General features: G+C 35.5%; 13 protein-coding genes across 18 annotated transcripts; 6 read left to right on the forward strand and 7 right to left on the reverse strand.

Moving 5' to 3' along the window:
• Positions 1–213: 213 nt before the first annotated feature.
• LOC107413514 (protein SOSEKI 5) lies at positions 214–2,278 on the reverse strand. Its single transcript, XM_016021474.4, has 3 exons — positions 1,287–2,278; positions 1,120–1,189; positions 214–1,037 (listed from the first exon to the last, which is right to left on the reverse strand). Exons 1-3 carry the CDS (start codon positions 1,510–1,512, stop codon positions 416–418), a joined length of 918 nt encoding a protein of 305 aa, XP_015876960.4. The 5' UTR covers positions 1,513–2,278; the 3' UTR covers positions 214–415.
• Positions 2,279–2,406: 128 nt separating this feature from the next.
• Positions 2,407–5,564, reverse strand: LOC107413500 (phragmoplastin interacting protein 1). Its single transcript, XM_016021455.4, has 4 exons — positions 4,951–5,564; positions 4,099–4,270; positions 3,340–3,386; positions 2,407–3,251 (listed from the first exon to the last, which is right to left on the reverse strand). Exons 1-4 carry the CDS (start codon positions 5,514–5,516, stop codon positions 2,732–2,734), a joined length of 1,305 nt encoding a protein of 434 aa, XP_015876941.3. The 5' UTR covers positions 5,517–5,564; the 3' UTR covers positions 2,407–2,731.
• Positions 5,565–10,292: 4,728 nt separating this feature from the next.
• On the forward strand, positions 10,293–12,502 carry LOC107413511 (F-box protein At2g39490). Its single transcript, XM_016021471.4, has 3 exons — positions 10,293–11,275; positions 11,402–11,560; positions 11,865–12,502. Exons 1-3 carry the CDS (start codon positions 10,472–10,474, stop codon positions 12,243–12,245), a joined length of 1,344 nt encoding a protein of 447 aa, XP_015876957.3. The 5' UTR covers positions 10,293–10,471; the 3' UTR covers positions 12,246–12,502.
• Positions 12,503–14,336: 1,834 nt separating this feature from the next.
• LOC107413497 (aquaporin TIP1-2) lies at positions 14,337–15,761 on the reverse strand. The gene is made up of 2 exons (XM_016021453.4): positions 15,503–15,761; positions 14,337–15,192 (listed from the first exon to the last, which is right to left on the reverse strand). Exons 1-2 carry the CDS (start codon positions 15,633–15,635, stop codon positions 14,564–14,566), a joined length of 762 nt encoding a protein of 253 aa, XP_015876939.3. The 5' UTR covers positions 15,636–15,761; the 3' UTR covers positions 14,337–14,563.
• Positions 15,762–18,219: 2,458 nt separating this feature from the next.
• On the reverse strand, positions 18,220–22,053 carry LOC107413505 (receptor-like protein kinase THESEUS 1). Its single transcript, XM_016021464.4, has one exon. The coding sequence runs from the start codon at positions 21,085–21,087 to the stop codon at positions 18,550–18,552; it is 2,538 nt and encodes an 845-aa protein (XP_015876950.3). The 5' UTR covers positions 21,088–22,053; the 3' UTR covers positions 18,220–18,549.
• A 2,342-nt stretch (positions 22,054–24,395) lies between these two features.
• On the forward strand, positions 24,396–27,055 carry LOC107413524 (photosynthetic NDH subunit of lumenal location 1, chloroplastic). Of its 2 annotated transcripts, none has more exons than XM_048470571.2 (8): positions 24,396–24,590; positions 24,688–24,790; positions 25,323–25,406; positions 25,531–25,604; positions 25,695–25,817; positions 25,919–25,990; positions 26,076–26,172; positions 26,465–26,764. In XM_048470571.2, the coding sequence occupies exons 1-8, from the start codon at positions 24,537–24,539 to the stop codon at positions 26,488–26,490; spliced, it is 633 nt and encodes a 210-aa protein (XP_048326528.1). In that variant the 5' UTR covers positions 24,396–24,536; the 3' UTR covers positions 26,491–26,764. The 2 variants fall into 2 exon arrangements, with proteins under 2 accessions (XP_048326528.1, XP_015876970.1); XM_016021484.4 differs by lacking the exon at positions 26,465–26,764 and adding an exon at positions 26,771–27,055 and having other exon boundaries at positions 24,398–24,590.
• A 568-nt stretch (positions 27,056–27,623) lies between these two features.
• LOC107413523 (ABC transporter B family member 20) lies at positions 27,624–37,550 on the reverse strand. 2 transcript variants are annotated; one of them, XM_016021483.4, is made up of 11 exons: positions 36,653–37,550; positions 35,110–35,164; positions 34,827–35,002; positions 34,521–34,721; positions 33,261–33,520; positions 32,834–33,144; positions 32,505–32,725; positions 31,985–32,325; positions 31,106–31,890; positions 30,770–31,011; positions 27,624–29,465 (listed from the first exon to the last, which is right to left on the reverse strand). In XM_016021483.4, the coding sequence occupies exons 1-11, from the start codon at positions 37,055–37,057 to the stop codon at positions 28,236–28,238; spliced, it is 4,227 nt and encodes a 1,408-aa protein (XP_015876969.2). In that variant the 5' UTR covers positions 37,058–37,550; the 3' UTR covers positions 27,624–28,235. The 2 variants fall into 2 exon arrangements, with proteins under 2 accessions (XP_015876969.2, XP_048326527.2); XM_048470570.2 differs by lacking the exon at positions 35,110–35,164 and having other exon boundaries at positions 36,653–36,771.
• Positions 37,551–42,620: 5,070 nt separating this feature from the next.
• On the forward strand, positions 42,621–45,565 carry LOC107413542 (psbP-like protein 1, chloroplastic). 3 transcript variants are annotated; one of them, XM_016021516.4, is made up of 8 exons: positions 42,621–42,789; positions 42,910–43,021; positions 43,759–43,839; positions 44,056–44,138; positions 44,282–44,404; positions 44,564–44,635; positions 45,071–45,167; positions 45,301–45,565. In XM_016021516.4, the coding sequence occupies exons 1-8, from the start codon at positions 42,727–42,729 to the stop codon at positions 45,402–45,404; spliced, it is 735 nt and encodes a 244-aa protein (XP_015877002.3). In that variant the 5' UTR covers positions 42,621–42,726; the 3' UTR covers positions 45,405–45,565. The 3 variants fall into 3 exon arrangements, with proteins under 3 accessions (XP_015877002.3, XP_015877004.3, XP_060675709.1); XM_016021518.4 differs by having other exon boundaries at positions 42,916–43,021; XM_060819726.1 differs by having other exon boundaries at positions 42,621–42,788; positions 42,900–43,021.
• Positions 45,566–46,261: 696 nt separating this feature from the next.
• On the reverse strand, positions 46,262–48,428 carry LOC107413543 (large ribosomal subunit protein uL23). 2 transcript variants are annotated; one of them, XM_016021520.4, is made up of 4 exons: positions 48,341–48,428; positions 48,089–48,131; positions 46,843–47,206; positions 46,262–46,546 (listed from the first exon to the last, which is right to left on the reverse strand). In XM_016021520.4, the coding sequence occupies exons 2-4, from the start codon at positions 48,099–48,101 to the stop codon at positions 46,462–46,464; spliced, it is 462 nt and encodes a 153-aa protein (XP_015877006.1). In that variant the 5' UTR covers positions 48,102–48,131; positions 48,341–48,428; the 3' UTR covers positions 46,262–46,461. The 2 variants fall into 2 exon arrangements, with proteins under 2 accessions (XP_015877006.1, XP_015877007.1); XM_016021521.4 differs by lacking the exon at positions 48,341–48,428 and adding an exon at positions 48,284–48,308.
• A 4,454-nt stretch (positions 48,429–52,882) lies between these two features.
• Positions 52,883–57,206, forward strand: LOC107413484 (putative inactive disease susceptibility protein LOV1). The gene is made up of 3 exons (XM_060819744.1): positions 52,883–53,216; positions 53,370–56,376; positions 56,759–57,206. The coding sequence occupies exon 2, from the start codon at positions 53,492–53,494 to the stop codon at positions 56,093–56,095; it is 2,604 nt and encodes an 867-aa protein (XP_060675727.1). The 5' UTR covers positions 52,883–53,216; positions 53,370–53,491; the 3' UTR covers positions 56,096–56,376; positions 56,759–57,206.
• A 3,421-nt stretch (positions 57,207–60,627) lies between these two features.
• On the reverse strand, positions 60,628–63,864 carry LOC125421544 (receptor-like protein EIX1). The gene has a single exon (XM_048470750.2). It carries the CDS (start codon positions 63,862–63,864, stop codon positions 60,628–60,630), a length of 3,237 nt encoding a protein of 1,078 aa, XP_048326707.2.
• A 46,876-nt stretch (positions 63,865–110,740) lies between these two features.
• On the forward strand, positions 110,741–112,901 carry LOC125421439 (7-deoxyloganetic acid glucosyl transferase-like). Its single transcript, XM_048470480.2, has 2 exons — positions 110,741–111,354; positions 111,829–112,901. The coding sequence occupies exons 1-2, from the start codon at positions 110,835–110,837 to the stop codon at positions 112,758–112,760; spliced, it is 1,452 nt and encodes a 483-aa protein (XP_048326437.1). The 5' UTR covers positions 110,741–110,834; the 3' UTR covers positions 112,761–112,901.
• A 28,996-nt stretch (positions 112,902–141,897) lies between these two features.
• Positions 141,898–142,377, forward strand: LOC125421543 (uncharacterized). Its single transcript, XM_048470749.1, has one exon. The coding sequence runs from the start codon at positions 141,898–141,900 to the stop codon at positions 142,375–142,377; it is 480 nt and encodes a 159-aa protein (XP_048326706.1).
• The last annotated feature ends 1,802 nt before the right edge of the window (positions 142,378–144,179 follow it).

The raw sequence follows: 144,179 nt of genomic DNA on the forward strand, positions 1-144,179 counted from the left end.
TTTTTAATTTTTTTTAGTTATAATAGAAATTCAATTATTCAAACTCTAGACTTTTACCAGAGTGAATAGTACTAAAGAAAATAGTACCTTTTTGGCTAATTGTTTTTATGGGAACAACTAACCTAATTTCCTAATTGTTTGATCCTAACAATAAACAAATAATTGCAGTAATTCAATTGCAAACAATAGAAATAAATTTGGACATTCTAAGGATAAAAAGAAGTAAAAGGAAATAACATTTCATGATTTTAAATTGATAAGGTAATTTTAGGATTTTTTTTTTTTTTTTTTTTGGGGGGGCATTATTTCTTTGTACAAGTCTAGGCAAAAAATATTATCCTCAAATTGTTTCCACATTTTCTTTGTATGGAAAGAGTTTTGTACTCAATTCTAATAATATTTATTTCTATGCATCTTAGTCCTTACTTTTCGCGGACTCACAATCTTTGACACCTCTTGATCCACACCTGATCAACTGCATCAGAACCGTTGATGCCTTCCTTCTTTCACCACCACAGCTATTCTCAACCGTCCCATCTTGCATCTCCACGTACCCTTCCATACTCCCTAACCCACCAAAACAATAATTTGAAAGCACTGAAGCTTCTTCTTTGCTCTGCTCTGTAAGACCAACAACACCATCTCCTTCAAACTCTTTAACCTCTCCATGATTTGTTGTTGCCTTCTCCTCCGTCTGCGTCGACGCATTCGTTGATTTTCCGGCAAGTTCTCCGGTGGTTTTGGCCTTGTAGACTTGGTATTCACGAAGGTCATCAAATAAGCTCCATGACTGGTTTTTTCTTCTAATGATGGTTGTTGAAGCACCAGAAAAATCCTCACATGAACTGTTAGTTTCCCGGAAAAATGCAGGTGCTGATGATATTGACGATGAAGAAGACGGTGTTTCGTAAGACGACCTAAAGCTTTGAGAAGTTTCGAGAAGTTTTGATCCTTTGAGAATGTATTCATTGCCTTGACAAGGATATATGAAGTCGTTCTCAGATAAGTCCTGCCATACAAACCCATTTTTGTATCTCCTGGAGTGCATAATACCATGTGTTTGGTTAATGAGAAAATGGAGGAAAAATGAAAACAGGGGATTTTGCTTGATGGGTTTACCGCTTGGAAGCCCATGAATATATGCTGCAGATTCCTGGCCCTCTAAGAGAACTCAACCTATTAATCACATCTGAGAAAATTCAAGATTCAAAAACCAGCCTATTTGATGAGTAATAATTCAAAGTCCAAGTGATTTTTTTTTTGGTGGGGTTTTTCAAGCATTTTACCTTTGAGATACAATCCTTGAGGAGAAGAGAGAAGAACTTCCATGAAATGAGGATGTTCCAATTGCCCATTTCTGGAAAGATAGTAAATGACTGGAACCTTTTGGTCAGCCTTCGTCTTTGGCTTGGTTTCCATCAACGTTTTGGTTCTTTTTGGATTTGCATTATCTCTGTCTTGCCATTTTTTGGGCATGGAAGTTTCTGCTTTTCCTCCTAAATTGACCACCATTATGAAACAGATTGGAAGTAAATATATATATATATATATATTTGAATCTCCAATGCTCAATGAGATAGAACAGCAGAGAGGAAAGATAGAGCTTTGAAAACAAGGAAGCTATAAATTTGTTCACAAGGAAGACAGTATTTTTATGTATCACCAAAATTTTGGCCTTGAAAAATTCATGGCAAGGTTTCACGGATCAAAGTAGAACTAAGACAAAAAGTTGCATTTTCAATACAGGGGAAGTCAAAGCTGAGTCCCGTGAAACCATGAAACTTAAATCAGGGGTAGACGGTTTGACAATTTCTTCCTTTTAACCACTCCAACTCAAAATATGGATCTTTACTAAACAAATCTTTACGTACTTCCAAACAGATGAGCATGAAGAATTGAATAACATGCCTCCAAAAATCCAGACCATAACATACTATCATACTTAGCCAAACAATTTGTAGGGAAATAAAACAAAATATGACCTTGGGTTTAGGTAAAAGCACAGCCAGATTACCTTACAGTACAACTAGGGACATTAAAACATGTGAACCCTACAAAATAACCCCTGAATGTTCCATCATTAGTGGCTTGTTACACCATATGTTACTCATCTTGTCACTCATAATAACGGTTACGTATAAAACTTTTTTCATTTCTAGGGGTTAGATATGTCTCCTTGGCTGCAGCAGAATGCATCAAAATGGTAATGTAACGAAGTGAAGTTAGTATGTAATGATGGCTACCTCTATCAGAATATTCTTGCCACTTTTCCTTCACTAAAATAAATGCAAGAAAAATCCTGGTTTTTATCTGTCATAGTTTTTGGGCAACTAGCAAAACTGCATACACCATCGATGCTATTCATGCAAGGGGGAAAAAAAAAAAAAAAAAAAAAAAAAACAGAAAAAAAGAAAAAAGAAAACCTACTTCAAATTCAAACTCAATTTTTTATAAGTACATATTTCTGCGGTAATAATTTTTTTGTATAAGAAACTGATTCCTTAGAAAGGTAAAGTTCCAAGAGATATCCCAGAGCTTCTTTGAAGATAATCCTCCAAACCAGTTTCCTGAAACAAAAGTTTGGAATAATGGACCATACCAGCACCACCTGTGGACTCTAGATTGTTCAAACTTCAAACAACCTGAGTTCTGCAATAGTGGTTTGCAAGACCACGTTAAGATGCAGATACTTTTGCCAAGAATGATGACCTTGTAAGAACCATGAACATGCTTAACTTGGATTAGGATATGTTGGAGCATCTGTTTGCTTCTTTGGACAATCAGAAGAAATATGACCCTTCTCGCCACACTCATAACATGTTCTTCTCCTCATCTTACCGCTAATGGAGCTCACTTCACTATTAGTAACTTCACTCTTAGCAGCTTCTGTAGTTGTAGGCAAAGGCATTGGATGGGTCTTTGCTCCTTTCTTAGGGACCGCACATGTTATCCTCACAGGTCTTCCACACACAACTTTCTGGTCCAACTTTAATGCCATTGTCAGTGAGAGGCTATCTGAGAAATCCACATGGGCATAACCTCGGAATTGACCTGTTTCCTTGTTCATACCAAATCGAATAGATGATATATTGCAATCTGAGAAAAGCTTTCTAAGGTCGTTGTCAGTGATATCCCATGATAAATTTCCAAGATAGACTCTGTTGTAGCCATCTATATGTTTTGGGGCAAAATCAGATCCTTTAGTGGTTCTTGTTGTCTTGTAAGGTTGGATTTTCAGAAACAGCCCACCCCTGAGATATAAGAAGTTTCATAGGTGTGATGTAAGAACCAGACAACAGCAATAAACAGGGTAACTGAAAAGAAATTGTCTATACTCACATATCTGCTCCGTCAAGAGCCAAGGCTCGTTTAGCTGCAGCTTCGGTCTGTAAAGAAATTGAAATGGTAAGATCAAGTAAATCACAAAACCATTTCAATCTGGCAAAGAATAAAATTTCAAAAAAGTACCAAAAATTTTTGAAGCTTCAATTTAATTTATCATCAACTGCAGAACTCAGGTTTAAACAGGAAGAAAGCTTTTGACATGAAATCAACAATACAGGATAAGCCAAACATCTATTATTTTTATGTAAGCTGTTTCAGTGGCGACTGATAAAATCAGCAACCCAGCAAAGTTACTTTTAGCAGGTCAAGTCATGTAATCTCTGTAATGCTGTATGAATCTTTCTAAACTACATTTGCTCAGCAGAATAGCCTCTATAATGGCATGTCTCAGGATACAATATGACTGAAACTGACTACATAACTTAAAGACTAAGTTTGACAAGATTTTCTCATCTTTAATTAGTATGTTACCGATGATTTAACCTTTATGCCAAGGATATGTGCTAGTTGCAAGTAATTTATCAGCCAGTTCCATGAGCAAAACCTCCAAATCAGCAATTATGCAATACCACAATGAAGTGAGGATATGAGGAAAGGGGCATCAACAAGTTATGGAATGGAAAAGCCAACAAAAGTTCCAAAATATTGCCTTCGCTTTTGAATTCTAAAGTTATCAATGGCAACTCTTGAAATAGATAATTTTTCCAACTCTACATAATCTAAAAGCAAAACCAGTTATGTAGTTTTTTTCACCTTAAAGCTAATAATTGCAATTCCTCTGAATTTACCACTCTCTGGAAACTTCATACAATCAACTTCTGTTATTGTTCCGCAACCTTCAAAATAACTTCGGATGTCATCCTCAGTCGAGTAATAAGGAATGCCTCCTACATAAACTTTTGTAGTAACATCTCCATTTGCTTGGCTAAAAAAGAAAAGAGAAAAAATAAATAAATAAATAAATCTGCCATCAGATAATGCCCACAATTGAGGACCTAAAACAAACATAGGAACACAGACAAGAATCCACAAGATTTTGAAATGCGGAGTATAATAACTTAAAAACTGAGAGAGCTAGAATTTCATCCCGCATAAGCGCACTTGACCATTTTACGAATATCACATAACACCACTACAATATTCCATCCAAAACTCATCTTTGTTGAAACACGAAAGAAAAAAGATCTCCTTTGTTACAAGTTAAAAAGAGACTGCTGCCAATATGGAAAAAGAAGATACTACTTTTGATAGATAATAATCCTGTTATGCATGAATATCCTGCATGCATCCGAGTTTTTCCTCTCCATGCCATTCTATCAGTGCACAAAATTGTACAGTGCATATACAAGTTAATTGTCCATGTTTTAACTTCCTTTTCCCAATACTTAGTTTTCTTAGGAATCAAAATTGTGCATAACCTTTTTCGTCAAACAGCACAAATCAGAGATGAAATATATCTTCCCAAAAGCAACAATATTATTTTAGTTAAAAAAAAATAAAATATTACAATAAAAACCAAAAAAAAAAAAAAAACAAAAAAAAACAAAAAACAAATTTGAAATTAAAAATCACAAATTGGGCAAAAGAGTATTGTATTAGCGTTACCTATCACTATTCTTATTTGTCTCAGCGACCCTTTGCTCCTCACTTCCAAGTTCAGCAGCCCCTTTCTCTTCCTCATTCTTGGCCGCCTTCTTCTGCTTCTTTTTCTTATTCTTCTTATTCTTCTTCTTCGTCTCAGAGTTCTTAACCTCCTTCAAAACTTCATGTTCCTCTGTATCCAAATTCCCAACCTCCTTCAAAACTTCATGTTCCTCTGTATCCAAATTCCCATTCTTTTCCTTCCCATCTCGCTTCCTCTTCTTTTTCTTCTTCTTATCCTCCGAACCCACTGGCTCAATTTCCTTATTGTCCTCCCCATCTCTGTTTTGTCTATGTTTGTCTCGTTTCGACAGTCTGGGTCTCTGGGTTGCCAAGTCTAGAAGCTTTTTCAAAGACTGGGGTTTTGGGTTTTGCTTGTCTCGATTCTCTGTAGCTTCATTGTTGAGGTCGGTTTTAGCTTCTGAAGCTGCTAAAGAGTGGGCTAATTCTGCTCTAAGCTTTTGTTTCAGCTTCTTGTTTGACAAAACCATACTTTGCTGGTTTTCCTTCTCAGTCTCTGTAAATGGCATTCACTTATGCACTCTCTCACCCTGCCATAGCGAAACCGAGGGTTTTTGATTCGAAAGGCTAAACCTGGACCATACGACGTCGTTACGAGGTTAAACTATTTTTTTTTTTGGGTCCTTTTTCCTTAAATGAAGATAATTGTAAAGCAACCAAAAAAAAAAAAAAAAAAAAAAAAAAAAAAAACTTAATCCGTTTGATCGACGAGATAAAACGCCAGGAAGTGTTCTTTTTATAATAATACAATCTATTTTTTGATACCTAAATAAATAAAAAATATAAAAATATTTAATACAATATTATTAATACCTAAAATATTCCTACTTTATATCATTTTAAAATTATATATTTTTTATTAAAATTTTTTTTTTACAATTCTAAATTGACTATATACAATCCTATAAAAATTAATTTTATTAGATTATTTTTTTTTTATATTTTGAATTAGGATTGACTTTCATCCTTTTTAATTTTTTATATTTTTTTATTATTTTTTAATGGTGTGAAGTGTTATTTATTTGAAAGGAAAAAACCAACCATCATGAATAATGGAGGATAGCTAGCGATCGAGATTGACATGACTTATAAATATATTTGAAATATTTGAATTTGTTCAATTTAACAATTTTATAATTTTTTTGTGAAATATATTTTTAGATAATTCAATTATAAATTTTTGTTAAATTTTGAAATAGTTCGGTTATAAGCTTTTGAACAGATTTAAAATAATTCATACATATTCTTTTAAACATATTTAAAATTATAACTTACTATTTTGGAGCATTCGATCATAAACTTATTATTGAGTGTGTTCATTTGTATATTTTTTAACACATTAAATTTGTTCAATCCAACAATTTCAAACTTTTTTAAGAATATATTTTTTAATAGTTCAATCGTAAAATTTTGTACAACTGAATATATTCAGTTATAAGATTCTGAACATATTAAAGTTGTTTAGTTGTGTACTTTTAAACATCTTCAAAATTATAACTTCTTATATTGGAGCATTCAATTATAAACTTCTGTCCAAATTTTCAACAACACATTCTAATCCATCACTTCCATTATCTATATCATTTTCATCCTGTATATATTTTACATTCAAATAGATGTAAATCATCAATGATTAAAAAAAAAATTGGCATATTTCATAATATAAGATACTTAATATATGTATAAATATATATGCTCAATAGATAAATGTCAAACATATTAAGAATGTTTGGATGAACTCTTTTGAACAATTAAAAAATATTCAGTTTTAAATTATCAAATAAAAGATGAATTTTAATATACCATGATCAAATATAAGAGTATTGTTTCGACCTGATCGTTAATAAGCCATAGAAAAAAAAAAATCCAAACTAAAGTAATCATCAGGAAAAAAAAAAGAAGAAAAATTAAATACATCTTATTGTATCATTTTTAGACTAATTTGTAAATAATTGATGTATCTGCAACCCTAGTTTATAATGGAGAATAAATTAAATGAGATATAACATATTATTTGAAAAGAAGAATGAGATTGTATAAAAAAACGATTTAAATAAATTAAGTTAATAAATATCTTTAATAGTAACTTTAAATAGGAATAAAAATATAGATTAATAATAAAACTGTATAAAGTCTAAATGGTAGTACAACTAGAAATTTTCAAATGCTAATATAAAGGACAAAATAAAGGGGATTTTTTTGATGCAACATGTATAGTATATTTAAAGATGGAAAAATAAAGAAGGTCAAAAAAACTTATATATTACATTGAGAAAAAATGATATTGTTTTTGGTTTTGTTAATAACGTTTTGTGATAAAGAAAAATGTTTGTTGTTTTTTTCATTATATTATTATTGTTATTATTTTCTTTAAGAGGCACCAAAGTTCAAACTAAACTTCAATTTTTGCATAAAATCTATAAAGTATTTTTATTTGTGTCATGAAAAAATAAATTCGAATCATAGACAAAACAAAAAAAATTAATAATATATATTTAGATAATTTATTAAAAAACAAAAAAACATGTTTCATGCGAAATAATAATAATAATAATAATATAAATAATAATCTGAGTTCCACTGTCCCAACCTAAAAAATAATATAATAATGAAATCCCAAGTAGAAAAGAAAGAACACCAGTGTCCCTCGTACAAGTGTATCATCATATGTCACGGGCATTCATAACTTTGTTCGCGAATGTTTATATTTTGTTCGGAATATATGTTCCCATTTCTTATGAAAACTCTAAGAATAAAGTTAACTATATTTTTGGTGTCTTTAATTTGACTCAAATTTCAATGGAGTTTTTTATTTTTATTTTTATTTTTATTTTATTTAACTGAATGCCTCAATTTTTATTTTGGTTTCAATTCAGATTTCTGTTTTTATTATTATTACTATTTATTTTTCGTAATTGTGATCCTTGATTTTTGTTTTATTTTAATTTGGGCATTGCATATTTAATTTATGATAGGGGTTTTTTGTTTTATATAGATTTTTAATATTTTAAGAGCTAATAATAATTTTGGATGTGTAATAAAATATTTATTTTCATCAAAATTTTCATTATTTTTTTTTATCAAAATTGAAAGAAATATTAAAAATTTAAAATAGAATCCAAATTGAAACCAAAATGAAAATACAAGTATTCAATTAAAAAATTTGAAAATCTAAGCACTCAATTGAAATTTGGGGTAAACAAAAGGACCCAAAACTACAATTAACCCTTATAATATACCAAAGTTGTCATTTGCCAAACTTAAATTTAGATGTAAGTCATTAATTGATAGAGATATCGTTACTCATGAACATAATTTTCAATATAAAATGATAACATATTCCCAACATATAGAATTAGAGAGAAAAAGAAAGGTGAAAGTTTTGAGCTCTTCCCCTTATTTTGTACTAATCTTATGGAAGATGACCAATTTAAAAGTCTTTTTTTTTTTTTTTTTGGCTGTCCCCTGTCCCTGTGCCTCTATCCAGTGACTCGAATCCTTTTTTTTTTTTTTTTTTTTGGGGCATAGATAATGATGCTCACCAACCGATCAATTTAAAGGTAGATGTATTTATTTTCATATTGAAGTTTAGGATTAAAAACGTTCTTTGCACCCATTGAAACCAATCACAAACTGTTGGACGTTCTACCTACTTCTAGTAGTAAAAATAGTTCTTCATAACTACAAATAGTAAAAATAGCTCTTCCTTAATATGTATAAAAAAAAAAACTAAAACTTGAAAAAGCCTCTTGTAGATACAATTACAGTGAATGAGCAAATTTGCACTCACTTCACAGCTCAATAATGCTATACAAAAGCCTTGGATTTTGTGGTAGAACATGCTTTGATTGAGTTGTCATTTTTTGATTTGCTAGAAATTCATTATTTAGTAATTAGCGTGGACCTAGAGGTACCTGCTTTGAAATTGACATTTATCTAGTATTAGGAAATAGGTGTGGATGAGCTGGGAAAGTATTTGATGCTTCATTTTATTTTGATGCATTAAGTTTTGTTTAGTTTATTTTTTTGGTGCAGAAATTAAGGTAGTTTAGGTTTAAGTTGTTTTAAAAAAATGTCTCTCCTATTCTCCTTCATTCTTGAGCTATATTGACGTTCTTATTTTATAAATATTGGGAGGGATTTTTACACCTTTAATATGATATCTAGCAAGTTTTGAGGAAGAAGAGGTTTTATTTTAGATTAGACTTCAAAGAGGAGAATTTACATGGTCAAATACTTATTCAGAAAATTATAAGATAATATTTCAATCTTCAACCATGTTGAATAAATTGCCCGTTAAACATTTTTTTTTTTTTAAAATGCAAAAACGTAAAGTTAACTGTTAGCTTGAAACGGATTATATAGTAACACAACAAATCATTTGATGATTTAATTTTTTTTTTTAAAAAAAAATAAGAATTTTATACATTTATAACTGTCATTGTGTAACATCCCATATCGGTTGGAGAGGGGCACGAAGCGGTCTTTATAAGACTGTGGATACCTTTCCCTTCAAGACACGATTTGACAAAACCTTGAGGTAAGGGGAGAGACGGAGTGAACGAGGCCATGAGAGAGAGAGAGTGAACTCTGGGCCAAAAAAGACAATATCTTGATGCGGGTAGTACTGTAATTTTATCAAAAGATCAAATCTGTTTAAATAGTTGCTCTTAAACAAGAGCAAAATTGTCAAAGAGCTGCCCTAGATTATGATAAGTCATTGTAATTTTTTAATTTCTAATTCTCTGTATCTTCACATGGTCTGCAATATTCAATTTAAAGGAGATTAAATAGATCATATATTTGAACTTGGAATTGCAACTTGCAATTCAATGTTCTACGTGCTATCGTAGGCATGTTTGATCATGAAGGCAATAGAATTCAGTCAGAAAAAGACTTGTTTATTTAATTCTTTAAAACAAATTTACGACTTTGAGTTTCATTAGCCAACAATTTTCAATTTTCAAACTATAAAATAAACAGGAAAAAAAAAAGATCAATTTATAAATATTCATTTAACTAATTTGACTTTTTCTACTTTCAAACTCGAAGTTTATTTTTCAACTAGTTTTTTGTTATGACTTTTTTTTTTCTTTTTTTTTTTTACGTAACTATTTTGTTTTCTTGTTGGTTGAAATAGTTTATTATGATTTAAGACATAGTAATCAGCAAAGTCAAATAACAATCCAATTCTATCAAATCTTAATTAATTGCATTTACAAATTGACAAGTGCTATTTATTACGGTAGCTAGTTTTAGCCACGAAATTGACAGGGAAAGAAACAATTAAAGAAATAAAAGACTTAACATAAATCCAAAAGCCCCTATACCAAGATGAAAAAACAATAATATTTATCACAACCCAAATACGTCCTTTACTTTCTTAATCATATTTGTTATTCTACAATCCTTTTCAGTATAAATTCTGGCAAATGCTAACCGGATTTTTGTGACAGAAACATCCATGGAGGAGAACACAGACAATTTGTTCCGCAAATTACCTGATGAGCTTCTTTGTCGCATCATTTCTTTTCTTCCTTCTGAGACTGCATTAGAAACCAGTTTGGTTTCAACTCGATGGAGAGGTTTATGGAACCTGGTTTCAGTGAAACAAGGAAATCTAGATGGGATTGCCTGTTCAATTGCTGAGTTTTTAACCCATTTTGACAGACTTGATCCATTGAAGCAACCAAGGAAGCTTCAATTTCACTTGGGCAAAGATAGTACTGTCTTAGCCACGATTGCAGCCAATGATAAACTCCAAGTGGATTTCTCTACTGTGAAGCAGGAATTTCCAAAGCAATTTGATTGGAAATTGGTGCTGATCAACCACCACGATGTTACCCACCAGCCATGCCCATCTAATTTCTTTGTTAAAACTCTGAATCTGAAATCAGTTGGCCATCTTACTAATGAGGCTGTTTCTTCCATGATGTCAAAGTTTCAGTTCCTTGAGAGCTTGAAAATCATTGAGTGCAATGGGCTGCAAACATTATGTGTTGAATCCACTCCAAAGCTTCAAAACTTAACCATCTTTGACTGTCCAGATTTAATATCTCTCCGTATTAGATCCTCTAAACTCCGATCTTTTCGTTTCCGAGGTAAACTCCCTAGGATTACACCTGAATATCATTTTAACCTGGTGGATGCCATGCTTGATTGCAGACAAGGTCCTGGATACGGTGGTTTCAAAAGCAGTGACTTTGATCCTGCTCTATTAACCATAAAGAATGCTGAAGTTCTAACACTATGTAGATGGACTTTCGAGGTATGTTCCAAACCATATTCAAAGTTTTGATTTTTTTTCAAATTTCTTGTTCCAGCTTTTCAAACCTTGACTTGTTTTCTTGTTTTCAGTAGTATATAAATTGTAATGGGAAAGTACTTGTTGCAGGCATTGATCTGGCCAGGAATTTCTCCATTAAAAGGGAACTTCCAATTCTATAAACTGAAAGAACTATGGTGGATTGATTCTTCAAAAGATGGATACTGTGCTGATGCCTTGATCTACTTTCTCAAGCTCTGTCCTGCTTTGGAGAGACTCTTTGTAACTGTAAGTTTCTTTAACTTGGAAATACCCAAAAATTCCATCTTTTTCACCGTTTTACTAAGTTGATCCATTTTTATGTTTTCCAAACATTGGCTAGATGTATAACATATATTCAACACCTTAAAGAATGAACTTGATGAACTCTAAGCCAATTTCTGGAAAAGAAAATATTTTTGGCAATGTTACTCTGTTCAGCCCTTTAAGTATACACTTGGTGTTCATAAGTGCGTTACCATTGCTATTATTTTCTTCACTTAAATTTCTCATTCTCATCATGATGTTCTCTACCCTGTTTACAATTTTGCAGATTGATGAAAAAAGCTATTGTATTCCAATCATGGCCACATGCACAAAAGAAGTTGATAGGCATACAAAATTGGGTCATGTAAAAGTGGTTAAATTGGATGGATTTACAAAGCAAGAGGATGAGATCTCATTGCTAAAGCATATAAGAGAGCTAGTCAAAGTAGATCCACTCACCATAACATCATCCAACGAGAATTGTTTTCGGAGTTCGGTTAAGGAATCTCCATATCAGCCAAAATTCTGTAGCAATTTTCTAATGGAAGCACCCTGGTCAGAGGGAAGGAAGAATTCAGATCATTTTGAAGAAGTCAACGATATTAATAATTTGTGCCCAAAACATGCTCAAATGGGTCTAATGGCTCCAAAATTTGGGCAGATTTGATTTGTCTCTATCCAAAAGGTACTCAGTTTTTGTCATGCACCCAACAATTGGAGTGCAGGATGCTAAAAGCTAAGATGGTGGATTAGAAACTTTGTAGGAATTGCAAATTGTGACAAGCACAATGCTTAGTTTTCGAAAAATCATTTCAATTGTTACTTAAGGCTCCTCTCAGTGTAAAATGAGCTTGTAAAATGTGTCAAACACTTGTCAAAAAAAAAAAAAAAAAAAAAAAACACTATGCACTTTCAATGAAACTTCAAATTTTCTCTTATTGTAAACCAAAATTCTAGCCCCTTCTTTAAATGGCTTTTCCTGTGAGATTTGAGAAGCAATGTTTCTATGGAACCTAATGCATCATCATCACTACCTTGCAATTACAAATCAGATCATTCTCTATGTGATTGCCTAGACAGTTGTAGCTCAGCTTTCAAGCTGTATTAGGTACCAACCCTGGCCAGTCTCATTCACCCTCTTGCTTAGTACCCGATATCAATCCCTAAAATGGACAGCAAGAGAGGAATAAAATATGTCCAAAAAATATTATTGGGATTTATGTGAGGGCTTGTTAAATCAACATTTATTCCAAAAATTTTAAGTCAAACAGAAAATGAATCCAACGATGTATATCAACCTAACACAAGTTATAGCCAAAAAAAAAAAAAAAGAAAAAAGAAAAGCCTAACACAATTTATTATCAATAGGGCAAGTTGTCTATTTCGGGTTCCTACACTGCAAGTTGAGTTGGTGGCCCTAATTAGCCCTATTCTCAATTAGGTTCTTGACCAATATAATTTTTTACAAACCATGGTTTTTCTTGCATTCCAAAATCATGCGCATGAATCATGGCACAACCATCTAGTTTTGAACTATATTGCATGATATTCTATTATTATGCACATGAAATATGCTTTCGTGGCACAACCAACTATTTTTGAACATAACTATTTTTGAACATTCTTTACCCAAAAAAATAATAATAATAATAAGGAAACTAGTTTTGAGCAATATTGTATTTTGTTTTCAAACTACTAGTATTGTATAATTAAATAAGCTGTGACTTTAGAGCTGTTCTTCTTTGGATAATTCTGAACCATTTAAAAACATAGAATTGAGAGGTGAATTTTCGCTTAGAAAAAGACCTGAAATATTTTAATCCCAAATGAGATTAATCCTCAACTAAGTGATTGAACAACAAATAAAAACAGAGACTTCGAAGAAAACTTATAAGGCTTATCAGTGTAAAACCAGCTTGTAATAGGTGTCAAAGACTCTGAAGAGGAAAAATAATAGTAATAATGATAAACAAAAGCTATTTAGTTCAATAAAACTTACAAATTTTCGCTTATTGTAAACCACCATTCTAGCCCTTGTTTAAATGGTTCTTTTGTGAGATTTGAGAAGCAGTGTTGCTATGGAACCTAGTGCATCCTCAGTACCACCTTGCAATTACATATCAGATCATTTCTATACCTGATAATTTCCTAGATTTGTAGTAGCTCAAATTCAGGCTGTACCAATAAATATATGTCAAAAAGTGTTATTGGGCTTGGTTGATTGAGTCCAACTCTCAAGCTCACATGCCAACATTATTACCCGAAAAAAAAAATATATATATATATATATATATATATATATATATATGCCAACATTATTACCTCAATAAATAAATAAGAAGCCAACATGCATATTTGGATTCCACACAAGTTGAGTTACTGGCCCTAATCGGCTCCATTTTCTATATAGCTTCTTGATAAATTCGAACTTTTCCCTTCTTTTTATTTTTATTTTTGGTAATTAAATATAAATTTTTCTTACATCCAGACAATTCATGCTTTTCTTGAATCCCAAAATCATGCGCATGAAACATGGTACAACCAACAAATTTTGAACAACATTGCATGATATTCAATTCAAATTAGTATTATATTAATGAAAGAATAAAATGTGACTTTAGATCTTTTTTTTTTTCTGGATAATACTGGAAGATTTTAAAAACATAGAAGTGAAAAAGTGAATTTAGCTTAGAGAAATGAACTGAAGTATTTTAATCCCAAATGACATTAATCCTCGGCTAAATGATTGAACCCAAAAAAACAAAAAAAACAAAAACAAATTTTCACTAATCAGGAAGATCACAATTTCCCAAACTCTCTCCTCTGTTCTTAGTTCTTACAACCTGAAACGAAAAACAGGACGAATACACCTACCACAACCAAAAAAAAAAAAAAAATGCTACACCAAAATCCCAAAACCCTAATTAACTCCATAGCATCTTTATTCTCTCCCATATCTTAAAAAAACAAAGAGAGAAAAACGAACTAAAATTCATCACCATTGGGAAGTGGCTCGTGGGCTCCATCTCCGATAAAGATATTGTCATAAACAATGGCTGCAATGGCAGCCCCAATCAAGGGTCCAACCCAATATACCCAATGGTTAGTCCATGTCCAGCTAACCACCGCCGGCCCAAAAGACACTGCCGGATTCATCGATGCACCGTCGAAGGCACCGCCGGCCAGAATGTTCGCGCCGACGATGAATCCAATGGCAATGGGTGCTACAATTCCTACATTTCCTTTCTTCGGATCCACTGCGGTAGCATACACAGTGTAGACCAACCCGAAGGTCATGACGATCTCGAAAACCACTGCGTTCCAAGCAGAGACGCCGGTGGAGAGCGAGAACGCAGAGGTTTCCCAGCCGCCGGTGGCATACTTGAGAAGCAAGCAAGCGACGACTGAGCCCAACAACTGCGCGATCCAATACAAGATTCCTCTGAGAAGTGTTATGTTTCCACCTATGAATGCGCCGAAGGTTACCGCTGGGTTCACGTGGCCGCCGGAGATGTTTGCTCCGACGGAAACCGCCACGAAGAGTGCGAATGCGTGAGCCAGTGAAGCTGCTATGAGGCCGGAGGGTGTTGTTGAACCGTTATCAGTAAGCTTATCTGCAATGAACAACAAGCACTCATCATTGAATTACAAGATTACGCTGTTTTTATTTTATTTATTTTTACTTTGCTAAGAAATTCCATTGCTAAAAACCGTATGTGATTATTTGTTAAAGAAAAAATCTTAATTTTTTCTACTTATTTGAAGCTACTAATTTGTTTTTACTTATTTGAACCTACTAATTTGATCAATAAGTAAAAAACCAATACGAAAAAGTTGAATCAAATATGTATTAATTCAAAAAAAAAATCAAATGGGTATATGAATATATATATATATATATATAGATTGTTATAGAAATCTTACTGAAAGCCATGCCAGAGCCTTCGCCAGCAAAAACGAAGATGAGCATGGAGAAAAACTCTGCCAATGCAGCTCTAATGGCGTCAGGGTGGCTAGCCTCCCCTGGCGTCCCAACTGCAATTCTATAGATTGGCATTTTTGTTCTTTCTTACTTTGTAAATGTTTCTCTTTACTTAGGAAGCAAAAAGTGCTTCACAAAAAACACAGCCTTTTGCTGCTTCTTTTCTTTCTTTTCTTTTCTTTGGTTTGTTTTTGTTTTTGCGAAAGTGTTTTCGTTTTTGTCCTTAAATACCTGAAATAACGGCTATGGAACCGGTATAGCAAGTGACCAGTATAGAGCCAAAACAGTTCAGTAAATTATAAGACCCAGATTTGATTGTGTGTTAGAGATTACAGGTCGGTCACTTTACAGCTAACAGATGGGTCCCATCGTTGCCCATTGTGTGGTTGAGATACAATTTAGTAACCCTGAAATCGACGACGAGGAGACATAGGATCGCCGACCCTATGGCCTGGCGGGTCCCACTTTACGATTTGTGGTGGGTTTCTTGTTTGTTTTTTTTTTACCCACTAAAACCTCGTGCCTACCGCTCGATGACCCGCGACTTGTTTGGATTGGCTACGACCGACCTTCTGATTTGTTTGAATACCCCAATCACAATTGCGGGTCGTATTGCATGTATCTGATTTAACTGGCGGTGGGACCCTGGAGATTAAATTGTGTCGGCTATTTGTGGTCCCACCAAATTGTACTTGATTGTTTTCCTTGGTTTAAAAAAAAAAAATACTATTTATCATTATTAATAAATAATTATCAATATTAAATATTAATTTAAATTGTTATTATTAAATTTTTTTTTAAAATTATAGGATAAAAATTAATAAATTAAATATTTTAATTAAAAATTATTATATAGAATGATCATTGTTATTGTTAATGATATTTATTAATGTCAACACTGAATGAAATATGAATTACTCATATTATATTGGATTTCTAGACTAACAATTTTGTTGAATGTCTACACTATTCTATATGTGAGATTTTATCTTCGAATAAATCTAATGATTAAAAAAATGTTATTGCATGGGTTTGTGGCATGATGGACCCGCAAATCCTATTAACAAATCCTATTAACACTATAACAAAATTTTTGTTCTATTAACACAAAATATAGAGAAAACCAATGATTGGAGGAGGGTAAACTAATTATTATGACAACAATTTTAAAGTGAGAATTGTCCTAGTAGAAAACCATCACAATCTCCTTTATAGTTTTTAAATTGTTTTGAAAATTGAAACATTTAAAATTATGTTTAAGATTTATATAAATCTATATGTAAGGTTTATTTAACTTTATGAGATTTTAGAATATTACTATACTAATGTAAAAAGTAAATGTGTTTTTAAATTTCAATTTTGAAATACTTCAAAAGCTAATAATATAGGTCTTAACAATTTTCCATTAGGATGGTCCTAATAGAATAATGATTGTAATATTAGTACCACTCTTTCAATCCATATCATTGGGTGCAATTTTTCTACAAAACTTCTGCGTCTCCTGTTAGTTCATATTTTTGGTGAATCCTATTGACTGGAATTATAAGCTTAAAAATTATGAGATATAATATAGCAAATATATGAGAATGTAATATAGTTCTATTCAATCTAATCCAGTGTAACAAACAGCTGAATCTAAATAGTAAATACAGCAATCCACTAATAGATTTATAGCGTCTGTCCATTTTATTTTACTTCTATTTTTTGGTGAATCTATAGAGTGTATCTTACTGAGTCCTCTTTTTGTACCTAAATGCTTATGCATGCGTATAAATAAAGTAAACCATATGGCTTAAATTCAATTGACGGCAATTTTTGTTTAATTTGATTGGAAATGTGTTAGATAGAATTAATTCAAGCAAAATATATATAAGCACGTGGGGTTTCTTAACAATGAAGTTTTTGTCGAGTATTTGGCTTCAAATTGGATATTGATGGATGGAGATATGGTTTCGGAAGTCATTCTCACTTAATAAATCATTGTGATGGAAAAAATGAATTAATCAAAATTCATTAATTTGTTGTATGTGGACAAATGAGTACTTCATCATCTAGTGTTATTATAGGACCGACCAATTCTTGGTCTACTTGTTAGGTAGTAGGAGCCAAGAGGAAGAGTTTCTTTAACCTTTTCTACTTATTTCACAAATGTCATATAGAGCCCCATAAAAATGGCACTAATGCAAAAGAAAAGTGATGAAACTGGCATTTTGGTTTTTTTATAGAAGTAAGAACTTCCGTATTAATCTTGAAATTTAAATACTAAAATCCAACAAGTAAAATTCAATCTGCCTCCTTTGAAACTTGACCTTAAAGAAAGCCTCATAATGTGTTGCAACTTTCAATCTTTAAGACTAATTACTTTGAGCTTTTGGACTAATTATTTACCTTTATTCTTTTCTCAATCTGGTTCTACTGAAGGGATTTGCTTATTGTTCCTTAATTTTCCTATAAAACTTTTATGCTCACTGAATTGTTCATGACTTGTGGTATGTGCTCGCAACAACAGTAAAAAAATAAAATAAATAAAGCATCTTAAGAGTTGTGGAGTTATTTTGACTTTAGGTAGTTAATCACTTATATTTTGATGCTGCTAGCTAGCTATTTGCTTCCACAGTACAGATTTCACAGTTCCAACTTCCAATCAAGAAATTAACATCAAAAAGATTCTGCCAAGAAATGAGATATAATGTTTATCACACCAGTTAAAACTACAAACGATATAATGCTCCTGTGAAAAAAAAAAAAAAAACAAACCATGTCACAGAAAAATACTGATATTATCTTCATATTTCCTTTGCATTTCTTCTTTCCATGATACAATGAGGATTTGACTGCATAATCTGTTAAAAACTATGTTGGTCGAAACTAGTTTTCTTTTCTTTTCTTTTTTGTAGAATTCCTAGTGAATATCATGATCAACAACTTCGTAATTAGAAAAAAACATTGCCATGTGAATGTATGATGAAGGCTAAACCTTTTTCAGTACTTATCTTCCTTTTGGATTCATCAACTGAGAAAATACCATACTTGATGCTGTATCAAATTCTCGGTCACTCGTTGTATTGGCACCATCACCATTAGTAGATTCAATCTGAGGGAGCCATTCTGGAATATCTGGAATGTAATTAGCACTGTTCTCAGCTGACAAAGTTTGTATAGAAGCCTCCTGAAGTTGAAAAGCATACTCCAAATTCCACAAAACATCTCCCATTGTTGGCCTCTCACTTCCATGCTCAGCCAAACACTTCTCTGCTGTTTCACCAAATTTTCTTAGAGATTCAAGGTTTATAGATCCTATAAGATGGGGATCTATTATCTTCTCCAATTTTCTTTTCTTTTGCCAGTTCATAGACCACTCTGCTATATTCACCTGTTCTCTTGGCAGGGCAGGGTTTATAGCAGGCCGAGCACATATGACTTCCATTAAAACTACTCCAAAAGAATAGACATCTGATTTCTCCGTGAGTTGCTGTCTACGATAGTACTCTGGATCAAGATAACCAAAGCTTCCCTTCACTGCAGTGCTTACATGAGTTTGATCCAGAGTAGGACCTAACTTGGAAAGCCCGAAATCAGCCACTTTTGCCGTTAGATTTTCATCAAGAAGTATATTTGTTGTTTTGACATCACGGTGGATGATACTGTCTGCTGCTCCAGTGTGAAGGTAGTGCAATCCTTTTGCAGCTCCAATGCAAATTTCTAGGCGTTGCTTCCAACTAAGTGGTTTGAGATTTGAGCCATACAGGTGCTTCCTTAGAGGACCTCCAGCCATGAACTCATAGACAAGGATTCTCTCATTGAATTCCTCACAGTAGCCAATAAGGGAAACCAAGTGTCTATGCCTTAGCTTGGAAAGCATCTCTATTTCTGTCCTGAATTCAGTAAGTCCCTGCTGGGACTTTGGATTTCCGCGCTTTACTGCAACCAAAGTCCCATTTTCCAGCACTCCTCTGTATACTCTTCCAAATCCTCCAACACCAAGAACCAAGCTCTCATCGAAGTTTTTAGTTGCTTCACGAATCTCTGAGAATGCTAGAACCCGGTTTAAACCAAGAGAATGTGCTGTTGAAGTGGAACTACCAATTGAAACTTTTGAATCCAAATTTCTGACTTGAGTAGTAGGAACTGGTATCCAGGATAAGCACTGGTGCTTTGGCTTCTTGGGACATGTTTTTCGCAGGTACAAGAATAAAGCTACTGATATGAGCATGAAAAGAGCAAAACCTGCAGATGCAGAAGAAATTGCAATCACCAACCAGTTTTTCTTGTCTGGCATCTTGGAATCAATACCAGCTGCTGGAAGGTTCCCATCAAGGCTTTCGTGGGGATTGCTCATTTTAAAAAACTCCAAACCATTCAAGATTGCATTGGAAGGGAGATTTCTTGAAGCAGGAGGACCAACTTGAACCAGAATTCGATCTGAACCCGTTGAAAGATTTGCCACAATGTCAACGAAATAGGCTGCTGATAATTCCATTGTTTTGCTAGACAGATCAAAAAAGTCCAGAGCAGATTGTCTGTTGATATACACATTGAAAACCAATCTATCAAGAGCTATGCTAACAATATCACAAAAATGCATCCTGATAAGATAGGTGAAGCCATGTTCAACAGCAAATTCCCATGAAATGTTGAACCTCTGATCACTAACATTCGCATCCGCCATTTCTTGAGCTGTAGAGTAAACCCAATTTGGTGCAATTTCAACTGAAACTCCATCAGGGTATTTGATCAAACTGGGATTTTCACTAACATTCCGGGCAGAAGCAGGATTTAGAAGGAAAGGAAAATCTGGTTCCCAAGTCCTCCATAATGGATCGTTCTTTGGGGTTAGAAGTGGACCTCCCATGTTTACTCTATATGCTGTTTCCAAAGCTAAATGTGGAGGAATTTCAACTTCAGGTCCAAGTGGAACAGGCATTGCTGTGGAAGGGAATTGCTTGTTGGGCAAAGAAACAACCTCTATCCCATTGATAAATGCAATTGAACCATTGGAAGGAGACAATGCTAGTGACAATCTTTTCGAGCTTGTTCCACTCAAATCAACTGCATATTCCTTGAAAAAAGGTGTGAGTCTTCTCGAGTTTGAGAAGGAAAACCTATACATGAGTGTAACTCCATTAGCCAACACCGAAAAGACTGCAGATTTCAAATCATAATGTGGATTCTCAAAGGGGTAAAAATGCAATCTCAGCAAGTGGCGACCAATCTGCTTAGTGCTAATAGTATAAGCAGATTTTTCTTTGAAAACTCTGGCAGAATTATAGAAAGCTGAATCATCATCTGAAATGGTCATTTGGGGGTCTGAAATCACAATGAGGGAATTTGGTGATAAACCCACAATTGAATTCCCAGAGTCAGGCTTAAAAACTCGACCATCATCGAGTTCCAGTACCTTGTTTCCCCCACAATCAATGAAGAAACTGTCTTGAGAAGTAAAAGAAGCAAACACAATGCTTGGTGCACAGAAAGCATAAAGAACGCAAATTCTATAAATCCAAACTGAATTACCCATCTTTTGCATACAAGCTCTCTTTCAGCCAATAAGTAAAGCACATACAAGGCAGAGATTAGGAATCATACGTTGATAGAACCTATACTCTCATTCTCAATCTTCTTGCATCATCTAGTTAGCAGAAAAAAATTTGAAATGTAATTCAAATGCAAAGAATAACATACCTGCTTCCTCATAATTTACTTCGAAAGCAAAGAAAAGCAAGAACAAAAAGAGGTGTGAGAGTTACGAGTATAAAAAGAAGAGGAAAGAAGAGGCAATTTGAGGTTGTGTGGGAAGAATCATGGTAATGCTGCAGTTTCCAAGATCTGGTCTGTGACTGTGTATGGACCAGCTCATGGCTTTAAACTACTTTTTAAAGAAAAAAGAAAAAGTTTGGGGAACTGGGGCAAACTGACTTAACTGAACTTGCGCTGTTTTCATATACATATATACAATATAATACTATAAAATATAATAGCGGCCATTAAAGAAAGCTCATGCCTAAGGAATATGATGGCCAATCAATAAAAAAATGTAAATAATCCAATCGAGAAAACAGAATTAAAATATAAAGACAAAACTTTGATACAATATTCACCATCTTCTAACTTTTCTTAATGTTTTCTAGGAAAGCAAATGCTAATTTCTCAGCATTGAAAAACTTTGGTTATCTAAATCAGTCTCAAAAATATTTGGAAAGCTTAAATGTGGAAAGAAAAATATATATCTTTAATGGGGAAGGAAAATTAAAATTGATTAAAAGTTTAATCTGTATAAATATTTGGAAAGCTTCCATGTTTAGTATGACATGCCTAGAACTCTGTGCCCATATATATATATATATATATATATATAAAACTCCGCAGTTGTGTTATACTGGAGATCCAGCAGAGCAAAACAAAGCATAGAGAGTAAGTGAGAGCGAGTCATATGCAAGTCAAAGTAGAGAATTGAAGTGTGAGAGTAAAGCTTTTCCTTGAAAGCATAAAACTTTTAATCCAAACCATAACCTTGAAAACGTTTACCTTCCCTTTCTTTCATGCAATGGTCAGCAGATTCCTGGTTGACCAACTCTTTTATTATTATTTATTTTTATTTTTTTTAATTCAGATTTGTGGTGTTTGCTTCTGTAAAGATTAAAGTTTTTATTTCTTCCACATCCTCAACAATAAATAAATAAATATAAAAATCCACTTACATACAAAGTAATTAATTATACCTACAAATTTTAATTTTATTGATAACCTTTTTCAATAATAAAACTATTCATATACAAGGTGGACAAAATATATATATATATATAAAGTTTATACGGTGTTAACTGTTTATATGCGAATCGCATCCAAAATCATCTTTTTTTGAACAAAAACGTCGGTTTTACTGTATGTGTTGTGTACATATACACAACAAAGTCAATATTTAAAAAAAAAAAAAAAAACATTTTAGATGCGATTTACATTGTAGAATTACTCTATATATATATATATTCAAATATGAAATTAACAGAAACAAAAAATAAATGAAATACTCATTATGTGATTTTGTGGAAGAAAAAAATGATTTTAAAGTTTATTGTTATTATATTAGTGAAATGTGATTAAGCAGAATTCAAGCAGGATATTAGGGGAAGTTTAATGTTGATCACATGATCTGAATTTTGATAGATGAGCTTTTCTTTTTTTAATTCAAAAGTAAAATATATATATATATATATATATATATATATATATTTCATGAATTAATAAATGAAATGCTGTGAAAATAAATGCTGTAAAATAGTGCTAGATTTTGTGTTTTCCATCTACATTACAACTCACTGGAAGAATTTAATATTGGAAAATCCGCTTCCCAGTTGCGGACAAGTAGTACTACATGTAAAGCTTTTTGTTAGGAAGGAAGTTTATTATCAACTTCTTCCTTGTAACTTTATGCTTAATGAAATTCTTATTCATCAAAAAATATATATTATAATTTCTAACATATTTTAGATATCTGCTAAAAGAACATATTAAATTTATATTTATACAGTATTACCAATTACATATGCTGAAGTTTATTCGTTTACAAATTAAATTTTGAATTATTGGCTCAAATTAAATTTTTTTGAATTATTTGCTCAAATTAATGGCTCAAATTAAATTTTGAATTATTGGCTCCCCTAACCCTTTAATTAAATCTATAATTCCACTATGATCTTTAAACTATTTTTTTTTTAGCATTTTAATTTTTAAATATTATTTTTATGTTTATATTTTAAGTAGTTAAGCAGTTTTAAGATATATAATACACTTATTATAATAAAAAATAATAAATTTACAATATCAAAACAATCGCATAAGATTTATGGATAATGCATCAAGTATATTGTACATTTTAAATTTATTAGAAAGTAGATAAAAAATAGTTTAAGAATCAAACCGGATCAAAAACTAAAATTTTGGACCAAGATGTGAAAAAAGGAAATAATCCAAAGATCAAACTGCAAGTATTGATATAATTGAAGGACTAATAATGTATTACCTTAAATTTATCGTTAAAGAAAAACAGTCTGTGTGATTTATATAAAGTCCTTTTATTCCTTCTTTTTTCTAACTTTTAAATTGTGGATTCTAAATTCACGTAAGTCCTTGAAAAAAACAAACACATAATAATAATTGGATTGAATAGCACAAACTCTCATGCGATTTAACTCATGTTGTGTTTTTGGTAAGGTAAAACCCGGTTTGTTAAAACATATTTATTAAAGTAGTAAAAGAACATATATTAATTGAAAAATCATTTAGTTTGGGAAAAACTAATATGATAAAAGAATTTATTAATTTATATCCCAAATCTCCATTTCATCTCTTTGGTCTCCTTTAGTCAAAGTGCTACTAGGGAAACACAAATATTGCAGAATAAGTAACATGTACAATGAAGCATATGCTATGTATATAAAAAAATTAAATTCAGAAATTAAAAAAGGGGCTTGATCTCAAGACATTAATTTGAAATACCCATGATTTATAATTGAAAATTTATAATTAAAAACATAAAAATCAAAATTTTCATACTTGTTTGTTTTATATATTTGGATAGAAGATTCCAACTAAAGTTTTCTGTCTGGGAGCTTCATTTACCAAAAGTTGAAAGTTTGTGTTTCTTTGAACCCTAAGCCTTTAATTGGGTTAATGGTATTTTTTTCTTTCTTTTATTTTTTATTTTTAATTTTTATTTCATTTATTTTAAGAAATTATATTGTTACATATGGAGTCAATCACGTGCCTATCACGTGTAACAGCTCCCCAACTCAAGAAACGCTGTGTATCATCCATTTTCTTTCCTTGTCAACGAAAAATGTCCCTACACCACCCACACAAACTCCTATAGGCTATAACCCAATCATCAACGACCCCAAAGCTGAACTCTTCCTACTCACTAGCATCCCTACCTTTTACATGAGAAACCATTAGCCATTCATCTTCTTCCTCAGAACTATGGCAGTCTCATCACTCTCATTGAGTTGGGTATCCTCCACCAATTATAACAAGGTAACAAAATCCAATCTCCTCTATGCATATATGTTTAGCTCTTCTCTCTCTCAAAAGCTTACTCATTTTGTATATAGTTTTGCTCTCTTTATCTCAGCTTAATTTGCCTCATTACAATGAGTTCCCACGTGCTACTACTGCTTCTCTTTTTTTGTGTAACAACATCACATGCTCAGCTGATTCTGCTTCTAATGAAGAGGGTAAGATGCCCATTTGAATTTCTCTTCTCAAATTCACTTCTTTTGTCAATGAATGAATGGAATATACAAATATAGAGACACCCAGATAAATTTCCTCCCAAATTTGGCTTAATAATGAGACAGTTAAACTTGATGCTGGATATCTGAGATGGGTTTTTAATTAAATTCATTTGCATATGAATCTATATTTCTATTTTCCAATTGGTTTGTTATGCATGACAGTCTGCTACTCCTTTGGCCTTCAGTTGCGCCTTCAGTTGTGTTCTTTCTGTAAAGGAACTTTATCTTTACATTGCTAGTCTATAACCCTCTATGACAATTAAGTTGTATGTTTGCTTGGGAGAGGAAAAAAAAAGTTCACCTTGAGAAATTCTGAAATGGGTTTTGTTAAAAATGGTTAGAATATTTTTGTTTTAGGATATATACATTAACGCTGTCCTGTCAGGACCAAATAGATGTTTTATGTCTCTAATATTTTACCAAATAGATGTTTTATGTCTCTAATAATGTTATAAACTTGGTGAGAGTTTAGGCCATTGCAGAAGAAGGCAGCTAATATTAGGAGTTGGAGCATTAACTACGAGTCTTCTTAATGCAAGTTCGCTTTTTGCTGAAGGTAACATGGTAGATAGAAACGATGATTTTATGTGATTGAGACGTTGAGAAACTTTGAATCCAGCTAAACTGTAGTTTTGTAATCAGAAATTGATATTGGTCCTTAATTTCCCATGGTGATGCAGAGATACCACAAAACTACAAAGCTTTTGTTGACTTTTCAGATGGGTATTCTTATTATTACCCCTCGGATTGGAGGGTAAGACTAGTAAATTATACAAATTGAAGCCAGAGAAGGACTGTGGCGAATAATTTTATTTTGCTATAAATAATCTCCATTTTTGTTTAGGATTTCGACTTTAGGGCACATGACTCTGCTTTTAAGGACAGATTTCTGCAGCTGCAAAATGTTAGGGTAAGATTTCTACCAACAGAAAAGGAAGACATCCATGATCTTGGTCCACTGGAAGAGGTAATTAAGAGATTATATTTTATTTGATTTTGTTTTTTTTAGTCTTCTCCAAGGAGTCTTTAGTTTTGATTGTGTCGCTGACTAGTTTCTTTGATAAGCAGGTTGTTTCAAATGTGGTTAGGAAGAAATATGCTGCACCCAATCAAATAGCTGAAATATTTGACATGCAGGAGGTAAAAATCTATTTGAATCCTCTTGAAATGAAAACCTAAGCAAATGTTGACAAACCATTCCAAAGGCTTATCTAATTGTATGCAGAGAAGTATAGATGGGAAGAATTATTACACCTTTGAGTATCAGCTTACTTCACCAAACTTCTCTACCATTTCGTTTTCAACCATTGCGATTGGAAACGGTAAGATATCCAACCTTCAAAAGGAACTACAATCATATTGTTGTTTATTGTCCACAAACAGCCATTCCATTTCTGAGCTTTTTCCAAGTTCCTCTGGGCTTTGGAAGAAAACTTCCATTAAAATATTTATAGAAATTTCTGGTAGACAACACTAAAAACTCCTGTCCTGGAATTGAAGAACCTGCAGTCAGTAACAATGCTTTATAGCGATAAGCATGTCAAAACGCCACCACACATTTCCATCTAGAGAGTGTTGTAGCCAATCTGTAACACTAATGAATACTTCCATCAGTGGCCAGTTTGCATCTAAGATGGTGAACTCCAGAAGTCCATTGCATCAACTGAATATGGTGTTGAAAATCCATTGCATTTCAACCACTGCCAGTGCCAGTAAGACGTACAAAAATCCTATATTCGCCAAACGGTGCATGGCTTTATAAGGAATAATGGAGAGAAAATAACGAGTCATTTTTATGTTTTATTTAATATATACTTGCTCAACAAGCAAGAGTTAAAAAATGAATGACATTATCAATGGAATAGTGGCTTTTTTACTAGGCTGTCCTAATATGTTAAGTTGCATGTAACTATCTTCCAGGGAGATATTACACACTAATTGTTGGAGCAAATGAAAGAAGATGGAGAAGAGTGAGAGATAAGCTTAAAGTAGTAGCAGATTCATTCAGGATGCTTGATATCTAATAGAGCCAGAAGCTCAACTTGGTTTATCGTGATCTGTCTTCCTTGTACATATAATATTAAACAGCTTAATCTTTATATCGTTTGTATTATTTTTACTATTATTGTTATTGGAATTCCCTAATATGTGCAAATTGCAATCTGCTTGTCAGAATACCACCATTAGGTTTCCCTTTATTTATTATTCTATTGCTCTTCTTTTTGTTGGACCATAAAATGAGACACCCTAAATGCGTGTAACATGGAGGATTCCATATGTAAAATAATGACATGGCTCCCAGCTTAACCTATCGCACCAAGCAAATTTCAAGCTTTCAGAATTAGCAATCATATGGCAACCTGAAGAACTCTAGCTTTACAAGCTGAACCAAAGCTCAAATTTAACGGTACAAAAGCCCCTTTGGGGTTACAACCCACAATTAGTGAGGTTAGCACTTCAGGTCGAAGCTCTAGCCGGTTGTTTTTTTTTTTATCGCTTCGCTTTCATCAATTAAACAGTCCAAACAATCTTAAAAGGGTCTGATCTGAGCTAGTCAATCCATAGAGCAATTAGAGAAAAGCAATGAAAGATTACATTCCACAAGCATTTCCAATTACTTCAAAAACTAACAATCTGGATATGCTGTCCATACATTTCATTGGGTTTACCTTCTCAAGTTTCTCATATCGTGTAGAACACCAATGTTTCATCCGCCATTCAAATACGAAATATACAAGTAAAATAAAATACTTACCAAGTCACATCATAAAAATATTTCAACTCGCAGGCAAAAAATGAATAGCATTAAATAATCTATATATTTACAAAGGTTACAACAGCTTCTCTTTTCTCTGATTTCTACGATTTTCACAAACACGAACTGGAAACTTACAACAAGAAATAAATTCATCCAAACTGTCGAGAGAGAGCGGAAGTTAAAAAAGGTTCACTAGAGTAGAAACTCTGGAAATTGAAAAAACCACACCTCAGTAGAAGAACTAGAATTAATGCCACCTCGTTTTCTGATTGAAAAACAAATCAATATACCATGGAGACAAAGCACAACACCTACCTAATGATGCTTGCCTCCAAAAGAATAAGCATCCAGCCCTGTGAGCACAATCTCAAAGAACACCCAACTCCAAAACCCTACTTCTACACCCTACATTTGAACAATATTAACTATTGCTGCCGCCTTTGCATTCCTCCAACTCAACCTGCCATATAAACATGTTTTCTAGTTTTGTCATTCTCATTCTCCTCTGCCCACTATGGAACTCCCGCCAATAAGGCCACCAGGTCAATGATATTTCCAGCATCTTAATGTAAGAGTGAGAACTGTACAGACAAACCAAACATCAGTTTGATATATCACAAACTCATTCTAGACAAGTCGATGCTGACGCAGACCCTTCCCAAAGTGAGGTTGCATTAACCGCACATACAAACCATTCTTCGCCACCAAAGAATCATGGGTCCCTTCCTCCACAATTCGCCCTCCATTAAGAACTACAATATTGTCAACATGTCTCATCATTGCAGCTCTATGGGCAATCAAAATAGTTGTTTTGTTCCCCATGATTAGCGTATCAAGAGCCTCCTGCACCACACGACTTGACTCAGATTCAATGGATGAGCTTGCTTCATCCAACAATAAGATAGGCGCATTCTTCAGCACAACACGAGCAATTGCAATTCTCTGTTTCTGTCCCGGAGTCAGGTCTACACCCCTCATCCCTACATGTGTGTCATAGCCATGGGGCAAGCTGCTGATGAAATGGTGGGCATTTGCTATTCTAGCAGCCTCTTTCATTTCCGCTTCACTAGCATTATGCCTTGCATATATTATATTTTCCCTTATGGTGGTCGAGAAGATAATGGGTTCCTGCTGGACAAGACCAAGGTGGTTCCTCAACCATCTCAAATTATAAAGTTTCAAATCTCGCCCATCAAGTAATACCTGACCAGCAACCGGATCATAGAATCTCTCAATCAAAGATATTATAGTGCTCTTTCCTGACCCTGAAACTCCTACAACAGCAACAGTTTGCCCCCCAGTGACTTTAAGACTGAAATTGCTTAATACCAACACCTCAGGACGAGTTGGATAACAGAAATCAATATTTTTCAACTCGATACTTCCATAAACATTGGGAGGCTTCATCGCTGAATTATCATCTGGATCAATCTTAGGCACTCTATCAATGATTTCAAACACTGAAATGAGTGATTTTCGGCGTTTAAGAATGTACGGAGCCAATCCAAAAGGCTCCACCAATGCAAATGTAGCAAAAGAGAAAACCATGTACTCCTTGAGAGCAGTGGGCAGATCCATATACCCATTCTTCCAAGAGATAGCAGTGTACCAGAGAAGAAGAGCATTACAGGCAAAAAGAAGAAACTGGGAAAAGCCAAATGCAAAGCCAATGGCCATTCCATGAAGAAAACTTTGCTTAAAAATTTTCTTGAGCTGCAATCTGTAGAGCTCCATCACCTTATTGCCAGCACAGAATGCTACCACAGTATATATGTTTCTAACCGCATCTTCAAGAACCAAAGATGCCTTCCTGTGCATCTCCTGTATGCCCCTTGAAAATCCAGCCAGCCACAGTTTCTACAATATTTATGAAAATATTCAAAAATACTGACAAAAAATTACCAAGCACATTATGGCACTAAATTAAAGGACACCAAACGATTCTCACACATAAAGATATCCAGGCAATAATCGAAAATATAAATTTTAGGACCAGAAACAACAGAGATTTTGTACAGCTGCAATACAATATGACCAAATAATAAGCCAATCAAAACAACAGCAAACAACAAGGAGAAACTATCGAAAAATTGTGTCACACAACATAATTCCACAGAAGACCAAGTATCAACACAATTAAGGAAATAGCATGATAAGTACTTACAAAAACCAATGATGAGGGATCAGGGAATCCCTCAAAAAGATACAAGCAAGAAAAAGTTCGCAACCATAAATTATATTCAGTTTCTTAGTATAATTTCTTAAAAGCATTTAAGGCCTGTACATTTAACTATTATCTCATAAAATAAGGAGTTTTGAGACACTTTCAAGGTTTTGCAATCTGTAACCCAGCTACACCAAAATATAATCTTCTCGTGTCTCTTTAACAGAAACCAGAATGCTTTTGGCATAATGCCATAGGGGATTATGTACTGAAGGGTTGAAAATTGGAAAGAATCCAAACCAATGGGAAAAATTACCCTGTACAAGATGTTTGCTCATCCACAGTTCATGCACCATAAGCTTTTGGGATCTTATATATCAGTATCAACCAAAACGAATTAAAACAACACCCACTGGCGAAACAAAGCAAGACTTTCCAATAACTTATAAATTATTAATGCACACAAGCTGAAAGGATACTAGATGACACTACTTAGTAAGGACAGAAAACAAAATAATCTAGAAACACTTGAATGTATTTTGTATGAAATTTAAAACTAGTTATCAAACTTATTTAATTTCAAGCATAATAAAAAAAATTAAATCTGTTTGAAGGAGAGCAAGAGAGAAATTTTGATAAAAAGAAAAAATGACCGGAAAAGGATGGCAGGTCCCACTAACTTTTTGTTATTTTGCATCATCATCATCATCATCATCATAATCATTATTATTACTATTATTATTATTATTTGGTTGATTTGTTTCAAGAAACAATACGATTAAACTGTTTTTCAAATTGAAGCCAAACATATATTTGTTCATAACAAAATGAGAAGCTAAACAATCAGCATTGTTTCATTAACTTGAAGCCTCCCAAGAGGAAAAAGGATGGTCATCCACCATAAATTGATTGATCAAGTGATTATTATAAACACTGGTCTCACACTTGCACCGTGAAATAAAAAGATTTGATTATGGATGGTAGAAATTAGCAAAACCTGTGCAATTGCAGAAAGCGTGAGAACGGGTAGAGTCGCCAAAGCCACAAGTGCCAAACGCCATTGTAGCCACATCCCAATCAATACAGCCACAATAACAGCAGCACTGTCCTGAATAAATATTGAAAGGCGGTTACTAAAGGCAGCTCGCACAAATGTTGCATCATTTGCCAAGCGCATGGATAAGGTATCAGCACTATTTTCCTCTTCATCAAACCATCCAACTTCATTGCGGAGCATTGCTGTCATTTGATGGCAACAAATTAGGTAAACTTCCCATAAAAAATACTTTAAACTAAAGAAAACTGCAGAGGGATAAAGGAAAAGCTAATGCACCTGAGAACATCATTCTACGAACTCGTTCGGTCATTTTCTCTCCCATGATACCAAAGTAGAAGTGCTGCAAAAAATTTGCAACAACTGTCACTATACCCATGCAAGCAATGATCAAGGACCATTTGTCCACTTCGCGCTGTAAGTGATTGTGTTCCTTCCTATAGTATGCTATCACTATCAGTGAAATAACATAAGCAAGTAGAGGATTAAAAGAACCAAAGATAGCAGCACCAATGCTTCCCAACACAGCATATAACCACTCTGCAAAACTAAGTTCTGCGAGCCTCCAAAGCGAGGGTGCCTCCCTATTCAATGTATCATTTGCGTCATTCACTTGTGTGGGAAAATCATCTGAATGACTATGGGGTCGGCTAAAAGTTTGTGAATGAGAACGTTCATTCTTGGGATCTGATGTTAAAAGAGGTGACACAGGGGATTCAGGATCTGAACCATTTGATGTTTCTCGATGTGCAGCATGGACGTCAATTTTGGGTAATTCCGGTAGTCTCATTTCAAAACTATCCTGCCTTCTGATAGAAGGTTCCTTATCTGCTGTGTCCAAGAGCTGACCATTTTCCACCATTTTTTCTGGGGGTGGACTCAGAGCTTTTGGTGATTCCTGCATGTTAAATGTGCCATCTGCAGGCCGAAATACAGCAGGAACTCTTTGAAGTGAGGGTGACTTGAGCATTTTAGGAGATGATGGTTCTTGGATGCTGTGACTTGCTGAAGAATCCTTTTCAATTTGGAATGCTGCAGTCTCCTTGTAGTTTCTCACTGGCATCCTGCATGAAGATCAATGACAGAAAATATGTAACTTGGCAACATAAAATGTGAAATTTTCTTTAATCAAAAGTATAATTTTCTTTTAAATCACACCTCCGAGGAAGTTTAGCTGCTTCTTCACATTTAAGGAGCTCAGCATACAGGCCATCAAGGGTCAATAACTCATCATGTGTTCCCATTTCAACAAGTTGACCTTCCTCCATCACTGCAATGTAATCAGCGTTCCTTATAAGACTAAGCCGTCGGGCTATTATTATAGTTGACCGTCCCAACATGAGAAGATCCAGAGCCTCTTGCACAGCTCTTTCAGCTTCAAAATCAAGTCCACCAGTGACCTCATCAAGTAGAAGAATTGAAGGATTTAAAAGCACTGCTCTAGCAATTGAAAGTTTTATCTTCTGCTCTTCTGTCAGAGGTAAACCAGCCCTTCCAACCTGGAACACATACAAATAATAGTAAAAAAGCAGAAACTGAAAAAAACAAAAAAAAAAAAACAAAAAAAACAAAAAACAAAAAAAACAAAAAAAAACAAAAAACAAAAACAAAAACTCCACGACACAGAAAAAATAATCATAAGGTCAAGTATCAAAGTTTATTGTATTTCAAGTTTCACCTGTGTTTCATATCCTTTCTCAAGTGAGCTAATAAATGTATGTGCATGAGCTATTTTAGCTGCTTCTTCAATTTGATCACATGTGACATCCCGCCCATAAGCGATATTATCTCTTATACTCAAACTTAGCAACGCAGGCTCCTGTGTGACTAGTCCTATCTGGCTTCGAAGCCATTCCAGTTTGAGATTTTTTATATTTTCTCCATCCAAAAGAACTTCCCCTGCACCACAAAATGGAAAAACCATTGGAATCTGCAAGCAGAAATTACTACTAAGGGTTTGACCAGAATATTATGGCATACAAGCAGGAAAACATAAAAAACTCATACCTAATGTAGGATCATAAAACCGTTCCATGAGTGGGATAATACTGCTTTTTCCAGATCCATTTCTGCCAACAAGTGCCACAGCTTTCTTGGCAGGTACAGTGAGATAAAAACCACTCAAAATAGGGATCTCCGGACGAGAAAGATAGCTGAAATATACATTCCGAAACTCAATATTTCCTTGAACAGATGGTAGGGACGTTCCGTCATGATTAGCTGTGGAGGATGATCGGCTTATCATTTCAAAAAGTCTAAAAGCAGCAATCCTTCCTTGATCAAATGAATAAAAGTTTGTTGCTGCTTGATTCAGCCCACTGTAAAGATGCAAAAAAGAACACAAAAGGAAAATTGTAAAAAGTATAATCATGACCACAATGAGTGAGAGAGAGAGAGAGAGGGAAAGAGTGAGGAACACCAAAAAAATGCTTACAGGCCACTTAAAATTACAGCAAACAGGGCTGTTATAATTTCACCACCATGAGCTTTATGATGCGTAATAAGGAATCTTCCAACCCACAGTTGCAAGGCACAAGAACATATTGCAAGTCCATATGTAAATCCAAGTCCAAGACCTTGCACAAGACTAATCAATATGCCATATCTAAGAGTGGCTTGTAATGATGTTGCATAAGAGTACTTGGCCAATGTTTCATTTGTAAATGCATACAGTGTCCTAATATACGAGACAGCCTGCATATTCAAGAATCTATTCACTTTCAGCAAAATTAAATTTCATCACTTAAACCAAAAACATTAAAATTATCATAGATATAAGTGAAGGTAAATTTGAATGAAGCCAGTAAATTCAATGGATACTTGATGTAAATATTTCAAAAGAAAGAAAACCCCCTAATTGCTCTGTCGGTATAATTCCTCGACTAAAAATGTGGATACATAAAAACAAATATTGAAAATGCTAAGAATTGAAATATCTAATATTGCAATCTTTTAGAACCCTATTTTTCATTTCATTAGAACATAAAACCAAAACCACATTATAAAAGCCAAAGAGTTGGCACCAATTATTATATCATAAGGCGTAGATGAGCAGTCAGATTGTAAATACGTAGCCACTTTTAATAAATGTTATGAATCACCCCATAGCCAAAGTCATGAAAGGCCTAAAAGAATATGGAATTTAACCCACGTTATTTTAGTCAGATGGTCTCAACTATAGTGAAAAAGAATATAGTAACACCTTTTCAGTGACCAGCTGACGTAAAGTGAGAACAAAAAACTGAAAAACAGGAGCCCTCAGCTCAAGCCTAGTTTCTGCTTCCATTTTGTTGCCGTTGCACCCAATCCAAAAAAGAATTATGGCAATCTCTTCGTTGTTGTGGAGGGAAGAGGGTATACCTAGGTCTAAATTCCTCTTAACGATGTAAAGAAAAGATGTTTACATCCTAGAGAGAAGATAAGAAAATAATTTTAGCACAACCAAACTCCCAATTCTTTAACTTTACCTAAAGCTAAGGCTACAGTTAATAAAGGAAATAGTTATAACAAAAAGGTGAATGCAAGTACACTAAAAGTAATGGAACCATTGATTGCAGTAAATAATCCATAATAAAATGACCAGCAAACAAATTAGCAGCATTATTTTTGTCAAAGTTCTTATTATTCTTAATGAGTAGAGGGGGGGGGAAAAAATCCTTTATAAGAGTGGAGCATCTAGTTTATAAAAAAATACCTGTTCAGCGATGCTAGCTGCTTCAGCATATGCATCTTGAATATTCTCAGCGAGTCTATGGAGAAATATATTTGATATTCCACCAGCAGCCACAATAAATGGACCAGTGGCCAATGTAATGAGAGCAATCTCCCAGCAGTTGAGAAATCCAATAACAAGGCCGCTGAAAAATGTAGCCATATTGTGAATATAATTCCCCACCTGTTTCATCAGAAGGCAACAAAAAGTTTAGATACGAGACTTACATTCATCAAATAATCATATCACATACACAGGTGAATATGCTGAAGGAATAAAAGTACTTACTTTTTCACTTATAGCAGACTGAATGAGAAGTACATCACTCAATACTTGGCTCACAATGTCTCCATTGTTTCCGTAAGTATCAAAAAAACTCATATCCTGGTTAAGCAACACTTGAACATAGTTTGACCTAATAACAGCAGTCTGCCGCTCTCCAGTCAAAATCCAGCATGAAACCTCTAGTACACAGACCAAGTTACCAAAGAAAGACGAAGAAAGTGTTAGCTATAAGGTAGTAATGCACTTGCAGAATGGCAGAAATTAATGATCTTATATTAAACTTTACCAATCCAACCAGCAATGAAAACTCCCACAGCAATATGAACAATGGTTAAAGCAAGCTGCAAAAGTAACAATAACATGGACATTAAATAAAAGCTCATGTCAACAAATTCCAGGTTACTGAAAATTTGTCATCAAACAGATTCATAATGAATTAAGGACTTAATGTCCCAAGGAACAACAGAAAATCCTTGGAATACTGAAAAAAAGGAGACAAAAAGAGGATTGGATGGGAATTTAAGCCTCGTAGTAAAAATTCCAAAAGCTACTTATTCATTGGTAATTTTTTCTCTCGAAACAATGATGATTGTACATGGTAATTATTTAATCGGTAAGTTCACATACATTTCATTCTTTCAAGTAGAAACCTAGAGCCAAGGAGAAGAAGACCGGCGAGTCAGAGATGCCAAGTCATGTCTCTGCCCGAAAATTTATTGCTTATTAACATTTTCCAGCAGAAACATAAATCCAATAAAAAAAAATTGCTTTTGCAAAAAGCTTAAGGCATATATACTATACTCTCACATTTATAGAATTCTGAGATCACTAGAATCCGACCATATCCTCCTAACTGAACAAATACTTCTGTCAGCCTACAACTATTCTTAGTGGTGAAGTGTTGACATTTCCATACAGAGTACGAAATAGAAAGTTGGTGGGATAAACTGCAAACCAATTATAGTTTATCATGAGCAAGAGTTAAAATACACCAAAGTAACACTAGTTATACATATTGCGTTGAATTTTATGTGAGTAAAGATGGGTACGAACTTCAAATATGTATCTGTCATTAATAGATGAGAATTAATTTCACTACAAAAATAGAATATGAAGACAGGTTTTTTTTTTTTTTTTTTTTGGTTCAGGAAGACAGAAATTACGAAGACATTCGATTAGGAATACTTATTGAACTTTGTTAAAATACAATTGAGTCTATTGAGCAAAATCACACGAGGTTATAGTCTAGAAATTAAAGATTCAGCAAGATTAATGTGTAAAAATAAAGAATTATTGATTCTCCCATGAAATTTGACAGGAAAACAAATTAATTCTCAATTACAACGATACAACCCATATAACATGTAAGATTTCATGATGTGCAAATTGCCATGTAACCCCCAATAATTAGCATAACATTACACGAACCAAACAGAAAGTTCTAACCCAAATCAAAAAACAAAATAGAACAGTAAACGGCAAAGTTTGATGGAAAACACATTGAACAAACCAGGGAGATTCTAGATTCTCTCATTACGCAACCATGCTCCCTTAACAATAAACCAACTAAACAAAACTCTAAATCCGAATAACACACAAAATCGAACACCTCTTAAGTTAATTCAAAGGAAAATTAAGCTCCAACACGTTTAAAACACCAAAATTCTAAAACCCAAAATACCTCAAGTACTTCAAGTTTCCGCCATTTTCTCGATAACCAAACAGAAACACAAAACACTGAAAGACACAAAACTCAAAAAGAATAAAATAAAAAAATAAAAATAAAAAACCCTTAGGGTTTCGAAGGAAAACAAGGAAGCTAAACTTACGTCTATAAACTTATCATACTGTTCCGGGTCGAAGCCGTGATGTCCCTCGCCTTGCTGCTCATCTTTTGGGATCCAGAGGACGTGAATGATCTTAGCGAAGTAGTGCAAGTACACAACAAGGGCCGTCCCATGCGCCGCGGCGGCAAATGATCCTACGAGCATGAGGACCCAATCAAGCCGGTCAGCGCAAGCGAAAAGGCGCGTGAAAGGAACAGCAGCCGGCGGCGGCTCGATCTCCTCCGGCTCCTCAATCTCCTCCTCCTGCTCAACTGGTTGAGCCGCCGCATCGGTGCTTGCATCTAGATACGGCGACGGCGATTCGGGTGGCTCCGATACCTCCGATACCGGCGTCAATGGCTGTATATGCGGTGGGGACCACCCGAACAGTCCCCTAGAGATCATCATCTTCTCCCAAAACCCAAAAAAAAAAAAAAAAAAAACCAACTCACAGAACCCCCCTCCCTTCCCTCTCTATTCCTCTACCAAAAATATCAAAAAATAAAAAAAAAGAAAAAGAAATAACTCACAGTGGGATTTTTCTCGGGAAAAACGATATTTTCTTTTTCCCTCTCTCTCTCTCTCTCTCTCTCTCTCTCAAAAAACCCTAATCTACTATTCCTCTCCCTAAATTTAGCGGATCTCTCCGCAGCCAAATTTAGAAGTAAGATGGAAAGGACTCTCGGAGGAGCTTAACAAAAAATAATTACTCTTTTTTTTTTCCGCCCTTTATTTTACGTTTTTTTTTTAATTTTTTTTTCTTTCTCTCTCTTAAAAAGAAAGAAAAACAGAGCAAAATGGGGTCGTCGCAGGTGGGTGGGACTGGGTCAAAGAAGGCGGAGAGAGAGAGAGAGAGGGAGAGAGAGAGAAAGAGAGTGTGTGTGTGTTGTTGTTGTTCTTCTAGAGAGAGAAAAATCCAGTCACCAGTGGTGTGACTCAAAAATCAATTTACAAAAAAAAAAATAAATGAAAAAAATAAATAATATTAAAAAATTAATATTCTTTGGTCCTGTTGTTCCGTTTGGGTTAGGTTAACGGTAAAATGCCGGCGATGGGGGATTTTGTCCATCAGGGACACTTTGGTAATCTTATGTGTCATGTTTCTTCCCTTTTTTTTCTTGTTGGTTAAATAATGTTTGTACAGCTGTACGATGGCAGGTGAATTTACGTTGAACTCCTGTCGTTTGGACCTGTCGGAAATCGCCACTTGGTGATTAGCTGTTGGAAAAAATAAATAAATAAATAATAAAGAAAAGAGTGTGGGGCTGAGTAGGAAGAGAAAGAAAGAGACATCGTTGATGAGATGGGATTGGGTAGAGATGGGAGTGAGAGCTTTTTTGGCTGCTGCCAGTCCATTTTCTCTGTTTCCACACTCAATATTCTCTTTTTTGTTTTTTTTTTTTTTTTTAATTTGATTTTTTGAATATGTATAAATATATACATCTATTATTGCTTTGTTGTTGTCAAATTGTGTTTTCAATTTCAAAAAACTTCAATTTCAAACATTTTTTGTTCCTTTTCCTTTTTTTTTTTTTTTAATTTCTGGTTGGCTAACAAAAAATTGTTCAAAATAGGACAAAGGATGGTATAAAAAATAAAAGTTTTTTTTTTTTATTCTTGTAAGAGAAATTAATGTATTATTTGTTTAGTTAAAAAAAGTATTTTAATTGCTTCTTCTTCTTCTTCTATCTTTTTTGTTTTTCTTTTACGTTCTAAATAAAGTTTTTAATGCTTTGCAATGTCACATTGAGATTAATGGTGTGGTGGTCTTTTTTTGTTTGAAAATGACATTCCCAATAGTCAATTTAAATTTTGCACTTCGAGTATTTTTTTTTTTTATTTCTAGATTTTTAATGCTGGAAGTTGGCTTTTATGAAAATGAGCTTGATTTAATGGAAGTCAGATTTTTCATCGCCCACATGTCTTTGAAAGAAACTTATAGCAAATTAATATTTGCAGCATAAAATTAAATTGGCTTTCCTAAAAATGTTCTTGTGTTTATTATTTTTTTCTGAAAAGTAGTAATTATATTGACCCAAAAAAAAAAAAAAGAATAATATCAGCTTGGATTAGTTAGGAGAGCCAAATAGGCGCTTCTTCAATCCAAATAACAGTTTGCATTTTACGGCAACCTTTGCAAGCTTATGGGTTATTGGAATAGAATATGGATAATTAAAGATATTTATGAGAAGGTAGCTGTTTTGCTCAAAAAGTAATAAATAATTTTGAGGGTTATAAATTTTTCAAAATTAATAACAATAGGTTTTTACAATTTAACACATTAAAGTTTTTTTTTTTCTCTGGGTAATCCTAATCATCTTCTTGTTTTCCTTCAGTATTTATGTGTACTTGTTTATTTTACATTTGAATTATATATATATATATATATATAAAAGCAATACTCATGCTTAATTGAAATTCAATTATCATTTTTTTTTTCTTTTTTTGTTGACAAATGGTTTGATAATTGATTTTACCAATTGGATTGACAATCAAACGTTAGGATTGCATGCATATGCAAAGATTAAAAACAAAAAAGACAAGAAAAACAGAGGGTCCAAAGTTTTGTTACTTTGTGTAAAGATATTTCTTATCATACTTATAACATGCAAATTCTCATAATTAAAAAGAAAATAAACATATAACATATTTGAACCCTGCAAGGATGACCAATATGTGAAATCCAACAGAATGTTTGGTAATAAACATTTTGACTCATTGTTGTAAGCTTTAGTGAAATTAATTTGACAATTTAAGATATTGTTCAATTTTAATTAACAAATGATTGTTGAGGTACTTTAAAAAAAATAAATAAATAAATAAATAAACAAGATAAAAAATCATTTACGATGCCTGAACAACCTGACAATGCATGGAAAGGAGGATGTGAATGCAATGATGAATTCTATAAAGTAAAAAATGGGATAGGCTGGTGATGATTCATGGCCATCTTGATATTGATTATTATAGTTACATTTAGGGATATTATTTATCATTATTTTATAATTTATCATTCCAAAATAGTTATATATTTATAATCTATACAAAAAGTGCAAAATAGAGGAGATATGGTGACATTTCCCTCAAAAGGAAAAGAAATAAAATCCAAAACCATATTTTAGCATAAAATTTGTATAATTCATTTCATTCTTCAATTTATTTCGATCACATAACCTTATAATTAAAATTATTTCCCAGCAAAAAAAAAAAAAAAAAAAAAAACCTTAGAATCAAAGTATAGATAGCCTTATATATATTTGTAATAAATTGAAATTCTTTTAAATGGCATTGTGAACAGAAATATAAATATATACATATATATATAATGTTTGTGTAATTTATAAAATAAAATAAAAAAAAAACTATTTACCTAAAAAAATCATATTGGAAATAAAACAGCTCAATCAAAATTCGTACGTGGTAGAAGGCTTTAAAAGACTTTAAATGAATTTATTACTATATTTATACAAACTAATTTATTTAAAGATATCATAATCAAGTGATTTTTTCCGCACCAACTGAATTCATTTGCAGACTAAACTGGAAGATCTACATTTAATTTTGTTTAATACGATAATTATGTTGTATATTAATCCAATTTTAAGATATTTTTCAGTTTTTGCAAATATGCCTATATTTCTAAAAAGTATAAATTTTTTTCCTTCCAAATTTCATTTTCATTTTGTTAACCCTTACCATGTAATATATAAATATATATATAGATATATAGATATATATATATATATATATATACATGAGATGTAAAAAAATTGACAAATTTATGTTTGTTTTTTACCCAAAAAATAAATAAAATTGAAGAGGTTCAATTTAGTAATATAATTTTAAATATGAGTCAATTTATGGAAAAAGTATCTTTATTTGGTGAAAGTTTCAACAAATTTTTGCATATTCCAAATGAGTACAGATTCACTAAATAAGGATTAAAAGTTCATCATTTTGGTAATAGGGTGTAGGGATTTTAACTTGGAAATCATTTTTTAAGGAAACAGCTAAGTATATTATATTACTAACATATAAAAATTAAATAATTCAATAATATTTATTATATTCCATATTAATATTTCTATTGTGAATGATTTTAATTGGAATCACAGTAAAACCTTTATAAATTAATATCTATAAGAATATTTATTCATTTAAAAGGATTATTTATTTATTGATAAATGAATAATTTACTAATATATTGACAATTAAATATTTACTAATTTAAGAACAATTTTATACTATTTTTGATAAATAAATTTACTAACTATATAATATATATTAATAAAAAAAGAGATTAATCAAACTTGATCAAATCCACAATCACTAGATTGATCACTTAATCAATACATAATAAAAAAATTAACAAAAACTTTTACTATAAAAGGAAGTCTATTAATGGAAGGAAGTTCACTAATAAATGTAAAAAATCATTGTTAAATTGATTAATTAGTTGACCTTATTTACAGAAAGCTACATTTGATCATGGATCAGTGAATCAATTGATCAATTCTTATTTTAAATCTTATTTCCTTTTCTTATACAATTTGGTAAAAGTAAAAGTAAAAGTAAATAAAAAAAAAATTATACGCATATTTTGGGGGAAAAAAAAAACTAAATTGAAAATAGAATAAAAGCTATTAAGTAATATTTTTTTTAATTTTGTTATTATGTATGATAAATGTTTATATATATTATTTATTTATTATAAGTTTAATTAAATATTAGTTTACATATTCAATGGGTCTTAAAAATTCTTTTTAAAAAACATTATCTTATGCATTTAGTGAATTTATTCATTTAATAAATAATTTTATTTATTTAAGAGATTATTCATTTATCAAACATTTAATTATCAAAGTTTTACTGTATTTAAATACCATATTATTATTATCTTGCAAGTGTTTTTTGTTTTCCACTAACCAACTATATAACCTGTGGTGAGGCCCCACCCAACCCCAAAAAAAAAAAAAATATATATATATATATATATATATATATATATATATATATATATATATATATATATATATATATATATATATATATATAACTTTAATTTTTGTGGCAGTTTAGGTAACTACTGTTTGTTTGACAATAATTACAATAATCCAGAATCCAAATCTTCAATTTTCAATATATACAGTGTGATATATATCTTCAATGGTAAGTGTGATTTTGACATTATTATTTTTTAAAAATTGATATTAATATAAACTTTTTTGATGGTAAATATCAATATTAATATTAATGTCAAATTTTATAATTAACGCCCCAATTAAAAGTATAATTATCAAATTATAAATATTATTAAAAATGATAATATCCACTTTACTAATTAAGAAGTACATTTATAATAATTTAAGTATCAAATGATGATGAATCCTGCTTATTTATATTTATATCAATTAAAAATTTAAAATAATATCAATAAATGGTGTGAGTTTATTAACTTTATGATAATAGAATCAACTCTCAGAATTTAAATTGGATTATCAAAATTTATTATTGCCATTGAAATGGTCAAAAAGTACTCTTATACCATATTTTGGCAATGACCATGTCAATGGCATATGCCAATGGTCTATGCTATTAATGATGCTCACTTTTAATACTTAATTAGATTTATGTTTAACAATTGTAGCAAAAAAAATATGGTTAATAAAATATTCTCTTCCAACTTAACATATATCAAATTTTTTATCCAATAACATGATAAAATAATTAATATAACAAAAAATTTAAAAAAGAGAAAGGATTTATATAATAAATTATGTGTCATACATATTCATTAAGTTTGATTTACAACTTAAATTAAAACCTCCGTAATTTGATTTAGAAAAACTTCACACCAAAATCCAATTAAAAAAAAAAAATGATGTGGCAGATATGAAGATGAAAAAAAGTGGGACCCAATATTCAGTGGGTCCAACCAACCAACAAAACCTATAATAGAAACGAGTGTGAAGGAGGAGAGAGTAACGAGGATAAGCGAATTAAATCCTAATAAAAAAGATAAGGCGAACACCCAACACTTCCTGGTTCACCCACATCTCTGCAGCACACCACCAACAATGACTTCCCTGCAAAATTCAACCTCAATTAATCAAACCCTCTTCCTCAATTCCTTCCCTCAGGTTTGTCATTTTTGCTTTCTTACTCTTTTTATTTTATTTTTATTTTTTATCTCTTTCTGTCTATCTTTCATTGTTGTATTGTTGTTTTGAGAATTTGGGATTTTCATTTGGTGGGTTCAGTTGCAGAAGCACCATGCTACTTTCTCTTTCTGTAGAAGGAGGTTTTCACTTCTTGTTAGGTCCCAGCAAGCATCACCACCACCTCCATCATCAACATGCTCTTCTTCTCAAGGTCACTCTCATTTTTCTCTTCTGGGTTTTGTGTTACATTGCTAACTATTAACTATGAATCATTTTGATGTGCAAATTGTACAATTGGTTTTGCATTTGCAACTACATTTCAGCATAAGCTATATCTTTCATAGCAAATTGGGCAGACCATTTATTTTAGTTTCATAATTTTGGATGATTCACCTTTTTATTCAGTAACATTGTTTTCTCACAGGTAATTTCTATTTTATTGCTTGACATCTTGGTGGTAAATTAAAATATTATCTGAATGTGAACCCAAATGTACAGGAAAGGCAATCATATCTGGAAGTGACTGTTTCTTGATTAATTAGTATTAGTGCTGGGAACTTTATCCGTACTTCCCATGGCATATTTGTTTTGGTGAATGCAGATTATCACCTTTCCATTTTATTTGAACTTTTTTTTCTAGTATTTAATCTTTTTGAAACATTTTTTTTCCAATTTAACTGCTAACAAAGTGGCATTTCCATTTTATTTGAACTTTTTCTTCATGTATTTAATCTTTTTGAAACATTTTGTTCGAATTTAACTGCTAACAAAGGAGCATTTCTTATGACCTTGACTGACATATACCATCTGCTAATGTTGCTAAGAGATAATTATGCATTGCTTCCTCTGCCTTTTCACATCTCCAGGTTGATAACTGCTGCGTCCTCAAAGCAGTTATTGAATACTCTATCAATTATATTCTTTTAATTTTTAGTTTATCCTCGGCAGATAGACCTGGGAGACGCCAAGTCCTTGCTGCAGGCATAATTGCCTCTTGGGTTTCTCTGGTTAATCAAAATTCTGTATCATGTAAGAAACACTAGTAGCCCTACATATTGGATATAATTTACTTCTTTGATTGTTTTGTTAGCAAGAAAGTGAAAATAAAAAAGGGAACTTTTTCCCAAGTTTGATTTCGAAGATTTCTGTCTCCATGGAAGCAATGCCAACTATTTTGTGTGGTGCCTTTATTTCCTTGAATAATGATAACTGACATCCTAAGAAGACACCCTTGATATGGCTCAGTTGCTGCAGAAAATAAAAAGGGATTTATGTCGGTATTGGACAAGAAGGATGGATACTCGTTTCTCTATCCGTTTGGGTGGCAGGTGTGTGATTTGTCGGCTTTATTTTGTATCTTTATGTGTGTGGCTAGTGTTATATATCCTTTATTAGTTTATGGATTTGTATATTGTTAGACACTTGAGAATTTTGATACTCTTTACTAAGTGCTTTGTCTGGGGATTGACAGGAAGTAGTCATTGATGGCCAAGACAAGGTATTTAAGGATGTCATTGAACCATTAGAAAATGTCAGTGTGAATTTGATTCCAACAAACAAGCAAGACATTCGAGAATTTGGACCCCCAAAAGAGGTTAGCAATATAAACTGCAGTTGCATCACGGGCATGTTTAACATAATCAAGATGAAGGAAAAAAAAAAAGTATTTTAATTCAATTTTTGTGTCTAGATTCTTTTAGCATCGATGGGAAGAGTTTTTTTATTTTTTACTCATGCTACTCGATCATGATAGGTTGCTGAAACTTTAATCAAGAAGGTTCTGGCTCCTCCTAACCAGAAAACAAAGCTCATCAATGCAACCGAGGTTTGATTTTATATATCCTTGTATTGAATAAAGCATCATGCATCTCAGTTTTTGGTGCTTTTAAATAGACACTGCTCATAGAAAATTGAATAACATAATCTCTGTCTCGAGTTAAGTTTTGTAGCGATTGGAAAGTGATGGGATTATTTGTCGACTAATTGCATGACTTCTTTGCTTAACTTTTTGGGTGTCAAAATCAACAGCCGCATATCTCAACTGGTTTAGACAAGTTAATATCTCTCTTTACTAATTCATGTTGTCACTCATATGAACATTCGGTGAAAAAAAATCTATGTGACAGTAATAGTCCTGTAGGTTTGGATATATTACAATATACACCAGCTACCTTCTTTTTATAGTTTATGCATCTTTTCTCATTTTTCATCTATGCCAGTTCACATAAGGACATGTTAAACAATTGTTTCAATGGTGCAGCATGACGTTGATGGGAAAGCGTATTACACATTTGAGTTCGTTGCTCAAGCTCCAAATTATACTCGTCATGCGCTCAGCACAATCTCTATTGGCAACGGTATGAAATTTAGAATTCTATTTGCATTGGAAACACATTCTTTTATAATGCTTGTTGTCCCTTTGCATTAGCTAATTTAAATTTACATGAAAATTTCTGTTTCTGGCATTGTGACTGCCAACATTCCTTGCAGGTAAGTTTTACACTTTGACAACAGGGGCCAATGAAAGGAGGTGGGGTAAGATGCAAGACAAATTGCAGTCCATCGTGGATTCCTTCAAAATTTTCAATGTTTGATCTTTGATGTGCTTATTATTTGATTCCCTTCCGTTCTCTGATTAGGTAGTCTTTACTCTTTGATCCGAGCACCATTGTACACTTTCCAGATACGAGGCTCTATCTTTTGTCTCTTTGCTTGTGTTCTTTATCTAGTCGTTCCTTCTGCTTTTGGTTTCTTATCTTCATTTTTCTTTTTCCCTCTTTCTTTTCCATTTTTTTTTTCCTCCTTTTTTGAAAGCGATTGTGGGTGAGTAGGAGGTAGGGGTGGGAAATGAATTTCACACTGATTCAACTTGGAAGATGATCTATCCATGTAAAAAATTGCCTATTAGGCCATTGCTTATTCAAATATGAACGACCAGCGTATTTCAGTGCAAGCCACCGTTCATCATCCCTCCTGTGCCAGAGGTGCTTTTATTATTACTTAATTTTTTTGGAATGAAAATCTTCGTCAAGGCGAAAAATAAATCCAATTCTTCGTCATGTTGTAATATGATTTTTCTTGTCAAGTAAATCAGTATTGTTAACCAAAGCGTCCAAAGCCAGAATGTCTTATCCGAACTCAACCCGTGAGCCGAAAATAGTTCATCTTTGAGAAGACTGACCCATAATTCCTACCAACCTCTAAATTGGATCTACAAAATTCCCATATGAATAAACCGATTCGCACTCCAGGCAGTGGATAATCAAAAATCAAATAAAGCCATCCATGCATTGGTTCAACGGTTAAGCGATCTAAAAGTAATTGCGTATGATAATGTACTTCAACAGATTCAAATTTATTCCTAAAACTTGTCTAACCTTTAATTTTCAGAGACCAGTTAATTATGGAGGCGTCGAAGTTTAAAAGCAGAAAAATAGCAAATCACACGAAATCAAGGCAAAAGATTGAATGGTAAACATAACATATAACAAGTAATTAAATCCTAATCCACATCTCCATTGCCAAAGTTGAAAAGCAAACTTGATCCCCATTACATATTAAAGAAAACCAAAACAAAATCCAGTCCTAACAAAACTGTAACAGTAAGAATCAAATCCCTTTGTGGTCCTGAAATAGATGCCGCACAGTAGCTTAGATAATGCCAATCTTGTTTGCCACATCCAAGGCATCATGGTCAGTTGTCAACCTAACATATGCCTTCTTCGTTCCATCAGGCCTACAGAGAACAAATAAAATTTAGACTTAGGAAACAACCCACGTCCCAAAGATATAAATGACTTAATGATCAATGAATTACTTTTACTAAGGATAAACATGTTCAAATTTTTCCTAAATTGCATAAAAATCGACATAATCATCACAAGGTGCAATTAATTAAATGGTGCCGCATTACCATTCTTGATAGGGCTCTTATCAAGGTCAAATAGGGTAATAAACAGCATCTTACAGCTACACAGTTGCAAGCTAACAAAACTTATTGCGAGTTACACCGGTTGTGGAAAACAAATTTACCTGATCAAAGTATTCACTTTCTTTGTCTCAATATCATACATCTTCTTCACTGCATCTTTGATCTTTTTCTTGTCGGCACGGATGTCAACAATGAAAACCAAGGTGTTGTTGTCCTCAATCTTTTTCATAGCAGACTCAGTGGTAAGTGGATACTTGAGAATTTGATAATGGTCCAACTTATTCCTTGGTGGTGCACTGATGCGAGGATATTTGGGGTTCCTTTCCTTCTTCAAGGTCCTTGGCCGATGAAAAGTGACCGAGGTGCGGATCTTCTTTGCTTTCTTTTTGAATGTTTGGCCAGATTTAATGGCCTTGGCAGTCTTCAAGGCTTGACCCTTTGGGTCATTCTTTTTTGTGCTGTCAGCTGCAAGAGGTGGAGAGATAAGTCCAATGTAGGAAAATTCATTAGTAAAAATATAAAAAATGAAGCCAATAAGATCATGCCTGCCTGACATTACAATGTTGAGCCATAAATCAAACATCTTTCACTCAGCTCTTTGACAAAATAATGGACATCATAGATTTGACATTTGACAGAAAAAAATTTTAAAGTTGGAAAGCTAATGTAAAAATTTTGTATTCAAGCTCTCCACCAAAACAACACTGAAGTCAAAGAATTATTGAGGTTCCTTGCAACAAAAAGAACATGAAAATTTAACAAATGAAATAAAACTACCGTATAACAAAAAAATTGACCTTCCTGAATTTTAAAGGCCCTATAGGCATCACTTTTAGAATTGTGGTGCTCAGATAAGTAAGTCAACAAAATGCCCATAAACATACAGTTGGAGCCAATTAGAATGGATTGAAATTCAATTATTTTAGTTCTGAAGAATTTATAAATAAAGGGTTTTTCACTGCCAAAGTGAGTCACTCGAAAATTTAACCCACATAAATGTTCGACCAAAACCAAAAAATAAAAAAAGGAGGCAAAAATGAACATACACAGCAAGTAACCAAGATAAACTATTATTTAGCAACTGAAAACAATTTCCTTTTTCTTTTTGGGTATTCAATTGAATAGTTTTCAAGTTAAACCAACTAGACTATGTTAAGACTGACCAAGAACACGCATATTCAACCAAGCTTCAGTTTCACTTACAATACAAATAAAATGCAAAACCCGTTTCAGATTATAGGTTAACAAAGCAAAAACCACAAGTAAAAAGGCCAAAAAATTGAACTCAGGAAATATATTCAAATTAAATGAAATGCACAAGTTCGAGAGTAAAAATATTGGATTTACCTTTAGGTGCCATTGCTCAAAACTTTACCTGAAGCACTCCAATCTGCAACGCGAAATACGAAAGCATAAATATTCAATACAGAAACAGAAAACAAAACAGGGATTAAAAAAATAAAAAAGAAGCTCATTTTCGAATCCTATTTGCAGATCCAAATTCAATTTGAAAAAAAAAAAACCATAAAGAAAAGGAATTACTGAGAGAGATTAACGATGTGTTGCAGAGGAAGAGAGGAGAAAGAAATGGGGAGGTACCTGAGACGAATGGCTGCTGCGGCCGACGAAGTAGGGTTTTGGAGTAGAGAAGACACCATTATAATTGTGGGGCTTAATATATATATTCTCCGAATTAGTTATTCAGCCCCCTTTTTGTTGGATTTTGGGCCCAGTTTGCTAAGAAACTGGATTAAACTTGGGTTTTATGATGTACGGTGTTTTAGGCCCATTACTTTTGATGGGTAAACTGTATTAACTTTTTTTTTTTTTTAAACAAAAAAATAAAAGAAATAGAATTGCTATTTTGAAAATGTAATTGGAAAAAACCACGTATTTAGAGAGAAAAAAAAAAAAAAAAGTAATCCATTGCATATATAGAAGTGGGATGAAGATGGTTTGTCTCGATTCCTATACGAATTATTTTAACTTACACTTTCTCTTAAAATGCATTTTTTTTTCTTTCACTTAGTTATTTTTGTTTTTTTTTTTAATGTTTTTAAATGATATAACATCACATTAAATAGCGATAGAAAAAAAAAGAAAAAAAAAAAAGAGGTGTATTAAATTCTGTAAAAGTTGAACATGTTATGCTAGGTAGAGTTATATTTTATAGAAAGTTAGAATACCAACAAATTTTTACCACGGTTTGGAAATAATTTTTATAACAATTTAATTTTATCTTTTTCAATTTAGAAGGACTTCATTGACCAAAAACAAAATAATCAAAGTAGAGAAGGCATATTTTTCTGGTGTATGTGTTACGTAATTATGTTACAGCATATAACAAGAAAATGGACATTGTTTATTCAAAACCAACAACTGGAAAAAATAAAAAAATAAAAAGAAGAAAAAAAGCTAAAGCATTTAAGTTTTTAACCTTCGCCATAAGAAAATAAAAAAAAGGTATTTAACCGTCATTCATCAACAATTTATGTCAACCTCAATGAAATCAACCAACAAGAAAAAAATTTCACTTAAAGAATAAATATATGCACCGTTGAAATGTATAAATAAGATGCTATTCATTATAGGACCATAAAATTTGGTAAAATTCGAGATTAAAAAAAATTCCCTCTGTTTTTTTACTAACATATGACTTAATTGAAATTGAATTGTACTTTACTTTGAAAAGTACTTAAAGTGAGAGAGTAAGTTGAGTGAAAAATGAAAATAAGGTTTATCTATACAAAATATTTTAATGGGTAACTTTGAATGTTATATAGTATGTTGTCCGACGGCCTTTTGATTTAAAATATTTCAACTATAAATTAAAGACTATCAGATAACCTATCATTTTTTATATTGTCCAATAAAATTTCTTAACTTACTATATATTTTTGTTTAAAAAAAAAAAGGACATGTATAAAAATATATTTCTTATTACATATAGGAAATTGAATGACAAGGCTAACTGTAGGTGACTGAAAATGAATGGGATGGAATGTAATTTTTTGTAATATAGAATTATTAGATTATTTTTCCACATATCTATATCCCAAAGCAAGTGTTTAAAGTTTTGGGGCTTTAAATAATATAGTTTAATAATAATACTAAAATTATTAAAAATATTTATAAATTTTTTTATCAATGTGACAGATGATGTATCAATATTAAATTTGATTTTTTAAATTAATTAGTTTATTTAAAAATTTATTTTTTTATATTTAAATTATATAAATATATCAATTAATAATATTATAATAAATAAATTTAATGAAAATTGTTGACATTTTATGTGTCTTCTTTAATTATGGAAACTCTGTGATAGGTTTTATTTTTTTTAAATTTTTTTTATAGCAAACTCTGTAATAGTTAAGCATTTGAAATGAAATAATCAAATAGAAAACAAATTATAAAATAGCTTGTCTATCAAAGGTTATCTTGTTCATATTTAAGAAGGCCATTAATACGTGCTTATGAATCTTCTACATATTTTTAACTCATGTTTCGGGGGGGAAAAAAAAAATTATAAAATGGTTTATCTGTCAAAGGCTGTCCTGTTTCATAATATCCACCTTTCATCATCATTTGACCCATATTGAAACAAAATTTAAATAAAGAGAGAACAAACAAATTCCGATAAACAATATAAAATATTAAAATCAAGCTAATTAACATCAGCTTCAAATTAACACAACCGATTGAAGCATACAGATTAATTAATTGAAAGTAAAAGGCAGGATATATAATCATAATTAATTGAAAACAAAATATATGGCTTTGCCATAACAGGCTAAACAGCTTCTCAAAATGTTCCATCAAAACAAAAATAACTAAAGTCATGCCAAAACAGCTTCTCAAAATGGACCAACAAAACAAAACACAACAAAATTTATATCATAACATTTTTCTCCGTATTGATGGGTGGCTTCACGTAGACCGTACAGGATGGTTTTCATGCTCTCAATTAAGCTCTCGTATTTCCAAGGAAGACGTTGGTAAGAAATGTTTTAGACTGCAATGAAGCCTGCAGCAGCTTCAAGCCCTATACCAAACAGAAAATTTAAAAAAAAAAAAAAATCGATAATATTAACTATAATATTTATCAAAATTGGAGAAAAAGAAAACAAAAGAATAACTAATTTACTTATCGAAGGACGAGCATATATATGTATATATGTATAGTATTGAATATATATTATATTATATTATATATTTTTAAAAATTAAAATTCATCATCGGAAAAAAAAATACCACCTCAAAGCATATACCGTACTTTGTGATAAAATTAGTGACAACTAAAAATTTGATCATGAAAACTTCGCAAAAATATAACAATTTATATATACATATATATATATATATATATCTCTCTCTCTCTCTCTCTATATATATATATATATATACACACCTCATCCATTCCAATCTAACCACTTTCAACTCCAGGGAACCAACTTCTTTGACATTGAACTTATTTAGCAAAGTAATACTAGAAATGGTAGACATTGGCTCCACCACAAGATCATCCATCACCATAAGATGCCTGACCCTTTGCATTATCATTATTATTATTATTATTATTATTATTACTGTTATTTCTCGGCACAATAAACGACAGCGTTTGATTCATGTAGTTGTTGCAGCTAGGGCAAGCAGCAAGTGTATCATCGGCTACGTTCCGATGATAATTGGAACACGTGTACAACTTCCGGCTGGTACCAGAATCATCACCATATTCATGATGAGAAAGTAGGAGATGGAGTTGGGAAGTAACAGCAGAGAATGGAGCTTTTGTTTTCTAGAGGAAATCCTTGTTCTGGTTGGGTTGGATGTAGGTTTCCGTTGAGGTTTTCAATGCTGCTGTAGAGATTGCCTAGACAACCCACCATGCCATTCTTTCTGAGTAGCCTAATAACAGTTCCTGACAAGAAGAGAAAGAATGTTGAACAGAAAATCCACGAACTCTTTTCCAGCTTCGTGAAAAAGAACTTTGTTGTTTTTGGTGTTGATGAGAATCTTCAAACTCACTTTGGCGGATACCATGGCTTTATTATATGACTTTGTCGATGAGTATATGGATATTATTTTGTTGGTGATCAGAAAATTGGTATTTTTGAGATTGATCGCTTTTAAGACATATATATATGTGTATAGAGAGAGAGAGTGAGGGAATAGATGAATCAGTGCATGCGTACATGTTGGAAATTATTAAGTTTTTAATTTTGAAGGTGCATGCCTTAATGTATTAAATGATCAACGATCAACGGTACATGCATGCATGGTGTAGATGCTGTAGGTTTGTGGTAATAATTAATGGCAAAAAGTTTTTTTGGACGACGGAAAAATGACATGGGAAATATGTACACAGCGCATATCAAAGTGTCATGGAAATAAACGGTAAATCTTTTTTTAAGAGGCAGAAAATAAGGTTTTTTTTGTTTTTGGTTTTGCTATATCCTACCAGCCATGAGATTCGAATCCGCATATTTATGAATATAAATAAAATGTTCAACTATTAAAATTATCATTTGATTTTAGATAAAAAATTAATTACACATATAAAATTTTGCAGAAAATTATAAAACACATCGTTGATAACACACACAAACACACACATGAAGAAATTAATATCATTGAAATTTTGTACAGATAACAATAAAGGTTTACACTATTTGGAGGAAACAAATAAATAAATATGTACGGAATACAAATTATGGAGAGAAAAAAGAAAGAGATTTAAAAAGAAATTATATGCAGCAACAGCATAATTAGTTTGTGTTATTATCTTATATTAAGATAATGCAGGGGCGGCTCTGCTTATATATATATATATATAGATATTTAAGATCGTGCAGGGGTGGCTCTGCTTTCAAGGGATTTAATAGTGTACAAAAAGTGCCATGGAACAAAACAAGCACTCGAGAGAAAAAGAAAGTGAAAATTTTAGGCAATGGAACAAAACAATCACTCGAGGAAAAAAATTAAAGTGAAAATTTTATATATGAAAGGAAATTTTATATAAAAGGAATAGACCTGTTTCTTCTGCATTTTTTTTTTTATTAGTTAATATGAAAGAAAATTTTATCAATCAATAGGAAGAAATAAAAACGGAAGGAAGATATATCTATAACAAAAGTCACAAGCTTAATTACCCAAAAACAAAAAAAAAAAGAAAAAAAAGAAAAGAAAAAAGAATGGGTCAGATCAAAGGGCAAAAAGGGAAACTGATCTAAAATTCTCACCTACCGTTGCAGGAATGTCAGACAGACGATCAGGTCCATTCCATTATGCTTTGGGACCTCCTCATCTTAGCTTCTTAGCTTCTTGGTTACAGGGTACAGGACCAAATCTCCACCGAGTTTCAGAATGTCGCCTCTTCAGCTTTCTTACGGAAACCAAATCCTCCATCGCCGTAAGTAAATTATAAGCAAAGCAAATCAAATAACTGAAATTCCTGGAGTATTATTGTTAATGGGTGAGTTTATTTTCTTTACTCCTCATCTATATCTATCTGATTCATAGATTATATATATATTTGTATGGACAGCTTTATACATATCTCTGTACTCTGCATATTATAGAGACCCAAAAATAGATTTTTGATTAAAAGTAGGATGTTTGGTGACAGAGTGACAAGTTGAAGATGATGACAAAAAAAGTAGACATAAACGACCAGAACCACACCTGATCTCCCAGTAGAATACCCAAGTACACTTGTTATTTACCTGTTGCAACAAGAAGAAGAAGAAGATGGCAGAATTTTTGTTGTCCAAATTGGCAGAGTCCGCTGTATCCCATACAGTCCAAAGAATCTCTGACCTTCTCATCCATGAAGCCTCTTCCTTGAGGAGTGTGAGAGAGGATGTGGTGCTCTTGCAAAATGAATTGAGATCTCTTCAGGGCTTTGTAAAAGATGCAGACTCCAAGCAAGAACATGACCAACGCCTCCGAGAGTTGGTACACCAAGTCAAAGATGTAGCTTCTGAAGCTGAGGATGTTATCGACACCCACATCCTCAAAGTTACCTCCTCTTACATCAAAGCTTTTCATAATAAAAGAATTCGACCCCAAGTCAATTCCTTGCGATCTAGGATCCACAGCATAATTAATACCAGCATGCAAATTTATGGATTCAAATCTGTAATTGAAGAAGGGAATAGTTCCATGGTGGAGCTGCAGCGGTACTTTAGAAGATCATCTCCAAATGATGATGATGGCGATAATGATGATGTTATGGTGAGCTTGAAGGGTAGCATCAATGCTTTAACAGCTGAGTTGACTAAGGAGGAAGATCGGCTCTGCATTGTCTCTGTAGTGGGAATGGGCGGTTTAGGCAAGACCACTCTGGCTAAGAAAGTGTATAATGGTGTGAAACCGCATTTTGATTGCTCTGCTTGGGTTTTTATATCTCAAAAGTATGTGGTAAGGGATGTTTTGATTGACATCTCCACCCAACTTGATTCTCCAAATGAGGACATGAATTTTGAAATAATTAAATCTGGATGGGAGATAGTGAATGCTTTGACAGAGCACGAGCTGATTGATTTGCTAAGACACAAGCTGAAAGAGAAGCGATTTCTTGTAGTTCTTGATGACATTTGGACGATTGTGGCTTGGGATTTTTTAAAGCGTGCTTTTCCAAAAGGAAAGAAGGGAAGCAAGGTTCTATTTACCACACGCAATAGGGAGGTAGCCACATATGGTGATCCATGGAGCTCCCCAATTGAACCACCTTTTTTGACATTGGAAGAGAGTTGGGAGCTTCTAAGGAGAAAAGCATTTCCAAGAGATATTGTTGGTGAGCGTTGTTGTCCACCAGAGTATGAGAACTTAGGAAAGGAGATGGCTAAAAAATGTGGAGGACTACCTCTTGCTGTTGTCGTACTTGGAGGCTTGTTGAAAGCCAAAAATTCCTTGGATCAATGGAAAAAGGTGCTGCAAGATGTAAATTCACACGTGAACAAGTTGCAATCACGACAACAATATGAAGGAGTAAATGAGATACTATTATTGAGCTACCATGATTTGCCTTACAACTTGAAGCCATGTTTCCTTTATTTGGGCAACTTCCCGGAGGATTATGAAATACCCAAAAGAAAATTGGTTCGGTTATGGATAGGAGAAGGCTTTATATCCACATCCACAAGAGCAGACATTAAACAAACATTGGGAGAGGCAGCTGAAGGATACTTGGAAGAGCTTGTCGATAGGTGCATGGTTATGGTGGACAGAAGCGACCGTACAGGGAAAAAAACATGTTGCATGCATGATCTTATGCGAGATGTGTGTACATTGAAGGCAAAGGAGGAAACCTTTGCTCAGATTATCCAGCAGCATGAGAGCAACAAGTCCATTGATATTTCTGCAGCTTCATCTCTGCAGGTGGGTAGTAGTAGTCATTCTCGGAGACTTGTTATTCATCCTGGCTGTGATCTTCATTGCAATACACAGCAGACATGCACCTTTTTCGGAAAGCATGTTAAGAATGCGTCTTGGATGGAACAGGTACATGCAAATCTTCGTACTCTTTTGTGTTTGGGTGGCAGTCTTTCTTTGTCAGCTTTAAACTCGAGCAACTTCAGAATGTTAAGAGTGCTGGAACTTTGTGTTGCTGGTGGATCTAAAATTCCTCGAGGCGTTGGAAATTTAATTCACTTGAGATATTTGTGTATCAACTCAAGTTCTAAAACGGCAATCAATCTACCATCCTCCTTAGGTAATCTGCGCAATTTGCAAACTCTAGACCTTGGGCGTTGCAACTTGGCCGGTCCAGTAAGGATGATATCAAGAATGATACATTTGAGACGTCTAATACTACCTCATGTGTCAGACGAAAAATGGAATTTTGATTGGAGTGATGTTGGAATAGATGAACTAAAAGACATTGAGACTCTAAAGAGAATACCAGCTTCTGTGCTGATTAGATATGATGCACTAAACAAATTGACTAATCTTCGAAAGTTACAGATATATTTTGATGGTAATAATATTCATGATGATATCATAAGGGTGTTGCGGTCCCCAATCGTTGAATCAGGCTGCTTACGCTCCTTGTGCATGCGTATGCCAAGTAACCATGTTTTTCCAAGTCTGGAATCACTTTCCTCATGTCATAGTCTCACTAGAATAGGTTTGATTGGGAAAATATCGGAAGGTATGCATTCTATCATTTCGATAACTGTTACCAAATTGACTCTATTGGATTCTCAGCTGGAGCAGGATCCAATGCCAGTGTTGGAGAAGCTACCAAATTTAAGGTTTCTCTTTGTTGGTCGTAATGCTTATGTTGGTTCTAGAATGGATTGCTCTGCCGATGGATTTCCAAGACTAGAGTTTCTTGGACTCTATGACTGAAAATTTCTAAGAAAGTGAACAGTAAAGAAAGGTGCAATGCCAAGCCTCAAGAGTTTAACCATTGTCGAACTATCCAATTTGGAAATGATTCCAGAAGGGTTAGAGTTTGTTGCTTCCCTCAAAAAATTAAGAATTCATTTGATGAGCAACTCATTCTGTGAGAGGATTCAAGTGAAAAATGGAATAGGAGGGGAGGATTACTACAAAGTGCAACACATACCCTCTATCTCTATAACTTATGTAATTGATGGGGAAAATTAACATATAGTTCGTGGCTCAAGGTATCATTTTGAAAATTTTCTTCTTTTTTTTTTTTTTTTTTTTTTTTTTTTTCTTTTATATTTTTTGATGAAATTTCATTGTTGGTACAACCAACCCAAGTCTATTAATTGGACCATAAACTGCTTCCTTTTCTTTCTCATAACATCATGTTTTTAATTTTTATCAGCAGTGGAAAAATAATGCACACATAAGATTCTTAGATGGGTTGGATGTAACAATTACAAATTAGTAGGAAGTTAGCGATGTTTTTTCGTTCCATCAGGACAACAATGCAGTCACATTTTAGTGAAATTTTTTCTCATTTGCACCAACAAAATTTTTGATTATATATATCTCTACATTTTCACATAAAGGTGTCACTCATAGTATCTCTTTTGCCAGGAACTTACCATGCAACAGGTGACAATGACATTCATTTATCAATCATCATATTTACGGCTAACCATGGCAGGGAGCAACCCCCTCAAATTCTCTGAACCTCGACGAACACGGATGTTGTCCTTGCAGATGTACATTGAAACATTCCGTGGAAGTTTCATATGTAGAACTCTTGACAACGTGATCATTTGACATCAAGTGCACCGATTTTCACATTGGAAAGCCATAGGTACTTGCTGCAACATGTGCAAAAGAACAAGTCATGCAGTCAAAAGTTATTTTAGCAGCATTTAAGATCAGATGACCTAAAAGGTCCTAGGATAAATTTTGTCTTGCCCGCTTGTTACCTAGGAAGATTTGATTGTTTGTAAATTTCTATAATCTTTATACTGAATTCACAATGACATTCATAATTTATATTACCCTATTAATGCATGGTGCTTTTTATTTATGATTTAGATTTATATGATCATGCACAGGACTGGGAATATACAATTTTTTTTCGAACTCTATAAACACTTATAACTACATATATGTCTCTGTGCGTGCCTATGTATCTTAGGACGCACAAAGAAATATTAAGTTAAAAGGGAAAAGAGAAAAAGAAAAAGTTTGATTTTATCTGCTTAGAACAGAACTTAGTAACAAAAATACAAAACTTTGAAAGTTTTAAGGAAATTAGGAGTATGTATAGCCGTGCTAATACTTGATGCAGAATTTAAAATTTTAACTGACAAGTATTCAAAGATGCAGGGTGCTCTGCATTTTTCCAGGATTGTAGCTTATATGATCTGGTTCTTTTGCATTTCTTATTAGTTTATATGAAGGAAAATTTACCAATCGATCGAAGAACCACAAAAACAAGGAGGACATATCTATCACAAAAACTACATAGCCAAATTATAGTATCATATTTTTGATAGAAAAGCTTAAATAACCTTCTGAAGTGCCTCAAAACAAATCATGGTCATCTAGTGTTGTTCCGTTATAACAAAAAGAAAACAGACTCTTCCTAAGTAAGACCTCCGTCTCTGACTACTTTGAAAAATACCACAACTTAACATAAAAAAAATATCAGGCCATGATCAACATTAATAGAACCAAAAAAAAATAAAAAAAAAAATAAAAAAAAAATAAAATAAAAATTACTATTTTGTCATCAACTGGAAGCATCATCAAACAAAATTCATAAATGTAGGTCTCAACTTAAAAGAGCACTTTTTCAACAATGATAATATGATAAACTAGATCGTATGATAAACTACATTGTAAATTAAATGCCAAAAACATGGTTTAGCATAATACCTCACTAAGTGCACATTGCATATAAATGTTTCTTCTTTTGACATGTAGGAGCTATTATCAAAGCAATACTGAAAAACAGAGATCTAATAAATAAAAAAGAGTATGTCTCTTATCCATCAGAAGCATATTTCATCATGGATGGGCCAACCATGCACTTAAAATCAGAATTCTCTGATTAGTCACTAATTAAAGGGATTAAAACACAAACTCATCTTACATGTCATTACATTTTCTATAGTTATGATATACTAATACATGTATCTTGTCTGATACTCTATCTTTTTGCATGTTTGTTTTTTTTGCCTTTTTATGTTTCTGCCAAATTCCAATTAGCTCCCATTTTCATCGATCCATTACTCTAGCTTCTCTTTCCCTCTTCGCTTTCTTTGGGATTTTGTTAGGATAGAAAGTATGAAACCAATGTCATATCTTGCACACCTGCAATGGATTATTGTTATTTCGTACTCTACAAGGAGTAGATTTCTACGTTGCCAATCCTACCACAAAGCACTGTACCATGCTTCCCTGGCCTTCTTTATGGGCTTGCAATAAATGGTCGTTTTGTCCTCAATGTAGCTTATGATCCTTGTAAAAACTCGCAGCATTATTACTTAAGAGTTGTTTGCATTAGTAGGAAAAGCAGGTGTACAAAGAATCCATATCAGATTGAGATTTACTCATCCCGGACAGGCCGTTGGAAGGCGGTTCTCATGGTGGGGGTGGGGGTGGGGTGTTTTGGAATGGTGCAATTCATTGGATTACAGTGAACTCCTCTTTATTGTATTTCAATGTTGAGGAAGAAGTAGTAAAGGAACTGCCATTGCCCATTGATGTGGATAGATCAGAAAGGATAAGCTGGTATTTTGGAAGTCTTAGAGACCATTTGCATCTTATTGAAACGTTCAGGCAAAAGCCTGGTTTTTCTAATATTGGTTTGCCTATGGATCCACAATTTGATATTTATGAGTTAATATCGTAAGATGTTACTTATTGCAAGTGATCAGCAGGATGAAGAATCATATATGGTGCTCACAACACCGGTTCTACTTTTCGCTTGTTACTACTCGACAAAAACTTTGAAGCAGATTTGTCCTACTTGGATCAACAGACAAGTTGTTTTCTTCTTATTTTTTATCCCCATATTCACAGTCTTGCTTGGGTTAAATTTGAATCCTCATGATCAATTTGATTTGATCTTGTGGGTTCTGTGTCCTTTTATTTCCTGAAAAGTGCTCTCTCTCTCTCTCTCTCTATATATATATATATAAAATGTAAATTATTTGGAGCTCCTCTGAGATAATGATTATTTTTGACTGCATAAAATGTAAATTATTTTAACCATCCATATTAGAAGGGCCATAGTAAGACCAAGGGAGACATAATCTGCATGTAAACTTAGCATTTGTGGAGAACAGGAAAAAAAGATAATAATAGCTAAATTCAAATAACAGCAGTTGCTGCACTAGTTGCCTACTACATAGCCAAAATAGAGCTAAGAGTAAAGAGAGAACTTGGGGCTCCAAGAGAAAGAGATTGCACGCATTATGGTAGATGCTAAGGGTAGGAGAATCAATTTTCTAATGCTTTATGGGTAGGCTCATGGTTACATTTTAAGGACATTATAAAATTTCAATGGTCTCTGTACATATTGTAAATAATGCAATGTGACTCAAATTTGTAAAAGGCACGGGGGTTGGCTTTAGGATTAGGAGCTGGCTTAGACACTTCTGGGACTAGGATAACATTACAGAACCTCAGTGTTTCTTCCGCAGCTACAGATGTCACAATGCAACCATCTGGACTCTGACAATTGTCGCCAGATTTAGTATGAGACTGTCTTACAGTTCATATAATAGACCGTTTAGAAGTTGCTTCAAATAATTGATATTTACCTGAGCTAGTATGGCCAGTGAGCTCTGCCACTTTAACCATTGAAGGATTTATGCAAAGAGTAAGCTGATCGTGAAGGAATACTAAAGTCTAAAGGTTGTTGCTCCTTAAGTCCTCAAGTCATAGTTGAGACCATACAAGATTTGATTTTAAAAATTAAGAGATAATTTTATGTTTTCAAGAAAGCTCCTAAAAAACTTGTTTACAAGTATGTGTTTGCTATCATGGAAACATTAATTTATGCCCGTTGAAAATTGGAATGACTGTTTAGGGGTTTCTATTGATGAGTTTTTTTCCATTTTATCTCTGCGAGAGAAGGGTAAAAAATAGCTCTCCATCACCTGCATATGTAAATAAAACTTCTATGCATACTGAGTTATGAAACATTCAGGAAATATCAATTCTTACTAATTAATTAACCAACCATATTAAATGCAATCTTTACTGAGACGAAGGAAGAAGATAATCTGCATGGTAACATATTGTACAGAATCTTGTATTACTCATAATCAACAAACCCAAACTACGTTTCGTCAAGTTCTTCAGAACAGTAAAAGGACAATAATATTCAAATTGAAACAACACCAGTAGCCTTCAATAGAGGCAAAAGAAAGCTAAAGAAACAGATGAAACTCGGCTTCTTGCAGATGATTTATTGGTTGGATCATGGTCACATCTCAATGCCAAAGGCTATTGTACTTGTATAGAATTTCGTCCCACAAGCAACCAAAAAAGCCAAAATAAGCATGCCTCCAGGTTGTGGAGAAGAGTAATGGAGCAAGGACACCAAAGAATCCTACTGCAAAACCTGTTCCAATGCCCAAATGAAACCAGCGGCCAACTTCATCTCCATCATCTGCCTTCTGTGCTCCATTGTTGATAGTGGGTTTTGACTGGTCTTCGTCACAGATGTTGGAGAGTGGCTGTCCACAGAGTTCATTGCCGATGAAGCTAGAAGCGTCAAAACTCTGGAGTTGGGTGCTTAATGGAATTTTTCCTGACAAATTGTTGTAAGACAAGTTCAAGTAACTCAAGTAAGTTAAACTTGAAATGCTTGGAGCAATATTACCAGAAAGTCGATTTCTTGATAAATCAAGAGATTCCAACCACACCATGTTGCCAATGCAATCCGGAATTCTTCCTTTCAAGAAGTTTCCTGACAGATTTAGAGATATCAATCCCTGGAGAGTTGTAAGTTGTCGTGGGATCTCTCCTGTGAGTTTATTGCTTGAAAGGTCCAAACTATTTACAAGTGGCAAGATGGTGTCATATTGATCTTCTCTGCCTTTTGTCACCACCATTACTTGCTCGAAGAAATAACCAACAAAGTTGGAATAAGAGATGACATCTTTCAGTACTTGTTTGATGGTCATGGCTTTTAAATTGTCAAAACACTTTGGCATAGATCCCGATAAATTGTTATCGGCAACATCCAAGATTTGAAGTGCAGTGAGCCTACATAGCTCAAATGGAATATGACCACTCAACTTGTTTGAACGAAGAATGAGAATGGTTAGATTCAAAAGACTTGTTCCCATCCATTTTGGAATGGCTCCATTCAACTCATTTAGACCAAGGTCAAGAACTCTTAACTGCTTACAATTCTGTAGGGATGGAGTAACTTCTCCAGAGAGACTATTGTTGCGCAAATGCAATGATAACAGGCCTCGTAAAGATTCCACAGAGGTTGGAATTTTCCCAGTCAGATTATTGTCATCCAAATTTATGGCTTTTAATTCAGGCCAATGCATCCAGCAATCAGGAATGTTTCCTGAGAAATGATTTCCCCCGAAATGAAGTACTGATAGATGGTTTGGTGTAGCCAAGGGATGACACAGAAAGTGATAAATACCCCCAGAGAAAGAATTATTAGAAAGATCTAGCTCTGCCAACCCAGAAGTGATTCGAGGTAGTGGGCCACTGAGCATGTTGGAACTCATGGAAACCATTGAGTAAGGTGTATCAATATGAAGAATATCAGGAATTCTCCCAGAGAGCCGGTTATGAGAGATGTTTAAGTATACAATGGTCAAGCTGGAAAGCCAACTGGGGATGATGCCTGAAAGTTGAGTGTTGGATAAATCCATGTCCACTACTGTTTGTGTTTTAAGCCACATTGGAAATGTAGGCCCCAAGTTCCATGATTCTAATTCAACATTACGGCAACGACGAAAAGGAGGAATCCAATTGGGACTTACTCTTAGACTCATTGAATTTCTAGAAGCATATAAATGCTCCAAATTAGTGAGATTTGCAAAGTGAACTTGGGTAACAACACCTTCTAAATGATTCCAAGAAATGTTAAGGAAAGTTAAATCTGATAGACCACCAAGGCTCTCTGGAAGAGATCCATTCAATTGGTTGCCACCAATTGATAGTCTTTGTAAAGCTGTTAATTTCCCCAGTGACTCTGGAATATGACCAGAAATATGGTTATCCCTAAGGTCAAGGCTGACTAGATTTTTGAATTTGGCAATTTGATCCGTCAACCGACCAGTAAAGGAATTTTCACTCAAGTCCAGTGATGTTAAACTATTTGAAAGGCATCCAACTGACAACAAGCTATCAAAAGCATTTGAGACCTTCCCACCAAATTTATTACCTCCCAGAGAAAGATCTGACAGATTGCAAAGATTTCCCAAAGATGTAGGTATTTCCCCTTCAAGTGAATTAAATGACAAGTCAAGATAAACGAGTGACACAAGATTTCCCACAAATGTAGGCATTTCCCCTTTAAGTGAATTTTGGGACAACTCAAGTTGAACAAGTGACTTAAGATTTTGAATTGCACTTGAGATTACACCCTCTATGTTATTATTGTCAAGGAAGAGGTATTCAAGCCTGACCAAATCATTCAAAAAGCCACTTGAAATGATCGTTGAATTTAATTGACATCCAGTCAAATAAAGATATCTAAGAGCAGTCAAGTTTTGGTTGCTACATGGAAGTACACCTTGTAAAGAGTTGAAACTTAGATCAAGAGACACTAGACTACTACTACTACTACTCAGACCAGATAACCAAATGGCTAAAGAAGAATTCATATCATTAGAAGCAACATTAAGGCTTTTCAGACGAGTCAAATTCCAACAACTTTTGGGAAATGGGCCTACAAATTTGTTGGAGCTTAGATCAACATACATCAAACTGTTAATGTTGAAAATCCATTCCGGTATGAAAGAATTAAAATTGTTCCATGAAATATCTAGGACGGAAAGGGATGTAAAATTAGCATAAAACACAGAATTATTAGGAATAATATGAGAGAGCTCACACCAGGGCAAGTGTGATTCTGACAAAGAAGATAGCCGGTTTATTACCTGCAACCAATGGTCTGAAGCTTTACTAAGATTCACGTTGCTCATGTCCAAGTGCTGTAGTGAAGAAAGACCAGAAAGCCAACCAAGGTTCTCAGCATACGCGTACAAAACCCCAAGACCAAGATGTGTCAAACTTGAGAGATTTCCTAGTTGGTGAGGAATTTTTCCCTCAAAGCCAGCATTTGTGAGGTCAAGATATGTTAAACTCACAAGTAAACCCATGAAGTTGGGAATTTGAATCCCCTTAAAGTCATTGTTGCTGAGGTCGAGGTAGCTCAGATGCTTCAAACCAAGTAACGAGGAATTTATCTTGCCTTGTAACCAACAATCACGAAGGTGGAGCTCTTCAACATGGCCGGTTAAATTGTTGCAGACAATTCCACCCCATTTGCAGCAGTTCTCATGGGTAGGGTCCCAAGATAAAAGCATGTTAGAAGGATCAACAAGATGTTGCTTGAAAGTCAACAATGCGTTTTGCTCACTCAGAATGCATACTACATCATCACTTCTGCTTCCATAACTCACATTGATGGTTGCTTGTGCGAGTAATATTGTAAACAAAAGATTCATAACAGCTGTAAATGACAAAGCCATGATGATACAACTTAGTGATGTTACAAAATAGTACTGTGTCTTGGCTTGCCATATATAGATATATATATATATATATATGCACAGTCACCTCATTGTGGTCGCCAGTTTTGACATGAATCTCACAATTCGGACTAAGTTCTCGTGCATTAGATTTCTATCTATATTATCAAAATAAATTGTGAAAATGATTTCTATATGCATGCACTTCCATTGACTTTCCTCACGGCCCCCCAAAAACAGCTACCATGGAAATTGTCAGTGATTTTGGAAGTCCAAAGAAAGCAACAGCAGTACTCTTCCGGACCAACTATACATGTAATCAGTTAAGAATATTAATGACTTTGAATTTTAGCAATTTTGCATTGGACACATTTATATTTACCATGCATATAGCAAATGCGAGATACAAGAATTTAAGAAGATTATATATAATCTTTTAATAGGTTTCATGTTCCCTTGTAGATCATCATGGATTTTATTATATTATCAACTGCAAATAATATTAATTATATATGATACTATCAACAGGAAATATATTGATGCTTATTTCATAGATATGTAGAGCAGAGCTAGATATAGCCTTTAAGAGCCTTTTTTTTGGGGTGAATATATAGACTTTAGAATCTTCACCCAAATATAAATATATGTAGACTTTAGAGTTAGGAGGTTGATATCTGATACAAGAGTGATAAAGGACGCCAACAAGTACTGTTGGCTATTTTTTTACAACACCGTGTTTTTGAATGATGGGATTTTCCACTTCATAAATTAGATAATATTTTTAAGAAATTGAAAAAAAAAAATATATATATATAGTTTTGATCTAGTCAGAATATTTGATTTTATAAAGTCAGTATATAGTACAAATTAATGAGGATAAATTAGTTATTTCCATTTCAATTTGACTTTTTTGAACCATATTATAATTTTATAAAATTATATATCCTAACTATAAAATTATTGTAAAAGAATAAATAAAATCATCACTCAAAAATATCTGACGATCAAACGATTGTATATATGTTAGTTTGTTGCATATTCATTAAGATTCTTTTGGAGAGGATTTATTTGCTTTAGTTGTCTTTATATGTTGGCATATATGGAAGAGTAGGAAAAGATTTATTTTTGATGGAGTGCAGCCTAATCCTAAGAATGTTATCCGTACCTCATATACTAGTTGGTTTGAATATTTTCATGAAGTTGAGGACATAGTGGCAACAATTCATAATGGTAGTAGCTTACAGAGGCTGGCTATAAGGAGTGGATCTTGGACCCCTCCTATTGAAGAAGAATTAAAATTAACATAGATGGTTCCTTCAATCCACTTGTGAGTGAAGTGTGTTTAGGTATTGTTACTAGGAATTCTGCGAGTTCTGTATTTGTGTATGCATTAGGTAGTTCCATGTGATTCAAGCATCAAAGCTGAATATTAATGTTTGGCTCTATTTTATGTGTATCTCTAGACAATGGAGAAGGGGTGAAAGCATATTGTTTTTGAAGGAAATTATATATTGAAGCTTATACCACGCAGTAACATCCACTGATCATAATATTGCTTGGACTCTTGAAGCTATTATACTGGATATTCAGGAATTTTTGCATCAATTTGCTTTTTGGGAAGCGATCTATACTTCTAGAGACTGTAATAGAGTAGCTGATTGGTTAGTAAAATCAGCTATTACTAGAATTTTACTTTCTGGTTGGGATCTGTGTTTTTTGGATTTTATGGCTCTTGTAAACAGTGGTATTCTTTAAATAAATCATTATTTTTTTGACAAAAAAAAAGAAAGAAAGATGGTATTAAAATTGCATGAACAAAACAATTTAAAGCTTCTTTTAATGTATAAAGAAATAAAACTTAATAAAATAAAATTCGTTTATTAAAATAAAAGCAGAAATTTAGTTAAGTGGTAAAATAAGACAAAAATAAAAGTTGATGGAAAAATAAAATTGCTAGAAGAAAATGAGATTCTAGAGATTTGCAGAGAGATTATAAGATAAGATTTTCATAATAGAGTTTTGATGTATGGAGAGGGATCCTCCTTTATGTTGTAACAGCTTCGTTTTTAAAGATTTTTGATTGCTCTGTTGTATATAAAAATTCTACAAAATCTCGTATGATTTAGGCATTCATTAGAAATTATCCAAATAAAGTTGATTTCATGATCATGTCCATTTAATTGAGGTGATTAAAGTTATTTTAAATTTGAATTCAAATTTTGACCTTAAATAAATTACCCATTATGTTAAAATCTTCAAGAATAAATGATTTATCCCCCAAAAAAAAAAACACTTTCTAACCTTAATCAAACCCTCTAATCACTTTGTCAATATCTAAAATCACATTTAATAATAATAGAAAATATATGGTCGAAACACCAACTAAAATATATGGAAAAACGACCATGGAAGAAGACTTTATAAAAAAAGAAGTTAAATGTTTGTCATCTAGTCTGACTTTTTCAAACAGGATAGGGATTGGGTCTTGGTAGATATATAGTCTTCAATGGGGGCCCAGTTTTGCCTTACGACTTGGCTAAGTAGCTGTTTCAATTTTGGAGATTAATTGCTATTGCATTGCATTAATTCTCCTTCACCAGAAGCCCAGTTTTGCCATGGATCTTATCAGCCAAGTAGCTCTCCGTACAGTTTGAAGACCATCCTAATTAATTCTAAAGAAGAGTCTCGTTCAACCTCCTTCCAAGATTTGATGATTCTATACCAGCTTACCAAACTGACAATTTATCGTTCTATTGGATCGTTGTGAGGATCTTATAAGCCAAGTAGCTCTCCTACAGTTTGAAGATCATCCTAATTAATTCTAAGTAGTTATAAGTGGATAATTCTGCGTGGAAGAAGACTTTCAAAAAGTAAAATGGAGTTAAAAGGTTTGTCCTCTATTAGGTCTTGGTAGATATATAGTCTCCTTCACTGGGGGTCCATTTTTGCCTTTCAACTTGGCTAAGTAGTTCTGCGTTTCAATTTTGGAGGCTAATTGCTATTGCATTGCATTAATGCTCCATATAATTCTAAGGCCATTGTAATTAAGTCTAATTTAAATATGGTCTTGTTTGAAAAAAAAAAAAAAAAAATATTGTAGTTGGTATAGTCTCCTTCACTGGGAGCCCAATTTTTCCGTGAATCTTATCAGCCAAGTAGTTCTACGTATAATTCCAAGACCATCATAATTAATTCTGAAAATGATTAGTATCTACATGCACTTCCACTTACTTTCCTAATTAATGAACCACAAAAAGAGATATCATGACAATTTCCTTTAAGAAAAGAAAGAACTATGAACCAAAAAAACTACAAAACAGAACCTTGTAGCTTCTCTGAGGTAAAGATTATATTTTACTGCATAAAGATTATAACATTCATATTAAATGCAATTCTACATTATATAGAAGGGCAATAGGAAATCAAGGGAGACATTATCTGTATGTAAACATAGCATTTGTGGATAACATAACAGTGAAAAAGACAATAATATTCAAATTCTAATATACCACCAGTTGGTGCACCTCTTGCCTACTACAGAACCAAAATAATGCTAAAAGAAAGAGAGAACTTGGGTTCCAAGAGAGTGAGAATGTCAGCAGTATGCTTGATGCTAAGGGGAGGAGAATCAATTTTGTAATGCTTTATTGGTCGGCTCATGGTTACACTATAAGACAACCACATAAAATTTCAACGCTATCTGTACTTGTAGTGAATGTTGTACCCACAGGTAACCCCAAAAAAAAAAAAAAAAAAACCAAAATAAGCATGTCTTCAGGTATTGTGTTTTGCCATGTTGATTGATAAGGACTTATGGGGTCAAGGACTGACCTAGTCAAATACCTTAGAGAAGATTCAATCACTGAATCTACTCCACAAATTCAGCTAAACCCAATACCGGAGTTTCTTTTAATCTACTTTTAAATCAATTCTGAACTTTTTTCCTACCCTATCTCTTTCCCAATCTACTCAAATACAAAATCTAAAAGACTAATTAAAAGCTCTCTTATATGTGCACTGTCATTTTGTTTGGTAAATGTCAGAGTGAACTATATTGCTGCTGAGGTACATGACTAAACTGGAAAAGAGTTCAAGATATGACTACTACTCTAATACCAGAAGTTATTGAATGTCTTCTGAAGATATATTGACAAATATTATAAGGAAAAAAGGTAACATTTATTAGGAGAATAAATGTCCTTTTTCTTTTTATCAGGGATATTGTTACGTGCATTATTCCTGCAGTTTGTTGCTACTAGCTAGAAACTTTACTAGGACTTGGCTTTCTGCAAAACCAGTAAATCATTCTTTAGCACTATGAGTTTAAGGAGTTGGCTATGTGACATTGAGAAGTCTGATCTTTGGAAAGGTTGAGACAGTACATATCATTAATCATTTATCAGCTAGTTGACAAGCAACTTCTGTACATATTTCTGCTTAAAATTGCATTTGATTAGGTTACGGGGTCATCTATAATTATATTTGGTATTAGCAGTACTTGCTTCCCCCACATACTAAATGTCATTTTTTTATGGTGTAGAACACTACAGAATACATAATCTGCATGCAAACTTAGCATTTGAGAGAAGTTTGTACCACATATAATAAACAAACAAAAAATAAGCATGCCAACAGGTTATGCAGAATAGTAAAAAAGACAATGATATACAAATTCAAACAACACTTATTGCTGCATGCACTACTGGCCGGATGATGCTGTGCGAAGGAGTATCAGCTTTCTAGTGCTTCCTTGGTTGGCTTGTGCCTTGTGGTCACATTAAGTGGACAGGCACCAAATATTTCAAAGGCAATTGTTCTTGGATAAAATAATTTTACAGGAAAACATTGGTCAGTACTGTCTTCAACTGGATGATGCTTTCTACAATTTTAAGCGCTATATATAATCCAATTCAAAATTATTACACGCATCAAAGAAATTTTTCATTAAAAATGAATAGAGCTACTTAATATATACAATTTTTTTTAATAAAAAAATATATATACAAGTTAAAAAATAAAACTAAAAACATATTTCATTAAACATATTTTTGCATGGTATGTTTGGTAATAAAAGAACTTGAGTAGCGGTTGCCACACCCACAAAATTTTTCAGCGACAGATTTACTGCGGCAGGCTGGCAAGATGATGAGAGGAGCATGGTGAGATTATTGCTAACTGGTGGGTTGGGACTAAGAAGGGTTTGTTTGTTAACATTAGGCTGCATATAAATATTATTGAGATTTTCGATGCTCTGATAAAGCTTACAAATGGAACCAACCATGTCAATGTCATTGCTTGAGAGCAGATTAGTAATAGTGCCAATGGACAAAGACAGAAGGCTAATGAGAAAATCTAGAAAGCAAACATGACTTCGACTTTTTGCTCTTTTGTATCTATTAAAAGCTTCATTTTCATACTCACATGACTGGGTTTAGTGGCTCCCACTGTTTTTTGCTAGTTGATTGTGTATCAAGCAACCTTTTGGCGTACATCGATTATTAGACCTTCTATATATACATACTAAAAATATGTGAAGGGACAGAGAGTAATTTGTTGAGAAACTTAATTGCCATCAATTCAATTTATTACTATTAATTCAATTCTACATTTGGTAATTAATCTGTATATGGTATGAAGGTCAAATGTTGAAGTGTATGGACGCAATTGGCTTTCGACAGAGATTACACATAGTCAAGAAAAAAAGAAAAAAAAAGACAAATAGCATATTTGTTTCATTCGTGCGACGTAACATTTTTCAAATCAAGCCAAAATCGAACCTTTTTATCTTTTCTATGACGTTAATGTTTCGGGACCTTAAGCATTTGATAATTGACTTTTTGAAATATTTATAACACAAATCACAATGGACAAATTTTACTTTTGTATAATTAAATGAGTAGCATAATATATGAAAAAAAAAAAGAAAAAAAAAAGTGGTTATTTGCACTAATGCACATAAACTCTGAAGTCGTGGGTTGAGTCAAGCTCCCTTCAATTTAGTTTAAAAAATATTATAATCCTAATGGCCATCTATTTTGGACCTCATAGGGTAATGAGAGAGGGGAAGTGCTCTCGATCAAAGATCCACTTATGCTCAGAAAGCAGTTTCACCTGTATAAAATTTTAAGAACGAGTAATGGTGATAATTAATAATATCCAAATTAGGGGAAAAAAAAATTTACGTGCAACTGTTATATGGATGATGTGATAACATAAGAAATCATCATGTAACAAATGACTCACGATCCAACACTAAGCTGCTATATAATCTACAAATTATCTTTCCCAAAAAAAGAAAAGAAAATGTACATATATAATCTATAAGTAAGGAATTGAATTGTTTCTTCCATGGAAAATACATCTTTTCCGTTAATTTGAGAAGCCTATGTTGCCACACCAATGAAAACCAGAGTACAACTGGCAAAAAAAGCTTCGTTGGAGACAGTGAGGGCGTAAGAAGAAGAATCAGTGGATGAAAAAGCCTTTGAAAAAAAAAAAAAAATCCGATTAGAGTGATTGGTGCTTTGATACCCGGCATAAATGTTTAGAGAATTGAAGGGTAATGCCTTAATTTTATTAATGAGTAAAACGCAATATTTAAATACAGATACAAGAGCTGTTGTTACAGGAGATAAGCTACAGGCTTAATACTTAGTCATATACACGGCAGATAACAAAGATAACACTATTATAGATAAATACAATAACAGACTGGAGAGTATGTCAGCTATTACCAGGGAAGACACTGTGAACGAAAAAGTTCGTGAAAAACAGTAATGGTATAAAAAACGTGTTATTTTTTCCTTACATACATATATATTTTGGTTGTTATTTATTTATTTCTTAAAACCACAGAAATGCTGGAAAACCAAATTCGCACAATAGAAGGGCAATAAGCAAATTAAAGTAGAAATAAATTAATACTGCAAAAAAGTGAAAGATGACTAAATATAATTAAGTTAAACTTTCAACAATACATAAAAATATACAACTTCATCAGACAATTAATAAAAGACATCCAACAGAAGTGGAACAAAATTTAATCCTTTAAATCAATATGGTTGCAAATTAATTCCAAGCTAGCTGGCTAACTAGGATCTTTGCTTACATAGAATAAGCTATGCTTGTCAGGACCCGTCCAGAATTCCTTCCCCGGAACCCTAGACAAGCCCTGATCCCAGGGAAATACCACCGAACCTTCCAACGGAAAATCCGGCAGCACCTCCCCTAAGGGTAGAACTAACCAAAAATTTCCTGCACTGAAAACACACTTCTATAATTGTCCCCTTATTCCTCCCACAGTACTACAAGTTGATTCCACAAATTTCAGCACTTCAAAATAAATACAGTAATCCAGTGCATAATAAATACAACAAGAGTGAAAGAAATAGTACAACTGCAATAAAAGAAGAACAGGATACTTCACGAAGTAAAACAGCGATGAAGATCAAGTCCGCTCCGAATGAACACCAACAACCTGGTACCTAGAGGAACGGAATTTAAGAGTGTGAGATGCTAATCATCTCAGTGAGCGACCCTACTACTCTACACTATAATACCACAGTAATAGGTATATAAATAATAATTATTTGGAAATAATATTTTCTCTCAAAACCCTTACAATTCTCTCAGTTGGAAAGGTTCCCCTTTTTAAAACATTTTCACAAAACCCTTATTCATATTCCCCAAAAACCAAGACATCAAATAATTAAATACCGGAAGCAGTAATAATTAATTTTATTTTTCCAATACAGTTTCCAAACATTTTATTTTTAAAACACAGTTCTGAAAATCATTTGATGCACCCACTATATACCAGTGGCGCCAGAGTACCCAGCGTCCCGAGGTACTGCCAGACAGGAGGTTATAGAGAGAAACCGGCATACGGTCGCGTGGCGTCCCACCGCGCCGCTGCTAACCTGGTGTCCCGGCCAAAGGGGGGTGGCCACCCTCTCCGATGGCATCCACAAGACACCCTCATAATATCACCTGCGCGCTACTCACACCCACCTGCGCGCTAATCATAACCGTGTGCACAATATCCATATCACATATACCATATCACATAATCAGAACACCAGTACGTGCACGGTGCATCTAAAAATCATAAAATCCACAATTTAAATTATAAAACAAATTTCACATTTTTCATAAACATAGCGGGCATAATCCATCCGCTTGAACCGGGAATTTTCCCACAATTTCTTTGTAATCAATGCCATAAATTCCATGATTTTCAAATCCACCAACTTTCAAATCCATCAATTCAAATATCCACATTTTCCCAATAGCATAAATAATGCTCAAAATATCATAATCAAATCTCATAATATTTCATGGGCATATTTTATAAAAATTGAAATCACCAACATAACCAAATATTTTCCTTGAAATATTTGAAATTCAAATCGTGCCCAATTTACCATTAAAACCACACCAATTTCAAAATCCTCAAAACCATAAAATAATTCCACACGGCATAAATTTGTAGAATTCGCATTTTCTTAAATCCAATAAATTCATAAATAATTCTACAATAAATCCAATAAATATTTGGCACATAGAAATTAAATTCCAAATATTTAATTCACACATAATATATTCATCAATTAAATTCCCCAAAATTAATTTGAAGGTGGGTCACTCACCTTGTGCACGTATCTCAATCAAGATCCTCCGTAGGATCGACTCCGCTACTTGCACGTGCACCTAAAACATTCACAGTACCAAAACCACAAATATTAATATTTTATTTGGGTAATCCCCAAATGGGTACCCGAGGAGCGAATACCAAACGATAACTAAAATTTACGAATTATATACCGAATCGAAGCTCGAGTGATGCTAATCACAGATCCGGTCTTAATTTCCGATGATCGTACCCGACGGGGTCGGAATTTTATCGGGAAGCTTTTCGGGTTTCGGCTCCGCAATTCTCCCAAACCATCACGAATTGGCAGAAACGGAAGTCGTATTTGGGTTCAGGAGGTCGAACACTGCGGACTGGAGCTGGCCGGAATTTCGGGTACTCGCCGGAACAGTATTTTCCGGCGGGCTGCCGCGGTCACCGGCAACCGTCGCCGGCGGCGCGTGCGTGCGGTGGCCGTTGGCTGTGAAATTTTGCAGACTTGTAGATCGTGAGGAGGGCAATCCAACGGGACCGACGGTGAGCAAAACGGAGGTTGGACGGCGGAGAAATCACCGTTTGAAGATTTCCGACCCCTCACCGGAAAACGCTCCGATCCGGGCGCGTCGGTGGTCCGATGGCCGTGATTTTTGGTGGGTAGGCCGGACTTGAGGAGAGGATCAAGGCTGTCAGGCGCGTGTGGCCGGAAAATGGCCGGAACAGTGCCGATTCGCGGTGGCCGGCGGTGGAGGGGGAAAAATCGCCGCCAAACTTCGGACGTCCGATCCGGGCGCGTCCGGCGGCCGTTCGCCGTGAAATTTGGAGGTTTTGCCGGAAATGAGGTGGGAAATCTGGCTGGCCAGTGTGTGTACAGTAACTAGGCCGGAAAACGTGAAAATGACCGGCGGCCGGCGGGTCCTCTCTCTCTCTTTCTGTCTCCTCTCTCTCTTTCTCTCTCTTCTCTCCCTTTCTCTCTCTTCCCTGAGAGTTTTAACAAATAAAAACCCTGCATGATACTGTTCATGCCACGTGGACCAATCAGAAGCTGACACGTGGCATTTCACTGTTCACCGACCCAAAAACATTAAAATAATACGGTATCCGGTAAACTTCAAACGTCCATAACTTTTTAACTGGATGTCCGTTTTGAGCGTGCCGCTAGTCTGTGAACTCGTATCGACGAGCACTTCACAACCATGCATGAGTCAAAGCTCAATTCCCCATAAACGAAAAGTCAACTCCGGCACCCCTTGGACAATTTGGACCGCAACTTGTTTCGTCCATAACTTTCAAATCGTAGCTCCGTTTTCGACGTGCTACTAGTCTACGAACTCAGGGCGTCATGCACTTCGCCACGGTACCTTGGTCAACTCGAAATTCCCACCGAGTCAAAAAGTCAACTTTTGACCCCTTCGGTCAACGGTCAACAGTCAACGTGCACGGATTCCGGTGCGATTCGGGACGGGGTGTTACAATGCTGCTCCTTTCCTTATAAATATATTGGTGAGAACAGTATTTGAGTCCAATGGCACCTTCAACAATTTCAAACCCTAAATAAGAAAACCAAAATAAACAAACAATTTCAACAGTAATTTCTATATGCATACATATATATATATATATATATACACACTTAGTTTCTCTTACTCATTTATTTATTTTGTATAATACATGAGAGAAAAATAAATTCTAATTACTATACCATGGTAAATATATATAGAGTCACTCTTTTCAAGAAAAATGGATTTGTGAGGATTTGAGTGTAGTTTTGACTTCCAAATCGTCCATTATGGTGTAAACTATACCAGGGTACGCATAAACGTTCCTGAGATTTTGAATGCTACGGTAAAGCTTATTGTTAGCTGAGAGCAGCCTAGTGATGGTGTCATTGGGCAAACTCAACGCAAGGCTCATAAGGAAATCCACAAACTGCTTATCTGCTTCGGCGAAAAGCACTACTTGACACTTTTTATGTATTACAAGCTTCACTTGCATTCTAATATCATTGGGTTTTGAGGTTGACATTATTTTGTTATTGCTAAAGTGTTTGAATCTTTTTTGATTGTGATTCTAAACAACCTTTTTTATAGATAGAAAGTTTTTTGGAACTTTGAAAAATGATAAGAGAGGAGATCAATTAGATACAATCAATCCCACAAATAAAGGATTGAAAATCAAGAAAAGAATAAGAAAGAGATAATTTGGATGAACTTTACCATACAGAGAGAAAGAATCCCACTGATGATGACAAAGTGCCGTTAGCACCAACGTGTCATAGTTGACTCTCCTGTTACGAAACTATTCGTAAAATTTGAAACTAATCTTGGTTTCCTTATATCTCACTGAATGTACCTATTTATACCATAGTCTTTATGTGTGTGTATATATATATGTATATATATATATATCCTGACACCCTGCATTAACACAATTCGAATAGAAAACAACCAACTTTTTTTTTCAAATTCTTCAAAAAAATTTAATGAATTAAATTAATTTAAGTTTTGGAGATGATGATTATGACTGTTGGATTTTGCACAGAGATTACAAAAGTAGAAACTGTTCAATAAGTTTTAATTTACACAAAATCTGAAACGCCCGAGTCTAGAGCATCCCATTTATTCCTTTTTCATAATAGAGAATCTTAGAAATATCAATTAAAGTCAACACTCTTTTTATTTTATTAAACATTTATTATTTGTTTATACATTATTATTAAACTAAAAATAATAAAGGTTTTGCTCTTTATTAGGAGAAAACTTTTGGTAGGATGGTACCTGTCAGCCTGTGCGATTTTCAGCCATAAAACACCATGTGGCAAATTGGTTAAAAACATTTTATTTTGTTTGCTTTCTTCTTCCATTTCTTTTCACCGTGTTTCTTCTCTCTTTTTCATCTGTCTATGGCTCATCTGTGTTTAAATCCAAATAGGGAACTGCATTCAAATCTTGATTTCTTTATTATTTCAATTCCAACAACATTCTCTTCTAAACCTATATTTAGAATTGAAACCAAAGCTGATATTCAGAATACATTAAGCAAATGGGAATACTGCACTGACACACCCTAAAAAATTGCCTTATTCAAATTATCCCGAGAGGTTTCTCTCACATTACACGAACACCCCTATAATGAAAGTGACAAAACACCATTGATCTCTCTCATAGCAAAACTCTGAAATTTTATCTTTTGTGAGGATAATATTACCGAGGAAGATCTTGTGGTCCGATTTTCCTAATTACATTCATATCCAACTAATAATATAATCATATTTCATCTCAAAAATAATTTCTTTTCACTTACATTATTTAATTATTTACTAAGATTTTTTTTTAAAAATAAAATTTTACCATATCAATGATAAATATGGATGAAAACAAGGAAAAAAAAGGATATAAGATCAAAATTCATGTTTTGGTGCTTTCACGTTTTGCATTTAATGTTGACCTTCCAAATTAATTTACATTTTCTAATAAGCAAACCACAAAATACAACTTCCTATAATTAAATGAGAACAATAAGTCTTTAAGAAATTATGATTAATGTATAAACCTTTAACTTTTAAATCGATAAAAATTGGTTCTATGGATTGAACTCCAAATTTCCAGTTCAATTAATACGTTGAACAACAATTTATGTAAAAGCCTAAATTTCAAGGACATAGATGAGACTAATTTTATTCTTCAAAATTGCAAAACCGACGATCCTGTATGCCAATTTAACTCTTTAAAATGTCTACTTATACGGGCTCTAGAAACTGTTTTCACAATCAATATAGTTTTCATCGGTTATGTGACAGTCCAGACTACCTCCATGAGACATTATCCTTTTTGGGCCTGATGAATCCTCTTACAACCCAGCTCTCAAGGTTTTAAAAAGCCTTTCAAGAGAAAGGTATCCACACTCACTTATAAGGAGTGTTTCGTTCTCCTTTTCAACCGATGTGGGATTTAACAATCCTTCCTCCTTGGGGCCCAGCATCCTTGCTGGCACATCAATCCGGATACTGGCTCTAATATCATCTGTGACAGCTCAGATCACCTGCATGAAATATTGTCCTCTTTGGGCCTGGGGAATCTTCTTACAATCTAGTCCTCAAGGTTTTAAAAGGCCTCTCAAAGGAAAAGTATCCACATCCACTTATAAGGAGTGTTTCGTTCTCCTTTCCAACCAATGTGAGATTTCACAGGTTGAAAAAACAAAGATGGTCCAACTTCGTAACATAAAAATCTTATGCAACTTGGCACCATAGATTAATTATAATATTTTATTACAATCACGACAAGATTAAATAAATATGATAATAAAAAATAAAGTAGCCATAATGTCCTCATAACCCAAACCGGAAATTTTAAGAACAAACCATTCTGTGTTTTATTTTTAAGGCTATTAATATTTTCCTATGTTGCTTTCATCCCCAGGAACACATTGATGAGAACGGTCTTTGACTGGAGCGATGCCTTCAACAATTTCAACTGAACACATCGGTAAGAACGGTCTTTGATTGGAGCGATGCCTTCAACAACTCCTACAATATATGATAGAATATTTAACAATATCAATATCAACACATATTAGACTTTAATAATTAATAAAAGAAACACACATTTTAAAATTCAATGAAGAACATAATATAAAATCAATAATTAATGATGAAGTTCAAAGTCCCCTATTGGCATGTTATATATTTAGATGAAATGATATTTTGTTTTGGGAGATTCTATAGTAAGTGAGTCTATTATTGTTTGTGATGATTATATAGTCCAAATAGGAAACTATTTGATATTTTATATGAACTAGCTATAATCATATAACTCACTTATAAGGTTTGTTTGTGTCAGTAATTGAACTAGCTTGTTTATTAACTTTTGCCATAAACCCTTTGAAAACATACTCTCTGTAATACTTCAGTTGACCATATGGACTAAATGACATATTCTCTCTAAAAAGCTTAATTGGCTTATTTTCTATTTTTATTTTTATTATTATATTATTATATTCATTATATATTATTATCACTATTATTATTTATTTAATTATTTTAATATATATATATATATACATACATATATATATATATATATATATATATATATATATCTATATATAAACTAGGGAATAAGTTATCAATTAATTTAACATGATATATACGACAGAGGAATTAAAGCTTGTTGCATTTATGGGTGCCTGTTTGGTATAAACCTGAGAGAGAAAGGTTAAAGAGGAATGTGTCTATTAGGTATTGCTTCTGTATTCTATTTTACAGGCTAAAGTATCCAAAAGATTTGATGAATTAATGGCTATGCGTAAAAGATATGTACATGTATGTAGATCTTGAATTTACAATACTTTAAATTATCATTCTGTTAATTAATTTATTATTTTAGTACTAACAAGAAAACTATAAGTTTACTACTTTAAGACAAAAGGAACATATTGATCGTTGTGAAGCAAGGCTAATATACTTAGGACATTTTTCTTTCTAATTAGATTTCTCTTTTTTATTTTTGGCCAACCATTCATTTTGATTTTTTTTTTCAGATGAAAATTGTCAGGACCCGTCCAGAATTCCTCCTCCGGAACCCTAGACAGCCCTGATCCCAGGGAAATACCACCGAACCTTCCAACGGAAAATCCGACAGCACCTCCCCTAAGGGATTTACTTACCACAAATTTACCTGCACTGAAAACACACTTCAAAAATATCCCCTTATTCCTCCCACAAACTACAAATTGGTTCCACAAATTCCAGCACTTCAAAATACAGTAATCCAGTGCAAAATAAATACAACAAGAATGAAAGAAATAGTACAACCGCAATAAAGAAGAACAGGGTACTTCACGAAGTAAAACAGCGAGGAAGATCAAGTCCGCTCCGAATGAACACCGACAACCTAGAACCTAGAGGAACGGAATTTAAGAGTGTGAGATGCTAATCATCTCAGTGAGCGACTCTACTACTATACCATATAATATCACAGTAATAAGTATAAATAATAATTATTTGGAAATAATAATTTCTCTCAAAACCCTTACAATTCTCTCAGTTGGAAAGGTTCCCCTTTTAAAACATTTTCACAAAACCCTTTATTCATATTCCCCGAAAAACCAAGACATCAATTAAATACCAGAAGCGGTAACAATTATATTTTTCATTAACATTTTATTTTTAAAACACAGTTCTGAAAATCATTTGATGCACCCACTATATACCAGTGGCGCCAACAGTACCCAGCGTCCCAAGGTACCGCCAGACAGGAGGTTATAGAAAGAAACCGGCATACGGTCGCGTGGCGTCCCACTGCGCCGCTGCTAACCTGGTGTCCCGGCCAAAGGGGGGTGGCCGCCCTCTCCGATGGCATCCACAGGACACCCTCATAATATCAACCGCGCGCTACTCACACCCACCTGCGCGCTAATCACAACCGTGTGCACACTAACCATATCACATATACCATATCACATAATCAGAACACCAGTACGTGCACGGTGCATCTAAAAATTATAAAATCCATAAATTTAAATCATAAAACAAATTTCACATTTTTCATAAACATAGCGGGCATAATCCATCCGCTTGAACCGGGAATTTTCCCACAATTTCTTTGTAATCAATGCCATAAATTCCATGATTTTCAAATCCACCAACTTTCAAATCCATCAATTCAAATATCCACATTTTCCCAATAGCATAAATAATGCTCAAAATCTCATAATCAAATCTCATAATATTTTATGGGCATATTTCATAAAAATTGAAATCACCAACATAACCAAATATTTTCCTTGAAATATTTGAAAATCAAATCGTGCCCAATTTACCATTAAAACCACACCAATTTCAAAATCCTCAAAACCATAAAATAATTCCACATGGCATAAATTGGTGAAATACACATTTTCTTAAATCCGATAAATTCACAAATAATTCCACAATAATTCAAATAAATATTTGGCACATAGAAATTAAATTCCAAATATTTAAATCACACATTATATATTCACCAATTAAATTCCCAAAATTAATTTGAAGGTGGGTCACTCACCTGGAGCACGCAATTAACCCATGATCCACTACAGGATCAATTCTACGACTCACCGGTGCTCCTAGAACAAAATTCACAGACAGTCAAATAAATTAATATTTTATTCGGGTAAATAATACCCGGTACCCGGAGGGTCAAAATACAAACGATAACTAAAATTTACGAATTATATACCGAATCGAAGCTCGAGTGATGCTAATCACAGATCCGGTCTTAATTTCCGATGATCGTACCCGACGGGGTCGGAATTTTATCGGGAAGCTTTTCGGGTTTCGGCTCCGCAATTCTCCCAAACCGTCACGAATTGGTGGAAACGGAAGTCGGATTTGGGTTCAGGAGGTCGAACACTGCGGACTGGAGCTGGCCGGAATTTTCGGGGTACTCGCCGGAACAGTAATTTCCGGCGGGCCGCCACGTCACCGGCAACCGTCGCCGGAACAGTAATTTCCGACGGTGGCCGTTTGCTGTGAAATTTTGCAGATTTGTAGATCGTGAGGAGAGCAATCCAACGGGACCGACGGTGAGCAAAACGGAGGTCGGACGGCGGAGAAATCACCGTTTGAAGATTTTCGACCCCTCGCCGGAAAACGCTCCGATCCCGGCGCGTCGGTGGTCCGATGGCCGTGATTTTTGGTGGGTAGGCCGGACTTGAGGAGAGGATGCTGGGTGTATGGCGCGTGTACTGTATATCGGCCGGAATAGTGCCGATTCGCGGTGGCCGGCGGTGGAGGGGAAAAATCGCCGCCAAACTTCAGACGTCCGATCCGGGCGCGTCCGGCGGCCGTTCGCCGTGAAATTTGGAGGTTTTGCCGGAAATGAGGTGGGCAAGCTTTCTGTCCGGCGCGTGTACAGTAACTCGGCCGGAACAGTGGAAAACTCCGGTGGCCGGCGGTGGCTCTCTCTCTCTCTTTCTCTCTCCTCTCTCTCTTTCTCTCTCTTCCCCGAGAGTTTTTCAAAATTAAAACCCTGCGTGACACTGTTCATGCCACGTGGACCAATCAGAAGCTGACACGTGGCATTTCACTGTTCACTGACCCAAAAAAATATTAAAATAATACGGTATCCGGTAAACTTCAAACGTCCATAACTTTTTAACCGGATGTCCGTTTTGAGCGTGCCGCTAGTCTGTGAACTCGTATCGACGAGCACTTCACAACCATGCATGAGTCAAAGCTCAATTCCCCATAAACAAAAAGTCAACTCCGGCACCCCTTGGACAGTTTGGACCGCAACTTGTTTCGTCCATAACTTTCAAACCGTAGCTCCGTTTTCGACGTGCTACCAGTCTACGAACTCGTGGCATCGTGCACTTCGCCACGGTGCCCTAGTCATCTCGAAATTCCCACCGAGTCAAAAAGTCAACTTTTGACCCCTTTGGTCAACGGTCAACAGTCAACCTCGGTCAACGTGCACGGATTCCGGTGCGATTTGGGACGGGGTGTTACAGCCTTCCCCCCTTACAAAAATTTCGTCCTCGAAATTTCCGCACGTCACTGGAACAAACAAGGGTTCTGATCACGCACCTGCGCTTCGGGCTCCCATGTCGCTTCCTCGACTAAGTAGTTCCTTGCCAACCAATCCACGCCCAACACTACTTCAAGTCCGGATAGATCCAACAGGATCAGGTCTGCTTCCATCACTTGATCTGTGAAATCGTCGGGCGTAGTCCTGGCTCCCTGCTGCGTCATAGCAAACACCCGGCCTTGACTTGTCTGCTGGGGTCTCCTTCCTCTACCTCGACTCGATCCTGCAGACGGCTGGACTGATCCCGAAGAAACTCCTACTGGCTGACTCCCCTGGGAACTCTGTCCTGGAAATACCCTTGTATGCTGTGTCCGTCGACCATTCCTCCTCCGGAACCCTAGACAGCCCTGATCCCAGGGAAATACCACCGAACCTTCCAACGGAAAATCCGGCAGCACCTCCCCTAAGGGATTTACTTACCACAAATTTACCTGCACTGAAAACACACTTCAAAAATATCCCCTTATTCCTCCCACAAACTACAAATTGGTTCCACAAATTCCAGCACTTCAAAATACAGTAATCCAGTGCAAAATAAATACAACAAGAATGAAAGAACACCAGTACGTGCACGGTGCATCTAAAAATCATAAAATCCACAATTTAAATTATAAAACAAATTTCACATTTTTCATAAACATAGCGGGCATAATCCATCCGCTTGAACCGGGAATTTTCCCACAATTTCTTTGTAATCAATGCCATAAATTCCATGATTTTCAAATCCACCAACTTTCAAATCCATCAATTCAAATATCCACATTTTCCCAATAGCATAAATAATGCTCAAAATATCATAATCAAATCTCATAATATTTCATGGGCATATTTTATAAAAATTGAAATCACCAACATAACCAAATATTTTCCTTGAAATATTTGAAATTCAAATCGTGCCCAATTTACCATTAAAACCACACCAATTTCAAAATCCTCAAAACCATAAAATAATTCCACACGGCATAAATTTGTAGAATTCGCATTTTCTTAAATCCAATAAATTCATAAATAATTCTACAATAAATCCAATAAATATTTGGCACATAGAAATTAAATTCCAAATATTTAATTCACACATAATATATTCATCAATTAAATTCCCCAAAATTAATTTGAAGGTGGGTCACTCACCTTGTGCACGTATCTCAATCAAGATCCTCCGTAGGATCGACTCCGCTACTTGCACGTGCACCTAAAACATTCACAGTACCAAAACCACAAATATTAATATTTTATTTGGGTAATCCCCAAATGGGTACCCGAGGAGCGAATACCAAACGATAACTAAAATTTACGAATTATATACCGAATCGAAGCTCGAGTGATGCTAATCACAGATCCGGTCTTAATTTCCGATGATCGTACCCGACGGGGTCGGAATTTTATCGGGAAGCTTTTCGGGTTTCGGCTCCGCAATTCTCCCAAACCATCACGAATTGGCAGAAACGGAAGTCGTATTTGGGTTCAGGAGGTCGAACACTGCGGACTGGAGCTGGCCGGAATTTCGGGTACTCGCCGGAACAGTATTTTCCGGCGGGCTGCCGCGGTCACCGGCAACCGTCGCCGGCGGCGCGTGCGTGCGGTGGCCGTTGGCTGTGAAATTTTGCAGACTTGTAGATCGTGAGGAGGGCAATCCAACGGGACCGACGGTGAGCAAAACGGAGGTTGGACGGCGGAGAAATCACCGTTTGAAGATTTCCGACCCCTCACCGGAAAACGCTCCGATCCGGGCGCGTCGGTGGTCCGATGGCCGTGATTTTTGGTGGGTAGGCCGGACTTGAGGAGAGGATCAAGGCTGTCAGGCGCGTGTGGCCGGAAAATGGCCGGAACAGTGCCGATTCGCGGTGGCCGGCGGTGGAGGGGGAAAAATCGCCGCCAAACTTCGGACGTCCGATCCGGGCGCGTCCGGCGGCCGTTCGCCGTGAAATTTGGAGGTTTTGCCGGAAATGAGGTGGGAAATCTGGCTGGCCAGTGTGTGTACAGTAACTAGGCCGGAAAACGTGAAAATGACCGGCGGCCGGCGGGTCCTCTCTCTCTCTTTCTGTCTCCTCTCTCTCTTTCTCTCTCTTCTCTCCCTTTCTCTCTCTTCCCTGAGAGTTTTAACAAATAAAAACCCTGCATGATACTGTTCATGCCACGTGGACCAATCAGAAGCTGACACGTGGCATTTCACTGTTCACCGACCCAAAAACATTAAAATAATACGGTATCCGGTAAACTTCAAACGTCCATAACTTTTTAACTGGATGTCCGTTTTGAGCGTGCCGCTAGTCTGTGAACTCGTATCGACGAGCACTTCACAACCATGCATGAGTCAAAGCTCAATTCCCCATAAACGAAAAGTCAACTCCGGCACCCCTTGGACAATTTGGACCGCAACTTGTTTCGTCCATAACTTTCAAATCGTAGCTCCGTTTTCGACGTGCTACTAGTCTACGAACTCAGGGCGTCATGCACTTCGCCACGGTACCTTGGTCAACTCGAAATTCCCACCGAGTCAAAAAGTCAACTTTTGACCCCTTCGGTCAACGGTCAACAGTCAACGTGCACGGATTCCGGTGCGATTCGGGACGGGGTGTTACAATGCTGCTCCTTTCCTTATAAATATATTGGTGAGAACAGTATTTGAGTCCAATGGCACCTTCAACAATTTCAAACCCTAAATAAGAAAACCAAAATAAACAAACAATTTCAACAGTAATTTCTATATGCATACATATATATATATATATATATACACACTTAGTTTCTCTTACTCATTTATTTATTTTGTATAATACATGAGAGAAAAATAAATTCTAATTACTATACCATGGTAAATATATATAGAGTCACTCTTTTCAAGAAAAATGGATTTGTGAGGATTTGAGTGTAGTTTTGACTTCCAAATCGTCCATTATGGTGTAAACTATACCAGGGTACGCATAAACGTTCCTGAGATTTTGAATGCTACGGTAAAGCTTATTGTTAGCTGAGAGCAGCCTAGTGATGGTGTCATTGGGCAAACTCAACGCAAGGCTCATAAGGAAATCCACAAACTGCTTATCTGCTTCGGCGAAAAGCACTACTTGACACTTTTTATGTATTACAAGCTTCACTTGCATTCTAATATCATTGGGTTTTGAGGTTGACATTATTTTGTTATTGCTAAAGTGTTTGAATCTTTTTTGATTGTGATTCTAAACAACCTTTTTTATAGATAGAAAGTTTTTTGGAACTTTGAAAAATGATAAGAGAGGAGATCAATTAGATACAATCAATCCCACAAATAAAGGATTGAAAATCAAGAAAAGAATAAGAAAGAGATAATTTGGATGAACTTTACCATACAGAGAGAAAGAATCCCACTGATGATGACAAAGTGCCGTTAGCACCAACGTGTCATAGTTGACTCTCCTGTTACGAAACTATTCGTAAAATTTGAAACTAATCTTGGTTTCCTTATATCTCACTGAATGTACCTATTTATACCATAGTCTTTATGTGTGTGTATATATATATGTATATATATATATATATCCTGACACCCTGCATTAACACAATTCGAATAGAAAACAACCAACTTTTTTTTTCAAATTCTTCAAAAAAATTTAATGAATTAAATTAATTTAAGTTTTGGAGATGATGATTATGACTGTTGGATTTTGCACAGAGATTACAAAAGTAGAAACTGTTCAATAAGTTTTAATTTACACAAAATCTGAAACGCCCGAGTCTAGAGCATCCCATTTATTCCTTTTTCATAATAGAGAATCTTAGAAATATCAATTAAAGTCAACACTCTTTTTATTTTATTAAACATTTATTATTTGTTTATACATTATTATTAAACTAAAAATAATAAAGGTTTTGCTCTTTATTAGGAGAAAACTTTTGGTAGGATGGTACCTGTCAGCCTGTGCGATTTTCAGCCATAAAACACCATGTGGCAAATTGGTTAAAAACATTTTATTTTGTTTGCTTTCTTCTTCCATTTCTTTTCACCGTGTTTCTTCTCTCTTTTTCATCTGTCTATGGCTCATCTGTGTTTAAATCCAAATAGGGAACTGCATTCAAATCTTGATTTCTTTATTATTTCAATTCCAACAACATTCTCTTCTAAACCTATATTTAGAATTGAAACCAAAGCTGATATTCAGAATACATTAAGCAAATGGGAATACTGCACTGACACACCCTAAAAAATTGCCTTATTCAAATTATCCCGAGAGGTTTCTCTCACATTACACGAACACCCCTATAATGAAAGTGACAAAACACCATTGATCTCTCTCATAGCAAAACTCTGAAATTTTATCTTTTGTGAGGATAATATTACCGAGGAAGATCTTGTGGTCCGATTTTCCTAATTACATTCATATCCAACTAATAATATAATCATATTTCATCTCAAAAATAATTTCTTTTCACTTACATTATTTAATTATTTACTAAGATTTTTTTTTAAAAATAAAATTTTACCATATCAATGATAAATATGGATGAAAACAAGGAAAAAAAAGGATATAAGATCAAAATTCATGTTTTGGTGCTTTCACGTTTTGCATTTAATGTTGACCTTCCAAATTAATTTACATTTTCTAATAAGCAAACCACAAAATACAACTTCCTATAATTAAATGAGAACAATAAGTCTTTAAGAAATTATGATTAATGTATAAACCTTTAACTTTTAAATCGATAAAAATTGGTTCTATGGATTGAACTCCAAATTTCCAGTTCAATTAATACGTTGAACAACAATTTATGTAAAAGCCTAAATTTCAAGGACATAGATGAGACTAATTTTATTCTTCAAAATTGCAAAACCGACGATCCTGTATGCCAATTTAACTCTTTAAAATGTCTACTTATACGGGCTCTAGAAACTGTTTTCACAATCAATATAGTTTTCATCGGTTATGTGACAGTCCAGACTACCTCCATGAGACATTATCCTTTTTGGGCCTGATGAATCCTCTTACAACCCAGCTCTCAAGGTTTTAAAAAGCCTTTCAAGAGAAAGGTATCCACACTCACTTATAAGGAGTGTTTCGTTCTCCTTTTCAACCGATGTGGGATTTAACAATCCTTCCTCCTTGGGGCCCAGCATCCTTGCTGGCACATCAATCCGGATACTGGCTCTAATATCATCTGTGACAGCTCAGATCACCTGCATGAAATATTGTCCTCTTTGGGCCTGGGGAATCTTCTTACAATCTAGTCCTCAAGGTTTTAAAAGGCCTCTCAAAGGAAAAGTATCCACATCCACTTATAAGGAGTGTTTCGTTCTCCTTTCCAACCAATGTGAGATTTCACAGGTTGAAAAAACAAAGATGGTCCAACTTCGTAACATAAAAATCTTATGCAACTTGGCACCATAGATTAATTATAATATTTTATTACAATCACGACAAGATTAAATAAATATGATAATAAAAAATAAAGTAGCCATAATGTCCTCATAACCCAAACCGGAAATTTTAAGAACAAACCATTCTGTGTTTTATTTTTAAGGCTATTAATATTTTCCTATGTTGCTTTCATCCCCAGGAACACATTGATGAGAACGGTCTTTGACTGGAGCGATGCCTTCAACAATTTCAACTGAACACATCGGTAAGAACGGTCTTTGATTGGAGCGATGCCTTCAACAACTCCTACAATATATGATAGAATATTTAACAATATCAATATCAACACATATTAGACTTTAATAATTAATAAAAGAAACACACATTTTAAAATTCAATGAAGAACATAATATAAAATCAATAATTAATGATGAAGTTCAAAGTCCCCTATTGGCATGTTATATATTTAGATGAAATGATATTTTGTTTTGGGAGATTCTATAGTAAGTGAGTCTATTATTGTTTGTGATGATTATATAGTCCAAATAGGAAACTATTTGATATTTTATATGAACTAGCTATAATCATATAACTCACTTATAAGGTTTGTTTGTGTCAGTAATTGAACTAGCTTGTTTATTAACTTTTGCCATAAACCCTTTGAAAACATACTCTCTGTAATACTTCAGTTGACCATATGGACTAAATGACATATTCTCTCTAAAAAGCTTAATTGGCTTATTTTCTATTTTTATTTTTATTATTATATTATTATATTCATTATATATTATTATCACTATTATTATTTATTTAATTATTTTAATATATATATATATATACATACATATATATATATATATATATATATATATATATATATATATATATATCTATATATAAACTAGGGAATAAGTTATCAATTAATTTAACATGATATATACGACAGAGGAATTAAAGCTTGTTGCATTTATGGGTGCCTGTTTGGTATAAACCTGAGAGAGAAAGGTTAAAGAGGAATGTGTCTATTAGGTATTGCTTCTGTATTCTATTTTACAGGCTAAAGTATCCAAAAGATTTGATGAATTAATGGCTATGCGTAAAAGATATGTACATGTATGTAGATCTTGAATTTACAATACTTTAAATTATCATTCTGTTAATTAATTTATTATTTTAGTACTAACAAGAAAACTATAAGTTTACTACTTTAAGACAAAAGGAACATATTGATCGTTGTGAAGCAAGGCTAATATACTTAGGACATTTTTCTTTCTAATTAGATTTCTCTTTTTTATTTTTGGCCAACCATTCATTTTGATTTTTTTTTTCAGATGAAAATTGTCAGGACCCGTCCAGAATTCCTCCTCCGGAACCCTAGACAGCCCTGATCCCAGGGAAATACCACCGAACCTTCCAACGGAAAATCCGACAGCACCTCCCCTAAGGGATTTACTTACCACAAATTTACCTGCACTGAAAACACACTTCAAAAATATCCCCTTATTCCTCCCACAAACTACAAATTGGTTCCACAAATTCCAGCACTTCAAAATACAGTAATCCAGTGCAAAATAAATACAACAAGAATGAAAGAAATAGTACAACCGCAATAAAGAAGAACAGGGTACTTCACGAAGTAAAACAGCGAGGAAGATCAAGTCCGCTCCGAATGAACACCGACAACCTAGAACCTAGAGGAACGGAATTTAAGAGTGTGAGATGCTAATCATCTCAGTGAGCGACTCTACTACTATACCATATAATATCACAGTAATAAGTATAAATAATAATTATTTGGAAATAATAATTTCTCTCAAAACCCTTACAATTCTCTCAGTTGGAAAGGTTCCCCTTTTAAAACATTTTCACAAAACCCTTTATTCATATTCCCCGAAAAACCAAGACATCAATTAAATACCAGAAGCGGTAACAATTATATTTTTCATTAACATTTTATTTTTAAAACACAGTTCTGAAAATCATTTGATGCACCCACTATATACCAGTGGCGCCAACAGTACCCAGCGTCCCAAGGTACCGCCAGACAGGAGGTTATAGAAAGAAACCGGCATACGGTCGCGTGGCGTCCCACTGCGCCGCTGCTAACCTGGTGTCCCGGCCAAAGGGGGGTGGCCGCCCTCTCCGATGGCATCCACAGGACACCCTCATAATATCAACCGCGCGCTACTCACACCCACCTGCGCGCTAATCACAACCGTGTGCACACTAACCATATCACATATACCATATCACATAATCAGAACACCAGTACGTGCACGGTGCATCTAAAAATTATAAAATCCATAAATTTAAATCATAAAACAAATTTCACATTTTTCATAAACATAGCGGGCATAATCCATCCGCTTGAACCGGGAATTTTCCCACAATTTCTTTGTAATCAATGCCATAAATTCCATGATTTTCAAATCCACCAACTTTCAAATCCATCAATTCAAATATCCACATTTTCCCAATAGCATAAATAATGCTCAAAATCTCATAATCAAATCTCATAATATTTTATGGGCATATTTCATAAAAATTGAAATCACCAACATAACCAAATATTTTCCTTGAAATATTTGAAAATCAAATCGTGCCCAATTTACCATTAAAACCACACCAATTTCAAAATCCTCAAAACCATAAAATAATTCCACATGGCATAAATTGGTGAAATACACATTTTCTTAAATCCGATAAATTCACAAATAATTCCACAATAATTCAAATAAATATTTGGCACATAGAAATTAAATTCCAAATATTTAAATCACACATTATATATTCACCAATTAAATTCCCAAAATTAATTTGAAGGTGGGTCACTCACCTGGAGCACGCAATTAACCCATGATCCACTACAGGATCAATTCTACGACTCACCGGTGCTCCTAGAACAAAATTCACAGACAGTCAAATAAATTAATATTTTATTCGGGTAAATAATACCCGGTACCCGGAGGGTCAAAATACAAACGATAACTAAAATTTACGAATTATATACCGAATCGAAGCTCGAGTGATGCTAATCACAGATCCGGTCTTAATTTCCGATGATCGTACCCGACGGGGTCGGAATTTTATCGGGAAGCTTTTCGGGTTTCGGCTCCGCAATTCTCCCAAACCGTCACGAATTGATGGAAACGGAAGTCGGATTTGGGTTCAGGAGGTCGAACACTGCGGACTGGAGCTGGCCGGAATTTTCGGGGTACTCGCCGGAACAGTAATTTCCGGCGGGCCGCCACGTCACCGGCAACCGTCGCCGGAACAGTAATTTCCGACGGTGGCCGTTTGCTGTGAAATTTTGCAGATTTGTAGATCGTGAGGAGAGCAATCCAACGGGACCGACGGTGAGCAAAACGGAGGTCGGACGGCGGAGAAATCACCGTTTGAAGATTTTCGACCCCTCGCCGGAAAACGCTCCGATCCCGGCGCGTCGGTGGTCCGATGGCCGTGATTTTTGGTGGGTAGGCCGGACTTGAGGAGAGGATGCTGGGTGTATGGCGCGTGTACTGTATATCGGCCGGAATAGTGCCGATTCGCGGTGGCCGGCGGTGGAGGGGAAAAATCGCCGCCAAACTTCAGACGTCCGATCCGGGCGCGTCCGGCGGCCGTTCGCCGTGAAATTTGGAGGTTTTGCCGGAAATGAGGTGGGCAAGCTTTCTGTCCGGCGCGTGTACAGTAACTCGGCCGGAACAGTGGAAAACTCCGGTGGCCGGCGGTGGCTCTCTCTCTCTCTTTCTCTCTCCTCTCTCTCTTTCTCTCTCTTCCCCGAGAGTTTTTCAAAATTAAAACCCTGCGTGACACTGTTCATGCCACGTGGACCAATCAGAAGCTGACACGTGGCATTTCACTGTTCACTGACCCAAAAAAATATTAAAATAATACGGTATCCGGTAAACTTCAAACGTCCATAACTTTTTAACCGGATGTCCGTTTTGAGCGTGCCGCTAGTCTGTGAACTCGTATCGACGAGCACTTCACAACCATGCATGAGTCAAAGCTCAATTCCCCATAAACAAAAAGTCAACTCCGGCACCCCTTGGACAGTTTGGACCGCAACTTGTTTCGTCCATAACTTTCAAACCGTAGCTCCGTTTTCGACGTGCTACCAGTCTACGAACTCGTGGCATCGTGCACTTCGCCACGGTGCCCTAGTCATCTCGAAATTCCCACCGAGTCAAAAAGTCAACTTTTGACCCCTTTGGTCAACGGTCAACAGTCAACCTCGGTCAACGTGCACGGATTCCGGTGCGATTTGGGACGGGGTGTTACAGCCTTCCCCCCTTACAAAAATTTCGTCCTCGAAATTTCCGCACGTCACTGGAACAAACAAGGGTTCTGATCACGCACCTGCGCTTCGGGCTCCCATGTCGCTTCCTCGACTAAGTAGTTCCTTGCCAACCAATCCACGCCCAACACTACTTCAAGTCCGGATAGATCCAACAGGATCAGGTCTGCTTCCATCACTTGATCTGTGAAATCGTCGGGCGTAGTCCTGGCTCCCTGCTGCGTCATAGCAAACACCCGGCCTTGACTTGTCTGCTGGGGTCTCCTTCCTCTACCTCGACTCGATCCTGCAGACGGCTGGACTGATCCCGAAGAAACTCCTACTGGCTGACTCCCCTGGGAACTCTGTCCTGGAAATACCCTTGTATGCTGTGTCCGTCGACCATTCCTCCTCCGGAACCCTAGACAGCCCTGATCCCAGGGAAATACCACCGAACCTTCCAACGGAAAATCCGGCAGCACCTCCCCTAAGGGATTTACTTACCACAAATTTACCTGCACTGAAAACACACTTCAAAAATATCCCCTTATTCCTCCCACAAACTACAAATTGGTTCCACAAATTCCAGCACTTCAAAATACAGTAATCCAGTGCAAAATAAATACAACAAGAATGAAAGAACACCAGTACGTGCACGGTGCATCTAAAAATCATAAAATCCACAATTTAAATTATAAAACAAATTTCACATTTTTCATAAACATAGCGGGCATAATCCATCCGCTTGAACCGGGAATTTTCCCACAATTTCTTTGTAATCAATGCCATAAATTCCATGATTTTCAAATCCACCAACTTTCAAATCCATCAATTCAAATATCCACATTTTCCCAATAGCATAAATAATGCTCAAAATATCATAATCAAATCTCATAATATTTCATGGGCATATTTTATAAAAATTGAAATCACCAACATAACCAAATATTTTCCTTGAAATATTTGAAATTCAAATCGTGCCCAATTTACCATTAAAACCACACCAATTTCAAAATCCTCAAAACCATAAAATAATTCCACACGGCATAAATTTGTAGAATTCGCATTTTCTTAAATCCAATAAATTCATAAATAATTCTACAATAAATCCAATAAATATTTGGCACATAGAAATTAAATTCCAAATATTTAATTCACACATAATATATTCATCAATTAAATTCCCCAAAATTAATTTGAAGGTGGGTCACTCACCTTGTGCACGTATCTCAATCAAGATCCTCCGTAGGATCGACTCCGCTACTTGCACGTGCACCTAAAACATTCACAGTACCAAAACCACAAATATTAATATTTTATTTGGGTAATCCCCAAATGGGTACCCGAGGAGCGAATACCAAACGATAACTAAAATTTACGAATTATATACCGAATCGAAGCTCGAGTGATGCTAATCACAGATCCGGTCTTAATTTCCGATGATCGTACCCGACGGGGTCGGAATTTTATCGGGAAGCTTTTCGGGTTTCGGCTCCGCAATTCTCCCAAACCATCACGAATTGGCAGAAACGGAAGTCGTATTTGGGTTCAGGAGGTCGAACACTGCGGACTGGAGCTGGCCGGAATTTCGGGTACTCGCCGGAACAGTATTTTCCGGCGGGCTGCCGCGGTCACCGGCAACCGTCGCCGGCGGCGCGTGCGTGCGGTGGCCGTTGGCTGTGAAATTTTGCAGACTTGTAGATCGTGAGGAGGGCAATCCAACGGGACCGACGGTGAGCAAAACGGAGGTTGGACGGCGGAGAAATCACCGTTTGAAGATTTCCGACCCCTCACCGGAAAACGCTCCGATCCGGGCGCGTCGGTGGTCCGATGGCCGTGATTTTTGGTGGGTAGGCCGGACTTGAGGAGAGGATCAAGGCTGTCAGGCGCGTGTGGCCGGAAAATGGCCGGAACAGTGCCGATTCGCGGTGGCCGGCGGTGGAGGGGGAAAAATCGCCGCCAAACTTCGGACGTCCGATCCGGGCGCGTCCGGCGGCCGTTCGCCGTGAAATTTGGAGGTTTTGCCGGAAATGAGGTGGGAAATCTGGCTGGCCAGTGTGTGTACAGTAACTAGGCCGGAAAACGTGAAAATGACCGGCGGCCGGCAGGTCCTCTCTCTCTCTTTCTGTCTCCTCTCTCTCTTTCTCTCTCTTCTCTCCCTTTCTCTCTCTTCCCTGAGAGTTTTAACAAATAAAAACCCTGCATGATACTGTTCATGCCACGTGGACCAATCAGAAGCTGACACGTGGCATTTCACTGTTCACCGACCCAAAAACATTAAAATAATACGGTATCCGGTAAACTTCAAACGTCCATAACTTTTTAACTGGATGTCCGTTTTGAGCGTGCCGCTAGTCTGTGAACTCGTATCGACGAGCACTTCACAACCATGCATGAGTCAAAGCTCAATTCCCCATAAACGAAAAGTCAACTCCGGCACCCCTTGGACAATTTGGACCGCAACTTGTTTCGTCCATAACTTTCAAATCGTAGCTCCGTTTTCGACGTGCTACTAGTCTACGAACTCAGGGCGTCATGCACTTCGCCACGGTACCTTGGTCAACTCGAAATTCCCACCGAGTCAAAAAGTCAACTTTTGACCCCTTCGGTCAACGGTCAACAGTCAACGTGCACGGATTCCGGTGCGATTCGGGACGGGGTGTTACAATGCTGCTCCTTTCCTTATAAATATATTGGTGAGAACAGTATTTGAGTCCAATGGCACCTTCAACAATTTCAAACCCTAAATAAGAAAACCAAAATAAACAAACAATTTCAACAGTAATTTCTATATGCATACATATATATATATATATATATACACACTTAGTTTCTCTTACTCATTTATTTATTTTGTATAATACATGAGAGAAAAATAAATTCTAATTACTATACCATGGTAAATATATATAGAGTCACTCTTTTCAAGAAAAATGGATTTGTGAGGATTTGAGTGTAGTTTTGACTTCCAAATCGTCCATTATGGTGTAAACTATACCAGGGTACGCATAAACGTTCCTGAGATTTTGAATGCTACGGTAAAGCTTATTGTTAGCTGAGAGCAGCCTAGTGATGGTGTCATTGGGCAAACTCAACGCAAGGCTCATAAGGAAATCCACAAACTGCTTATCTGCTTCGGCGAAAAGCACTACTTGACACTTTTTATGTATTACAAGCTTCACTTGCATTCTAATATCATTGGGTTTTGAGGTTGACATTATTTTGTTATTGCTAAAGTGTTTGAATCTTTTTTGATTGTGATTCTAAACAACCTTTTTTATAGATAGAAAGTTTTTTGGAACTTTGAAAAATGATAAGAGAGGAGATCAATTAGATACAATCAATCCCACAAATAAAGGATTGAAAATCAAGAAAAGAATAAGAAAGAGATAATTTGGATGAACTTTACCATACAGAGAGAAAGAATCCCACTGATGATGACAAAGTGCCGTTATCACCAACGTGTCATAGTTGACTCTCCTGTTACGAAACTATTCGTAAAATTTGAAACTAATCTTGGTTTCCTTATATCTCACTGAATGTACCTATTTATACCATAGTCTTTATGTGTGTGTATATATATATGTATATATATATATATATCCTGACACCCTGCATTAACACAATTCGAATAGAAAACAACCAACTTTTTTTTTCAAATTCTTCAAAAAAATTTAATGAATTAAATTAATTTAAGTTTTGGAGATGATGATTATGACTGTTGGATTTTGCACAGAGATTACAAAAGTAGAAACTGTTCAATAAGTTTTAATTTACACAAAATCTGAAACGCCCGAGTCTAGAGCATCCCATTTATTCCTTTTTCATAATAGAGAATCTTAGAAATATCAATTAAAGTCAACACTCTTTTTATTTTATTAAACATTTATTATTTGTTTATACATTATTATTAAACTAAAAATAATAAAGGTTTTGCTCTTTATTAGGAGAAAACTTTTGGTAGGATGGTACCTGTCAGCCTGTGCGATTTTCAGCCATAAAACACCATGTGGCAAATTGGTTAAAAACATTTTATTTTGTTTGCTTTCTTCTTCCATTTCTTTTCACCGTGTTTCTTCTCTCTTTTTCATCTGTCTATGGCTCATCTGTGTTTAAATCCAAATAGGGAACTGCATTCAAATCTTGATTTCTTTATTATTTCAATTCCAACAACATTCTCTTCTAAACCTATATTTAGAATTGAAACCAAAGCTGATATTCAGAATACATTAAGCAAATGGGAATACTGCACTGACACACCCTAAAAAATTGCCTTATTCAAATTATCCCGAGAGGTTTCTCTCACATTACACGAACACCCCTATAATGAAAGTGACAAAACACCATTGATCTCTCTCATAGCAAAACTCTGAAATTTTATCTTTTGTGAGGATAATATTACCGAGGAAGATCTTGTGGTCCGATTTTCCTAATTACATTCATATCCAACTAATAATATAATCATATTTCATCTCAAAAATAATTTCTTTTCACTTACATTATTTAATTATTTACTAAGATTTTTTTTTAAAAATAAAATTTTACCATATCAATGATAAATATGGATGAAAACAAGGAAAAAAAAGGATATAAGATCAAAATTCATGTTTTGGTGCTTTCACGTTTTGCATTTAATGTTGACCTTCCAAATTAATTTACATTTTCTAATAAGCAAACCACAAAATACAACTTCCTATAATTAAATGAGAACAATAAGTCTTTAAGAAATTATGATTAATGTATAAACCTTTAACTTTTAAATCGATAAAAATTGGTTCTATGGATTGAACTCCAAATTTCCAGTTCAATTAATACGTTGAACAACAATTTATGTAAAAGCCTAAATTTCAAGGACATAGATGAGACTAATTTTATTCTTCAAAATTGCAAAACCGACGATCCTGTATGCCAATTTAACTCTTTAAAATGTCTACTTATACGGGCTCTAGAAACTGTTTTCACAATCAATATAGTTTTCATCGGTTATGTGACAGTCCAGACTACCTCCATGAGACATTATCCTTTTTGGGCCTGATGAATCCTCTTACAACCCAGCTCTCAAGGTTTTAAAAAGCCTTTCAAGAGAAAGGTATCCACACTCACTTATAAGGAGTGTTTCGTTCTCCTTTTCAACCGATGTGGGATTTAACAATCCTTCCTCCTTGGGGCCCAGCATCCTTGCTGGCACATCAATCCGGATACTGGCTCTAATATCATCTGTGACAGCTCAGATCACCTGCATGAAATATTGTCCTCTTTGGGCCTGGGGAATCTTCTTACAATCTAGTCCTCAAGGTTTTAAAAGGCCTCTCAAAGGAAAAGTATCCACATCCACTTATAAGGAGTGTTTCGTTCTCCTTTCCAACCAATGTGAGATTTCACAGGTTGAAAAAACAAAGATGGTCCAACTTCGTAACATAAAAATCTTATGCAACTTGGCACCATAGATTAATTATAATATTTTATTACAATCACGACAAGATTAAATAAATATGATAATAAAAAATAAAGTAGCCATAATGTCCTCATAACCCAAACCGGAAATTTTAAGAACAAACCATTCTGTGTTTTATTTTTAAGGCTATTAATATTTTCCTATGTTGCTTTCATCCCCAGGAACACATTGATGAGAACGGTCTTTGACTGGAGCGATGCCTTCAACAATTTCAACTGAACACATCGGTAAGAACGGTCTTTGATTGGAGCGATGCCTTCAACAACTCCTACAATATATGATAGAATATTTAACAATATCAATATCAACACATATTAGACTTTAATAATTAATAAAAGAAACACACATTTTAAAATTCAATGAAGAACATAATATAAAATCAATAATTAATGATGAAGTTCAAAGTCCCCTATTGGCATGTTATATATTTAGATGAAATGATATTTTGTTTTGGGAGATTCTATAGTAAGTGAGTCTATTATTGTTTGTGATGATTATATAGTCCAAATAGGAAACTATTTGATATTTTATATGAACTAGCTATAATCATATAACTCACTTATAAGGTTTGTTTGTGTCAGTAATTGAACTAGCTTGTTTATTAACTTTTGCCATAAACCCTTTGAAAACATACTCTCTGTAATACTTCAGTTGACCATATGGACTAAATGACATATTCTCTCTAAAAAGCTTAATTGGCTTATTTTCTATTTTTATTTTTATTATTATATTATTATATTCATTATATATTATTATCACTATTATTATTTATTTAATTATTTTCATATATATATATATATACATACATATATATATATATATATATATCTATATATAAACTAGGGAATAAGTTATCAATTAATTTAACATGATATATACGACAGAGGAATTAAAGCTTGTTGCATTTATGGGTGCCTGTTTGGTATAAACCTGAGAGAGAAAGGTTAAAGAGGAATGTGTCTATTAGGTATTGCTTCTGTATTCTATTTTACAGGCTAAAGTATCCAAAAGATTTGATGAATTAATGGCTATGCGTAAAAGATATGTACATGTATGTAGATCTTGAATTTACAATACTTTAAATTATCATTCTGTTAATTAATTTATTATTTTAGTACTAACAAGAAAACTATAAGTTTACTACTTTAAGACAAAAGGAACATATTGATCGTTGTGAAGCAAGGCTAATATACTTAGGACATTTTTCTTTCTAATTAGATTTCTCTTTTTTATTTTTGGCCAACCATTCATTTTGATTTTTTTTTTCAGATGAAAATTGTCAGGACCCGTCCAGAATTCCTCCTCCGGAACCCTAGACAGCCCTGATCCCAGGGAAATACCACCGAACCTTCCAACGGAAAATCCGACAGCACCTCCCCTAAGGGATTTACTTACCACAAATTTACCTGCACTGAAAACACACTTCAAAAATATCCCCTTATTCCTCCCACAAACTACAAATTGGTTCCACAAATTCCAGCACTTCAAAATACAGTAATCCAGTGCAAAATAAATACAACAAGAATGAAAGAAATAGTACAACCGCAATAAAGAAGAACAGGGTACTTCACGAAGTAAAACAGCGAGGAAGATCAAGTCCGCTCCGAATGAACACCGACAACCTAGAACCTAGAGGAACGGAATTTAAGAGTGTGAGATGCTAATCATCTCAGTGAGCGACTCTACTACTATACCATATAATATCACAGTAATAAGTATAAATAATAATTATTTGGAAATAATAATTTCTCTCAAAACCCTTACAATTCTCTCAGTTGGAAAGGTTCCCCTTTTAAAACATTTTCACAAAACCCTTTATTCATATTCCCCGAAAAACCAAGACATCAATTAAATACCAGAAGCGGTAACAATTATATTTTTCATTAACATTTTATTTTTAAAACACAGTTCTGAAAATCATTTGATGCACCCACTATATACCAGTGGCGCCAACAGTACCCAGCGTCCCAAGGTACCGCCAGACAGGAGGTTATAGAAAGAAACCGGCATACGGTCGCGTGGCGTCCCACTGCGCCGCTGCTAACCTGGTGTCCCGGCCAAAGGGGGGTGGCCGCCCTCTCCGATGGCATCCACAGGACACCCTCATAATATCAACCGCGCGCTACTCACACCCACCTGCGCGCTAATCACAACCGTGTGCACACTAACCATATCACATATACCATATCACATAATCAGAACACCAGTACGTGCACGGTGCATCTAAAAATTATAAAATCCATAAATTTAAATCATAAAACAAATTTCACATTTTTCATAAACATAGCGGGCATAATCCATCCGCTTGAACCGGGAATTTTCCCACAATTTCTTTGTAATCAATGCCATAAATTCCATGATTTTCAAATCCACCAACTTTCAAATCCATCAATTCAAATATCCACATTTTCCCAATAGCATAAATAATGCTCAAAATCTCATAATCAAATCTCATAATATTTTATGGGCATATTTCATAAAAATTGAAATCACCAACATAACCAAATATTTTCCTTGAAATATTTGAAAATCAAATCGTGCCCAATTTACCATTAAAACCACACCAATTTCAAAATCCTCAAAACCATAAAATAATTCCACATGGCATAAATTGGTGAAATACACATTTTCTTAAATCCGATAAATTCACAAATAATTCCACAATAATTCAAATAAATATTTGGCACATAGAAATTAAATTCCAAATATTTAAATCACACATTATATATTCACCAATTAAATTCCCAAAATTAATTTGAAGGTGGGTCACTCACCTGGAGCACGCAATTAACCCATGATCCACTACAGGATCAATTCTACGACTCACCGGTGCTCCTAGAACAAAATTCACAGACAGTCAAATAAATTAATATTTTATTCGGGTAAATAATACCCGGTACCCGGAGGGTCAAAATACAAACGATAACTAAAATTTACGAATTATATACCGAATCGAAGCTCGAGTGATGCTAATCACAGATCCGGTCTTAATTTCCGATGATCGTACCCGACGGGGTCGGAATTTTATCGGGAAGCTTTTCGGGTTTCGGCTCCGCAATTCTCCCAAACCGTCGCGAATTGGTGGAAACGGAAGTCGGATTTGGGTTCAGGCGGTCGAACACTGCGGACTGGAGCTGGCCGGAATTTTCGGGGTACTCGCCGGAACAGTAATTTCCGGCGGGCCGCCACGTCACCGGCAACCGTCGCCGGAACAGTAATTTCCGACGGTGGCCGTTTGCTGTGAAATTTTGCAGATTTGTAGATCGTGAGGAGAGCAATCCAACGGGACCGACGGTGAGCAAAACGGAGGTCGGACGGCGGAGAAATCACCGTTTGAAGATTTTCGACCCCTCGCCGGAAAACGCTCCGATCCCGGCGCGTCGGTGGTCCGATGGCCGTGATTTTTGGTGGGTAGGCCGGACTTGAGGAGAGGATGCTGGGTGTATGGCGCGTGTACTGTATATCGGCCGGAATAGTGCCGATTCGCGGTGGCCGGCGGTGGAGGGGAAAAATCGCCGCCAAACTTCAGACGTCCGATCCGGGCGCGTCCGGCGGCCGTTCGCCGTGAAATTTGGAGGTTTTGCCGGAAATGAGGTGGGCAAGCTTTCTGTCCGGCGCGTGTACAGTAACTCGGCCGGAACAGTGGAAAACTCCGGTGGCCGGCGGTGGCTCTCTCTCTCTCTTTCTCTCTCCTCTCTCTCTTTCTCTCTCTTCCCCGAGAGTTTTTCAAAATTAAAACCCTGCGTGACACTGTTCATGCCACGTGGACCAATCAGAAGCTGACACGTGGCATTTCACTGTTCACTGACCCAAAAAAATATTAAAATAATACGGTATCCGGTAAACTTCAAACGTCCATAACTTTTTAACCGGATGTCCGTTTTGAGCGTGCCGCTAGTCTGTGAACTCGTATCGACGAGCACTTCACAACCATGCATGAGTCAAAGCTCAATTCCCCATAAACAAAAAGTCAACTCCGGCACCCCTTGGACAGTTTGGACCGCAACTTGTTTCGTCCATAACTTTCAAACCGTAGCTCCGTTTTCGACGTGCTACCAGTCTACGAACTCGTGGCATCGTGCACTTCGCCACGGTGCCCTAGTCATCTCGAAATTCCCACCGAGTCAAAAAGTCAACTTTTGACCCCTTTGGTCAACGGTCAACAGTCAACCTCGGTCAACGTGCACGGATTCCGGTGCGATTTGGGACGGGGTGTTACAGCCTTCCCCCCTTACAAAAATTTCGTCCTCGAAATTTCCGCACGTCACTGGAACAAACAAGGGTTCTGATCACGCACCTGCGCTTCGGGCTCCCATGTCGCTTCCTCGACTAAGTAGTTCCTTGCCAACCAATCCACGCCCAACACTACTTCAAGTCCGGATAGATCCAACAGGATCAGGTCTGCTTCCATCACTTGATCTGTGAAATCGTCGGGCGTAGTCCTGGCTCCCTGCTGCGTCATAGCAAACACCCGGCCTTGACTTGTCTGCTGGGGTCTCCTTCCTCTACCTCGACTCGATCCTGCAGACGGCTGGACTGATCCCGAAGAAACTCCTACTGGCTGACTCCCCTGGGAACTCTGTCCTGGAAATACCCTTGTATGCTGTGTCCGTCGACCATTCCTCCTCCGGAACCCTAGACAGCCCTGATCCCAGGGAAATACCACCGAACCTTCCAACGGAAAATCCGGCAGCACCTCCCCTAAGGGATTTACTTACCACAAATTTACCTGCACTGAAAACACACTTCAAAAATATCCCCTTATTCCTCCCACAAACTACAAATTGGTTCCACAAATTCCAGCACTTCAAAATACAGTAATCCAGTGCAAAATAAATACAACAAGAATGAAAGAAATAGTACAACCGCAATAAAGAAGAACAGGGTACTTCACGAAGTAAAACAGCGAGGAAGATCAAGTCCGCTCCGAATGAACACCGACAACCTAGAACCTAGAGGAACGGAATTTAAGAGTGTGAGATGCTAATCATCTCAGTGAGCGACTCTACTACTATACCATATAATATCACAGTAATAAGTATAAATAATAATTATTTGGAAATAATAATTTCTCTCAAAACCCTTACAATTCTCTCAGTTGGAAAGGTTCCCCTTTTAAAACATTTTCACAAAACCCTTTATTCATATTCCCCGAAAAACCAAGACATCAATTAAATACCAGAAGCGGTAACAATTATATTTTTCATTAACATTTTATTTTTAAAACACAGTTCTGAAAATCATTTGATGCACCCACTATATACCAGTGGCGCCAACAGTACCCAGCGTCCCAAGGTACCGCCAGACAGGAGGTTATAGAAAGAAACCGGCATACGGTCGCGTGGCGTCCCACTGCGCCGCTGCTAACCTGGTGTCCCGGCCAAAGGGGGGTGGCCGCCCTCTCCGATGGCATCCACAGGACACCCTCATAATATCAACCGCGCGCTACTCACACCCACCTGCGCGCTAATCACAACCGTGTGCACACTAACCATATCACATAATCAGAACACCAGTACGTGCACGGTGCATCTAAAAATTATAAAATCCATAAATTTAAATCATAAAACAAATTTCACATTTTTCATAAACATAGCGGGCATAATCCATCCGCTTGAACCGGGAATTTTCCCACAATTTCTTTGTAATCAATGCCATAAATTCCATGATTTTCAAATCCACCAACTTTCAAATCCATCAATTCAAATATCCACATTTTCCCAATAGCATAAATAATGCTCAAAATCTCATAATCAAATCTCATAATATTTTATGGGCATATTTCATAAAAATTGAAATCACCAACATAACCAAATATTTTCCTTGAAATATTTGAAAATCAAATCGTGCCCAATTTACCATTAAAACCACACCAATTTCAAAATCCTCAAAACCATAAAATAATTCCACATGGCATAAATTGGTGAAATACACATTTTCTTAAATCCGATAAATTCACAAATAATTCCACAATAATTCAAATAAATATTTGGCACATAGAAATTAAATTCCAAATATTTAAATCACACATTATATATTCACCAATTAAATTCCCAAAATTAATTTGAAGGTGGGTCACTCACCTGGAGCACGCAATTAACCCATGATCCACTACAGGATCAATTCTACGACTCACCGGTGCTCCTAGAACAAAATTCACAGACAGTCAAATAAATTAATATTTTATTCGGGTAAATAATACCCGGTACCCGGAGGGTCAAAATACAAACGATAACTAAAATTTACGAATTATATACCGAATCGAAGCTCGAGTGATGCTAATCACAGATCCGGTCTTAATTTCCGATGATCGTACCCGACGGGGTCGGAATTTTATCGGGAAGCTTTTCGGGTTTCGGCTCCGCAATTCTCCCAAACCGTCGCGAATTGGTGGAAACGGAAGTCGGATTTGGGTTCAGGAGGTCGAACACTGCGGACTGGAGCTGGCCGGAATTTTCGGGGTACTCGCCGGAACAGTAATTTCCGGCGGGCCGCCACGTCACCGGCAACCGTCGCCGGAACAGTAATTTCCGACGGTGGCCGTTTGCTGTGAAATTTTGCAGATTTGTAGATCGTGAGGAGAGCAATCCAACGGGACCGACGGTGAGCAAAACGGAGGTCGGACGGCGGAGAAATCACCGTTTGAAGATTTTCGACCCCTCGCCGGAAAACGCTCCGATCCCGGCGCGTCGGTGGTCCGATGGCCGTGATTTTTGGTGGGTAGGCCGGACTTGAGGAGAGGATGCTGGGTGTATGGCGCGTGTACTGTATATCGGCCGGAATAGTGCCGATTCGCGGTGGCCGGCGGTGGAGGGGAAAAATCGCCGCCAAACTTCAGACGTCCGATCCGGGTGCGTCCGGCGGCCGTTCGCCGTGAAATTTGGAGGTTTTGCCGGAAATGAGGTGGGCAAGCTTTCTGTCCGGCGCGTGTACAGTAACTCGGCCGGAACAGTGGAAAACTCCGGTGGCCGGCGGTGGCTCTCTCTCTCTCTTTCTCTCTCCTCTCTCTCTTTCTCTCTCTTCCCCGAGAGTTTTTCAAAATTAAAACCCTGCGTGACACTGTTCATGCCACGTGGACCAATCAGAAGCTGACACGTGGCATTTCACTGTTCACTGACCCAAAAAAATATTAAAATAATACGGTATCCGGTAAACTTCAAACGTCCATAACTTTTTAACCGGATGTCCGTTTTGAGCGTGCCGCTAGTCTGTGAACTCGTATCGACGAGCACTTCACAACCATGCATGAGTCAAAGCTCAATTCCCCATAAACAAAAAGTCAACTCCGGCACCCCTTGGACAGTTTGGACCGCAACTTGTTTCGTCCATAACTTTCAAACCGTAGCTCCGTTTTCGACGTGCTACCAGTCTACGAACTCGTGGCATCGTGCACTTCGCCACGGTGCCCTAGTCATCTCGAAATTCCCACCGAGTCAAAAAGTCAACTTTTGACCCCTTTGGTCAACGGTCAACAGTCAACCTCGGTCAACGTGCACGGATTCCGGTGCGATTTGGGACGGGGTGTTACAGCCTTCCCCCCTTACAAAAATTTCGTCCTCGAAATTTCCGCACGTCACTGGAACAAACAAGGGTTCTGATCACGCACCTGCGCTTCGGGCTCCCATGTCGCTTCCTCGACTAAGTAGTTCCTTGCCAACCAATCCACGCCCAACACTACTTCAAGTCCGGATAGATCCAACAGGATCAGGTCTGCTTCCATCACTTGATCTGTGAAATCGTCGGGCGTAGTCCTGGCTCCCTGCTGCGTCATAGCAAACACCCGGCCTTGACTTGTCTGCTGGGGTCTCCTTCCTCTACCTCGACTCGATCCTGCAGACGGCTGGACTGATCCCGAAGAAACTCCTACTGGCTGACTCCCCTGGGAACTCTGTCCTGGAAATACCCTTGTATGCTGTGTCCGTCGACCTGCTTCTAGCACACTGCCACTACCATAAGGGCAATCCCTCCTTATGTGACCTGGCTGCCCACACCGAAAGCATAAACCATCCATCTGACACTGCCCCGAATGATTCCCCCTACAAAGTGGACAAATCCGCGGAGAACCAATGCGTGACTGCTGATACGAGCTTGCATCCACACTGATCGAATGGCGAGCTGGCTGGGGCATGCGATAACTATCTCTCCTCTGAAATCTGCCTCGTGGGCTTAACCCATCACTGTCTGAGCCTGAGCTATGGCTCTTCTTAGCTGCCCCCTGTCGAGGTACTCCGCTATACGATCCTTCGAATGATCTGCGCCTCGAGGGTCTGTGTATCTCCTCCTGTCTCTCTAGCTCGAGCGCTGCATCCCTGGCGGACTGATAGGTGGGATGTACTGATCCAGAAAGGGTGTAACCGATGCTCTCTTTCAATCCGTCTATGAACCTCACCTTCTTCGTGTGATCGTCGGGAATCAGGTGCATGCAGAATCCTGATAGTTCTCGGAATCTCCTCTCGTACTCGGTCACTGTCATGTTCCCCTGTCGCAGTTCCTCGAACTCTCTCCTTCTCGCCTCACGGTACGCAGGAGGACAAAACTCTATCAATGGCAGTTGTTCATCCCAGCTACCACGAAACTGCATAATGCAAGACCTTAGCAGGTCTTCTAATGTCCGAATTGTGCACTCTGCTTGTCCATCAGATTGCGGGTGAAAAGCGGTGCTGTAGTTAAGTCTTGCTCCTAGTGCATCAGCCAATTTCCGCCATAGTCGTGAAGTAAAGCGCGGATCTCGATCGGAGACGATGGCTAACGGTACTCCATGAAGACTTACAATGCGTTGCACGAACAACTAAGCTAACTTCTCGGGTGAAAATGTTCTCGTACCGGTAGGAAGTGTGCCGACTTGGTGAGACGATCAATGATTACCCAAATGCCGTCGTACCTTCTAGGTGTGGAAGGAAGCTTGAATACGAAGTCCATGTTGAGTTCTTCCCACTTCCACACGGGAATCGGTAAAGGTTGGAGTAGTCCCGAAGGCTTCTGTCTTTCTGCTTTCACTTGTTGACAAATCAAACACTTTAATACGAAGTCTGCCACTTCTCTCTTCATACCAATCCACCAATAATACTTAACAAGCGTCCGGTACATCTTGGTACTTCCCGGATGCATCGCATACATCGAGCTATGCGCCTCCTCCAAAATCTCCTTCTTGAGTCCTGGGATATCCGGAACGCAAAGTCGTCCTTTATACACGAGGGCTCCATCCCTCCTTATGGAAAATTCCAGATCAAGACCTTCTTGTACCTTGCCCTTAATTGTCCTCAACTTAGGATCTTCCATTTGGGTCTCTACTATACGATCCACCAACACCGGTCGTACCTGGAAGCTAGCCATGAGAACTCCTGAAGGATGCATATGCATTAACACCCCCATCTTCTTCAACTCCACCATGAGAGGTAGTTGGATGACTTGGATGTGAGCAAGGGATCCAGTAGCCTTCCTACTCAAAGCATCTGCCACTACATTCGCCTAATAGTGACTTTAACTTCCCTCTTGTGCAACTTTCCTTCTCATGCCCACTAATTAAGGATAGTCAAATTGGTCCACGAGAACACGATCTACAAGTCTTGGTCATAGTCGAACGCTAACCATAAGGTGCTTCTAAAGCATGCATCCTTAAACCAACAACCAACTCTCGTGACTCGATCAGCACTTTAAAAGGTTAGATTAGAACTTAAGTCTAATTTCCTCAAATACTGGTATCACCAAGTTAAGGTTGAGATTAATTCACTTATCTTCGATTACCCTCCTAGTACTTACAATTATAAAACCCTTGCTCCTCATTGATTAACCAATAGTCTTAACCTCGACAAACATCAATCTTTCTTTTAACTAAATTCATCAAGGTCATGAATAAAATTTCTCAACATCCAAATACCATTCTTGAAAACCCTAAGTTTCCCCCATTTCAAATAAATTCCATGAATCCACACCTCAAGCAATAAAGAATTTAAATCCTAATTCTAGCATCACCACCAATACTATGAACAAATCACTAGATCCTTAACCCAATAAAGTATTCCACACTTCTTAAATTCTAACTCCGTCCCAAAAATCATACTCCTTATCATTGTAAATTATCACCAACAATATCAACCACCTTGAATCGATGAAGCACCATCAATACGAACCTTAAATCTCCAAGGAAATAAGATATCAAGATCTTAGCTTCTAGAATGAAAAATAACCATGCTTAAACATCCAACCATGCCTAAGGAATCATCCTCATCTCATTAACCTCATCAACCACAAAGTAGAACTTTAGTCGCTATCCGGATCTTGCTTGATTCTCTAAACGCTGTCGTACCTTCTCTTTGTGAATGATAGTTTAAGCACGAAATCCATATTTACATCTCCCTACTTTTACTTATCGGTGACCTAAGTACCTTTATTCGGATCTTGCAACTTCCTTTATCGTGCCAAACCACCATGTCATCCAGTGAGCATTCCATACGTCTTGGTACCCTTGGGGTGTATCGCATACTTTGAATCGCGTGCTTCCTTTAAGATCTCCTTTTTGAACTCAACGATACCCTGCTTTTGATTCTCGACTGGCGATACTTAACCTTAAGTCGCTTTTGGAAAAACCATAACATAAAACAAATAATAAAATATATTTTTCAAATATACCTAACTTGCATAGGCAATTGTTAAAACTCCACATTGAAATTCATATCTTAAAATCCATAGCATAAAATAAAATATGCACGCTTGTAATGGAGGTACGTACAACACCTTCTACATGTTACGTAATCCATGATTCCAACTGTCGCCGACACTCTGCTACCAATACAAACCAGGGTGGTTGCCTATATTGGCCGTCCAATTCCCCGGGCTCGTAGGCAACATGATCATGGGGCTAGCTCTACATGGACCACATTGGTTCGCCGCCTCCATATGGTGCAGTATAATATCAAACAATATAACATACAGATACATGTATGAACACAAACCAAAAATACTTGAATAAAACACCTTTAATTTCAAATACCACTTTGAAAAGTATTTAATTTTGATAATCGATCGGAAAAATATTTTTGACGCCTTGAAATCGATCGATCGACACACATCCTTAGACAATCATCTTTCTCCTCCATGAACGAAACGGATACCATTCACGATGATAAGCTTGACCTTCAAAAAGAAAAGGCATCCTCGACCATCGACTAGGCCATAGGAATTTCCTGTTAGGCTAGATGATCCTAATTGACACCCTCGAAGATTAGAGTTACTCAAACTCGGGCAACGAATTTACTTCGAGACAAACAGAAAGAACGCTTTCACACGGGTAAAACGAGAGATTAAACACGGATAGGATGCACAACAATGCACAGTCCCTTAGGAATACTAGAACCTAGAGCTCTGATACCAACTGTCAGGACCCGTCCAGAATTCCTCCTCCGGAACCCTAGACAGCCCTGATCCCAGGGAAATACCACCGAACCTTCCAACGGAAAATCCGGCAGCACCTCCCCTAAGGGATTTACTTACCACAAATTTACCTGCACTGAAAACACACTTCAAAAATATCCCCTTATTCCTCCCACAAACTACAAATTGGTTCCACAAATTCCAGCACTTCAAAATACAGTAATCCAGTGCAAAATAAATACAACAAGAATGAAAGAAATAGTACAACCGCAATAAAGAAGAACAGGGTACTTCACGAAGTAAAACAGCGAGGAAGATCAAGTCCGCTCCGAATGAACACCGACAACCTAGAACCTAGAGGAACGGAATTTAAGAGTGTGAGATGCTAATCATCTCAGTGAGCGACTCTACTACTATACCATATAATATCACAGTAATAAGTATAAATAATAATTATTTGGAAATAATAATTTCTCTCAAAACCCTTACAATTCTCTCAGTTGGAAAGGTTCCCCTTTTAAAACATTTTCACAAAACCCTTTATTCATATTCCCCGAAAAACCAAGACATCAATTAAATACCAGAAGCGGTAACAATTATATTTTTCATTAACATTTTATTTTTAAAACACAGTTCTGAAAATCATTTGATGCACCCACTATATACCAGTGGCGCCAACAGTACCCAGCGTCCCAAGGTACCGCCAGACAGGAGGTTATAGAAAGAAACCGGCATACGGTCGCGTGGCGTCCCACTGCGCCGCTGCTAACCTGGTGTCCCGGCCAAAGGGGGGTGGCCGCCCTCTCCGATGGCATCCACAGGACACCCTCATAATATCAACCGCGCGCTACTCACACCCACCTGCGCGCTAATCACAACCGTGTGCACACTAACCATATCACATATACCATATCACATAATCAGAACACCAGTACGTGCACGGTGCATCTAAAAATTATAAAATCCATAAATTTAAATCATAAAACAAATTTCACATTTTTCATAAACATAGCGGGCATAATCCATCCGCTTGAACCGGGAATTTTCCCACAATTTCTTTGTAATCAATGCCATAAATTCCATGATTTTCAAATCCACCAACTTTCAAATCCATCAATTCAAATATCCACATTTTCCCAATAGCATAAATAATGCTCAAAATCTCATAATCAAATCTCATAATATTTTATGGGCATATTTCATAAAAATTGAAATCACCAACATAACCAAATATTTTCCTTGAAATATTTGAAAATCAAATCGTGCCCAATTTACCATTAAAACCACACCAATTTCAAAATCCTCAAAACCATAAAATAATTCCACATGGCATAAATTGGTGAAATACACATTTTCTTAAATCCGATAAATTCACAAATAATTCCACAATAATTCAAATAAATATTTGGCACATAGAAATTAAATTCCAAATATTTAAATCACACATTATATATTCACCAATTAAATTCCCAAAATTAATTTGAAGGTGGGTCACTCACCTGGAGCACGCAATTAACCCATGATCCACTACAGGATCAATTCTACGACTCACCGGTGCTCCTAGAACAAAATTCACAGACAGTCAAATAAATTAATATTTTATTCGGGTAAATAATACCCGGTACCCGGAGGGTCAAAATACAAACGATAACTAAAATTTACGAATTATATACCGAATCGAAGCTCGAGTGATGCTAATCACAGATCCGGTCTTAATTTCCGATGATCGTACCCGACGGGGTCGGAATTTTATCGGGAAGCTTATCGGGTTTCGGCTCCGCAATTCTCCCAAACCGTCGCGAATTGGTGGAAACGGAAGTCGGATTTGGGTTCAGGCGGTCGAACACTGCGGACTGGAGCTGGCCGGAATTTTCGGGGTACTCGCCGGAACAGTAATTTCCGGCGGGCCGCCACGTCACCGGCAACCGTCGCCGGAACAGTAATTTCCGACGGTGGCCGTTTGCTGTGAAATTTTGCAGATTTGTAGATCGTGAGGAGAGCAATCCAACGGGACCGACGGTGAGCAAAACGGAGGTCGGACGGCGGAGAAATCACCGTTTGAAGATTTTCGACCCCTCGCCGGAAAACGCTCCGATCCCGGCGCGTCGGTGGTCCGATGGCCGTGATTTTTGGTGGGTAGGCCGGACTTGAGGAGAGGATGCTGGGTGTATGGCGCGTGTACTGTATATCGGCCGGAATAGTGCCGATTCGCGGTGGCCGGCGGTGGAGGGGAAAAATCGCCGCCAAACTTCAGACGTCCGATCCGGGCGCGTCCGGCGGCCGTTCGCCGTGAAATTTGGAGGTTTTGCCGGAAATGAGGTGGGCAAGCTTTCTGTCCGGCGCGTGTACAGTAACTCGGCCGGAACAGTGGAAAACTCCGGTGGCCGGCGGTGGCTCTCTCTCTCTCTTTCTCTCTCCTCTCTCTCTTTCTCTCTCTTCCCCGAGAGTTTTTCAAAATTAAAACCCTGCGTGACACTGTTCATGCCACGTGGACCAATCAGAAGCTGACACGTGGCATTTCACTGTTCACTGACCCAAAAAAATATTAAAATAATACGGTATCCGGTAAACTTCAAACGTCCATAACTTTTTAACCGGATGTCCGTTTTGAGCGTGCCGCTAGTCTGTGAACTCGTATCGACGAGCACTTCACAACCATGCATGAGTCAAAGCTCAATTCCCCATAAACAAAAAGTCAACTCCGGCACCCCTTGGACAGTTTGGACCGCAACTTGTTTCGTCCATAACTTTCAAACCGTAGCTCCGTTTTCGACGTGCTACCAGTCTACGAACTCGTGGCATCGTGCACTTCGCCACGGTGCCCTAGTCATCTCGAAATTCCCACCGAGTCAAAAAGTCAACTTTTGACCCCTTTGGTCAACGGTCAACAGTCAACCTCGGTCAACGTGCACGGATTCCGGTGCGATTTGGGACGGGGTGTTACAAAAATTCTATCAGATATTTTTGTTAGTAGAAATTTATTTAAAAATAATAATAAAACAAAAACAAAAACAAAAAGTAATGAATTAAGTCAATCAGTAGATCAATGCCTATCCAATACCCAATCTTTGCCGGCATAAAAATAAAATTGTAACCAATTCTTTGGATTTTATCCAAAGAACGAACAAGCCTAGCCCACATAAATTAGATTGCTGCCTACTAACGTGGTTCCAAAATCTAACTAGTCTTAAAAATGTGTCACACTTTCCAATACCATAGTTCCAACCCTTGGTAAGGGTTGTGCCGTAGCCTAATTCCCCCCAAAACAGAGCTTAACATAGCAAGAGATGTTTCTTACAAGAATTTGAGCGAGTCCATTCTATACAATTCTTATATTTTCATGGAGCAGCAAAAAGCACAGCATCCTCCTCGAGTTCTCATTTTTCCTTTCCCAGCGCAGGGCCATGTCAACGCCATGCTCAAACTAGCCGAGCTTCTTGCCATGGAAGGTCTCCACATCACCTTCCTAAACACCCATTTCATCCACAACCGGCTTCTCCTTCACAATGACATTCAAGCTTGTTTCTCGCGCTACCCGGGATTCCTACTGAAGACCATCTCCGATGGCCTTCCGGACGAACACCCACGTTCAGGTGATAAAATAATGGACATTATTGATTCAATGAGTATAAGAAGCAAGTCCGTATTCAAACATATGCTTGTCTCTGGTGAATTGGGTTCGGATGACAGCCCTTTGGTTACTTGCATAATTGCTGATGGAATAGTTGGTTGGTTTACAACTGATATAGCAAATGAGCTTCATATTCCAATTTATCATTTCCGTACCATTGGTGCTTGCTCCTTCTGGGTTTACTTTTGTGTTCCTAATCTCATTGATGCTGGTGAACTTCCTATACGAGGTATTTAATTTTCCTACTTTAGCCGGCATCTTCATCTGTATTTTTTGCGTAATAGTATCTTGACCTGTCTTAGTTTCCTTTAATTTTTGGGTAATACTCATGTCTACTTTTATTTCTTTGGATTTGGATTTCTCTGCAATGAGCAAAAAACTAACCGTTTTTTATTTATCTTTCTCTATCATTAATGTTTTTTTATATATAATTAGGTAAGATTCTATCAACAGAATAAAGCTTAAAAAAAAAAAAAAAAAAAAAACAGATCTGTTTCCTTATATCTTACTTTTTATCAACCACCCTCATTTATTGCCAAAAATAAAGAAAAAATAATAAGAAATCCACGTTATAGTGTCAGTGTCACTCTATTTTTTATTTTTTATTTATTTTTAATATTAGGATAGGGTAGAAGATTGAAATCACACTATCAAATATAATTTTAAAAGTTGAGTAATAATTATAAAATGTTGAAAACTTCAGGAGAAGAAGACATGGATAGACTAACAAAGCGTGTGCCGGGCATGGAAAAGTTCCTAAGGTGTCGAGACCTCCCGAGTTTTTGCCGAGTGAAGGACCTAACAGACAGAGATCTTGTAAGCGTCGTTAGAGAGACCCACCAGAATCCACGAGCCCAAGCACTAATCCTCAACACTTTCGAAGATCTAGAAGGACCGGTACTCTCCCACATACGAATCCATTGTCCCAAAATTTACTCCATTGGACCTCTCAATATACACCATAAACTACGGCTCACCGACATTGAGACGACGTCGTCTCCATCTTCAAGCAATCTATTTGAAGCAGACAGAAGCTGTATGGCGTGGCTCGATGCTCAGCCTTTGAAATCTGTAATGTACGTTAGTTTTGGTAGCATTGCAATTATTACAAAAGACCAGCTCATGGAGTTTTGGCATGGTTTGGTGAAGAGCAACAAAAGGTTCTTGTGGGTTATACGGCCTGACTTGATCGATGAAGACCGCGACAAAGCTCAAATCCCGAAGGAGCTCTTGGATGGAACGAGGGAGAGGGGTTTCATGGTAGGGTGGGTAAACCAAGAGAAAGTCCTGGCCCATCCCGCTGTGGGTGGGTTTTTGACACACAGTGGGTGGAATTCAACTCTAGAGAGTATAGCTGCTGGTGTGCCAATGATTTGTTGGCCTTACTTTGCTGATCAGCAGGTGAATAGTAGATTCGTGAGTCAGGTATGGAAGATTGGCATGGACATTAAGGATGTTTGTGATAGAAAAATTGTGGAAAAAATGGTCAATGATTTGATGGTGGAAAGAAAGGAAGAGTTTGCAAAAGCAGCCGATGAATTGTGCACATTGGCAAGAAAGAGTGTGAACGAAGGTGGATCATCCTACTGTAACTGGAAAGGCTTGATAAAGGATATATTTAAGATTGAGAATTAGTGGACTGGAAGACTCTATAGCTAAGATCTACATGGATATAAAATTTCAATGATATTATCACATTTAATTAAATCGGCAATGTCCATCAATATTGCACGTTTAATTTGTATAATATTTGTAATATCTATATGTATAAAATTAAAAAAGCACAAATTTAAAGTTAGATTAATAGTCTATTTCCGTTATCTGGTATAATATTAGCTTATTTAAAACTATTAAACAAAGAAATAAAATAAACCAAGTGAAATAATAATAATAATAGTTGTTTTTCAAAACTAACCAAAAAAAAAAAAAAAAAAAAAAAAACAAAGACAATGGGTTCCCAGGCCATCCCAAAATAGAAAATGGATAGATGCATTAGATGTAGATATTGCTCCAATTCCAGTAGCCTCTTTCCTCTTTTCTATGCTTTTTATGATCAAATTCGTCAATCTACCATCGGGTTTCAGTTTATCTTCGAAAAAGCACTTCCCAATTGAATTTTAGACCAACTTAATTTACTATATTAGTTAATATCATCAACTAACATAGCATCAAGTGAGGTTGACTCAATTGGTGTGACATCTCGATCTTAAAAAAAGCTCTGCATTTAAATATTTGATCGAAATTGACTAGAGTTGATCGAGCAGGTCCACAATTGACTTTTGGCACGGCTAGAGTTCCATTTTGACCCAGGTATCATTGCAAAGTATGTGTCATCATAGTTCTTAGACTAGCAGCACGTTGAGATCGGAAAGTTATGATCAGAAAAAGGTAAGGTCCAAACTGATCGAACGAGGCCAAAGTTGACTTTTGGTTTGTATAGATTATGACTTTGACTTCTGCACTTTTATATGGTGCTCGTCGATACAAATCCATAAACTAGTGGCATACTTAATTTAGACATACGATTGAAAAGTTATGAATCGATAAAGTTACACTTATTTTTTTAGGACTAACTTTACTGGATAACTTTTAGCAAAAAATGTGTAAAGGGAAGTTTGAAAATATCCCCTAATAGATGCCATGTGGCATACTTCTTTTCCTTTTTCATTTTTCTTTTTCTTTTCTCTTTCTTTTTCCCTCTCCTTTCCCATGACGGACAACTATCTCTCTCTCTCTCTCTCTCCCTCTCTCCCTCTCTTGGGCTCAACTAGAATTGATCGTTTCTAGTCACCCAACTCTGACACATGCTGGCCATTGTCAAAGCCTAGGCATTGATGATCTCAACTGCCAAATTTCACGGTCAACCAGCCCGCAACATGCCCAAATCAACCTTCTAAAGTCATGGATGACCATTGTTCATGTTTCAAAGATTTGGCTATTTTCTGGCCAACCTAGCCTGGCCATACCTCTATCCCCCGCTATTTTGGACCCCTTGATTCCCAATATGGCCTTTATTTTTCAAATTTCAAACCCTTTGAAAGATATGATGATTTAAAGTTTGGTCAAAAAATTTCGGCCACTTTTTGGCCACTAGTAGCAAATTTGGTTAATTTGAGTTAAGTATTCTCAATCCTTATCTTACAAGCTTTCATTTGGTATATCGTTTGTCAATTATGGATGAGTATTTAAAATATTGCAGCTTTTAAGTTAATTTTAGTAATTATTGTAAAATTGGTCCGTGTTGGAAATTTTTTTCCTTGGAATTCTTATTTAATTTAGGTTCCCAATGATTAATAGAGGATAATGAAATATTTAGTTTCATGAAATTGGGTATAAATAGGAAAACCCCAATCTTGAACAATAGGCCATTCCGGGTCAATGTATAGCCAAATTACTCTAAAGTTCGATTTGGGAAATCTGAAGTAGTAAAAGTCATTTTAGAATACTTAGAGCATCCCAATATTTTGGGATAAAGTTAGTATTATCTAAATAATATTTATGGTATATGTTAGGCATCCAAATAGAACTTGTGACTGACCCTATAGTAAAGCAAGAATGAGTAAATATCAGTATTGTGAGTGGTATATTTTTAAAATTATGTTTCGCGGTAAAATATCTGTAATCTTTAGTAAACTTGGATTTAATGTGTTATTTAGCAAACTATTATTAATTAAGTATTTTTATAAATTTCTAAAAGGTTTAGATGCTTATAATTAATTAAAATAATTTTATTCATTGGTATATTTTTTTAAAAAAATGTTTATTCATAGTTTTGTAAAATTTAAATTATTGGTTTATGCTTATTTAAGCTTATCCAAGTATTTTGCTTATATATGGACTTATAGACTTGAGAGATTGATACTATCAAATGAGCATTTGAATATGTTATGGTTTTCCCTACCCGATTTATTAAAGTTCATTGATGGAATTAGTTTTCATATTAATAAAATGTGTAAATGTATTTTCATATATTCTTGTAAGTATATTTATCATGCATAATAGTAAATATTTTATAGGATTGAATGATGTTTCGTTTTCTTAATATAATTTGGACATAATTTAAATATTAAATTATTTATTTGGGTTGATTGTAAAATTAAAAAGACATTATTTATACAATTACTTTTTAAACGCTGTAGTGCCATAATTTTTATTACAAACATGCATAAGTGTGTATATATATAGGTCATATAAATATGAGTACTATGCCATTTTCTAAAATATGTTTGAATTCCGAAGCCATTTATCTTTAATTTTAGATTTGACAAAGTAATCATATTATTAGAGCATGTTCATTTATATGTGTCTATGTGTATAATTAAATACATGTATATGATTCTGTAAGATTATTCGTTTATTTATTTACTTAAATGTTGATATTAATGTAGTATTTTCTTAAGACTATATTTAGAGTTCCAATTTTTTTTTATATTTAATTATTGATTCTTGGATGATATTTAAATGAATAGAATTAATTGATTTTATGAAATTTGTGAGATTATTCATTATGTTTAATTCTTATTATTTTATTGTTTATTTTTATTTATTAATTATTTAATCATTTATTTATTCTTTTATTTAAAATATTTATTTACAATTTCAAAATGTAATTATGAAAAGTTGATGCTTTTATAGATGTATTTTTATATGTGACTAATTTGTTTTTAGATGTACCATATAGTACTGCTATTCTCAATATACATTTGACTAATTTTAGTGTGTGGGTTATATATAGTCATCCTTTGTGAGCTAAAGTGCATAAGGGTAGGAAATAATAGCATTTGCCGCCTTCTCCCCTTAGTGGTAGGATGGAAGGTTCTTTAGCATCAGCACCTTTAGAATGCTAGAAAGGCTTCGCGCAAGTTCTCTTCTAGCCCCCATCTACCAAGTGATGCTCAGACACTAAGCATCATTTTGCAGTACTGATATATCATATGATGCATTAAGTATATTTTTGATATATATATTAGGTGTTAGGTGCACCATGCTGCACCTGGGCAACTACTCGGTTAGGTTTATAATCAATTTAGTATTATATTTTTATTGTCTACGAGATCAAGGAGTTAGATGATCGTTATAGGAAGCCACCCATAACCATATTGGTAGTAGCATACCCACGGACGGTTAATATCATGGGACCATGCACTATTATATCATATGGTACATTGGGTATATTTATGTTATGAATGTGTAGTTTAAGTAGCATTTTTATTTTTTTAATACTATTTCTCTTAATATTATTCATGCTATTCAATTATAACTTAGTATCTGTTTATCTTTGGTTATATTTTTCTACTATTATTATTATTATTATTATTATCAATTGCATGATTGTTGTATTCATTTGAATTGGTTGCATTATAGATTTGGAAGCACACGTGTAACATTATAAAGCAGTAAGAAAGTCCATATAGTTGCAATAATAAAAATATGGGTTAGCCATCAAGTAAGTATTGCAATCTTTTGGGCAGGTGTATTAGTCTTCAGGCAAGTATTTTAGCTTTTGGACTGATATTTTAGCCTTTAGGCAGGTATATTGGCATTTCAACAGGTATTTTAGCCTTCACGCAAGTGAATTAGTCTATGAAGGTTACTTAAATCCTTTGGAAAACTGTATACATATTCATATATATATATATATATAAATATGTATTTACGTTGTTTCCAGCTATTAAAGATGTTATTGGAATTATTGTTATAACCTTGGCTATTCAATTTAAAGTATTATTTCTAGATGTTTATTTTTTAATATATAATTTATATAAGGATATCTTACAATTTATTATTTCTTAACGGCATAAACTGGTTTCTTTATCTTATAGATTTTGAAATGTGGGTTGTAGGGTTTAGGATATGAGACTTTTGAAATGTGGGTTGTAGGGTTTAGGATATGGGACTCAGGTTGCCTTTATTTATTGTCATTATTTTTATTATTACGAATACTAGTATGGTTGTATCCTTATTGCTAAATATGTTATGGATCTAAGATGGTCATTATTATTATTTATTATCTTTTTATTTATATTTATATGCTGGTATATTTATAAAGTGCTGTAAATTTGTGGAGCTATAGTAAGTGGGAGGTATGGTGTAACACCCTGCTTCTACTAGCGAACCTATCATTCTATGCTTATATTGTCCCCAATTTAGCCATTGTACTTAGTATGAGATTTTTTATACAGAATTTTCTAGAAGGTCATCCATCATCTTTATATCTCCCAGATTTTGAGATAGAGGTTGTAAGATTTAGGGTATGTGACCCAAAATGTCTTTATTTATTATCAATATTATTAGTATTACGAATACTATTATGGTTTTATCCTTATTGTTAGATATGTTATGGATCTAGAATAGTCATATTATTATTTATTATCTTTTTATTTATATTTATATGCTGATATATTTATGAAGTGTTGTAAATTTTTGGAGTAATAGAAAAAGGAGGTTGGTATAAAACTTTGCCGTCACTGGCAAACCTATCATTTTGTGCCGATATTGTTCCTAATTTAACCACCATATTTGTTACGGAATTTATTGTAGAAGCTTCTCAGGAGATTACCCATCCTAATATTGCTTTTGCTTGAGAGCGTTTAACTTTGGAGTTCTTTCATACCTTTAAGCCAACCGCTCTAAGAAGGACACGGTGAGAGTGACTACTATTACATTTAAATTATCTCATGATCTATACCCGAGCGATATAGGATTGGACACCAGATAGCAGTACCCCACACCCACCCATGCTGATCATCACATGTTGATAGCTATGAAAGTATGAAAGTGTGTTTTCCATTCAGGGTTAAATTTGTTGATGTTCACTTTACAAAGTAGATGATACTGAATTTTTTGTAAATTTATCAATGGCATTTTCCTTAGTTTGGACCATCTTAAGGTTTCAATAGGGAACTCCAAGATGGATCCTAGCGGTTGGTATGCCAATTTCTACCATGCATCATCATGGAATCATAGGCCATATAGGTTGGTATGAAAATACTATGGTAAGGATATTATACATGGTAACTGCATTATTTTAATAATGGCACAATATTTTAATAAGAGCACTGCTATAGGTACCAATTTTATTAACTAGATTTTTGGTATCCAATGATATAGCAATTTATGAATAGTTGATAAATTAGTAATGCTCTAGAATCATAAAAATTAGTAAATTCAATGAAATAATACCAATTATTGGATACCAACAATTTGATTAATAAATATAGTGAGTTTAGAATTATCATTTTAATGATGTCATAATAGAAAATCCAGCTCTCTTGGGAAGTTCTTTAGTTGGGGTCCCTTAAAAGCATGAAAGAAAATGAGCTAGAGAGTTCATAGGACATCAAAGTAGTACTAATCTATTACTCTTCGACATTCAAGTTAAATGATGTATATTTAGTGGGAGTAGAGAAAAGCACTATTTAAAGGGTCGAACCAATAAGGCTTCGCTTTCTATTTATAATTCATCCTTAACAGGGAAATTCTAAAGATGCCACATGTCAAACTCTTATAGAAACCTTAATTTATGGCGTTTTTCTCACTTGATCTTATCCTAGTATATATGATTGAATAAAAAAATGGTCAATTGGACCATTAGAAGGCATGTATGTCTAAATGGAACCTATTATTTCCATTGAACTATTTTGATGTGTAATATACAGTAATTTATATACATGTTTGTTCATTTATCTTTTAATGTTTTATAAATGTATGTTCTTTAAAAGAAAAAAAAGTGTTTTTATATTAATAGATTTGGATTATAAACATTATTTCAATTTTATTAGGAAATTAAAAAAAAAAAAATTTACTTACCCCTTTTTTTTTTTGGCTTTATAAAAACAAAAGAAAATACATTTATTTTATTTTTTTGTTTGTTTTCAACATTACGACATAAGGCTATCAGGTAAGTCTTCTTCTTCTTTGCTTTTTTTTTTTTGTTTTTTTTTTGTTTTTACCATGGTCACTTGCACATGTGTTCAGTTTCGTTGCAAATTTTTCGATTTAGATGATGATGATTGAATAAGGAATTGAATTCTTATTTAAGGACTGTTTATGGATTAGTAGGCTTTTGCTTGGTTTTTGGAGAATCAATCATGTTATAAGATTATAATTTTAAAATTTACAAGCTAGGCTATCATGATTCTATGGTTTAGATAGCAACTTTTATTCATTTAGCTTGAATTTGAGAGTTTGATTTTAAGATTTATATTTAAAATAATTGAGCTATATGATGGTTTTGCTTTGTACTTCTGGGAGGCTATTGATATTATTCATAGGTTGTTTATATTTTTTGTATTTTTGCTAATTAAGATAAGTTAATAGACTTTTTCTTGAAACAATAGCAAAAAGTAGTAATTGACATGTTAATGATTCACTTTTATTTGCTTTGACTTCATGTTTTATGAAATATAATTACAAAAAAAAAAAAAAAGTTTTGGATTTTCTTTTTTGATATTAAATGTTAAATTGATTTTATATGTTTTTGATGCATTAGTCACCAGTACTTAGAAGTCATTTATATGAGATATTATGATGTGTTTATGGGTGTTGAGATGAATCATATCGTGTCATTCTTTTGTGATTTATGTTTCTTTACCTTCGAGTTTAGATGCATTGTTTCATGTGGGAGGATCAACTGATAATCACAATAGGGGTATCACTATTACTTTTGCGCATGAGTCTCTTTTTTTTTTTTTAATTTAAAATTTAAATATCCCATTTGTTACATACCTCACTTGAGTTGAGTTCATATAGATTACCGATGGACAATAGTATGTTATGCCAAGTCCTATTAAGTAATTAATAAGCAGATTTATTTTTCTTTATCATGCATTGAGATTTCATACACTTTATATGAATTTTTTTTTTATGTTTTTTAAGATTATGTTAGATATTTATTATGTTATCTTTTTAAGTATTTTTGCATATACCAAAAAACTAGTAGGTTGCTGAGTTTTATACTTATTAATTATTATTATGGTTTTAGGTACACCATATTTTTATGGTAGTTGAATTTGGCATGGTTATCGACATTTTAGTTGTTATTTCTTTTGTATTAGTTAGTATGGAGATTCTTAATAGGTGTTAGTGTTTTTTATTTTATTTTAAATGGGGTTGTCTTTAGATATTATTTGTTGAGATGTTTTAGAGATTTTTTTTATGTTTCTGCATTTAAAACTTCTATTATAGGTTATAAGTATGATAGTTATCACATTCTAAACTTATAGAATTTGGCTTTAAGACTGGTTTTTCTGTGTGGAAATAGTATAGCAAATTTGTAAAATTTATTACAGATTCATAAACATTTCTAGTTTCATCAATAAAAATCCTAAAGCCAAACAAAATTTTTAGATATTTCAAAAAAAATGAATAGCCACTCTTTATAGAGTTCCACATAAATTCCAAATTAGTGTTTTAGCAAACATTCTTAAATTTAACCTTAAATATTAATTTTATAGCTTCAAAATATCTTATATATTCTTATACACCATAAAAGAGATTAGAAAAAACCAACATTGATCTTCCTCAAAGCTTTTAGATATTCCATTCTATGCTCCAAAGCTTATTTAGAATCCCTAAACCTCCAAGAATACAGAATCCTAAATTAAAAATCATAAGTCTTAAATATTAACCCTCATAATTTTTAGGGCTAGAAGAAGAAGGATTATTCATTGATTTTGCATCTCCTTACTTTATATCTTTCTTGCCTTGTAGGCATATTTCTAGATAAATTCAAGCTCTAACACCATTCTGTCATACCCTGGGTCGACAACACAGCTCCATTAGTTTGATATTGTCCACTTTGGACCTAGTTTGTAGCTTTTTTTTTTTTTTTTGGTAAGGCTTAAGTCCCATTGGCCGTACCCAAAATGCTTCATACTAATGGTAGAAATGCTCACATTTATATATCACCTAACTACATTCTCCCTAAGCAATATAGGATTATTCGTTGGTCTTCAAATTAGTTAACCAAGTCCTTTCTGAGCGATATGGGTTTATTCCCAAGTGATGTAGAATATTCATTGGTTTTACGTTGTCTTGCCTTGCATCCTTCAGGGTGATAAGCCATAGTCATCTTACCATTGTAACAACACTGTTGTAATATTTATCATAGTTAGAGTTGTTATTTTACTTAATTATCCTTATAATAGCTCTTGTAATATTTATCCTAGTTAGAGTTGTTATTTTACATACTTATCCTTGTAATAGCTCTTATAACAACTTTATAATTCTTTGTATTTATATTACTTTTCATGATTAATACAATTAAGCTTTTTCTCAAAGGTACTTATGTGTACATGTATTAGAGTTTTAAAACTTAATCAGTTTTTCTATTCCTCTTTGTATCCTTTCTTTTTTACATCATGCCAACCACTGATCCTTCCTTCATGTCCAAACAATCAACAGTTGCTAATCCCCTTTAAGTTAGCAATGAGCCAATTTTGCAGATCGTACCATGCTTATTATTAATGTTACTACACACTAAAATAACCTACTTTACATGGAAGAAGTAATTTGATGTGCTTTGTATTGGCTACAACCTGTATGATTTTATTTATGGCACCTTACCTTGTATATCCCTAACCCCTTCTAATAAAACCTCTTGTCGTAATTACATTTTTTGAATTCAACACGACTATGTTACTTGGTGCTCTTTTAGCCTCTCTTGCATCTTACATGCATTCATTTGTTTCCTCTATTGATACGTCCAAAGAAGCATACGCACTGCCTTTGCCAAACCTTCTCGATCTTGTGTGTTACATCTTATGGTCTCATCTATCTACCTATTACCAATGATGATATTACTCTCTACATCCTCCACAGCTTGCCATTTGATTTTGAGAGTATTTTGATTGCCTTCTATTTTAAAAATAATCTCATCTCATTTGAAGAACTTTATGAGAAGCTTGTTGAACACTCCAATTATACAAAGCGGCATGAGTTCAAATCTAAGGCCTCTTATATCTCTACAATGGCAGTTAATATGTCAGGATCCACTCAAGATTCCTTACCATAATCGTAGACGAGCCTCGACTAGGGAAATCCTATTGGCCCTTCTTGTAAAAAATCCGGTAGCATCTGTCAGGACCCGTCCAAAATTTCTTCCCCGGAACCCTAGACAAGCCCTGATCCCAGGGAAACCCTACCGAACCCTCCAACGGAAAATCCGGCAGAGCCTCCCCTAAGGGATTTACTTACCACAAATTATCTGCACTGAAAACACACTTCTATAAACATCCCCTTATTCCTCCCACAATACTACAAATTGATTCCACAAATTTCAGCACTTCAAAATAAATACAGTAATCCAGTGCATAAAAAATACAACAAGAGTGAAAGAAATAGTACAACTGCAATAAAAGAAGAACATGGTACTTCACGAAGTAAAACAGCGATGAAGATCAAGTCCGCTCCGGATGAACACCGACAACCTGGTACCTAGAGGAACGGAATTTAAGAGTGTGAGATGCTAATCATCTCAGTGAGCGACCCTACTACTATACAATATAATACCACGGTAATAGGTATATAAATAATAATTATTTGGAAATAATATTTTCTCTCAAAACCCTTACTATTCTCTCAGTTGGAAAGGTTCCCCTTTTAAAACATTTTCACAAAACCTTTTATTCATATTCCCCGAAAACCAAGACATCAGATAAATGCCAGAAACAGTAATAATTAATTTTAATTCCAATACAGCTTTAAAACATTTTATTTTTAAAACACAGTTCTGAAAATCAGTTGATGCACCCACTATATACCAGTGGCCCCAACAGTACCCAGCGTCCCAAGGTACCGCCAGACAGGAGGTTATAGAAAGAAACCGGCATACGGTCGCGTGGCATCCCACTGCGCCGCTGCTAACCAGGTGTCCCGGCCAAGGGGGGTGGCCTACCCTCATCCGATGGCAACCACAGGACAACCTTATAATATCAACCGCGCGTTACTCACACCCACCTGCGCGCTAATCACAACCGTGTGCACACTAACCATATCACATATAAACAGAACACCAGTACATGCACGGTGCATCCAAAAATAATAAAATCCACATATTTAATTTATAAAACAAATTTCACATTTTTCATAAGCATAGCGGGCATAATCCATCCGCTTGAACCGGGAATTTCCCCACAATTTCTTTGTAATCAATGCCATAAATCCCATGATTTTCAAACCCACCAACTCCCAAATCCATCAATTCAAATATCCACATTTTTTCCAAGCATAAATAATTCTCGAAATATAATAATCAAATCTCAAAATATTCCATGGGCATATTTTATAAAAATTGAAATCACCAACATAACCAAATATTTTCCTTGAAATATTTGAAAATCAAATCGTGCCCAATTTACCATTAAAACCACACCAATTTCAAAATCCTCAAAACCATAAAATAATTTCACATGGCATAAATTTGTAAAATGCACATTTTCTTAAATCCAATAAATTCATAAATAATTCCACAATAAATCAAATAAATATTTGGCACATAGAAATTAAATTCCAAATATGTAAATCACACATAATAGATTCACCAATTAAATTCCCCAAAATAAATTTGAAGGTGGGTCACTCACCTGGAGCACGCAATTAACTCATGATCCACCACGGGATCAATTCTATGACTCACCGGTGCTCCTAGAACAAAATTCACAGACAGTCAAATAAAATAATATTTTAATCGGATAAATAATACCCGGTACCCGGGGGGTCAAAACACAAACGATATCTAGAATTTACGAGTTATATACCGAATCGAAGCTCGAGTGATGCTGATCACAGATTCGGTCTCAATTTCCAAGGATCGTACCCGATGGGGTCGGAATTTCACCGGGAAGCTTTTCGGGTTTCGGCTCCGCAATTCTCCCAAACTGTCGTGAATTGGCGGAAACGGAAGCCGAATTCGGGTTCAGGAGATCGAACACAGCGGACTGGAGCCGGCCGGAAAACTGGGTACTCACCGGAACAGTATTTTCCGGCGAGCCGCCGCGGTCACCGGCAACCGTCGCCGGCGGCGGCGTGTGCGGTGGCCGTTGGTCGTGAAATGTTGCAGACTTGTAGATCGTGAAGAGAGCAATCCAACGGGATCGGCGGTGAGCAAAACGGAGGTCGGACGGCGAAGAAATCACCGTTTGAAAATTTCCGACCCCTCGCCGGAAAACGCTCCGATCCCGGCGCGTCGGTGGTCCGATGACCGTGATTTTTGGTGGGTCGGCCGGACTTGAGGAGAGGATGATGGGTGTATGGAGCGTGTGGTCGGAAAATGGCCGGAAGTGGGTCGATTTGCGGTGGCCGGCGGTGGAGGGGAAATCTCACCGCCGATCTTCGGAGGTCCGATCAGGGCGCGTCCGGCGGCCGTTCGCCGTGAAATTTGGAGGTTTTACCGGAAATGAGGTGGGCAATCTGGCTGGCTGGCGCGTGTACAGTATCTCGGCCGGAAAACTTGAAAACCTCCAGTGGCCGGCAACTTTCTCTCTCTCTTTCTCTCTCCTCTCTCTCTTTCTCTCTCTTCCCCGAGTGTTTTAACAAATAAAAACCCTGCATGATACTGTTCATGCCACGTGGGCCAATCAGAAGCTGACACGTGGCGTTACTGTGCACTTAAGCCAGATATATTAAAATAATACGGTACCCGGCGAATTTCAAACGTCCGTAACTTTTTAACCAAATGTCCGATTTAAGCGTGCCGCTAGTCTATGAACTCGTATCGACGAGTACTTTACAATCATACAAGAGTCAACTCATAATTACATCACAAGAAAAAGTCAACTCCTGGCACCTTTTGGACAGTTTGCACTTCAACTTGTTTCGCCCATAACGTTCAAATCGTAGCTCCGTTTTTGACGTGCTACTAGTCTACGAACTCAGGGCATCATGCACTTCGCCACGGTACCCTGGTCAACTCGAAATTCCCACCGAGTCAAAAAGTCAACTTTTGACCCCTTCGATCAACGGTCAACCTCGGTCAACGTGCACGGATTCCGGTGTTACAGCATCTCCCCTAAAGATTGGGCATGTCCTAAAAATCCATTGCATAGAAAACATACTCCAATAATGCACTACATTATTCCTCCTACCTTGCTACGAGAGATTTCTACAAATTTGCAGGATTTCAATAAAAATAACACATGAATATATATATATATATGCAAGATATAATTTAATAAAACATAAATAATTTTATGACTTGTGTCACCCACACCAGACACTTATTACAATTATACGTTATTGTAATGTCTCATGAATATTTCAATCCCATAAATACAAGATAATAAAAACAACAACAATAATAATGATAATAACAACAGTGATAGTAGAAATGCAACCTCTCAAAAGTTTGGGTAACCTATCCGAAGGCTACAATATCTTGTCCATTCAGACAAATACGATGAGTATGCAGTTGACACTAATGATGATAATAATAATAACATAACAAATTCACAAGTAATAATAATAACAATAACAATAACGATAACAATAATAAATAATAATTATAATTACAATAATGACTAGCAACAGTAATAATGTTAATAAAAATAATAATAATTATTATTATAACAATTCATAATGATAATAATAGAAAATCATAGTTATGGATAAAATAAAATTTTAAAATTTATAAATGTAATATGTAACTTGCATACTTGTCGCATGGATATGCTTGATATATGATATAATATGCTAATGTATGGTTTCATGATATCAGCTATCGCAAGTAAACTATTACGAATACAGTATAGGTGGTTACCTATAGTAGGCATCTGACCCATTGTTCTCATAGGCAATAGAGTTATGAGACTAAGTTTGTCATGTACCAAATCAGGTCGTTACCTTTCCATGATGTGGTACACATGGATATAACGTAATATACATATATACATATACATGAAGAGACACTTGATGCACCATACGATATACCAGTAGTGTCAGATACTATTCGGCATCCCAAGCACTACTCTAATGGGAAGGTTAAAGAAAGAAACCTGCAATTGGTCACCTTGGCATCCTGAGGTGCGATTGCTAATAACTTGCTATTTCTAAACGAATCATCCTTCAGTTTAAGGGAAGGTGGCTAATGCTATCACTATTAAATGATTGCTTACCCTCTCTCACCACAACTTACAAGGGATGACTATACACATAACCTGCGCACTAATCTATAACATAATAACCAGTCATTCTGTGGCCAGAGGGGCGGCTAATGCTCACAGTGTAAATATTTGCCAACCCTATAGCTTCCACAGAACGACTATAATATAATAACCAGCCATCTTACGGCCAAGGAAAAGGATGGCTGATGCTCATTGTGCAAAATACTTGTCAACCCCCAAGTCCATATATACATGCGCACTAATTATGACTACAGGACAGAATATTAGTATTCTATGATGTATCTAAAAAGCTATAAAAATTTACAAATATCATAAATATTGAAATTTGATAAAATACCACCAGGTTTGATACACTTTTGCTAATCCCATAAAATTTCATATTTCCTTTTAAACAACCACATAAATTCAACAATTTTATAAAATTAATTATATCCACAATAATTTCAATTTCATGAATATTCAAATACATAAATATATTTTTATACACTAAAAACTATTATTTTTTTTCTTAAATCCTTAAAATTTATTTATGCAAAATCATATTAAATCACATGAAAATTCACACATAAATAAACACACGTAAATATATTTTATTTTGCATAATAAATTTAACAATAGGATATAACAATAAATCTTGCAATGATTTAACACAATAATTTCTTCAAAAGCATAAATGTAAATTTTATGTAACAAATATATTAAAATCACAATTTTCTTAAATTTTTAAAATATACACAATATTTTTTGAAATTTTAAATAAGACAAAAATTATATTTATCTATATATATATATATGTCTGTACATAAGTATATATATATTCATCTATATACATTCACACATATATATAGTCATATACATATAAACACAACCTTTTCAACGTGTATATAAAAGCTCATATACATATTTATATACAAATATATATATAATTATATTCATATATGCTCATATATATATATAAAATCATATATGTTCCACATATTTATATATATATATATATATATATAATTCTTTTAATAAGCATATATATATATATATATATATTCATATACTCAATATATTTATACATCTATACACATGTCAAGGAGTACACACATAAACATATATATATATATATATATATATACACAAAAATAAGCATGTGCAAACATATATACACACATCTATACATTAACATGTATGTATATATACAATTTAACACAATTATCATATTAAATACAACAATTACTTAAAAAAATTTCAAATACACTACCATGATTCATAAACAAGGTACCAATGAAAAGCTAAAGGTATAAGTGATGCGAATCTGCCCGAACCCGTACAACTGACAACCCGCTGGGGTGCCGATCCGTTACGGATGAAGGTGGGACCAATCACTAGAGCACAAGCCAAGAAGTTCAAGGATAACCTTGCTGTGCTTATTCAAAGGATAAATCATATCAAGAAGGAATGATCATGACCAAAGAACCAAGACCTGTTTTGCTGATACAAGCACTGGAGACAGGTACGGACCTGGGTGACGGTTTTGGTACATTTTTGGAGTCCGGGAAGCATGAAATGGTTCCAATGCTTTATGGGTCCAATACATATGCCTAATAGGTCATGGAATCAAGTTAAAGCAGCCTCAAATGCAATCAAAAAGGGCTTGTACAGACAGCATCAACAATTTGGCCGAATTTGCTGTATTGCTTGCTGGCTTTACTGTATTTTACTGTATTAGCCTTTTCTTATTTTTCCAAGCATGGGCAACGTGTGGGACTTCATATTCAGCTTATTTGGCATCATAAAAAGCATCTAGAAGCTGATTTGGAGCTCAAAGAGGTCAAAGATTGATCAAAGTCAACTTGATTAAAAGGCTAGCATTTTTAGTTTCCTAATATGTTTTTACTTTTTGTTTTAGGAAACTACCATTACTTTTTGGCTTTTATTTATTTATTTTCTGGACAAATAACTTTAGGAAGATTTTTATTTTATTCTTTCCATTGTAAATTAGTTAATTCCTATTTTAATATAAAGGAATTAATTAATCAAACTTAGATTAGGAAAGGAAGTATAGTTTTGACCAACTAGGTTTCTTTATGTGTGGTGGCTGGTTTTCTTTATGTTCTAGGGTTTCTAAGTCATCTTTTCAAAGCCTAATTAAAGGCTTAGTTATCAATAAGAATTAACTTTGATTTGATACAGAAAATTATTTGTGAGATTGAATTCTCTTTGTTCTTTTGAACACATAAAACACCATTAGTGAATGAGTGTTTTAGTTTGACTTATCAATAGGCCTTCCATCACCTATTGTGACGTCTTCATTATATACCAAGGTTTCAAATCACAGGTTGGTTAGAGGTCAAGGTGACCATTAGAACTTGAACATAATTAGATTTGGGCTAATATAATACGGGTTTAGGAGCAGGTTGTCCTAGGTTCGTATTAACAAGGAATATGATAGTAATCTCCATTGAGCTTGACATCATCGGAGGTGGCCAAAAAATGGTCGAAAAGTTTTGGCTAAATTTCTATTAAATGTATCTATCTAACAGTTTGAAATTTGGATGAATGGAGGCCATTTTTGACATCAAGGGGTCATAAACGAGGGGGAGGGGACAGATCGTGGTCAAAAACGCCAAAAAATCAACCAATGGAGAAACACCAGCCATTAGTGTTGGACTGTCGATCCTGGTGCGTCCTCTGACCAAACGGCTGAAAATTGGATGGGTCGAGGTCCCTTGGCTATGGCCCACCACGCCGGCTAGTGCGTGTTTTCATCGAACAATTAGAATGTGACCAACGATCGATCAATAGGAGGGAAGGGGAGAGAGAGAGAGAGAGAGAGAGAGAGAGAGAGACAGAGACAGAGACAGAGACTCACGCATGAGAAAGAGAAGAGGGAGGGAAAGGAAAAAAAAAAAAAGAAAAAGAAAAAGAAAAATAAATTTTTATTAAGGATGACATATGGCCCTATCCAATCATGACATATGGCATCTCTCGAAACATAACATACAACACCTTCTAATTGATGATACATGACACAAATTAGAGACTTCTTTAAATATTTCACTAGTCGATAAATTCAGTCTTAGACAAGATAGACACAATGTTACATCTCCGTAACTTTTCAATCGTAGGTCCAAATTCAGAGTGCCACCATTCTATAGACTTGTATCGATGAGCACTATTACATGGTACATAAGTTAACACCAAAATTCATATAGATAAAAGTCAATCCTGGGCTCACCGATCAGTATGGATTGCACATTATTTTGACCATAACTTTCTAATTTCAGCTCCGATTTTGACATAATACTAGTCTCCAAACTCATGTCGATGAGTACTTCACCATGGTAACTCAACAATGCAAAATTTCTCTCACAGTAAAAAGTGAACCGTGGGACCCACTTAGTCACTCTAGGTCAACTTTGGTCAAACTTAGTCAAAATTTTAAATTTAGAGGAATTTTTTGGATTGAGATATTACACAATAGGTCATCCTCTTCATTTATGCAAAATTCTAAAATACAAACTTAGCAAACTCTAAATCAATGTATCATTGGTTACAGTTTAACTCCATCACATCGTTCTGCTTTGTCCAATAGATATAAAAGTCCTTGTGAACTCTTTCCAATGTAAGGCCATTATGCTTGATTTTGCTCACTTCTACGACAACCATGGACATACACTTCACAGCAACAGTCATCTTTTCTGAGAGCTCCTTCACCACCATAACCTTTTCACTCTCATTTTATGTCAGGACCCATCTATAATTCCTCTCCGGAACCCTAGACAAGCCCTGATCCTAGGAAAATACCACCGAACCTTCCAACGGAGAATCCGGCAGCACCTCCCCTAGGGGTAGGACTAACCAAAAATTTCCTGCACTGAAAACACACTTCTAAAAACATCCCCTTATTCCTCCCACGTTACTACAATTTGTTTCCACAAATTTACAGCACTTCAGAGAAATAACAGCAATTCAGTGCATAAATAATAACTACACGTCAAATATAGTATACAGAGCATTATACAATAAATGTGGAATTAATACCATGACAGATAAGAAGTAATACAAGATAGAGAGGAAAAAGGGACGAAATACTTCTTGAACTTTCGGCAACGAACTGAGACGTTGGGCTCGCCCCGGACAATCAAAGTCTCCAACCTGAACCTAGGGGAACGGAATTTAAAAAACGTGAGATGCTAATCATCTCAGTGAGTGACCCTATCTACTGTACACCTTTAATATCAATAATATACCAAATAAAGGGATTTAATTACTCAATACCGAATGATTAAATAATTAAATAAATAAATAATAGAAGTAATAATTTCTCTCAAAACCCTCACTAGTCACTCCGTTGGAAATGTTTCCCTTTTAAAACATTTTCACAAAACCCGATACTCGTACTTCCCGAAAACCAAGGGATCAAATAATTTAATAAACAACAAATAAATAATTAAATACCCCAAATATAAATAAAGTGTAATAAATTATAATAAATAATTTTTGTACTCTTTGGGGTTTGAAATTTCTATCCGAAAAATTACACTTGACGCACCACACCATATATCAGTGATGCCCTCCGATACCCAGCGTCCCGAGCACCGACTGGCGGGGAGATTAAAGAGAGAAACTTGCAAACGGCACTTCGGCGTCCCGACAGTAATGCTACTGAAACCGTCATCCCGGCCAAGGGAGGGGCGGCTATGGCCAATATCAAACTTGCCTGCCCACGGTCCAATGGCAACCACGGGAGACATAATACTTGCGCGCTAAACCACATAATACTTGTGCGCTAAACCACGTGTACATACACCAGAACATCAATACTGTATGAGTGCGTCTAAAATAATTATTAAATCAACTGTACCATTCTTTCCAAAATTACTGTGGGAAATATATTAAATTTTCACACTTACCATCCCACATACTTTTATTTAACAAATCGGTACGAAAATATCGATAACAAATAAACCATAATTTTCTCGTAATACGAGGTTCAACAGATAAAATACCGTGGGCATAATTATAAAATTAAACCACCAATTTAACAAATATTTTCATAAAATATTTAAACCAATTATGCCCAAAATAATACTTAAAACCACGTACGACTATTACTGAAATATACTTTGCTCATGCATAATAAATAAATTAAATCACAATAAAACCATAACTAAATTGTACCACGTGAGCATAATTTAAATACCAATTAAACATAATTAATTGCCCAAAATATTTTTGAAGGTGGGTCACTCACCTGGAGCACGCAATTAAACCATGATCCACCATGGGATCAACTCCATGACTCACAGGTGCAACTAGAACACAATTCACACACAGTCAAATAAATTAATATTTTATTCGGATAAATAATACCAGTACCCGGGGGGTCTAACACAAACGTTAACCAAAAGAGTCAAATAATATACTGAATCGAAGCTTGAGTGACGAGGATCACAAATCCGGTCTTACTTCCCGGAGATCGGACCGGTGGTGGCCGGAATCTCGTCGGAAAGCTTTCGGGATTCAACTCTTCGATTCTCTCAATCCATCACGAATTGGCGGAAAAGGATTCCGGATTTGGATTCAGGAGGTTGGAAATAGTGGACAAGGACCGGCGGTCCAACTGGGTACTAGCCGGAACTGTAACTTCCGGCGAGCTGCCGCGGTCACTGGCAACCATCACCGGCGGCGGTGCATGCGGTGGCCGTTGGCTGAGATTTTGGGTGGTTTTGTAGATCAAGGGGAGAGGATTCCAACGGGACCAGCGGTGAGGCAAACGGAGGCCGGACGGCGGAGAAATCGGGGTTTGAAGATTTTCGCCCTCTCACCGGAAAACGCTCCGATCCCGGCGTGTCCGAAGTCCGGTGGCCGTGAAATTTGGTGGGTAGGCCGGACTTGAGGAGGTGGTGAGGGGTGGCTGGCGCATGTGGTCGGAAAACGGCCGGAAAGGTGTCAAACAGTGGTGGATGGCGGTGGAGGGGAAAATCGCCGCCGAGCTTCGTCGGCTCGATCTAGGGGCGTCCGTCGGCCGGCGGTCGTGAGATTTTGGGGTTTGGTCAGAAATGGGGAGCGGCTTCCATCTAGCCGGTGCGTGTAACGAGAATCGGCCAGTAAATTTGTCGGAATCCGGCGGCCGGTCGATTTCTCTCTCTCTCTCTCTCTCCTCTCTCTCTTTCTCTCTCTTCCCCGAGACTTTTGTCAAATAAAAGCCACCATGGTGACACTGTTCATCCATGTGGACCAATAAGGTGATGACACATGGCGTTACTGTGCACTTAAGCCAGATATAATAAAATATTACGGTATCCGACGAACTTCAAACGTCCATAACTTTTTAACCAAATGTCCAATTTAAGCGTGCCGCTAGTCTATGAACTCACATCGACGAGTACTTTACAACCATACAAGAGTCAAAACAAAATTACACAACAAGAAAAAGTCAACTCCGGCACCTTTTGGACTGTTTGCACCTCGACTTGTTTTGCTCATAACTTTCAAACCGTAGCTCCATTTTCAACGTGCTACTAGCCTACGAACTCGTGCCAACGTGTACTTCGTAACGGTGCCTCAGTTAACCTAGAATTCCAATCGGGTCAAAAAGTCAACTTTTGACCCCTTCGATCAACGATCAAAGTCAAAGTCAACGGTCAACCTCGGTCACCCTCCGTCAACGTGCAAAAATTCTGACATGGTTCGGGACGGGGTGTTACATTTTATACTTTGGTCGACACCACCAACTTAGTCCACTCACTCCTCAGGCTAGTAGACTTAGGTGCTTCTCATTATGTAGCCATGGACCTTAAAACTTGTCCACTCATTGTAAATATGATGGACCCAGTGAAATTGTAAGTAGGAATGTAATAAGCTCTAAATTACACACACTGACTTTACTACACTCACTAATGGTTCTAATTTTTTTTTTCATTAACTAATGTTTATGTGTCCCTAAAATGAATAATTGTTTACTCTAAATTTCAAAGTTATGTCAATCTAACTTACAAGTTGTCAATCTAGCTTAAAAGTAAGTCTAGAGCATGAGCTATTTCTATTGAATTCTTGCTTTATTGTTCCTTTATGAAGGATCTTCGAACAGGTTTGGCACTTCTCAAAGGTCCACTTAGTGAAGGTGTTTGTGAATGTCCAATTAACAACGTCTCTTCTCACCAATTTTTCTTAATCTATCTCCAACAGGTTCCCCCTAAAAGATTTAGGTAAGTTGAATTATTTTCTTGAAGTTGAAGTACTCTCCACTAGTTCAGGATTTTTTTTCTTTATTTTCTTGAAGTTGAAGTACTTTCCACTAGTTCAGGATTTTTTTTCTTTTAGAGGAAATTGATAGAGTCGGTATGAGTGATAGCAAAGAAGTCTCCACCTATATGGCAACCTCCTATTCGCTGCTCATAACTGATCAAATGCCACTATCTTCTCCAACTTAATATCGACAAACCGTGGGATGCCTTCAATGTCTCTCCCTCATAAGGCCTAACATCTCCTTTCTAGTGAATAAACTTTCTCAGTTTATGCAGAATCCCTTAGATGTACATTAACTAATAGCTAAAAGACTTCTCCACTACTTGAAAGGAACATTGTCCTAGGGGCTTCTACTTGAGCATCACTCTGTTCTGGCTCTCTATGCGTACTTAGATGGTGACTGGTAGGTAACAAAAAGGATTCCATTTCCACCATTGCTTATGTTATGTTTTCCTGATAGCAACCCATTTTCTTGCATGTCAAGAAAACAAAAACTAGTTTCACAATCATCAATGGAAGCTAAATAACCTAGCTGACTTTATACAGGGAGTAATCCATTCTCAAAAGGACTTGTCAATATCTGAAGATACAAAATCTGTTTTAAGCATCCAAGTTGTGGAAGCCGTTACGGACCCAAGTAGTTGTTTTAGTGCAAATATGGACTCTGAGTAGCCACGAATGGATCCAATACTTATTAATTCAATGGATATCACCAAGAGGCCATGGAATCAAGACAAGATAGAATCAAAAGCACTTAAAATCAGCTTGTACCGACAGCATCTCAATTTTGCCAAAATGTGTTGTTTAGCCTCTGCTTTGACTTTTCTTCTTTTTCAAGCAAGCTTGATTTATTCCAATCAAGGAACAACATGTGGGAATCATAATTAATCTTATTTGGCATCCTATATGGCATATAGGAGCTGATTTGGAGCCTCTACAAGCTGCAAATTGGTCAAAGATACCTTTATAATCAAGCTAGTTAACTAGTTTTCTAATTTGATTTTGATTTTTTGTTTTAGGAAACTAGCTTTTATTTATTTATTTTTCTGGACAAAATAACTTAGGAAAGTTATTATTTTATTATTTCCTTTGTAAATTAATTAATTCCTCATTCAAAATAAAGGAACTCGTTAATCAAACTTAGATTAGGGAAGGAATGGAAATTCGACCACATTAGGAATCTAGTATGCATGGTCGGTTTTGTCCCAGCTTTTTAGGGTTTTATTTTTTTGAGACTTTAGGCTATTTAAGGGCTTATTTTTTAGGAAGAACACATGTTTAATAATATTCAGAAAATTAATTTGTGAGATAGAATTCTCTTTGTTCTTTTTGAACACCTAAAACATCATTAGAGAGTGAATGTTTTAGTTTTGACTTATCAATAGGAAATCCATCACCTATTGTGGCGTCTTCATTATACCAAGGTTTCTAATCATAGGCTGGTTAGAGGTTAAGGTTTACGCATAAGAACTTGAACTTAATTGAGATCCGGGCTAATATAATATGGGTTTAGGTGTGAGTCGATCTAGGTTCGTATCATTTGGTATTAGAGCCAAGATTTTGTTCAGGTTTGATCTATGTTATTTGTTTTGTTTTGTTTTGCGTTGAGCTGCATTTTTAGCATTAGGTTAATGTTGCTTCTATCATCATCCACGTTCTGCATATTAAAAAAACTCATTCCTGGATAAATTAGGTTTTCCTAGTTTTACCGCATTTTTTTGTTTCCTAGTTTGTTGGTTGTTCTTCATCCTTGTTCTTAGTAATTTAGTTTATTGTTGATTTTTCTTTGCTGTTTTTTCTTAAATATTTGCATTCATATATTCAAAAAAAAAAAAAAAGTGAGTTCGCGGCAACAAATACAAAATTCATAAATTTTGCAAACTTTGTATTGAATGGTCTCCGGTTTGGTAGTTATTTGGTGTAGGAATTGCAATTTAGTTGTGAATTATTGCTACTGCAGTTGAGATTATATTTTTTGATTAAAAATAATAATAATAAGAAGAAAAAAGCCAAATAAAAGAAAAGAAAAAAAAAGGGGGCCGATTTTGTTGAATTTGGTGTTGAAATTTGTTTTCTGGAAATTTCTTTAAACTGCTGAGTTGTTGAGTATTTATTCAATATTTGGAATTGCTGGAGATTTATTTTTGCTGCTGGATATATAAATTTTGGATGCTAAATTAATTGGATTAAAAATTAATTTAAGGATTTGATACAAAAACTTGAATTACAAAGAACAACAACCAACAACTATTTTATATTTTTGTTCAAATTGATTCTTGTTCATGTTTGAATTCTTTCTCAATATTTTATCCTTAAATTATTGTTTCATTCATATTCTGGACAGCTTATATTTCATTCCAAAAATTTTCTTGTTGATTTACCTTGTTTTGCTTAAAAAAGCCGTGAACTAGGTTTTATTAATTCACTAGGCATTGCTTGCTTTTTGCTGCTGTTTTATTGATAAGTTTAATTCAAACATACTTGTGATCTAATTTCTATTTAGTGGGTGTTTTAATTAGAACTTTGAGATAATTCTTTAAGTGGAAAAAGACAAGAGTGCGTGAGCTTAAAAGAGGGTTAAAAGATGAAATTAGTGTGCAAAACACGAGTGTTTAGACTTTATTTGAGTGAAACACGTAAAGGAGTGATTTCGGTGAGGTTCTATTTTATTTTTATGTTATTCATACTAATGTGGAAGATTCAAGGGTGAGAAGAGGAGATCCACCAATAAGAATTAATGAAGAAGAATCTGTAGGATTCAAAGGTGATTCCCAAGCTACAGGGATGAGAGATGAGCACACGGACATGATGGCGGTCTTGGAGCAATTACAGTGGATGAATGCTCACTTTGATCATGTAGATCAAAGGATGGACAGGTTAGACACATCACAAGGTAGGCCGAATCCAAGGTTTGATGCTCATGGAGGCCGAGGGCGACTTAGAGAAGAATTTGGGGAAGGCAATTTTGGAGATGACTTGGATGAGGGGTTTGATGAAATTTTTGAACCCCAAGGAAGGCCAATGCATGGGAGACTAGTAAGGAATGAGGATGATAATCTTGGGAATATTAAGGTCAACATACCACCTTTCATGGGAAAAAGTGACCCGGAGGCTTACTTGGAATGGGAAGAGCGTATGGATATGATCTTTGATTGTCACAACTATTCGGAGGCTAAGAAAGTTAAATTGGCAGCAATGGAATTTGGACATGATGCACTCCAGTGGTGGACAAATGACCAAATACCCAAAGGAGAGTATGTGATGAATTGATTACTACTTGGCAACAAATGAAAGGAGCCATGAGGAAGCGATTTATACCATTACCATAGGTTGTTGCATCAAAGACTCCAATCATTGTAACAAGGTAGTAGGTCCATGGAGGATTATTACAAGGAGATGGAGATGCTCATAATGAGATTAAGCATGAATGAGGATAGAGAAGCAACCATGACACGGTTTCTAGGTGGATTGAATCGTGAGATAGCTAACCAATTGGAATTGCAACAATATGTGGAATTCGAAGAGATGTTGCATGTGGCTATCAAACATGAGAATCAATTTAAGAGGAGGGGCATAAGTACACGGTTTGGAGGAGTTTCAAGTAGCGGAAGGTCAAATCCAAGTGCTTGGAGAAGTAATCCCACCTTTGAAGCAAGACAAAAGCCGAAACTTGGAGAAGAAAGCACCAATCAGCCAAAAAAGGAGCCCAAAGCTGAATTTATCCAAGCACACGAAATTGAAGGTAAATCTAATCCTAAACCTTCTAGAACTCATGAAATTGTGTGTTTTAAGTGCCAGGGATGAGGACACATTACCAATCAATGCCCGAATAGAAGAATCCTGGTGCTGAAAGATAATGGTAAGTTAGAGTCCGAAAGTGAAGAAAGTGATGCTGAAATCGAATTTGTTAAAGATGAAGTTGGAGATGAAGGGCATGATGAATTTGAAACACTCAAAGCATCTAGGGCTGAATTGATTTTGGTAGCAAGGAGGGTTCTAATCGTGTACAAAGATAATGACCAAATTCAAAGAGTGAATATCTTCCACACCCGATATGAAATCCAAGGTAAGATTTGTAATATGATAATTAATAGTGGAAGTTGTGCAAATGTAATTAGTAATGTTGTGGTGGAAAAATTAGGCTTAGCAACAATTAAACATCTAGAACCATATAGATTACAATGGCTTAATGATAGTGGTGAAATGAAAGTAAACAAACAAGCCAAAGTAAAATTCAGCATTGATAAATATGTGGATGTTGTTCTATGTGATGTTGTACCTATGTATACCCAACATATTTTATTAGGTAGACCATGGCAATTTGATAAGGATACTATACATTATGTTTGAGAGAATGCTACTGTTTTTAGATTTAAAGGTAAAAAGGTCAAGTTGGAACCATTGACTCTTAAAGAGGTATTTAGAGATCAACTTCAAATACAACAAAGGAGGAAGGTCGAAAAGCTCAAGGAAAGAACTGGCATGGCACCCATGGCAACAACATCAATCCAAGGAGTCCAAGCCATGCAAGACGAACCAGGTAAGGTTTCTAGAACCCAAATTGAGTGGAAAAATCAAGGCCAATATGAGAGTGAGAAAAAAATTAAAAAGGCTGAGAGATATGGTGAGAAACTCGAGAGTGAACGAAAAAGTATGGTGACCGAGAGAGAGAAAGGAAAAGAAAGGAAAGAGAGGAAAAATAAAAATTTTTATTTTAGCTTTGGTGATGTTAATAAAGCAATCTTGAATAAGAACTTTATCTGCATTGTTAAGAGTTTTACTTATTGGAAATTTGAAATTTTGGGACAGATTATTTGTTAACTTTAAAAAGTGTAACTTTTGTAAAGATAAATTGGTATTTCTAGGATTTTTTGTGATAGTTTTTGATCAAGGAGATTGTGTTTGGTTACATTTAAAGGAGAGGTTTCTCGAGCAAAGAAAGTTTAAGCTTATGCCGCGTGGAGATGGACCCTTTCAAGTTTTGGAGTAGATTAATAATAATACTTACAAACTTGAATTACTAGGTGAGTATAATGTTAGTGCTACATTTAATGTTGCTGACTTATCTCTTTTTGCTGCAGCAGATGATTTTGATTTGAGGGCAAATCCTTTTCAAGAGGAAATGAATGATGAGAATCCGGCCAAACCCGCACAACCGACAACCCGTTGAGGTGCTGATCTGATACGGATGAAGATCGAGCCAATCACTAGAGCTCAAGCCATTCTCAAAAGGGCTTGTCAATACCCAAAGATACAAAGCTTGATTTAAGCATCAAGTGGTAGAAACCGTTACGGACCCGGATAGTAATTTTAGTGCAAATATGGACTATGGGCAACCACGAATGGATCCAACACTTCTTGGATTCAATGGATATCAGCAAGAAGCCATGGAATCATGATAAGGCAAAATCAAAAGACCTAAAATCAGCTTGTACCGACAGCATCTCAATTTGGTCGAAAATATGCTGCTTAGCCGCTGGCCTTAACTTTCCTTCTTGTTCAACCAAGTTTGAGTTATTCCAATCAAAAGGCAACGCGTGGGAATCATTGTTAATCTTATTTGGCATCCTACATGGCATATGAGAGTTGTTTTGGAGCCTCTACAAGCTGAAAATTGATCAAAGATACCTTGTAATCAAACTACTCAACTAGTTTCCTAATTTGATTTTAACTTTTTATTTTAGAAAATTAGCTTTCATTTATTTATTTTGCTGGACAAAATAACTTAGGAAAGTTATTATTTTATTATCTCCTTTGTAAATTAATTAATTCCTAATTCAAAATAAAGGAATTAATTAATTAAAATTAAATTAGAAAAGGAATGGAAATTCGGCTACATTAGGAATATAGCATGCATGGCCAGTTTTGTCCTAGCTTTTTAGGGTTTTATTGTTTTGTGACTTTAGCCTATTTGAGTGCTTATTTTTTAGGAAGAACACACCTTTAATAATATTCAGAAAATTAATTTGTGAATAGAATTCTGTTTGTTCTTTTTGAACACCGAAAATACTATTAGAAATTAAGTTAGAGTTAGTGTTTTAGTTTTGACTTATTAATGGAAAATCCATCATCTATTGTGGCGTCTTCATTATACCAAGGTTTCTAATCACAGGTTGGTTAGGAATGAAGGTTTTCCCATAAGAACTTGAACTTAATTGAGATCCGGACTAATATAATACGGGTTTAGACACGAGTCGACCTAGATTCGTATCAATTGGTGTGCTTCAAAGACCAATCATTTTGAGAAGACATGATAAACCATTGTCATCTTACCACTGAAACAACATGGTTGTAATACTTATCTTAGTTAGAGTAGTTATTTTATGTAGTTATCCTTGTAACAGCTACTTTATAAATCTTTATAACATTTTATGATCAATACAATTAAGCTTGTTCTCAAAGGTATTTACATTTACATAGGACTTATAGATCTTATAAGATGTATGGGTCCGATACGAATTTACCTTATATGGCTTGTTTTCCAAGTGGAATTTATAATTAATATGAAACAAGCAACCAGACTACATTAGTTTATATGTATGATTGAAATTTAGAAAGTCCAATCGGCATATTCTAATAGATAGATTCAGTTGGCACATGGGCACTTTAATTGGGCTTGAACACTATTGTATCCTTTTCTTTGGTTATCTCATGTAAACCTCATCTTTCCGTTTAGACCATCAAAATTTTCCATTCGGACTATCCAAATCTTCCTTCTGGAATGCCTAAATCTTCTTTTCAAACTATTTTATATAGGTTTCATAAGGATGGTTTGTTTAACCAACTTTAGATTCTATAACCGACCTTATAAATCCTTATCGCCATGACCTTAATTGACGAGAATTTAATTGTTTGACTAGAATGTTTTTGCTTTAAATAGGATGGCTAGACACTTCACTCTTCACTTGGTTCCTTATGTCCCGATAGGAACTTCCTAGGTGATAAAAATACCCATACACTTGGGATTAACCAGTGATTATTCTGAACGATTAATTAGATTTTTTTACACTTGATTGATATTTTTTTTTCCCCCATAAGGCAACCAATATGGATGATATAGTTAATGATTTCTTTATCATAAAGTTGTAACAATGTATTTACCATATCAAAATTAATACATTGTTTTTAGGATAAATATCATTTTGATCCCCACTATTTTGAAATTTTTTTTTGTTTTTTTAATTTTTTTTTTTTGGGTGTAAAAGTGCATTTCTATTTTGAAAATTTTCATCATATTGCCTTCATGTTTTATATTTATTTCACTTTAGCCCCTTTTGATAGTCAAATTATAGTCAACTAATATATTTTAATGTAAAAGACATTTTTTATCCCTTCTTTATTCAAATATACAAAAAACAAAAAAGAAAAAAAAATTACAATGACCAATCACCATAATTTTTCAGCTATTAACTGCCTAATATTTCTTACAACATTTATGTTTAAAAGAATTAAAAATGAAATTAAAATTATTAAAACAATATATAATAATAGAGTAATAATTGTATTATTTGTGTTATATAATTAAATAGAAAAAAGGTTAAAACCATCATTTTAAGTTAAAAACAGTAGTTGACTGCTTGTTTGACTATTAGAGAAGCTAAAGAGGAACAAAAAATAATGAAATATGATATGGTTAAAATAAAACGTAAAAGTGAAATGTAAGAATATTCTTTAAAGAATTTAACTATTTGCTATTATTGGTGATAAACAACTGTAGAATCTATTTACCAAAAAAAAAAAAAAAAACTGTAGAATCTATGCCAAGAGGATAAATAATGAGTGGAGACATTTAACTATATGCATTAATTATTTATAATAAAAATTTAAGATCGAAAAGCCAATCCTCTTAAAATATGTAATTAAGTTGCTACATGGTATATGTGTTTCACAAGTGCTCCATCACCACCGATACTAACAAATAGTATTTTATTTTGTTAAAAAATAAAAATAAAGAGGGCAAAGTGGTATTTACCCTATATTATATGCTTAAATAAATGCATGGTAATAATTTGCGCATCAGAGTATGGATCAAATTTCCTCTGCTTCCAAGAGTACAGTTCCCGCCCCTTACAAATTAATAAGACCACACATATGGAACCTACATGAATCCCCCGATTTTTTGAGAGGCTAGAGTCGCACTGCCAAATGTAGGGTAAATTTTTTCTAGAGCATGGTATACTACCAATTGAAATTAAGGTCCCGTGCCAATCGCGACCACCCATCACGTGTGTGATAAATTAGAAAAAAAAAAAAGGAAAATGATTAAATATTAATAATATCCATATTTAAATATACTAAGATCTATATGTATTTTTTTTTTTTTTTTTTGTATCAATTTGTAGTAGTTGGTGATTTGGTAATGCTCAAATTATCAAACATCTAATTGGCATAAAACCTTCACATAAGTTTGCATGCAATATCCTCCAGAGCCTCAAGCACATTGTATCAAAATTAACTCCGATGTCGCGGTCAAAGAAGAAACCAGCTTCATAGGAGTCGTAGCCAGAGACCACTCGGGCAAGGTTCTAGAATTAAAAGCAGCTCAACTTCACACCGATATTCCGGAGTTAGCAGAAGGTTACGACGTTCTGCAGGGTTTAGTCTTGGCAAAGGAGAAAGGTTGGAAGAAGATTTGGCTTGAATCTGATTCGAGGAATGTAATTTTTCAGCTGGAAAATCATGACTCTACTTCAGCTCACTGGCTATCGGAAGGGGTCTTTGCAGACATCCAGAGTTTAAGAAATGATTTCCAGGAAGTCCAGTTTACTTGGGTCTCTAGAGAAGAAAACTTTCTCGCTCATTTTGTTAGCCAATGGTGTCTTAAAAATAACTTTGTTGGGTCAATTCCCATTGATTCCCTTGCAGGAATGTTTCCTATTTTTGTTGCCTAGGAGGTTGGAGTTTCAGCCAACTCCCTTTTGTAGGCTTGTTTGCCTTTGGGTGTTTTGGGTTGTTCTACAACCATTTTATTCAAGCCAGACAAAAAAAAAAAAAAAAAAAAAAGTTTACATGCAATATCCTTATTGAGATAGCCAAATAATAAAAATCAGTGTTTCCTCTTAGATAGTGTAACAGCCCAGACCACCCGCATCAGGATATTGTCCTCTTTGGCCCAGGGTTCACACCCTCTCTCCCCCCTGGCCTCAAGGTTTTGCTCACAAAACGCGTCCTGAAGGGAGAGGTATCCACAGCCTTATAAAGACCGCTTCGTGCCCCTCTCCAACCGATGTGGGATGTTACAATCCTCCCCTCTTGGGGCCCAGCGTCCTCGCTGGCACACCGATCCGGGTACTGGCTCTGATACCACTGTAACAGCCCAGACCACCCGCATCAGGATATTGTCCTCTTTGGCCCAGGGTTCACACCCTCTCTCCCCCCTGGCCTCAAGGTTTTGCTCACAAAACGCGTCCTGAAGGGAGAGGTATCCACAGCCTTATAAAGACCGCTTCGTGCCCCTCTCCAACCGATGTGGGATGTTACAATCTGTAACACCCCGTCCCAAATCGCACCGGAATCCGTGCATGTTGACCGAGGTTGACCGTTGACCGTTGACCAAGGGGGTCAAAAGTTGACTTTTTGACTCGGTGAGAATTTTGAGTTGACTAGGGTACCGTGGCGAAGTGCACGATGCCACGAGTTCGTAGACTGGTAGCACGTCGAAAACGGAGCTACGGTTTGAAAGTTATGAGCAAAACAAGTTGAGGTCCAAACTGTCCAAGGGGTGCCGGAGTTGACTTTTTATTCATGCAAGGTTGAGTGTTGACTCATGCATGGTTGTGAAGTGCTCGTCGATACGAGTCCGTAGACTAGCGGCACGTCCGATTTGGACATGTGGTTTGAAAGTTATGGACCTGTAAAGTTTTTCAAATATTGTATTATTTTAATATTATTTTTACACGCATAACGAGGTGCCACGTGTGACTCAACGAAGGTGGCCATGTGTCAACATGGTAAAATGACACATGTCAACCATGTGTAAAAAAAAAAAAAAAAAAAAAAAAATCAAATTATTTTATTATTATTTTAAATAATAATATTATTATTAATATTATTTAATTATTTCTTTTTTTTTATTTTTTATTTCTTTTTCCTTTTCCTTTTTCTTTTTCTTTTCCTTTTTCTTTTCTTTTTCTTTTTCTTTTTCTTTTTCTTTCCCCACGTGGGAAAACACCATTCTTTCTTTTTCTTTTTCTTTTTCTTTTTCTTTTCTTTTTTCCCTTCTTCTTCCCCGAAATACACACACACACGCAGCTTTTCTTTCTTCTCTCCCGACCGTCCCTCTCTCTCTCCTGTGTTTCAAATTCCGGCCACTCATAGCCCTCACGCGCCAGCCACCAAGGAAGCCCGCCACCTCGCGAGCTCGGCCGCCAAGTTTCACGGCCAGCTGCCGCCGGACGCGCGCCGATCGGGCCGGAGAAGCCGCCGGCCGGCCAAGTTTCTCTCTCCTCTTTTCTTGTGTTTTCCGGCCAGCCCACTCCCAATTGAGCCTCCTATCCCCCTATTTTGGGTCCTCTGAATCCAAAAATGGCCTCCAATCCCAGAAATTCGAAGCGGTTTGCGAGATATGGGGAAGTGAACACCGGCCGAAACTTTCCGACCAAATTCCGGCCACCTCCGGCGGAATTGAGGTCGACGGAGACCGGATTGGTGATCCTCGTCCCACAAGCTTCGATTCGGTATATCATTCGACCAT

Source organism: Ziziphus jujuba, chromosome 8 (genome assembly GCF_031755915.1).
Source record: "Ziziphus jujuba cultivar Dongzao chromosome 8, ASM3175591v1".
NCBI classification, from domain to species: domain Eukaryota; kingdom Viridiplantae; phylum Streptophyta; class Magnoliopsida; order Rosales; family Rhamnaceae; genus Ziziphus; species Ziziphus jujuba.

Bases quoted from the DNA above. Each gene is read 5' to 3' on its own strand.
- LOC107413514 (XM_016021474.4), bottom strand. From the start codon at position 1,512: ATGGTGGTCAATTTAGGAGGAAAAGCAGAAACTTCCATGCCCAAAAAA. The intron at 1,190-1,286 runs GTAAAATGCTTG...GAATTTTCTCAG, and splicing joins TCAAGGATTGTATCTCAAAG to ATGTGATTAATAGGTTGAGT. The intron at 1,038-1,119 runs GTAAACCCATCA...TATGCACTCCAG, and splicing joins TATTCATGGGCTTCCAAGCG to GAGATACAAAAATGGGTTTG.
- LOC107413500 (XM_016021455.4), bottom strand. From the start codon at position 5,516: ATGCCATTTACAGAGACTGAGAAGGAAAACCAGCAAAGTATGGTTTTG. The intron at 4,271-4,950 runs GTAACGCTAATA...TTTCTTTTTTAG, and splicing joins ACAAATAAGAATAGTGATAG to CCAAGCAAATGGAGATGTTA. The intron at 3,252-3,339 runs GTGAGTATAGAC...CTTATATCTCAG, and splicing joins GCTCTTGACGGAGCAGATAT to GGGTGGGCTGTTTCTGAAAA.
- LOC107413511 (XM_016021471.4), top strand. From the start codon at position 10,472: ATGGAGGAGAACACAGACAATTTGTTCCGCAAATTACCTGATGAGCTT. The intron at 11,276-11,401 runs GTATGTTCCAAA...TACTTGTTGCAG, and splicing joins TATGTAGATGGACTTTCGAG to GCATTGATCTGGCCAGGAAT. The intron at 11,561-11,864 runs GTAAGTTTCTTT...ACAATTTTGCAG, and splicing joins TGGAGAGACTCTTTGTAACT to ATTGATGAAAAAAGCTATTG.
- LOC107413497 (XM_016021453.4), bottom strand. From the start codon at position 15,635: ATGCCAATCTATAGAATTGCAGTTGGGACGCCAGGGGAGGCTAGCCAC. The intron at 15,193-15,502 runs GTAAGATTTCTA...TGTTCATTGCAG, and splicing joins AGGCTCTGGCATGGCTTTCA to ATAAGCTTACTGATAACGGT.
- LOC107413505 (XM_016021464.4), bottom strand. From the start codon at position 21,087: ATGCAAAAGATGGGTAATTCAGTTTGGATTTATAGAATTTGCGTTCTT.
- LOC107413524 (XM_016021484.4), top strand. From the start codon at position 24,537: ATGGCAGTCTCATCACTCTCATTGAGTTGGGTATCCTCCACCAATTAT. The intron at 24,791-25,322 runs GTAAGATGCCCA...GTGAGAGTTTAG, and splicing joins TTCTGCTTCTAATGAAGAGG to GCCATTGCAGAAGAAGGCAG. The intron at 25,991-26,075 runs GTAAAAATCTAT...AATTGTATGCAG, and splicing joins AAATATTTGACATGCAGGAG to AGAAGTATAGATGGGAAGAA.
- LOC107413523 (XM_016021483.4), bottom strand. From the start codon at position 37,057: ATGATGATCTCTAGGGGACTGTTCGGGTGGTCCCCACCGCATATACAG. The intron at 33,145-33,260 runs GTAAGCATTTTT...GCATCTTTACAG, and splicing joins GCTGTAATTTTAAGTGGCCT to TGGGCTGAATCAAGCAGCAA. The intron at 32,326-32,504 runs GTGAAACTTGAA...TATGTGTTCCAG, and splicing joins AGAAAGGATATGAAACACAG to GTTGGAAGGGCTGGTTTACC.
- LOC107413542 (XM_060819726.1), top strand. From the start codon at position 42,727: ATGACTTCCCTGCAAAATTCAACCTCAATTAATCAAACCCTCTTCCTC. The intron at 43,022-43,758 runs GTCACTCTCATT...TATCCTCGGCAG, and splicing joins AACATGCTCTTCTTCTCAAG to ATAGACCTGGGAGACGCCAA. The intron at 45,168-45,300 runs GTATGAAATTTA...CATTCCTTGCAG, and splicing joins CACAATCTCTATTGGCAACG to GTAAGTTTTACACTTTGACA.
- LOC107413543 (XM_016021520.4), bottom strand. The intron at 46,547-46,842 runs GTAAATTTGTTT...TGTTCTCTGTAG, and splicing joins AAAGTGAATACTTTGATCAG to GCCTGATGGAACGAAGAAGG.
- LOC107413484 (XM_060819744.1), top strand. From the start codon at position 53,492: ATGGCAGAATTTTTGTTGTCCAAATTGGCAGAGTCCGCTGTATCCCAT.
- LOC125421544 (XM_048470750.2), bottom strand. From the start codon at position 63,864: ATGGCTTTGTCATTTACAGCTGTTATGAATCTTTTGTTTACAATATTA.
- LOC125421439 (XM_048470480.2), top strand. From the start codon at position 110,835: ATGGAGCAGCAAAAAGCACAGCATCCTCCTCGAGTTCTCATTTTTCCT. The intron at 111,355-111,828 runs GTATTTAATTTT...TGAAAACTTCAG, and splicing joins TGGTGAACTTCCTATACGAG to GAGAAGAAGACATGGATAGA.
- LOC125421543 (XM_048470749.1), top strand. From the start codon at position 141,898: ATGCAATATCCTCCAGAGCCTCAAGCACATTGTATCAAAATTAACTCC.